Source organism: Sphaerodactylus townsendi, linkage group LG02 (genome assembly GCF_021028975.2).
Source record: "Sphaerodactylus townsendi isolate TG3544 linkage group LG02, MPM_Stown_v2.3, whole genome shotgun sequence".
Classification (NCBI taxonomy): domain Eukaryota; kingdom Metazoa; phylum Chordata; class Lepidosauria; order Squamata; family Sphaerodactylidae; genus Sphaerodactylus; species Sphaerodactylus townsendi.
Genome location: NC_059426.1, coordinates 103,426,904 through 103,571,082, shown reverse-complemented (window position 1 = coordinate 103,571,082; position 144,179 = coordinate 103,426,904). Strand labels below are relative to the sequence as shown.

General features: G+C 41.3%; 3 protein-coding genes across 12 annotated transcripts; 1 reads left to right on the top strand and 2 right to left on the bottom strand.

Annotated features, from left to right (window-relative positions):
• Positions 1–7,662: 7,662 nt before the first annotated feature.
• Positions 7,663–48,693, bottom strand: TPCN2 (two pore segment channel 2). 2 transcript variants are annotated; one of them, XM_048486467.1, is made up of 25 exons: positions 48,417–48,693; positions 37,452–37,513; positions 36,876–36,952; positions 35,585–35,762; positions 35,178–35,294; positions 32,865–32,971; positions 32,282–32,354; positions 31,583–31,682; positions 31,223–31,288; positions 30,297–30,361; positions 26,464–26,561; positions 26,208–26,289; positions 26,009–26,098; positions 23,229–23,348; positions 21,582–21,641; positions 21,366–21,494; positions 19,764–19,813; positions 19,067–19,166; positions 18,641–18,712; positions 15,542–15,615; positions 14,281–14,371; positions 14,055–14,137; positions 13,472–13,553; positions 12,104–12,189; positions 7,663–9,530 (listed from the first exon to the last, which is right to left on the bottom strand). In XM_048486467.1, the coding sequence occupies exons 1-25, from the start codon at positions 48,580–48,582 to the stop codon at positions 9,452–9,454; spliced, it is 2,307 nt and encodes a 768-aa protein (XP_048342424.1). In that variant the 5' UTR covers positions 48,583–48,693; the 3' UTR covers positions 7,663–9,451. The 2 variants fall into 2 exon arrangements, with proteins under 2 accessions (XP_048342424.1, XP_048342425.1); XM_048486468.1 differs by lacking the exon at positions 26,009–26,098.
• Positions 48,694–56,969: 8,276 nt separating this feature from the next.
• NADSYN1 (NAD synthetase 1) lies at positions 56,970–102,895 on the bottom strand. Of its 6 annotated transcripts, XM_048484779.1 has the most exons (22): positions 102,565–102,895; positions 98,255–98,315; positions 97,655–97,771; positions 96,166–96,219; positions 95,002–95,091; positions 93,849–93,900; positions 90,297–90,385; positions 88,027–88,144; positions 85,889–86,020; positions 80,980–81,054; positions 80,659–80,783; positions 78,234–78,282; positions 77,081–77,183; positions 75,309–75,477; positions 70,108–70,243; positions 69,872–69,978; positions 68,277–68,408; positions 66,624–66,693; positions 65,134–65,262; positions 64,505–64,681; positions 62,203–62,266; positions 56,970–57,757 (listed from the first exon to the last, which is right to left on the bottom strand). In XM_048484779.1, exons 1-21 carry the CDS (start codon positions 102,647–102,649, stop codon positions 62,249–62,251), a joined length of 2,088 nt encoding a protein of 695 aa, XP_048340736.1. In that variant the 5' UTR covers positions 102,650–102,895; the 3' UTR covers positions 56,970–57,757; positions 62,203–62,248. The 6 variants fall into 6 exon arrangements, with proteins under 6 accessions (XP_048340736.1, XP_048340735.1, XP_048340739.1 ...); XM_048484778.1 differs by lacking the exon at positions 62,203–62,266; XM_048484782.1 differs by lacking the exons at positions 62,203–62,266; positions 102,565–102,895 and adding an exon at positions 100,439–100,560 and having other exon boundaries at positions 97,655–97,788.
• Positions 102,896–111,559: 8,664 nt separating this feature from the next.
• On the top strand, positions 111,560–140,901 carry DHCR7 (7-dehydrocholesterol reductase). Of its 4 annotated transcripts, none has more exons than XM_048485093.1 (9): positions 111,569–111,684; positions 124,609–124,835; positions 126,516–126,619; positions 128,408–128,630; positions 131,865–131,952; positions 133,478–133,691; positions 133,819–134,023; positions 136,803–136,934; positions 137,267–140,901. In XM_048485093.1, the coding sequence occupies exons 3-9, from the start codon at positions 126,522–126,524 to the stop codon at positions 137,729–137,731; spliced, it is 1,425 nt and encodes a 474-aa protein (XP_048341050.1). In that variant the 5' UTR covers positions 111,569–111,684; positions 124,609–124,835; positions 126,516–126,521; the 3' UTR covers positions 137,732–140,901. The 4 variants fall into 4 exon arrangements, with proteins under 4 accessions (XP_048341049.1, XP_048341050.1, XP_048341048.1 ...); XM_048485091.1 differs by having other exon boundaries at positions 124,609–125,789; XM_048485092.1 differs by lacking the exon at positions 124,609–124,835 and having other exon boundaries at positions 111,560–111,684.
• The last annotated feature ends 3,278 nt before the right edge of the window (positions 140,902–144,179 follow it).

Here is a 144,179-nt window from a genome sequence, read left to right as displayed (position 1 = left end):
ACCCTTTTCCAGCTGCGTTTATCAGGAAAACCTCTAATCAGGAATAGATGTAATTCCTAGGCCTGCTGAATCATGCAAGGACAACCTCACAGCTCAAGCTCTCAGGCAGAGGTTGATGGGTACTGGGCTGCCAACCACACACTGCCAACCAACACCTCCCTTCAGGCCCACTTTCTTCAGCATTCTTGCAACCCTAGAGGTGAGGCTAGTGACTGCAGCACTTCTCTGTCAGCTCCCGTTCTTTGGTTGTGAGACCGAGGGCATGGTGCACTGACTTTGGCCTGAGACTTCCCCTCTGCACCTGACGGAGTCTCTGCCTTGTCTGGTGAGTTTTCCTGTCTCTTCCTCATTCAAGGAGGTACTGGCAGACAGATAGGTAGACCCACAACAATTATTTTTATTGTCTGGAAGAACTACTTTAATTTAAAAAAATAATTTGTGCAATATTTGAAGTTACTGAAAAGAGAGCTTAGTTTGGGATCTGAGTGTATTGCAACATGTGGCATTGTATGCAATTGGGGTCAAACACAAAACCAACTAACTTCATATCTGCAGGAAGTATTACTCACACTGGATGATTCTTTGATGCAATAGTACTTTGAAAGTAGAAGAAAGTATAAGGTTGCACCTGCCCTACCGCCTCATAGAAGATAACCAGTATGAACTAGGAAACTCTGCTGAAATGCACTGCATGCTTTGTAGAATATGAGCTGCTTTCTGATAACTATATTTGCACAGTTAACATTATGGCAGCTATTGAAAACAGAGAACAATAACAATTTCCTGTAGCAAAGTACAAAGCTTGCAAAATCTCTGGGTTCTGGAAGCTTAATCAGGCAAAGCTTGAGTGTATCAAATGCAAAGGAATGAAATATTTCCCTGAAGATGAAGCACTTAATAAAAAAAACTAGCATAATGCAATAGTTAAGAGTATGAGCTATGAATAAATAAGTCCTTAGTTCAAGTGAAGTGAACCACAGAGGTATTTTTGCAAACCACAAGCTCTGGGCCTCACACTTACATTTGCAAAATAGGAACAGTGATGCGTTGTAATGATTGCTTACACAATATATGACTGAGTGCTTTGAGCAGTCATGAAAACAACTAGTTTAATATTAATAAATCATAAAATGGCTGCCATCATTATTATGGGCATGATCTATATGGAGGCAGGGTCTGCATATTTGCAGAACTCCCTGGGCTAGAGCCACTGAATAATGAACCAATCTTTATATGGTCATTTACAATTCCTTGCAAATTCATTTAGGGTACTAATAATGTAATTCCTTGCAAATTCATTTGGGGTACTAATAATGTAAACTGATCAGTATGTCAGCCCTAATTTTCTTTTTCTTCAGCCCTAACCTGGTTAGCTCTGGGTAGTCTGATATAGTCTCATGTCAGAAGCTAAATTGAACCAGTCCTGGTTAATATTGGGAGACCCTCAGTGAAGTCCAGAGTTGCAGTGCAGAGGCAAGCAATGCCAGACCACCTCTGAACATCTCTTGCCTTGAAGATCTTATGGAGTCTTCCTAAGTCAGCTGCGACTGACAGTGCTTTCCACTGCAGTCACTTTTTCTCCATTGCCACAGTCACCTTAATTTGTGGTTGTTTGCCATATCTACCACAAACATGTAATGTCATAATTTCCTCATGGAAAGATATGTCAGCCAATCCAATCATCACAACCAGTTAACTGAAGCAAAGCAAAAACCAAAGAAATCCACATGATGTGATTTGTGTAGACTATGTAAATAAATAAATCTTTAATGTACCTAATTTGTTCCAGGGTTTTCTATCTTGTGTTTATCTTCTCTAGCATTCTGTCATCCTTAGCAGCCCATCAGCCAAATGCTGCTCGAAAACTCACGAGCAACGGCGTAGACATAGGATTGCCAGCCTCCAGTGAGACTAAGAGATCTGCCAGAATTCTACCTGATCTCCAGACTACAGCAGTCAGTTCCCTTGGAGAGAATGGCTGCTTTGAAGGGTGAATATGACATTATACCTCGCTAAGGTCCCTCTCCTCATCAAAGCCTACCGTCCCCAGGACAACCCCCAAATCTCCAGGAATTTCCCAACCCCAAGCTGGCAACCCTTCATAGAAGCCAACTCCTGATATTATTGCCTGATAGTATTCAGAGGTACAGTATCTTTGAACACAGAGACTCAATTTAACCAGCACCAGTAGCAGCCATGAATTCATCCATTAATAGGTCTAATACCCTTTTACAGCCATCTAAGACAGCAGCTGTCACTTTACCCTTGGCAACAAGTTCCACAGGTTAGCTGTGCATTTTGATAAGGACTTTGTTGTGACTCTTCTGAAACTCCTTCACTGAGTTGCCAAGTTGTATACACTAAGAGAGGAAGAAAAAAAGTCTCTCTACCCACATTCCCACAATGTATATCTTTATAAACTTCTATGATGCCACCCTTAATCATCTCTTTTTTTTCTAACTGAAAGTCCCATATTTCTAGTCTTTTTAATAGGGAAAGTACTGTGATCCCTTTGGATCATGACTTATTCTGGTTCTACTCATTCTGGCACAGAAAAAAGTTCGTGACAGCAGTGAATATTATTCAATCAGTATCTGCCTCACAGAGGGCATTACTGAAGAAGAGTTGGATTTATACCCCACTTTTCTCAAAGCAGCTTACAACTCCTGCCCCTCACTACAACAGACACCTTGTGAGGTAAATGAGGCTGAGAGAGTTGTTGTTGTTTTCTGAGAGAACTGTAACTAGTTTAAGATCACCCAGCAAGCTTTGTGTGTAGAGGCAGGGAAACAAATTAGAGTCTGCTGCTCATGTGGAAGAGTAGGAAATCAAACCCAGTTCTCCAGAATAGAGTCCACTGTTCTTAACCACTGTAGAGTTTAACTTCCAGGCAGCTCAATTCTTTTCCCATTATACCACCTTATTTTATTGCACTTCGATGGAACTACAATATGCTTGGACAGTGTACTCAGCCTCTTCCCTCTCCACATTTAACATGAATTGTTGAGAATTGTAATCCTGTTTCCAGCAAGCATGAATACAGGTATTTTTTAAAAATTCAGATCTTTCCTAGCCATATTTGCATTGTACTAAATGGATTAAATATTATCTAAAGTGCTGTAGTTGTAAGGAAGGCCTAGTGGTGTAGACATATCTGCAGCATAGGAAATGGTGTCAACTGTGTCAGATAGGCCTGATAGGAATTCCAGGAATGGTATTGATTCTTTGGTCACAACCACAGTTGGGGTTTAAGCAAAAGGGCTGCCTGCCAGTAGCCTTCTAATTAGAAAAGGGACTGTTAAACAAGTGTGTGCGTGTGTATGAAATTTCATGCTCATGTTAAAATATGGTGCATATCTTCAGAACTCACATAAACTATTCATCCTTTGCCTTATCTGTCTATCACTGAATGAACAAATTGCCTTTGGACTCTCATTCGATTAATGGGGCAACCTTCCAATGCAACAAGTGGGTGTTTGAAATTTTTGATACGCCTATTAATTCCTCTGGGCCTGACCCTTACTGTGAGGAGGGCAATCCAAGACCTGCCTGCTCTTAAAACTTCAATGAGGTTAACAGCTTCCTTGGCAGACAGGTGCTGCTATTCCCAAAAGCTAGGGTTAGGGCTTAACTGTGAGGTTGGCAATGAGTGTCAGTTGCCCAAACCTAAAGCAAACAAAGCAGGTGCTTTCCTTGCGGATTCAGCCAGGAGCTGGATTGAATTACGTTTGGAAAGAATAGCTTAGCTTTTTTCATGAAATTCAATTATAGAAAGGGAGAGGTGGCACCTTCTGTGACGGAGTCGAAAGGACAATCTGCTCTTCTTGCAGCCCCCTTCTGCTGGCTACTTTGATCTGAATTTTATTGTCTGGGTTTAACACCTTCACCTTTAATTCCAAACAGAGGAGGTCTTTAGAGCCCATTTTCTATAGCAATGATTGTTCAAGGCTTTTTAATAGGAACCCTCAATTACTCAGGAAGCCGGAAACTAAATACACATCGTTTTGGTGAAATATAAGATTATTCTCACCAGTATTAAAACAGGTAGGAGAGGCCACATTAAAGAATCAGGTTTTACTTTCTAAGACTATTGCTTAATAAGAAGCACACTGGCAACAGCTCAGCAGCACATTAGGCCTGGAACCAGTTCAACCCAAAATGCAGAAAGGAGATGTAACTGAGTAAAATAATACAAGTTAGACAGGTTCCCAAACTCACTTCAATAAGATCTTTATTGTAAAGAACTACCACCATATTGACATGACCCAGGGCCATGGCAGTTCAACACTATAGTGTTACAGATTTGCATCACAATTCCTTGTCAAACAAAACCATACTCCTCCTCTGGATGGAAATGCAATCCAAGATGCCAGAACTTAGTCCTGCATTATAGTTCTCATGCATATTTTGGGACCCCAAGGCAGTGAATTTGGAGGACCATCTAGTCTGGCTTGCAAATAACAAAAGGTGATTGCATTCATTCTTCCATTGAACAACAGGCATCTCCTCTAGGAAGGCAACCAACAGATCTATTTTCTTGATTGGAGCAGCTTTACATCTCCTCTCTTTTCCTTATTTTATCTTCCAGTTGTGCACACTGAACATTTGGGTTTTTTAATATACGTATATACTTATAAACACAGAGATAAATAATAAAAAAGTCATACATTATGGCAAGATGATGTTTTTGCAAAAGTGTAGATACAATTTTGCAATCAATTTCAGGTACCAGCACAGCCATTTTGCAAATATACAGTTTCCAATATAGAGCCCATAAAAAGCAAGCAGCCCTTTTCATATTTAAAGCTTTTGCCTCCTACCTGAGTGATTCGGTTTTCATACTCCTGTATTATGAATGGTGATTCCTTTTTACGTACTAAAGCTAAACTTGTACACCAATGCACATAAATACACAGGGAACGATACTGGTGAGGGTATTTACAGCCTCAGGACTGAGTAGATGCTAATGTTTCAATAAATATAATTGGTGAAAAATCTGAAACTGTTACTTGCCTGGGTCTGAGCCAAATTCCATTCATGTGAATGCATTTTCACCAGCCTGTTCAACTGGCACTGACTAAACAGTAAATTGAAAAAAGGCTGGCATGGTCTTGTTTTATTTTCTTTGGTTCCATTTAAGCCAAAATTAAGAATGATGGGAGGAGGTCTGCACTTATAATGCAGTGTAAAGGAGCAATATCAATGAGAGAGGTCACGTAAGGATATGGAGAGGAATGTCACCAGTATGGTGGTAACTCTCCATTCTCTAACAGGATCAGTTGGTTTTAAATGAGTGTCTGGAAGAGGTAATGGTATACATGACAGCTGTGAAGTGCTGAAGTTCTATCACTCAGTACTGAAAATAATTGGGATGAAGGAGTCGGCTGTATAGGGTTGCATTCCCTCTGAAGGAGCAAGGTCATAGCTTGTGGGTACTATTAGGTGTGTGCTTACGGATGAACACATGCATCTAGTCTAGAGCATGGCACTATTTATTCATTCATTCATTCATTTATTCATTTGATTTGGTAAACCACCCTACCCCCAAAGAGCTCAGGGCGGTGTACAAGCATGACAACCAATACAATGTAATTAAAAAGACACAGACTGAATAATCCCAATTAAAACAATAAATACAACACAATAAAAACAGTAGCAGTAATAAACCATCCATAATTAACTAAATAGATTACGTCCGGCATTATACCCTGGGAGGGACTGACTGATGTTCAAGTAAGCAGATGATACATAAGGCAACAGAGAGGGGCAGATTTTTTAAAAAATTTCTGCTGTGTGCCATGGCCCATTGCTGTGTGAGCTGTGTTGAGACATGTTCTATAATGTGATGGTGGCTTTGAGATGACCTGGTGCAAAAAATCATTCTTTGGTTGTAGTGGGGGGAGGCTGGCCTTTTGTCATGGCAGGGTTGAGTGGTTTCCCGTCTCTAGAGGCTGGCAGTGGCTTCTGCTCATTCCAGAGCCAGGAGAGAGCACTAGCCACTGCCAGCCTCTGGAGAGTTTGGGAAAAATTACTAAAGAATAACTTAATCAGCCAGCCTTATTGAAAAGCCTCTCCCAAAGCTATAAGAAATCCCCATTAACAGCTAAATACAGGGCGGAATGAATATGCATAAGAGCCAGCAGGCTAACATCCACGCTATCACAAGGGCAACTATCTGGAGGTGTTTCCTGACCCAAATGTCTCGGAGGAAGAACCTTAATGGCCCTTGATGGCCCTGTATTGTCATTGTATAATTCAATCTATGATGTAACCTCTACAATTTACTATAAGACATCTGTATTTTGCTGTGTTCAGTGTGTTTTTTGCCACGCTTGGCCATGCGCCTTGCCTGGTGCTGACTGAGCTGCTGAATTCACTTCTTTCTGAACGAAACTCTGTTTGACCGCATTAAAACTTTATTTTATTTTTCAATTTGAATTTTGTGGCTTCAATTTTATTTGCTGCCAAGCTGAAATCTCTGAAATCGCTATCAACGTTGCCCCTAGGAGTGGGTTGCAACCATGGGTTGGTCTGGTAACACTGACTGGTGGATCAGAACTTTCTCCACCTTCTGCTCACTGAGAATACCATTCTGGTTTATCCACACAAGATGATCAGGCTCCACCAACATAATCCTTAACACTTGCATCAGGGGCATAAAAAGTGTCCACCAGCAGAGCAGTATTTACATTTGTTTCAGCCATTAGGTGCTTCAGGCAGGATAGATTTAACAAATAGGGCACTTTAAACTTCCAACCGACTAGACAAAAAAAAAGTATTAGATATTTGTGCCCATTCAAGTCACTCTTTTGTTTCATGACAATACCCCAAGGCAAGAAAAGTGCTGGTCCCACTTCAAACAGTACACTACCTTAGGAGGCCATTTGGTAATCACTCCAAATAAAAAAAAACGTATCAAGTATTCAGATAAGGTATTTTGTCTCAACCTTCATTTATCTGAAATATTTTTTAAAAAGAGGTTGTGCTTTTGGAAAAGAAAAATCCTCACTTCCCAAAAAAGGGATTTGGTATAACAAGCAATACATATTATACAATAGGTTATTGTGCTATAGAAGTGGGGGATGCTACAATACCTTTTATATAAAAATACACAAGTTCTATTGTAATTTACAACACCTGCATGCACATTAGGGACTGAACACAAAAACATACAACTAAATATTGTAAGGCTGAAACTGTAGAATCTACCTTTTCCAGATGGAGGACAAACTAGTGGGGAAAGTATTCCCTTTGAAGATCAATTTTGTCTTACATTTAATAATCTAATATTTACATATATTTTCCAAAGCCCTTGCATGGACTTTTCTTGCATGACTCATCTATTCCTTGTTACAAAAACAACCTGTAAATAGTATTAAATACTTATCTGGTTCCAAAAATTTACCATATGAGGGGGACAATTTCACTATGTGCTTGTAGATAAAATGTAACCAATACTGCCAGGCTGAACCTCCAATAGGGTGGTAAAATCATATTTGTGTGAGCTATACAATGCATACATAAGCATCCCACAACAATGTAATGTATACAATCCATCCAAATTAGTTTTCAAAGGGATGGGAAAACCTTCAGACAGCTTTAGACCCACATGGGAACTCCCGACATTTTCAACATGTAGAAACAGAAGAAATGACATGACTCTTGTCTCCAAAAATATTTTACTGTATTCATATTAATTACATTCAAGTATCTGTGATATTAATACAGGACTGGTTCTGATACAGCTTACGGTATCTTATTGAACACATTCAATTCAATATGCAACAATTCATAAAATATAAACAATATTTAGTGGTTTCTCTTGTTAAAAAAAGGTTCCAGGGCACAAAGGAATGGAATTTATATTGAAATAGTAGAATGGACAAACTATACTGGCCAAACAGTATCACTGTAAAAGAGGTGGGGAGAACGAATCAAAAGACAAGATACACCCCCAATTGGGATGAAACAGATAAATGCTCGTTGTGCTAAAAAAACATGTTTAAAACATAAACTGAATAACGCCAAATTGTAAAATAGATTTTTAAACAATGTGGACAGCTTCCTAAGCACTGGATGAAGGAGAAGATCCAACTGGGCCACAAACATTGCAAAAACACTGCTCTAAAATCTCAAATGGAGCTGCTAGAACCTTGTGCTAATGAGATACATAGTGATCCAAAAACACTGATAGCCTGCCTTAAAGTTTTACTTTGCTTGGATGATAACTCAAATTATCTCTATGCGATTTTAGATTAAAGGATCCTGAAAGAAATTTTCTAACCCTAACCAGATTCCAAAGGCACAGCAGATTGGCAAAGCTAACAGGCACCACTCCGGCAGTGTGCAACTGCAAACAGATCACATGAACACAATGCTTACTCAGGAACATAAAATAAGTTGTCCAACCACAAAGGAACCCTTTCCCCCAAAATTCATATTAAAAAATCCCCAACTTACTGGCCTTATAAAAATCATAGTGGCCTCAAACTAGAGTCACACTCTACAAGATGCAGCATATTATTAATGGTTGAGAAATTGCATGCTGCCCTCCTAAAAGAGGTGCATGCTGATAGAAGCAATGCACTGCAGTAGCACACTCACACTGGATACTTCAAATATGTTCAGCAATGGCAATTGTACAAGCAAGCCTGTTTCCATGTACATATCTACCTTGTTACCTCAAGGCAATCCACTAAGCTCTGCAATTGTGTAGCTGTTAATCATTCTGATAAGGACAGGCAGGGATTGTGTCACATTCACTGAAACAAATGGTTATACATTCCAATTACCACAGTGGCATAATCTTCAAATTACTTAGAGCAGTCCCAAATGACAAAAACAAGGGTAGTCCCTGAGTTCAAGGCTACAATGATTGCGATTATCCTTCACACGAACTGTAGAGTAACCATTTCTCAGCAAATGATACAGTATCGTCAGGATGGCCTCTTAATTCAATTAAAAAATTAAGCATAACTCCTCTTACTATTGAAAACAAATCACCTTGCTTTACCAATTTTTTGTTTTACTTTTAAGGCACTGTTCTTGGCACAGCAAACAATGAATGCCACAAATGTCAGCTGAGTTATATACAGTGTTAACAAAATAGATGATAGCAATAAGCCAATGTAGTGGTTGTGAAACGTTCATAGTTGCCATTGTAAAGTGCAATGTAATAGTCACACATTTCCCTTCCTTAAAACTAGTTAATTGCTCTGTCATTTGTCTTCCAGATTTTTAAAGTGACAGTGCCATGGTCCCATTTAAAAGTTGAAATAAAACCATATTCAAATTAAAATCCCTTTTAAAATAAAAAGATGTTGATCCTTATTGCGGGCACCATTCAAAATTAAAGTCAACGTCTTTTTTAAAAGAGCAGCAGTCTCTTTCATTCAGCTGTAGAACCTGCATGCAGGTCTGGCAAAGATCAATTGCTGTTTGCACCAAGGGATCACCTACGTAGATCCATATGTGGATGCTGATAAAGGGTTTCAATCAGCTCTTCCTCTGTAGGTTCTTCCAAAACATCCCTACAAAGACAGAACAGAAGTCATCTGAGCAGAAGTTCCAATGCAAATTCTGCAAAAGCCTTTACTACAATTTCTGTGGCCATTCCAGTATGACTGGGTCTGAGGAATAGCTAATGCTTCATTGAGAGAAGCGGTGGTAACCCAGTCTTGAAACAGGTTGCATTGCATCCACCACCAAAGAAGTCCAGCATGAATCCAGGCAATTTCAATAAACTACAACCCAGTCCCAAATGTTCTATTCTTGAGCAAGGTGACCAAATAGGTGGTAGCTGGGCAACTTTCCTGGGTAACACAGATTGCGTTGATCCTTTCTAGTTTAGTTTCAGACCTGGTTAATTTTATTTATTTTTATTTTACAAAATTTGTATCCCACCTTTCAGCTTTCACAAGGGCCATACCAAGTCAGCTGACAAATTAAAACATGCACAATAAAACCACATCTAAAACACTAAAACTACCCCCACAACCTCCCCCCATAATTAAAACAATTAAGAACTAAAGTGCATTTAAAAAAAACTAACAAACAATTAAAAACAGTGCATAGGAAGGAAGGATCACTGAGGGAATACCAAATGGAAAAATAAAACCTTCATCAGCTGGTGGAAAATGGCAATGGAAGAAGACAGACGAATCTCCCCATGGAAAAAATTCTAGAGTTTGCAGATTCTACAGCTTGCCTCCAGGCTGTTTGTTTCATAATGGGGTTTTCCCCACAGTTTTCTGTTTACACAAGAGATTGGGCCGGTGTACTCGTACAGTTCTCAGGTCCATGCAGCAGAGACAAGCTGGTCCACAACAACAGTGTTGATTTGCAAGGAAAGCATTTCTTACGACCATCAGAATCAGCCACAATAACTAGAAACTACCCAGTAGGACCAAACCATCATACAAATAATAGGGGAGGAGCAGAATCTTCTATTCTTTACAAACACAGTAAACGTACCACCCTAGCAGAGCCCCTTTTGCCTACATTATTTGATTTTTGAAGAGTCCTTTTTTACTCCTGCCAGTCCAACAGGGGCAAAAATTTAAATCCTGCATGCTTTGTTTTCCTGCAAACTCTACTTACTGCCTTGTTCTAGAATTAGACCAACAGTGTTTTTCTTAACACACACACAGAGGCCCTTTCCGCACGGAGGCAGAAGGGCTTGGGTCGGCGTTGCTGGGCGCCGTGGCCCGTCGACTTACCTGCTCTCCGGCGCGTCGCCAGGGCCTGGGGACACGCCTCCCCTGCCCTGCGCGCCTGCTTCCGCGTCACAGAGCAGGGGGGCGTGTCCCCAGGCCCCAGCGACGCGCCGGAGGGCAGGTAAGTGAAGGGAGGGAGTGGGGGGGGGGAGCGCCTGGAAGTGTTCGCATGGCAGCGGCTTTCAGCCGGCGTTTCCAAAAAAACACGCTGGGGAAGCATGGTTTGGAAATGCCGGCTTGGCGCCCTGTGCGAATGGCGGCCTGGGGACGGCGTTTTTGCTGTCCCCAGGCCGCCATATTCCGCCCGTGCGGAAAGGGCCAGAGAGAGAGAGAGGGAGAGAAAGAGGGAGAGAAAGAGAGAGTTTGTAAATGATGGCCAAAAAAGAGGGAAAAACTGCTGCTGGGTGAGCAGGGGAAGGCAGGAAGTAGCAATAAAACCTGGCTAAAGAATTACGCCTCCTGTTCAGCTGTTTTGTTTTGTGGGGAAACGTGAAGCAACAGGAAAGGTTGCATTTTGCCAGTATTTGGAAACCACGCAGCTCCTCTCCTCTGCCCAGGTTGGCTTTGAAAAGGACAAAAACAGAGCATAAAGGAAAATCTATAGCAAAGGAAAGGTAAGCTGGCTGAGAGTTAGAATGCAAGTGTGTAAATGCCTGCTGTGTATTTTATTGCATTGTATATGTATTTTGACTTGGTTTTAATTGATCTAATGATTTTTTTTAGTTATAATGATTTCCAAGATTTTTTTAATTATGATTTTTTAAAATTTGTTAGCCATCTGAGTAGCCCTGCTGAAGACAGAAGAGTCCAATAAATCAATAAAGGAACAAGTAATATTAATCACCAGCAAACACTTAGCTTGTTCAAATGAGAATGAACTTCATGTTAAGCAAGCGTTCTATGACTATCTAACACTTCCTTGCGAAGAGCATAAACAACATGCCACACTTCAAAAGGGGAATTTACCCACTGCTTAAATTCAAAAAGATAAGAGGAGTTACTAAATTATGAAACTGTACAACATTTTTAATACTGCTTCATTTGGGAAGTCTTGGTCGTCCAACTGTTAAGCAAATGGTTACACACAAACAGGTTTTACAGTCATTACAATTTAAGATCTACTTCTTGAATCTTTGACTGACATGCTTAGGAACCCTGCTGGAAAAAAGTAGCAACCCTGCTTCTGCAATGGAACTTGCCACAGTCCCTAATCATGGCCTCATTACTGTATGACTAAGAGTAACATTCACTGAACTCAAAGTGCAGCCAATTTTCAGTTGCATTAAAAAATCTCTATTTGCTCTATATTAAAAAACCCACAGTCTCAGTAATGCAATTAAGCACACAAACATACCCCAAATGCCCTTGACCCTACACAGCCAGCTTACCTAAACAAGAGTTCTACTGTCATCTGGTACTCAAATTTTGAGAGAGACTGCTGACTGTTGCGACGATCCCACTTGTGGATAAAGTTCTATAAACGAGAAAGAACGGAATAAAATTTACTTTAGGAAGTCCTCCCATTGACTTACTTACACAAAATACTTCTTGGTAGGTGGATTAATGTGGGAATGACATCTCTATTCAATAAAGCTACTTGTGGGAAGTTCCAGCAGCAATTTCTTTAAACCCGGCATGATGAAAATTCACTCTTCTAGATTTCATTGATGCTACTGCAGGACATTTCATAGATATACCTCATCTGATCACATTGTGCATGCAAGTAGTCTGCTTTTGGACAGAGCCATCCAAGAGATCATTTGAACTGACCAAGTCCCACCAAAGAAGGTGGTCCAGGCAAGGTGGTGATTTCTGAGGTTCATTTGAATAGTCACTTGGAAGGTAATACTGCATAACAACCAGCCAGTAACTGCACTGATATGGGCAAGGTACAAGCTTCACAATAACGAAAGGTCAATGCTTCCTTGCTGCAGTTAACTATTCAGAGAAACTTCAGGGTTTGGGATGTGTAAGAAAAACCTGTGCCCAAGTAACACAACAGAACGATCTCAAAATGACAGAAATATACAGACTTCAGATACAGCCACTAAGTCATCATTTGCATGAGCTCTGACTATGCTGTGGCTGCTACACAAAAAGTACAACCTTATCCGTAGCCAGAGGACCATTGAGCTAGTCCAGCCCAGACCATTCAGTTGCATCTCTGCTGACCTCAATATTCACAGAGAAACAGGTGTAGCTTTCTATGCACATGGCCAATTTCATGATGTTGCCTTGCCCATACAGACCATTGTCCTCTCCCAAAAAATCAATTCCAGAAGGTAAACTTCCAATGCTTTTTGAACTATAGCCAGAAAGCAAAACCCAGAATGTCCCAATTCATGTGGTAAGGTCCACATGAGATTTATTATAAACTGCTTCTTTTTTTAAAAAAAGGACAAACTTTTCCAAAAACTCAGCAAATTTTTGGGAAGACCCCAAATGCAATATAAGAAACTGCTGTTAGAAAAACAACATTGGGGATTCCTTGATGCATATGAAGAACGGTCCCAGACTTTATCTATTTATTTCATTCTAATCCTTTTAACCTCTCACTACAGTTTTGAGCCCTAGTTGCTCTTTTTTTACAGTGAAAATTAAGAGTCCGAGAGGCCTAACAACAGAATGTAAGACAAAGGCTTCCTGACACAGGCCTGACTATCCCATTTATTCTTTACGAGGTTTGCATGATCATAACATATGCATCCCATTATGGGAGTGAAATCCACTGCAACTAGTGGTGACCTAAACTTTACCTCCAAGAGTAATGCAATGAATAGATTGACCCACATGACGGATGAAATCAGCCACCAGGCAAAAAAGTACAATTTCGACCATCTGCAAAGAAAAACAATTAGGAAAAAAGACAAGAAAAGCAAGCTGTGCCTGTTACTCCAAACTCATGTTTAATTTTACAGGTTAGTGTGCCCTGATTCTACAAAGGACTCACCAGTGGCCTACAAGCAAGTGAATACTGTAACTTCAAAGGAGAAACCCACAGAACATTTCTCTTCAAGTTCCATAACCAGGCACATATCTATCCCAGAATTCCTACTCATGAAAACTGAAATGCAAATTCACACTGCTAGTATGAATGGACAACTCAAAAGTTCAGGTCCAATAGACAACTTAACAAACCAGCCCAATGTCTTTCCCGTGCAATAGAAAGGCTTCTCTCACTGCTAGGTTTCTGCTACATGGAGTTTTCCACATTTTAGGAAAGCAGCCCCAGGACACAAACCACAAGTACCGTCTAAACTTGGGAGCCCAACTCTTAGAAAAATTGAGAATTTAAGGTTTTGTGGAGATGGGAATGTATGCCAAATGCCTATTACTTACGGAGATGTAAATCTGGAATATGCTTCCAAGAAAACATGCCAGTTATTCACAATCATCACATCCCACAGAGTCACCACTGCTGCCTGAGACAAAAAATAAATAAATTACACCAATAATCAATATTCTAATCTAACTTGTGATTTTTAGAAAATTGAAAAATGTGGAGGGTGGGGGCAAGCAAATTGATCATCGATACAGCTACAATGACCAAAATTAGCACACTCACAGCAAAGTCATCAAAGTTGTTCGACCAATACTCCAGTTGTTCAAAAGTGCCACATTGGAAGGTGGTGTTACCAGAAGTCATGTTGACAGCACTGCAGAAGGAATGTTATATAAAAATGGCCTTCAATATGGCACTGCACAGATAAGACAAAGTTCTGCAGCAGGTCATGACTCAGGGGCAGAGCATCTGCTATGCATACAGAAAGTCCCAGCTTCAACCCCTGGCATCTCTATCCAAAAGGATCGGGTAGTAGATGATATGAAAGGCTTCTGCCAAAGACCTAATGCAAGTCTCTAATACACCAGACTGACTTTCATAGACCTGGCTCAATAGAAGCCAGTTTAATGTGCTCACTGTAACTGTCTGATGTTTCTTAAAGAACTTGCAAGGGGTCGGAAAGCCTAGTAACACAGAACTCTTGCACATGCTAAATAATGCACTTTCGCTTTAGCAAATGTATACTAGTTGATTTTACTGTGTTTTACACAGTAAAATCTGTTTTACACAGTTTTACACAGTAAAACTGTTTTACACAGTAAAATCCAATTTCAAAGTACACTGAAAGTGGATTGAAAGTCTATTATTCAACATGTGTGCAAGTGTCCTTAGCTACAATTTTTTCCCAAGCCTAAGGTTTGAAGAAATTGTAATGAAAGGCAACACCTCAGTGCCGTGGTGGCGAACCTATGGCACACCAGATGTTCATGGACTACAATTCCCTGCCAGCCAATTGGCCATGCTGGCAGGGGCTGATGGGAATTGTAGTCCATGAACATCGGGAGTGCCATAGGTTCGCCACCACTGTCATAGTGTATGCTGTGTTGTTTTCCTTTAACTCAAAGTGACCAGAACCAAGGCTCACAAGTTGAGAATGAAGCATTGCTTTAAGGTAGGCCCCAACATCACTAACTATAAGATTTATTGGACAATAGATCAAGATGTTCTTAGAGGCAGCATGATATCTTCCTCTGAAATTTTACAAGAAATGGTTGGGCAGGCATCTGCTGGAAATACTTCCTTGTACAGAACATTCTACTTCAGGACAGGGGACTGGCCCAATAGGGCCTATTCAACTATACAATTTAATACCTTAGTGGGACAGACACACAGTTGATAGCTAGTAGCAGGTAGATACCAAAAACCAGGAGGCCCATGTATCACTAAGAGATATGCAAAACACAGAAACATTATGGCTTCTACCCTTATTCCAAGATCAAACATGATTGGCTGCGTGGGACAGATTTTTAAATAACCATCTTACCTGACATTGCCCACAGGGATGACAGCCCCCCTAAAGAGCTCGATGCCAAGTAATGCAAATACATAGAAAATCACCTGGAGAAGAATACACCAGCATCAATTGCATTCTACCGCAAATTTAGCATTTTGTAAGGTAAGCAGTAAAAACATATTATGTTTTCAAGCCCATGGTTTTGCAGAACTAACTAATAGTTGTTAAATTTCATATTTTAATCTGACAAAGCAGAGAAGGAAGCAAATGCTTACGTTTTTGACCAATAGCAGTTTTCCTGATGTAACTACACAATTTCAAAAGGATTTAATTTTTTTAGTAAGGATACATGACCGCATCTTCATGCAATACTCTTTCCATGCACATTTTAAACTGACACAATTCAAGGATGATATCAAATACTCTTCCTGAATATCTGAAGTGGCTCTTGATTAAATGCATTGAGGACTGTTGCCCAAAGCTCAAAAACCATCAATCTATTCATAATCATACAAGAATACATGTGCATAAAAAGACTTGTGTTCTTGTACAAGACTACACACACTTCACATTCCTCTAAACAGCCAAACATCACATTACTATTCTCATAGTGGCATAGTGGACTTCATAGTGCAGTGGCAATATGCACTATCAATGGACTGCTCAGATGTTCAGCTATTACACTATTGCACTGATTTATTTTAAAAGTCAGAATAGGCAAATTTCAACAAGATAAAAATGTCTCTGTTGGATGACAAACTAGTCCTTTATGCATGGGGTGCTTTTCTCGGGGCTTTTCACTTCATAGTGGAGTCTTCTAACCCCAAGTTTACACCCAAGGAGGTACCCTAATTCCTGCTGCGCGGCTTGTCTGCCCTCATTCCTGGGTCCCTTCTAGTCACTGCAAGATTGCTAACTTTGTTTTTAAAGCCCTTAAATTTTTTATATTTCTGTGTCATATTGATATTTTGTGCTTTTCGCAAAAGCCAGCTGTAAATTCCCTCAAAACGCCCATGAGAAATTTGGGTTGGGGGGGGGGGACTGGAAGGAGCAGAAACCCCCGAACAAGGGAAAACATCAGGGTTTCCCCACTCTCAGTAACCACAGGGCTTCTGGGGTCCGCTGTAACTCAGAGTGTGTCTGCAAGGAAATCTCTGCCTTGAAGGAAATATTCCCTTGCAGCAGGGCACAGCAGCAGTGTATAATTGGCCACTGATGTTAATGGAAGAAAGGAACAGTTCAGCTCTGTCCTGCCAGTAATGAAATATGAAGCCAGAGTTGATTAACCACCAAAGCATAGGAGGAATAAACTTGATGTCATTCAAAGAACAATGGAAAGTCACATGTGTTACGTGCCACTGTGCAATTACAAACTGAGCAAAAACATTTAAAAATGTTCACATAACTAATGGAATACACTGAGGACTATAGAATGCAAAGTGGACATGCATAGTAAGTTCAGAGTCAGAATAAGAGCTTCCTGAGAGGTCAAGTGATATTTTGGGTCAGGAAAATAGCACAGTGGGAAGAGGTCACTCCACTTCCTCTGCCATGGTCCTGATCCAAATTGGGTCCCTGCAGCACTTTTGAATTGCGTTCCCATGAAGCACTCACAGCTGGCATACGGCAGCAAGGCCCTGCGGCAATCACTATGGTAGATGTGATAAGTGGTTTGGACCTAAAAACTAACCACTTGTAACAGATGCTGACAAAAAAAATGTGAGCTGAAACAAATCTAATGAAAGTTAACATTTTGATTTCTTCTAACGTGGAAAAAGCCCTTGATTTGGTTTGGACATGCTGTAGTTTGGGAATAGAGCACTTCCAAACAAAAATTAAGAGTTCATTTTAGAAGAAATCAAAATACACATACAAAAACAAAAAAACTGACCTGCTGTTACCAGCTTTGATCTAAATAAGATGAACTCTTTACTGACCAAAGCAAGGTTATTAGTTTCTACTCTCGCGTTAGACAAGTCTCATGAATTAACTGTGGAAATCAACATGAATTTTGTAGCACTTTAAAGTCAAATCAATTTATCGTGGCACAAACATTCATGAGCCTGAGTCCACTTTTTCACTGCTTCTGGATTCTCACTCAGAAAATCTTATGTCAAAATAAATTAGTTTGTAAGGTATCATAAGACCTTTTGTTACTTTAGCTGCAGCAATCAAATACAGCTCCCCCAGTGCAACTTGGGAGATGACTTATCAAACTGGATCATCTTCACATTGCAGTTCCTAAACCTACCAAGAGGTGGAGTATCACTCTTGATGAAAACTCATAATTGTTCATGTATTATTTATTTTTTGTAGGCTGAACAACTCAGGCTAGCCTGAGCACATCAGAGCTTAGAAAGTTGGTCAGTTGATCATAGTTAGTACTTGGACGAGCGGCCAGCAAGGAAGACCAGGATTGCTATGCAGACAAAGGAAACAGCAAACTACCTCTGCTCATCTCTTGCACTGAAACTCCCATGCACAGTTGCCACAAGTTGTTTGCAGCTTGATAAAATCTCTTAAAATAAAAGGATTCAACAGTCTGATTCAACTTTTACCTGCAAATTATCTCAAAAGGAGCTTATAAATGATAAAGCAATTAACTGACTGGCGCTGTATATCTGATTGACATCAGGTGTCGTCTATAGCAGTTTCTAATACAGGAAAGTTCCTCCTCGAGGGTGTCTCATTTAGTACAATTTGTTTCATACAAATAATTACCTAATATTGCTTTTAGGGATTATGCTTATGAGTTGAATCTCAGGGAAGGTTTCTCCAGGCAGAAGGGGAGGAATTTTTATTGATATCCCCTTGCCCAGAGCAAACCTCCAATTCCCTCCTCATGATATTCCTAGGGATCCTCTGTCCCCCAGAAGGTTAATTTAGGGAAGCATTTGAGCTGTGAGGGGTGGGAGGCAAGGAATTTGCACTCCACAGACATAACCCCCCTTCTTGCTACAAAAATCCTTCATGAGATCCACCCCAGCACTGAGAACTGATGGGGAGGTCCTATCAGAGATTATCTGATTAACTGAAACTGATCAACTGTACTGATTCTACTAAGTTTACTCAACTGTGTATGCACATATTCTGTTTTTAATGTAAGATGGAATGTAAAAGGAGACTTACCACCAAGATCCCAGCAAAGGCTCTTAAATTTTTCACCAGATCTATCAGCGTACTAGCAACTACAGACATGAACTGGAAGAAAAAAGCAACGTGAGGAAGGGTTTCACAGCTGGAATCAACTGGGTGTTGCAGGTTTTCCAGACTGTGTGGCCAAATCACAAGCAAGTAGTTCTTGCTCCTAATGTTTGCCTGACTCTGTGGCATCTTTCAAGAAACATATCTTACTGTGACATGCCTCTGGAGACACCAGCCATAGAGGTGGATGAAATGTTAGGACCACAAACTACTAGACCACGGCCACATATCCCAGAAAGCCCACGACACCCAGAACATGAGGACTTTCTTCTTAAACATAGGAAGGAATATTTTTAAAAGGGAAAAGGGCAGAAACAGTAACAACTTTTAAAAACATCAAATCCAACATACCTCCATGTTGGCAATGATTCGCAGAAATCTGAACACAATCAGCATGTTTGCCAGTCGCACCATATCCCACAGAGACCACAACCCCTGCATTTCTGGTCTCCTGGGGAAAAAGTACATGACTAATGCAGAAAAACATGCTCTCTAATCCCTCAACCTGGTTAAGAACTGTGCTCATTAACACACATATTATATCTGAAAAAAAGGAGCATGAGACCACATTGCTAGTTGCAACAGATTCTGTGCTGAGATTTTCATTCATCTTCAGGTCACACTGATAAGCCTACTTCAAGATTCAGCCAAGCACAACTGCTATGATGATCAGAGCCTGCATGTGCAGCCCTCTTAGCTGAAGTTTTTAAAAATCAACAAAAAATCACAACAGATTTTTCAAGGAAGTTCCTTATTAAAAGATGTGACAAATGTAATCTATTAGCTGTAACATAAAGCTCCATGCTTCTAGACCTGTTATTTATACAAAGGGATTTCCCCACTGTGAAATCCAAAATCTCATTATTATGCACCACTGCTTCCCCGCATCGTTTTAAACATACTTCCTACTGAACAGATGGAAAAATCCTCTTTGCAGAAAAGGCACTGGCAAAATGTTCTATAATCTCTGGCAGGAAGCAACTAGACTGTAGGAAAAGCAGAATACCAAATACCAGTAAAGACTGGATAGCTTATTAACAACACATACCAGCCTGGATGAGGAAATCCATATACAGCAAATGTTGACACTTCCAAAACCTTTGAAAAGAAGAGAAAGAGGGTCCAAACATTCATAAATTTTGGGTCCAAACATTCATAAATTCAAGTTGTAAAACTGTCATAAAAGAAATATTTATCAGAATTAGGGAACAATCACAAGCAAGTCTAATCACATCAGTCATATTTTTCAATGCAGCTTGCTCCTAGGAAAGTATTCTCAAGACTGAAGTCTAAAAGTATTAACAGGACTTGTGGGGGAACTAGTACCTAATAATAGAATCTCAGTATTAGTTTCTTTTCTCCTCACCCAACAAAAGAAGTACTAACCTTCAATTATTATAAACCAGCTCATCAAAAAAATCTAATTTTAATTCTGACAATTGTTGTATTGGACATTTAAGACAGATCTGTCTACAAACCTGAAAAAGGTCCTAGTTTGCAGAAAAATCTGATATCTAAAAAAAGAATATAAGGGGAGGGAGTTAATCTACCTCAAAGAGTTGTTGTAAGCATCAAAGAAGAGGAACATTTGGTATCCACATCATGGAAAAAGGCAAGGTATAGATGAAACAAATAAATAATAAATATAGTTGAAAATGGAGGCAGATAAAAGGAAGATTGGTGGGTGCGTGGAAAGGAGAGAAGGACGCATGTAAAGGGGAGAGGTTATGGGGGCTGTTTAATCATGGAGTTTAATGGAGGAACAGAGAGCTAGGGAAGCAAAAGGAACTGTCTTATCTGGGCACATACAGAGAAGGTTTCTCCCTTTCTTCTTTCCATAAGGAGCTACCTCTTCTTAATAAGAAATATTTGTTAGCAGCTCTTTATGCCAAATAATCATTTTTATTTAAAATATTTATACACCTAGCTTTCTTCCAATACAATGACTATGTCCTCAGCTATGCATATGGACTACATATGGACTATAGCATAGTACTATTCTTCAGGAGCAGCAGTGGCTTAGTGGTTCAGAGCAAGTGTACTCTAATCTGTAGGAACCAGGTTTGATTCCCTGCTCTGCCGCTTGAGCTGTGGAGGCTTATCTGGGGAATTCAGATTAGCCTTTGCACTCCAACAAACGCCAGCTGGGTGACCTTGGGCTAGTCACAGTTCTTCGGAGCTCTCTCAGCCCCACCTACCTCACAGGGTGTTTTTTGTGGGGGCGAAAGGCAAAAGGAGTTTGTAAGCCCCTTTGAGTCTCCTTGCAGGAAAGATAGGGGGGATATAAATCCAACTCTTCTTCTTCTTCTTCATATAAGTCACCAGAACCTACAACATGGCACAATTTAACTCAAAGCAAGTAAAGTTATCCATATTGCAGCAACTGAAAAGTGAGGGCAACCAGGGTAGGAATTGGCACCCTGCTCCTCACCAAATCAAGGAGAAGAGACCTAATCTTGGATAATAGCTTCAGGGGTAGATAATTTGGACTATCATCTCATTACAAATAAGAAATTATTCTCAATTTAGAGAGTGCAGCATAGACCAAGTAAGTGTTTGCTGTTATCTTACACTGTCTTCTCAAGCCAACAAAACATCAACAGCAACCCTCCAAGTTAAGTAAGAATAGAAGTTATTTAGTAACACTCACCATCAGAACTACAGTCAGAACTCCATCAAAGATGTTCCTTGTGTAAGATAAATATCTTTTTAATCCCAATGCCAATATTTTCAATAACATTTCCAGAAGGTAGCAGAGAATGAAGAAACAGTTTATAACCTTAAAATGTAGAAAATATATTTAAGAATTGATGTTTTTAAAACACAAGATACAGGAACAGCGATACATAAAAGAGGCATGTCTTACCCCTAAAAAGAAGTCATCCCGGACAGCTGGTGGCTTTTCAACATCTATTACCAAGACCACCTGGAAAGAAAAAATGGCCACTGGTATCAGGTGGTAAGCATTTTATAGCTTTATAATTGCTCAATCCAAGTGGCGGGGGGGGGGGAGGGCTCGAATCCTTCTACCAGTGGATTTGCCCTCCCTGGAGCAGTTATCCCAGCGGAGGATCAAATCTGCCAGCATAGCGGGCACAGTGGGCATTCTAGAGGCATGACTGAGGGTAGAGCTGATATTAGTTGGCTTCCACTCGGCCTCTGCTGCCAGAATGCTGGTGCTCAGGGCTTGGACATAGAGCCCAATGAAAGGCTTTTAGGCGATGGGGAGGCTTTTTTTGCCTCCATGTGCCACCGAGAAACCCTCGTGGAGGTAATGGGATGGCTCTGAAGAAGCACTGTATCTTGCCGCTGCCCAGCCGCTCTGGACTCAGCTGCTCAGTGCTCTAACTAATGCTATTCTGAATTCATATCTAACACACACAATGTACTAAAAGTTACCAGATCAAAAAGAACATTAACTAGCCTGCCAACTATTATCTGTGCATTATTGAGTAGCTAACAGTTGTGGGCATGTAAAGCTAATTGACTGGAAATAATTTATCAGGAATGACTACATACCTGAAAAACCAGTGGTTCTTAATCTTTGGTAGACTTGCACATGGCTTCCAAGACCAAATGAAAATAAGAGGGAAGTGATGAAAAGTTTCAGAAAAGGTCCCTCCCAGATACTAAATAGACATGCCCACTGAAGGCTGGCTCAAGATATTAAAAACTACCCAAAGCCAATGTTGGGATAGGCCTCCCATATTGACCCCTTCCCCAATAATATCCAGGGTCAGTTGCAAAAGAAGCGCCTTTGAGAAGGGGACGTAGCCCAGTGGAACAGCATCAGCTTAGAATGCGGAAAAGATCAGTCATTTATTTTATATAACATTTATTTTATAGTGTTGAGCATCTAGGAGCCCATGGTGCAGAGTGGCAAGCTACACTATTGCAGTCAAAGCTCTGAGTTTGATGTTGACAGAAGTCGGTTTCAGGCAGCCAGCTTGAGGCGGACTCAGCCTTCCATTATTCCAAAGTTGGCAAAATGAGTACTCAGCTTTTTGGGGGTAAAGTGTAGATGACAGGGGAATGCAATGGCAAACCACTCCATAAACATACTCTGCCTAGTAAACATTGTGATGAGACATCACCCCATGTGTATGTAATGCACCTTTACCTTTAATGTTGTAGGCTCTAGAAACAAGATAAAAGTTTACCAATATTTAAAAAATAAGAGAGGCCAAGTTATGGAGTCTAGGTCTATCAATTCTGTTACACTTGTGAGCTCAACAAAGTTTCCAGGGTCAAAAGCAGTATACACCTCAATACCAGTTGGTGGAGTAAAATAAACAGGCAGGTGTGTAGTCTTTATACCCTGCTTGTAAGGTTTTGGAAAGCTGCAGCTGGCCACTGTTGGAACCAGAATGCTATAGCAAGTGAACACCTGGTCTCATTTACCAGATCTCCTATGTTCCTATGAAAACAAACGATGCTATTTGTACTTTGTGCAAGACCATAGTGCCAAAAAACTAGGTAAAAAAAATCAGGCTTTAAGAACAATATTACTCACACAAACAGAAATGATGTTTGCTAGAGCTACCGCATTTCCTAAATACTCAAAGTAACAATGACCAAAGACCGACTGGATCCTTTGTAGAAAAGGTGATTCATAATATGGTGTTGGAGGATGCTGAAAGAGAGCATATGAGAATCCCCATAAGAATACCATCTTTTCCCCCCCTTGAATTCATGAATTCCCCCCTTGAATTCATGAGACACTGTCTGCAGCTGGAAACATTCTGCAGGTGCTGCAAAAGGGCAAAATGAACAACTGCCTATTAAGGCCTTCTAAGTTATTGCCCCACCTTAGGAAATGGACTGGCTGAGGAGGGCAGAAAGGTCTTAAGAACATAAGAACAAGCCTGCTGGATCAGACCAAAGTCCATCTAGTCCAGCTCTCTGCTACTCGCAGTGGCCCACCAGGTGCCTTTGGGAGCTCACATGTAGGAGGTGAAAGCAATGGCCTTCTGCGGCTGTTGCTCCTGAGCACCTGGTCTGTTAAGGCATTTGCAATCTCAGATCAAAGAGGATCAAGATTGGTAGCCATAGATCGACTTCTCCTCCATAAATCTGTCCAAGCCCCTTTTAAAGCTATCCAGGTTAGTGGCCATCACCACCTCCTGTGGCAGCATATTCCAAACACCAATCACACGTTGCGTGAAGAAGTGTTTCCTTTTATTAGTCCTAATTCTTCCCCACAGCATTTTCAATGAATGCCCCCTGGTTCTAGTATTGTGAGAGAGAAAAATTTCTCTCTGTCAACATTTTCTACCCCATGCATAATTTTGTAGACTTCAATCATATCCCCCCTCAGCTGCCTCCTCTCCAAACTAAAGAGTCCCAAACGCTGCAGCCTCTCCTCATAGGGAAGGTGCTCCAGTCCCTCAATCATCCTTGTTGCCCTTCTCTGCACTTTTTCTATCTCCTCAATATCCTTTTTGAGATGCGGCGACCAGAACTGGACACAGTACTCCAAGTGCGGTCGCACCACTGCTTTATATAAGGGCATGACAATCTTTGCAGTTTTAGTCTCAATTCCTTTCCTAATTATCCCCAGCATAGAGTTTGCCTTTTTTACAGCTGCCATGCATTGAGTTGACATTCCCATGGAACTATCAACTAAGACGCCTAAATCCCTTTCCTGGTCTGTGACTGATAGCACTGACCCCTGTAGCGTGTATGTGAAGTTTGGATTTTTTGCCCCTATGTGCATCACTTTACATTTTGCTACATTGAACTGCATTTGCCATTTCTGAGCCCACTCACCTAATTTATCAAGGTCCGTTTGGAGCTCTTCGCAATCCTTTGTGGTTCTCACCACCCTACATAATTTGGTATCATCTGCAAACTTGGCCACCACGCTACCCACCCCTACTTCCAGGTCATTTATGAATAGGTTAAAGAGCACTGGTCCCAAAACGGATCCTTGGGGGACACCACTCCCGACATCTCTCCATTGTGAGAACTTCCCATTTACACCCACTCTTTGTTTCCTGTTTCTCAACCAGTTTTTAATCCATAGGAGGACTTCCCCTCTTATTCCTTCATTGCTGAGTTTTGCAATGAGTCTTGCATTTCTGCTTTTGCAAGAATTCTCATACAAATGAAAATTTTGCATTGGATCCAACTCAATGTCCAAAAGCTCAATTGAAAAAACAAACAAACCAAATTAGTGATTCAGGACTATTAAAAGCCATAAAATGAAAAAAAAAAGTCTGGTAAGCAATCAAGAGCACATAAAATTCAATAGGAACATCTTGAGGTACAGAGATTCCCTCTTAACTATTCAAACAGATATACAAGTAACAATGTGCAAGTAACTCCCTTTTAGCTCTATCGAGCATTAACTATGCCTACTTCAATTATTCATAGGTAAGGACCAACACAACTGGAGATTTTGCATACTTGCAGGGGAAAGAGATAAATGCAGTGAAAATAACAACCACAAGTATGGAGCCTATTTGATTGTATTGTAAAGCATGGGGTTTTTTAAGGATAAACATTTCAGCACATCAATCAACTTATTATTACCGTCAAAGACCAGCAAATTCTGTACACATTCTTCCAGCTTTGTAATTCTCAGCTTCAATTCAAAACATATGACCTGTGCTAACACACCTACTTTGTTTCACTTATCCAGTCAATTACTTAACATTAAAATAAGTCTCGCACGCTAAAATGATTCCTATGTGCGTGGGCTTGCCTGCCTATTGGATTATGGCCCATCTGCACTCCCATTTATTCAACCCTAGATTGAAATAGTAATAACAATAATATTGATAATAATTGTGACCCTGGCATGCCTGTATGTGTATCACTAATACTGTGTCTGTTGCCTGCTCACTAATCTACGTCTCTTTATAACAAATGTACAAAATTTGACAACCAGTCTAGACCAATTCGGATTTTCATCTTCAAGGAGCATTTCGGCACATTAAACTTATTCAAACAGTATACAGGAAGCAAGAGTCAGACTCACACTACCACCCCTATATCCTACCTACCACTTACAGAATGTAACTGAACTGTTTTTTGTGTTTTTCTGTGTGTGGGATCGTCCCAACTCTGGCTCATCTTCAGATTAGTAGTTAGGAATATACTGTGTAAGGAAGATCCCTACATAAAATAATCACAGGCTAGATCAAAAATTATATTATTTGCCTGGCAAGCCTCTTAATCACTCCCACTGTTTCCACATTGACAACTTTCTCAGCAAAATAGTGTCAGAACAAGCCCGCTGTCTAGCAATCAGAAATCTATATGGAATTGCATGAACAACCAAGTGGATACCTCCTTAATTGATTCTCTGTCAAGTTCATCAAAGAGTGACTGAAACTGAGCGGATGGCAATCCCCCTCCATGAGGATATGATTTAAGCCTCTAGAAAAGAAACAGGCATTTACATACAGATTTCATGTGTCAGTAAAGACAACAAATCTTTAATATCAACCAAATATATATTTTAGTTAAATAAAAATGCAGTTCTTACCTCAATTATTGCTTTCTTACAGTGGGAATTCATTTCTACTTTTGGTACTACTTGTAAAAGAGTCCAAGTTGGGACACATAAACTATGTAAACAAAAACAAACATGTGATGAGAAATTAGCAAATTTCTTCTAGCTCATCCCTCCCCCCATTGTGCAATCTGAAAAAAAAATTCATTATAGCATTAACTGTTCATTATAGCATTAACTGTGCAATCTGAAAAAAAATTCATTATAGCATTAACTGTTCTTTACTTACACATCATTATTAACAGCAGTTCCTTTCAGATAACAAAGAACTTCAAATGCAGCCCGGATTCCTAAGCGTCTTCTGAAAAATGAGGTCTGCACTGATTTCTAAAAAAGGGAAGAAACAATAGCCCTGAAAAAGCATAATAACAGAAAGATGTAGGTATGGAGAATAGAGAAGTAGAGAGTATTCCACATTTCAAAATGCAGAACAAGCATAATACAAATTAAAGTACAAGGCCTGAGGCAGGAAGACTGACATTTTTAAAATCCTCATCATGAGTTTCTAGACTTCAGGATATCTACAATGATAGATTTTCATTGCTGTTGCAATTGAAGCTTACTAAAATATCTGGAGGTTAAGGCTAGTAAAGACTAATGGCATAAATTTTATTATTGCATAATTGACTGGTTAGTCAGCCAGAAGAGAGATGATTATCTACTCCTATTATCATTCAGATAATGGTAATGTCAACTCAGACGTATGGCTTGATTCTCTTAATAGAACATGGTCATACATGTGCATTACCTGGTCCTTTCATAGCAACGTAGCCAGTTCTATTTCACCAATGGGGGTCATTATTTACCTCCTGCTATTAAAGTTTTCAACGCAAAGGTTGCAGCTCAAGTTTTATATGCCTCGGCTATATGGATATAAGGTGTCAGAGTTAGATAGATTGCAAGTTAAAGTTCTGAGAATTGTTAGCTGAAAAAGAGTTGTCAAATTGAAATTTAACATATGAAGAACACTAAGAGTTATTCTATGGAATTCTATAAAGTTGAAAAACAAGGTCTGCTTTGAAAATAGAAGGCTACAGAAATGGTGTTACAATGAGGGAACCTTAGCCACCTATTTGTTCTCATTAAAACTTTTTTATCCTAAATAATGTTATGATCCTTTTCTATTTTCCTTGGAAATACTGACAGTCCTTCATTTTTCACTGGGGACTAGGCAGTGATTCTATGGCTGTTTCCGCACAAGCGGAATACAGCGTCCCAGGGACGCTAAAAACAGCATTCCGGGGGAGGGGTTCTCACAGCCGCTGCCGCGGCATTGCAGCAACGCCAGCCTCGCAACCCCCGAGCGGCGTGAAGATGCTGCTTCCAAACCTCGCTCCCTGAGCAAGGTTTTTTGGAAATAGCAGCTTCCAACCGCTGTCGCGCAAACGGCAGCGGCTGGAAGGCGCCATTTCCCCCCTTTCCCAAAAGCCTTACCGTCCCTCCGACCTTCCAGCGCGTCGCCCAGGCCAGGGGACATGTCCCCACTGCCCTGCGACTCCAGAGCTGTCGCGCAGGGCAGGGGTGGGGCATATCCCCTGGCCTGGGCGACACGCTGGAAGGTCGGAGGAATGGTAAGGCGTTCGGGCGACGGCACAGCCTCTGCGCAGGCTGCGCCATTTTCCCCGCCCCTACTGGGACCGTTTGTGCGAAAGGTCCCATGGGGGTGCATCGGCATCATATACGCCGACGCACACACACACACACCCCCCCCGAGCGTGGCTGTGCGGAAACGGCCTATGACTGTGTAAAGTAACTTCTGGACTTAACTCGCACAGACAAATTTGTTACCTATTACCCCGAAGGCATATGCTCTCAGTCATATGATACATTCTGACATCACAATAAATTATGGTTTCTTTAAACCACATACTCTGATTTGTCTACCAGTTCAGAAATTCCAGTTTATCTGTTATTTGCTTGCTATCCCTGCAGAATCGCCAGATATGATTCCAAACGCAACTCAATTTAGCATGCATTGTGATTATCTGAAAACACCCATATTCTCAAATGATGTTTTCAGTTAATGCATTTCACAGTCAACATGAACACCAAATTTCAAAAACTGAATCACTTCCAGAGCGTGTAGCAAACTGAACTTACCATATATACTTGCATATAAGTTGAATTTTTCAGCACATTTTTGTGCTGAAAACCCCCCCTCAACTTATAAGCGAGTCAGGCGAATTTTAAAATATTTTAGGGTTTTGATTTTTTTGTCGGCCGCCAGGGGGCGCAGTTTTTAGGCTAGTGGCACCATAATTTCAGGGATTGTTCAAGAGACTCTCCTGATGATACCACCCAAGCCTGGTAAAGTTTGGTTCAGGGGGTCCAAAGTTATGGATCCCCAAAGTGGAATCATTGAGTCTGTCATCATCATTGAGGAATCATTGAGTCTGTCATCTGCACCTCTATAACTGTGTGGTTTGGTTCTGCAACCCAACAAGATCGACACAGACTTCAGAGAATAATCAGAACTGCAGAAAAAACAATTGCTGCTAACCTGCCTTCCATTGAGGACCTGTATACTGCACGGGTCAAAAAAAGGGCAGTGAAAATATTTACTGACCCCTCGCATCCTGGACATAAACTGTTTCAACTCTTACCCTCTAAACGTCGCTACAGAGCACTGCACACCAAGACAACTAGACATAAGAACAGTTTTTTCCCGAATGCCATCACTCTGTTAAACAAATAATTCCCTCGATAATGTTAAACTATTTATTATATACTTATTATATAATTACTGCACTACTTTTTTCATCATTCCTATTACCCATCTCCTCCCACTTATGACTGTATGACTATAGCCTGTGCTGACATTTTATTTTATTTTATGATTTTACATTTTATGTTTTCACTACTATTGATTGTTTCCTGATTGCTTACTAGACCTGTATGACAATCATTAAGTGCTGTACCTTATGATTCTTGACAAATGTATTTTTCTTTTATGTACACTGAGAGCATATGCACCGGAGACAAATTCCTTGTGTGTCCAATCACACTTGGCCAATAAAGATTCTATTCTATTCTATTCTATTCTAAGTGGGTGTCCCATCCCACATTGTTTCCAATGGGAGCTAATAGTAGATAGGGCTACATTTTGAGGGTCCATAACTTTGGACCCCTTGAACCAAACTTCACCAAACCTGGGTGGTATCATCAGGAGGGTCTCCTAAAGATACTCTGAAATGTTGGTACTGCTAACTCTTGTGTTTTATCTTGGTTGCTGGTTGAGCTAAGGATTTTGTACTTTTAAAGTTATTGTTGAGACCATATTGTTTTCGTTGACCCTCTTTTCCACTTACAGAGCTAGTTTACTGTTTTTCTTTGAAATAAATATTCAAAAACATTTAACCTACTGGTGCCTCAATTAATGTAATTTTATTGGTATCTATTTTTATTTTTGAAGTTTACCAGTAGCTGCTGCATTTCCCACCCTCGACTTATACGCGAGTCAATAAGTTTTCCCAGTTTTTTGTGGTAAAATTAGGTGCCTCAACTTATATGCAGGTCGACTTATACACGAATATATACAGTAGGTATTTTTTGAAATAAAAGAAATCACTTTTGGGTTTGTAACAGCAATTTTTATATACTAGAGTTAATATAATAAAAACTATCGGTTGGGACAAATGGGGAAGTACCTGCATATTTTTCACTTTTTCATGTTAGAGCACTTAGTGGTCTTTTCAAACATGCATCTATGTACACATAAACATAGTAAACCTTTGGGAACAAATCTGATGTAGTGCTATACCATATGTCTACAATGTACATGTAAATAATGAATCCATACTAAGGAAGGAACCAATCATGGATTTATTTCCTAAAGATAATCTTCTTCCCAGCAAGTGGCTGTCATATGAAAAGACCCTCAGACACACCTTAAATCTTGTGGGATAGCACTAGGAAAAAGCAGCATAGTGGGTGAAATGAGAGGGAGCAGAGCAAGGACCTATGTCAAAACTGCAGTTGCCTGAGCCCAATACTTACGGCACATTAAGCTGAACATTGTTGAAAGAAGCATGATTAACACCCAGCAAGTTGGGCTTTACTCACCAGAAGATAGCCACGAAACTGGTTGTATGTTATTGCCGTCAGCAAGTTCATCAGAACCAGGTTTCCTTTAAGAAAAAAGACTTTCGTCAACTTATGCGAGATATTATGTTCCTCCAGAGCATCATCGGAATGGCTCAGGAGCAACAATCAGAACAATCTCCAAAATGTGTTTGGTAAACCATGTGCTATAATTATTTTACCATGGTTGTGAAACACCACTTCTTAAAAACATGTTTAAAACTGGCTTGGATAAAATAATGACTAAATGATGAACTTTAAATCTGATGGAGGCAAGATTTTTAAAAGACTTTTAACAAGTATTTCTTCCATTCTAACAAAAGGCCATAATTGAAACAGAACACAGGACAGATCAGAGGACTACAAAAGGTTAAGGGTTTTCCTCCCTTTTCCTGGGAGTGCTCAGCTAGATGGTTTAATTTTTCAGATTCAGAGCCAATGTATATGGGAAGATGGATGTAATTCTTTAATTGAAGTAAAATTAGATGGCAAATAGACTTTAAATTTTCAGTTGTGGCATGTGAAAATGTTACAGTGGCCACCCCAGCTTGCTCTTGTTTAAAAAAACAGTAGTAATGCTTTCACATCACATATACAATGAACTGCATCTTACCACTTGATTCCACTAAGGATTGAGAATCCTCATGTAATGGCAATACACAACTCATGCTGACTGATTATTCCACTCTTAGTGAGCACAGTAACAGTAAAACCCATTGGCATCTGCTAAGTCTTTGGAGCTCAAACTATTCTTCCAAGATGGAAGACACAGAGAAAGAATACAGTTTAGCAACTGTCTTACTTTTAAAACTGAAGCTCAAAAATAAAAGCAATTTGAAGTCATACTGAGTAAAACAGAGATCCAACAGTTTGCATAAACGTTATATTCAAAGGAGCAAGAAACTTACCAATCACAATGAAGAGTATAAAGAAGATGCAGTAAGCTCGATTCTTAGAATACGCAGCCATCATTGCTGTGTAACAGGTTTAAAAATGTTAGAAATCGCAAACACACAGAGCACACATAAAATCAGAATAGCTGATTAAACATAACTTGAGTGGGGAACAAAGATACTTCTAATATGACTGATGAAATGATCCTGCAAATGAAACTGGGGAAATTTAAGTCCACATTCCCAGGAAAATAGTAAGCAAACTATCTGAATCTCACAGTTTACCCCAAACTTTAAAAATTAGCTAATCATGATTTTATTCAGTTAATTAGGGGAAAAGGGGGGGGGGGAAGAACCTCAGAAAGATATGCTTACCATCTGGATTATTTGCAGTGGTCAACAGCACAAGTAATGTAGTCCATGAATCTGTCAAACTGTGAAAATATCCCTTCCACTCTTTTTCCAGTTGGGTATCCTAGCCACAGAAATGCATAGTGTTAGCAAAGCAACACTCACCAAAGACCTACACACAAACCCTACCACCCTGTCAAGAAAATGAGTCTGCTATGCAGTTTCTTGTTTCAAACATTGTTTCAGGCCTACAATAAAATTTAAGAGTGGAAATTAACTGTGCTGTGCTCAAGCACTAAAGAAGCGGTGACTTTCTGAAACTGAGGGAACTTTTGCTACATGCAGAATAATGCACTTTCAATCCATTTTCAATGCACTTTGCAGATTGATTTTACTGTGCGAAATAGCAAAATCCACTTCCAAACAATTGTTTAAGTCAGTGGTTCTCAACCTTCCTAATGCCACGACCCTTTAATACAGTTCCTCATGTTGTGGTGACCCCCAACCCTAACATTTATCCATTTTACAGATGGAGAACACTGATGCAGACAGTCTTAGGCAATATTTGGGGCAACACAGGCAAAAGTGGAATTATGGCATATCTACCAGTAACATAAGAAACCTCTTAAATAGTGAAGATTTCAGGATTTTGTACCCTGCGGTACAAGACAATGAATCTTCTTCAAACAAACAACCACTACATTAAAGATCCACAATAACTACCTGTGTTCGAGCAAACAGCAGCATACCAAACATGGTAAAAAGACACAGGTGAAGAACTAACAGCAGTCCAACACTGTCAGGAAGAAAATACAAATGTCAGTATCAATTCTTTCATCGAAATGCACAGAAAATGCAAGAGGGAACATATCATAATCCACATTTCCAACTAAACTCCAATAAAAACCTTCTTGGTTTTTCAGTTCAGAAAGAGCCTCAGCTGAGGAAAGTTATGAGTTCTACTAAATTTAATCAAGGGGGAAACATAGGATAAGCAGCTTACCTTAATGTGACTACACAGAACTCGTCATTCTCAAGAAGGAAGAATGTTCCTTCCTTTTTTCATAGAGCCTCGGTGAGCTTAACAGATCACCCACAATTTTCAGCTCTTGTTCAAAAATGGCATGGTTGCTCTCTAACATAATTTCCAAAGTTAGATCAAAATCAGTCAAATGCAGATTTATCCCATTTTTGAGGGGGTGGGGGAATGGGAACACACTATAGGAGAGCAATGGCTAGATTTCTACACAACATTTATATATTTACTACTTATTGACAGAACATTAATTACTATGACTTTACCCACCCTCCCATTTCTGTCAAAGTACTCTTGATGCTTTTTAGTGTCTTTTTCATCATTGAAGAGTTTTGAAGGAGGAAGAAAGGCCGGAGGAATCGTCTTATTCTCACAGTCTAAATTCAAAAAAGAAGTAATATTTGGTCATGGAAACACATCAATATCTGAACAAGTGAAAATAATTACTTCTGGGCCATTCAGGAAAACTAAATAGTAAACATTTTTCCTGCTTAACACAGGGCAAAATACAAGTCCAAATGGTGCAAACTGGTGAAAAACAACCTTTTTAAAAACTAGAAATATTAAAGTGGATATGCAGTTTAAAAACAAATGAACAAACATTTTTCAAAACAGAGGCCATTTCCGCACGGCCACACTCGGGGAGTCTGTCAGCGTATATGACACTGACGCACCCCCCTCCCCGGGACCGTTTGCACGAACGGTCCCGGTAGGGGCGGGGAAGATGGCGCAGCCTATGCGGAGGCTGCGCTGTCACCCAAACACCTTAACGTCCCTCCGACCTTCCGACGTGTCGCCCAGGCCAGGGGACACGCCCCCCCCCCGGCCCTGCGCGACAGCTCTGGAGTCGCAGTGCTTGGGGGCGTGTCCCCTGGCCTGGGTGATGCGCCAGAAGGGGGGGAAATGGCGCCTTCCAGCCGCTGCCGTTTACACAGCAGAAGTTGGAAGCCGCTCGGGGGTTGTGAGGCCGCCGCCACTGTGCCCTACGAACCCCTCCCCAGGGACGCTGTTTTTAGCGTCCCAGGGATGCTATATTCCACCCATGCGGAAACAGCCAGAGTGAACAAATTAATAAAAAGGGAAACATCATTAGCAAACATGGATTATCATGTTCAGAACATCTTTAAACCACTGATCTGTTATAAGACAGGTGCTCCTATTTTCTGCTGCCATTCTCTAATAATGAAAAATGCTTGTGAATGCATACCACTACCAGCTACAGCAAGCATCATGGGGGAGGGGGGGGGACCGGCAACCTCTTTTAATAAATTCAAACTAAGAGTCAACTGAGACATGATGGGAGTTGCTTGTGTTCATCTTGTAAAATGAACATAAAGTTCATCTTGTAAAAAGGCTTAAACCAAGACCAAATTGGCAAGGATCCTGGAGGGTTTTGTTGTTGTCATCTTCTGGGTATGGAGCAGGAGTCAATGCTGGTGTGGCGAGGGGAGGTAGTTGTGAATTTCCTGCATTGTACATGGGTTGGACTAGATGGAAGGTCCCCTCCAATTCAGCTTCTATGATTCTAAGTCAAGATAATGGAGGGAGATTAAACTTGCTCAATTCCACACAATTGTCCTTGAAGAATTTTACATTTAGCTAGCTCCACTATTGAACATAAACCTGGATGGAACAAAATGCTTCAAGCACCACAGTGAAATAAAATAATGCATGGGAAGAGACACAGGGTTTAGTTCCCCTCATCCATGTGCTCTGTTTGTCTTTAAGAATACGCCCCATTCTGGTCACTGCTTTCTTTCTTTATGAACTGACAGATTTGTGGCAGATGGAATGTACAAGGTCTCCTTGATTATTACATATATTTTATTAATGCTAACAACTTGTTCCTTGGGTTGTCTAATGCTTTCCTGTGACCACTGTATGATCAAGAATTTTAATTCCCTATATCAGCAAGATCCCTTTGGTGAGGGATCTCTAAGAATGTGATCCCAACAGGATGAGGAGCAAGTCAGAGGGAAATCAATGTTTCTCAGTGAAACCAATGGTAACAGAATCCAATCAAGGTAATAAAACAACTTTAAATAACTACCCTAACAAAATCAACCCACGTTTTTTAAAAATAAAACAATTAAACATGATGAAGTTCATATCTCCAATTTTATTTTAATCTTCTAGCACTAAACCCGGAAACATATCTAAATTATAACAAACTCAACAAAGCATCAGTGACATATTTGACAAAGCATTCTGGTCATCAGTATGGCACAAAATATTTAACAAGTAAATTACATAACCCTTGTTGGTTTCCGGTGTACAGTTATCTTCATTTCTTGTATGAAAGTTATTTATAACCAGCTCTTCATTTGGCAAAGAAAATGCACACATCAAGGGAGATATTTCCCAGAGCATTTCAAAACAAAAACAAAACCCTGTACTCAGGGAGATAGCGCAATTTGCACATTCACCACAGAATGCAAAGTTCTTACAATATACCTGGGTTTAAAATCTCTGAGCATTTCCAACTGCAGCCCTCAGTCCTTCAAAAATGGCAGTTATTTTATCTCATTCTCTTTCACTCACTCATACACACACACATACACAAAATCACAAAGACACTCTTACCGTGCCACAGAAAAGAGATATCGAGGCAGTCCAGTCTGCAAGTGACACAATTAGCACCACAATATATGCCATCAGCCACTTTGTTTTCCGAAATTCTTCCCATCCTATTAAATAACTCTGGTGAGGCAATACACATTTTAATATAAGTTAGGTAATTGTATGACTTTCTAAAAATATATATTTCTAGAGGAAAAAATGTTAATGGTTCATTTTTCTGCGCCCAGAAAGGATCTGAGCACCCACAGAAAAATATGGCAATATTCCAGATATCCAGTCTGCCTCTGTCCCTCAACAATGAATCAGAACTGGGTCTGATTTACACTGAAGCATAGTGTTGCCCTTATAAGAAAGGAGTTGAGCCCTTTTTATCTGCATTGCATTAAATATATGCTTAAGTCCTCACTCACCTTTACGGAGGCATCCACTATAAAAACAAGAAAACAAAGCAGTTCGATTATTTCAGTTAGGCCACAAGGCGGCTCCCAGGCTTTTGAACGATATCGCACATCTGATGTGACTGTAAGCGATGAAGGGAGTTCGATGAAAGCAAGCAGTAAGATTAACGTAATGGTGATACTCAAAATCCTAAGAGAGGAAGAGAGCACAATTGCTGAAATCAAATGCAACGTGATTTATAAAGTTACACAGAAGTAGCTGTGACACGCAAAAAAGTCAGTCTTGGAGGATTTAAAGATTAACAGATTTATCACATCTATGCATCAATATGTAAATGAAGTCAGGTTTTGGCCTCAACTGTTTATAATGAGTTGGACGGTGAACCATACTAATCACGTGTGCAAGAGTGCCAAAAGACGCAAGTTTTTCTTGCTCTCACCTTCCCCCAGCAGCACCCTATGATCTCTAAAAGACTAATGCTGGGGATTACAGGATCCTCTTCCACAAGGAAAAGGGGAGTGGGATCAATTTTGCCCAGTTTGCTCCTTTTCTCTGTAGCCTACTATGCCCTGCGCTGTGTCCATGAGACTGCCTTGATTAACAGCACCAACGTTTCAGGGATTCTAGGGGGTTGCTGAGCAGCATACTATCTAGGTGAGCTCTATTACATCAAGCAGGCTCCTTATGAATTTTGGGCTGACAGCAATCTGGAAACTATCTAAATAAAATAAATTTAATAAAACTTATGGCCACATAGAAACTGCCAAACCAACTGAAACTTGGTACACAGAAACTAAGTCAGAGGATTTTCTACCACCCTGTAGGCCTTTTCTTAACCTTTTGCAAAAATACTTCACAAATGGCCGGAAAAGCAATCAAACATAAATGTACATATATGAACTAAGAATAGAAGCTGAAATGTATTGTGGTGGAAGAAATGGAACAATTCCAGAGGAGTATGTTTCCCCCTTATTTGTTTGTAGAAGTATCAGGATACAATTGGCATATTCTAATGATTTTTTTAAATGGTACTGGAATGCTTCAGACAATGACCACAGCCTAATTTGCAGCAGCAGACTATTTATCATAAATGACACTGTTCATGCCACAAAACAAAAGCAGCTGCCACAAATGCTGGGTGGCAAAACCTGCTCACAGGGAGCAATGAAAAAGAATAATGTTAAAAGGCACATTGCAGCAATTTTGCTGAAGATAGATTCTGGATGAGATACATGAGAATGTCAGATAGCGTTCCACACTAAAAGAAAGGAGGAGGTGTTGGGGAGGAGGAGTTATTCTCACCATTGGCAAACTCTTGAATAATACCGCCGATAAAGCCACAAGGAATTAGAGTCCACACGGTGATAAATGGAACGATACTAAAGGGGTGAAGGGCAGAAAGGACATTCAAATATTAGACTTGCTCTATTTCTCAAATGTTAATTATAAACATATAAAATTATACAGGCAACTAGTATGTCATCCAGAGCAGCCTATTTTTCTCATCTGAGAATGCTCTTAGCGTCATGAGCAAGTTACATATTCACAGGTATCCAAAATCTTTACACAGCAACATATATAAATTACCGGTAAGTAAGACTGGTACTCTAAAGAAGGAGGCAACAGCAACCACTTCTGCTTCTCACTTACACTGAAAAACCCTGGCAGGAGTTGCTATGAGTGGGTAGCAACTTGACAGCACTTCCATACTTAAGCTTCCTAACAATGCTTAAGACTTTTTGATGCTGCATCTATACCACAAGGCTTTACAGTAAGTCAAAGCTGAGCAGCAACCCAGACTCCTTCAGTTCTACAGTTCTGTTACTTGTTCACCAGAAATCACCACTGCCCAACACACAAGACATAAGCCAAATTTACCTGAATTGCATCTTCAATGAACACTACAGCTTGGTTGATGTAAAGATTCTGGTCATCAGCAACTACAAGATTCAAAGATAAGATAGTCATTTCTATGATTCCAAGGAAATTACTGACCAGTTTGGAAATCTAAAACAAAATAGTAAACATTTATTTTGTTTTACCTCCTAGTTTCTGTGGATCAGAAAGGGAAAAGAAAATTAAAAGGAAGACTGGTATCCTTCTGTTGCCTTGCACAGAGATAAAATAGGAAAAAAAACTATGGTCGTTTCTGCACGGCCACGCTGCAGGGGGTGCGTCGGTATAAATGTGTAAAGGATTCAATGGTGTTGAGGAGAAGGGCAGCCGCCTGGCCTTGAGTACATTCCACAGCCCGGGCGTTGGGCCAGCTTCTCCGGCGGAGACCTTATCTCTGCAAGGGAGATGAGACCTTCGTTCCCATGGGAATCCGGGAGGGGGGATGGGATGGACAGAGTTATAACCTGTGTTTCTGGCGGGAGATATTATTCCTGCCACTGCGTGTACTTGAGCTTTCTAAGATGTCTGAATAAACGGTCTTTTACACCAAAGAGCCTTTTATTTCTGCTTCTATGGAATTCCTTACATTGTGGCAGGAATCCTAAATCATCTATATTCCTAGTGCAGTGGACCTCTGGTGCCTCGGCATGGAGAGGTTGGATGTTTCTGGGGAAGGTGCGGTAGCCCCCAAAGAGGCTCCGACCTGTCCCTTCTGGATCTGGAGGAACCGGGCGGGAGAAGCGTGGGTCTCGCTGGTGACTCTTCTTCCCGTCCTCGTATCAGCACGAAGTCTTCCTTTACTTCCGCTGGAACGAGGGACGTGAGAAAGAAACGCACTCATGGGGACTTACATGAGTCGCTTGGGGCGCTGTCTATGGATCGAGCGCCTGTGGATCCGGATTTCTACCTCGCTTTCATGATGGATTACAGAACCCTCAGATGCAACCTGTCACGGAGGAGACGGGCCTGACCACCTTTCATCGCGGCAACCCAGGAGTCCATCCCGAACCAGATTCCTGGACTTCGTATTTTGGTGATGCTCCCAAAGAACCACCGCGGGCACAGCACTGGGGCCCGTCCCGGTTAAGACCACCCGGCTGACACTGGGACTATAACCATTAGGATTGGGAGGGGTATCCGCGTGACCGCTCTTCTCCGATCGGATCCCCCCTGATCCTGGACCAGCGGCTGCACCTGGAGATGCCCCCCGTGGAGCCAACACCCGGGTGAGCCATCGATGCCTGCGGCTGGTCCAGACGACGAGGGAGTCCGGAGAAAGCCTGCACTCTACAGCCGGATCTGTTCCCTCTCCCATCGAAAGAGAGCTGGGATGAGGAAGTGGGCCGACTGCGAAGATGCCCAAGAAGCATGGGCCCGTGAACGCCAGCTATGGGAAGAGGAACGGGAACAGCTGCAGCAAGAGCCGCTGAAAACCTGCAGAGAGACCCGGGAGCAGCAGGCGCCAAAAGAAATCCAACTCGGGTGGACCCAAGTGCCAAGGATGCGCTCCAACGGCAATATCGCCCAGAATCTATCAGTCCATGATAAAGTCCTGGAACACTCCAAACTGGACTTACAGCGTCCAACGATGAGAGTGTTCAGGCCTTGGCGCACTCAAAGTGAACTTACTGCAGCTGTTCCAACGGGGACGAACTGTCTAAATTGGAACGAGAGAAAGCTTGGCTTTGCATGCGCACCAAGATGCATTGACCTCGCAAGGAGAGAGAGCTGGCTGCGCTTGGAGAGGGAACTGAGGAAGCAGCAGACCAGAGGCAACCCAAGTTGGAGTCTACAGCTGTCACCCGGGTACAGCCGTCCGGTGGGGCGACGCCAAGCTGGGTCCAGCCACCTTCCAAGGACCGGCCCCGACCGAACACCAAAGCGGCACCGGGCGCTGATACCTCCACCGATTCGGGGCCCCTGCGCAACCGCTGCCTTCAGCTCCGCTTCGCTAACCTGCGCAACCGCCGCCCCTGCAGTGTCGCCAAGGGCCGTGGAAAGGGGGTTACTACAGACCTCCAATACCTGCCCGTTTCGGGATGGGACGGCCCCCCCCCCCTACTTCATCTTTTACGCAACTCGAATGCCCACATGGAGTGACTATGATGATTTATGCACCGGTCTGAGCGCGAAAAAATACGGGGTTGCATCCCGGCTCCAGTCCTGGATGGGGCAGCAGCCGACTGGTTTGTGACTGCTTTTGAACCTGCAAGATGAAGATTCTCGCCATCGGTGCCCGCATTCCTCCAAGCCTTGAGGGGGCAAACGCTTCCAAGATCCAGGAATGCGGAAAATGAAGCTATCCGCGACCATCAAAACTATTCAGCAAGGCAACCGCTCGTTTGCAGAATTGCCTCGCGGAATTTCGTGGCGCGGGCGTTGCTGCTCGACTTCCCTCCGGAGTGGCCTGAGCGCATGAAATGCGAATACTTCTCAGAATGCTGTCGGCGGCAAGCTGGAAATGAAAGCGGTGTTTTTTTTTAATTCGGGTCCCTCGCGACTATTGCTGATTGGATTGCATTGGGATCCCCAGAGTGCGCGTCTTCGCTTTTGAGTATCGCCTTCGTGCCGGAGGCCGCCCACGCCCGGGGTTTCCGACTACCGCGCTCCACCAAGCCAAGCCCAGCCGCCTCTACCGAGACCACCTCCGGCGCCCGTCGCCCGTACAAGGATTGTGTCTTTACTCGCGGAGGTCCCGGGTCACCCCTGGTCAGCCAACTGCCGAAAGAAACAGAAGCCAACCATCGGCCGCCTTCACCCCATCTGCCAAGCCACACCGCTAAGAAATCTGGGTCGCCCCCACAGGGCTCATCTAAAGCAGTCATCGGTTAGGCTGACTCCAGAGGAGGGGGAAGCAGCAGTTTGCCTTTCTTCAGCCCCAATGGACATGGGTTCGACTCCTGACGCGGTGAGTGAAGGCAGTGCTCCCATTACAATCCAAGCGTTTCTGGCACAACCCCGCTAAGCATACTTTCGTATTATAGCCTCAGCCCTTGTGGACTTCTGGCTGCTCCCATTGTTTAATGCGTGCCCCAGGTGGCCCGGAGGTGAGCTAGGTCTAGACCAAATCCCCCTGGCTAAGCCTTACATACCCTTCACTCCAAATGGACGGCAGTCACTCTTTCGGAAGCGAAGGACCGGCCCAGTTCAAAACGCGAACCGGTTCTCCTCCGCTGCGCCGACCATTGGGGAGAAAATTAGATTTTATTCTGGCGCCAGTGGCCAAACACTCCATAGTTCTGGGCATGCCATGGTTTATTTGTTACATGAACCAAAATTCGCTTTGGAAAGAAAGGATCTTGGAATTCACTGACCCTCCCTGCGCGGGAACACATGAATTGGGGAAACTTCGACTTCTCCCCGACACACACACACCCCTGGCTTCATCAGCGATTGCTCCTGATTCTACCGGCATCCCACCGGCGTACCAAGATCTAGCCAGGGTATTTCAGGAGCAGAATGCGATCAGTTGCCACCCCATAGAGACACTCGACTGCAAAATAAATCGTAATACAGCCAGAGGGCTTAACTGCCCAAAGAGTAGAATCTACCGCATGAGTCCCAATGAGGGAGAAGGAACTGCGTGCCTTCTTAGATTGAAGAACCTCGCTCGGCGAGGGTTCATCACGGGCCGAAGCTACCAACACACACACATGCTGCTCCTGTTTTATTTGTAAAAAAAGAAAGATGGGTCTTCACGGCTCTGGCACAGATTACTGAGGTCTCAATGCAGTCTCCTGTCCAATAAATAACCCTTTGCCTTTTGATCAAAGGACCTTTTAGACGCGATTGGGCAAGGACGCATCTTTACTAAGTTGGACTTAAGTAGAAGCTTACTACAGAGTCAGAATTGCTGAAGGCTATGAACACTTGACTGCATTTAACTACAAAGTTTGGACAGTTTGAATACTTAATAATGCCATTAGTTCGAAATTATGGGGCCCCCGGGGCTTTTATGGCCCTTATCAACGAAGTTCTCCATGATTTATTGTACAAGGGAGTAGTGGTAGCATACTTAGATGACGTCTTAATTTATTCACAAACCATGGAAGAGCATGAAGCATTGGTTCGGGAAGTATTGAAACGCTTTGCTCAACAACTCCTCTTTGCCAAACTTTCCAAGTTGCTGTTTCCACCAAACCTCTATTGACTATTTGGAGTTATCGAATTCACCAAGCCGAGGGCCTAAAAATGGATCCTGTTTCAAGAGTGATGCGGTCCTCCAATGGCCCGCCCCCACCAACCGAAAAGAACTCCAATCTTTTCTAGGTTTTGCTAATTTCTATCGTGACTTTATACCCCCAATTCGCTGAACTGGACTCTCCCTCTCACAGACCTCCTTACGCACTAAGGGTAAAGATCCACTGTCCGCCAAGCCCGGGCCCCCCCTGAAGAATGTCAAACAGCCTTTCAGCTCTTAAAGCTCCTGCTTTTACCACCGAACCTATCCTAAAGCACCCTGACCCAGATCTCCCGTTTGTGGTTCACGTGGATGCCTCGGACAAAAGCTTGGGGCAGCCCTGTTGCAGAAAAATAAAGATGATAGGCTGGTTCCGTGTGCTTATTTGTCAAAGAAATTCTCCGGTGCTGAACTCAACTGGACTGTGGGGGATAAAGAGACTGCGGCCATTAAAGTAGCCCTCTCCACTTGGCGCCACTGGCTGGAAGGGGCTAAACACCCCTTTCAAGTTTGGTCGGATCACAAGAACTTGGCCGCCCTCTCCACCCCCCTCAAGATGTCCGCAAAGCAATTACAGATTTACCAGAAAGTCATGGCAACACGGTCTTGTGGGTGGTGGTGGACTTATTTTCTAAACAAGCCCATTTTATTCCATGCGCTTCCATCCCCTCCGCTCCTAAGTTGGCTCGTCTGTTCATTCAGCATGTTTACCGTCTACACTCCGCCCCCGTTAAGGTGGTCTCCGACCGCGGCCCCCAATTCATTTCAAAGTTCTGGAAAGCTTTTCTAGGGTTGTTAGGGGCCGCCCCGGCGGTTGCCGCCCCCTACCACGTTCAAAGTGACGGTGAGTCGGAGAGAACGAACAGAACCCTAGAGCAGTATTTACGTTGTTACACCAACTACCATCAAGACAATTGAATTCTGCGGAAGAAGCTCATTCCGTTTATGCGAGTACGCCTATAACAATGCGCGTTCATAGCAGTACAAAAAAACCCCTTTGAAATTGTGTCTGAGTCGCTCCTTCCCACCGTTGCACGCGACTGCGACCGCTGAGGCTGTTGGATCCTCCAGAGTTTCAACAATGGATTTCATCTCTGGCCGAGGGGTGGTGAAATCGGTCCAGACTGCCTTACAACAGGCTAAGGACTCCCAAAAGCTGCAAAGCGGATAAGCACCGCTCGAGGATTTTCCTCTCAAGTGTGGTAGCTTTGGTGTATTTGTCTACCAAAAGTCTCAGAAGATCGTGCATAAATTTTCCAAACTAGGCAAAAGATTAGTGGGACCTTTTCAGATTACTAAAGTGATTAATGGTATGTCACTGCCCGATTGGATTTGCTCTTAACTCTCTTAGTAACATTCATCCTATCTTCCATTCCAGTTTGCTCAAGGAGGCCCCCGTTCCGATGCCTTCGGCTACGACCCGCCGGAGAGGCCCCCACCGACTATTATTATTGATGGCCACAAGCATTACGGTAAATTGATGCCATCCTGGACTCTACGGCTTTAATCGCATAACGGCCAGTAATATTTAGTCTCTTGGGTGGGATATTCCTCTGGGTATAATCAATGGGTTTATTCCGAAAATATTGACGCCCCCGCCCTTATTTCTGCTTTCCACCGCGCCTTTCCGCACAAACCTGGGGGGGAGGGGTCTTCTTTAAGGGAGGCAGAGTGTAAAGGATTCAATGGTGTTGAGGAGAAGGGCAGCCGCCTGGCCTTGAGTACATTCCACAGCCCGGGCGTTGGGCCAGCTTCTCCGGCGGAGACCTTATCTCTGCGAGGGAGATGAGACCTTCGTTCCCATGGGAATCCGGGAGGGGGGATGGGATGGACAGAGTTATAACCTGTGTTTCTGGCGGGAGATCTTATTCCTGCCACTGCGTGTACTTGAGCTTTCTAAGATGTCTGAATAAACGGTCTTTTACACCAAAGAGCCTTTTATTTCTGCTTCTACGGAATTCCTTACAAAATGACTCAGCAGCACCCCGGTTGACCACTTTATTTCTGCTTCACGAATTTGCCTACAAAATGACTCGATCTTCGTAGACCATGGACCAATTCCACAGAGGCTGTGCTGTTTCCCAGTGCGTCGAATACGGCCCTCCATGCAACCTTCGATTCGTAAGCCGCCAGGCCAGGGGACACGCCCTCCTGCCCTGCGTGACAGCTCTGGAGTTGCAGGGCAGGGGGGGTGTCCCTTGGCCTGGGCGACGCACCGGAAGGTCGGAGGGACGGTAAGGCGTTTGGGAAAGGGGGGGAAATGGCACCTTCTAGCTGCTGCCGTTCGCACGGCAGCGGTTGGAAGCCGCTGTTTCCGAAAAATCTTGCTCAGGGAGTGAAGTTCGGAAACAGTGGCTTCGCGCCGCTCAGGGGTTGCGAGGCCGCTGCTGCGTGGCCGTGTGAACCCCTCCCCAGGGACGCTGTTTTTAGTGTTCCTGGGAAACTGTATTCCGCCCGTGCGGAAACAGCCTATGTCTAGAGGTTTCATAACCTTTCACACAACCTGAAAGTAAGCCCCCGGAACACCACAGGGCACTGGGAGGGAGGTTTGTGGGGCAGGGAGATCAGCAAAAGTATCTCCCTCTTCTACTGGCAGAAAATTGGACCTCCACCTTAGAGATTTTTTTAAGTCAATGTCACAAAACAAAACCTTTTTAAAGAAAAGCACTGGGTATTCATCAAACTTGTATATAGAAAAAAGACTGACCCTAACAGACTTTTTTGAATTTTTAAAATAAAAGTCCATTATAAAACTTGTCCATATTTATAGCTACTAGACATATGAAAGACTACCAGAAATAAGGATGGGGGCTTATTATTTTTTTCTAAAGGCCTTTTCCACTTCTACAATGTTTAAATGTGGCCAATTCTATCTACAATATTGTAGTTTAATGTGATTGATGATAATATGTTGTTGAAATGCTTGGTGTTTTCAATGTTACAAATTTAAATTTGATATTAAAATAGACTGCTAAACCCTATTATCACTATGTGGGATAGTTTTTTGAAGATAATATTAACAGCTTTAATACAAAAATTGTGTTTTCTATTCTAAACTTTCCTTTTGCCCTTATAGCTCAGATGGCAAAAAGTAAACTACCTGTGCCCAGATTAAAGTGCAGTGGCCATACAGTACAATTTTACATGATGAATTATAAATGATACTTTCTACAACCTTAGCACAGTAAAATAAGTTTAGGAACGTAATTAAGAAAATCCTGCATGTATTTCAATTTTAACATAATTTTCCATTTTTGTCCCAGAAAAAAAAGCATTTCCTTCAAATTCCCCCAAAATGTTATATATATTTAACAGGTGCCATGCCTAACACTGTTAAAAGCTAAAATTCATTGCATTTTAAAAAGTTAATTTTGATAGTTTATAGCCAACTACTCCATTCAGCTAAGAGAAAAGCTTTCTTCTGGAACAAGAGTCCACACTTAGTTAAAAGCTGTTTCAGCTGACAGCCTAGTTCTCTGGTATTTAAAAATGCCACATGATTCAATATATGGTCTATTAAATAATAAAATACCCACCTATTCTAAAACTGGCTTTAATTTACAGTGCAGTAGAATAAGTTATTGAAGACTGTTCATTCTGTACTTTGCATCTGAAGTAAGTGAAGTAGTAATCACACATTACCTTCCAAGGAACATTAAGTCCAAAGTCTAGAAATACCCAGCTGCACCACTGGTTACCAATGCCAGGCAAAATTTGTGAACCCATGCTATGTGTTGCGTTTATAAATTCATCAATATGTTAATTGAGCTACTGGTTTTAAAAGGAGAAATTGTGTTAATTATTTCAAAAAAACAAATCTTTAATAATAAAAAGCTGACTTTCTCTTAAATTGCCCTAAGCAGTCTGTCAATAATCTGTAAGGTAGACCTGATGAGCATCTGAGATACCTCTCAGACACATAATGTAATAACTCACTTATCTGAAGACATGGAAATACTTTATCTGACAACATTTCTTTAATATAGATCTCTTACTAAAATAGGAGCAGCCTCTTGCCAAAAAAAGATTTGGCATAAGGTGGGAACATCACATATTAGTAAAATGTATAAACATTCCTTCAAAAAAATCCAAATGCTAAACTCCACTTGCTTTACTACCATCAAATCTTCTGAAGATGCCAGCCACAGATGCAGGCGAAATGTCAGGAGAAAATACTACTAGAACACAGCTATACAGCCTGGAAACCACATAACACCCCAGTGGCCGTTTCCGCACGGCCACTCTCAGGGGTGTGTCGGTTTATACGATGCCGACACACACACACACACACACTCCAGGACCGTTAGCATGAACGGTCCCAGTAGGGGCGGGGAAGACCGCGCAGCGCTGCGCCATCGCCTGAACGCCTTACCTTCCCTCCGACCTTCCGGTGCATCGCCCAGACCAGGGGACATGCCCCCCTGCCCTGCGCAACAGCTCTGGAGTCGCAGGGCAGGGGGGCATGTCCCCAGGCTTGGACGACGCGCCGGAAGGTCGGAAGGAAGGTAAGGCGTTTGGGAAAGGGGGAGATGGCGCCTTCCAGCCGCTGAAAGCCGCTGTTTCCGGAAAACCTCGCTCGGGGAGTGAGGTTGGGAAACAGCGGCTTCGCACTGCTGGGGGGGAGTGAGGGCGGCATAAGGACAGCATTTTTGCCGTCCCTAGGGCGCTGTTTCTGGCCCGTGCGGAAAGGACCAGTGATTCCGGCCGTGAAAGCCTTTGACAATACATCCTAAACAATGTTTGTGGAACTGTGTGAAAGATGTCTGCTGTGTATATAAGCTTTCAAACAACATTTTGTCTGGGATATGTATGTGGACACAAGTACAGCTAGCACTTTAGTCATGATTTTACTAAGTTAGGCATTTCCCGACAAAATAGGACAGTTCAACAATGTTCTTGATTCCATTTATTTCCTTCCCAGTGCCCAGATAGTGTCCACTTCCTACTACCTTTTTCCACCTTTTAAAATCCCGCTTGTATGCTTTTGCGTTCAAAGCCAGCCAGAAATCCTCCTCCTCCCTCCCCTAATAGGAAGCTTGAATAATGCAGCCTTCTTCATTCTCAGTGAACCACAAATGTGTAACCACAATGAATCACAAATGTGCAAACTGACCAAAAGGGGATTGGAAGATGTTCAAAGACAAGCCAGAATAGAATAAGACAATCAAAGACTAATCAATCCACCCAGAGTGGGTGAAAACCACACCCAGCAGTTGATAAATAGTCTAAGTAAGATTGGTCCTCATTTATTATCATCATTCTACTCTTTGACTGGTTCATATTTTACATTGGCTTGCCTTGTAATATCTGCCCACCCCTTTTTCTGTTGCTTGTTATTTTAAGTGTAAACATAGCTTCTATAGACAGACGCTACATGCATCCGATTAAATGAATATGAAAACTTACATTTGAATAAATTTGCAGTCTTTAAAAATGCTACTCAACTCCAGTTTGATTTACATTCAATGGACCACATGGTCACCCATAAATAATGATACAGTAAGTGACAAGAAATTTCCAACTGGTTTCTGAATTAGTAACTGCCAGTGAACTGAAGAAACATTCTGGATTGATCCTGGCTGAACAAAGGAACTAGAAGGAAAGTGATTTAGCATAGAATTATAACACCTGAAGCATAAGGGTTTAAGATTATTATTAACCTATTAATTATTATTATTTATCTATGTATATGTGTGTGTGAGTGTGCATGTATATAATTATGCATTTATACCTATATTTTTGCACTGTATTTATGTACTAGAAATCTTAAACCACTTTTTCTGATGTAACTATCACTTGCAAATGTTAAGTACATTGTTTATAATTTATGTGGCAGATCATATTCTGTTATTACTGGCATCACTTTAAGTCAGACTGTCTGCCAATTAGTATGTATCCCTTAATGATAAAATTAAAAAATGATTAAAAATATAAGCAACAGTCAACTAGCTCCGTTCCTGTTCCTTATTGCAAATGCCATGACTTTGGGAAGTCATGAAATGCTACTTGTTACAAGCTAGAACTTCCACCCTGACCATCACCCCCAAAGCTCCTCTGATGCCATTCCAGGGGCTCTTCAAGGTTACACAACTGGGGGCTCTATGACTGCAAAAGAAATATCAGACAGTGTTCACTTCTCACCAAAGAACGGCTCAAACCTCAGCATAAATTGCACTTCCTGCTCTGGAGAACCGTCCCCTCATTCCGGATGTGTGACAATAGTGACAGGAGGAAGGCACTCTGACTGTTTCTTCATGCATCCACATACTGCTGCCTACTGTACTATTAGAGCACTAAAGCAAGTGTCCACAATTGCATTTTGCTATACGAACAAAACAATCCAGTTGTCAATGAGTACTACAGTACAACAATAACACAATAGCCAACACCCAATCCATGCAGTTTTTCCTTACCAACCCCACACCCGCAAAAGAAAATGCAGGACTGAATCTTCTCCAGGATTCACCTGCTTTCAGTATAAAAACTCAGTAGTAAAGAACCAAGCATTTAATGACTTTTCTCTTGATTCTCCACAAGCAGCCCTTTGCACATCTGGAGTTCAAGAAAAGGACACCCCGGGACGGGACGGGACGGGAGGTGTGGCTTCGTGGGTCGTTTAAGCCCAGGCACCTCCCGTTCCCGAAACCAAGCCATGCCATTTAAGAGGTTCCGGGTTCCAATCTTGCAAAGGCAAACTCTGTCCGGAAAGGCAACCACCGTCCCCGCCGTCGTGAAAATGAACCGGTTCCCGCCCAGCCCCAACTCACCGCTCCCTATAGTGGAAGGCAACGAGGCCGCGTCTCCATCGCAGGGTCCCTCTTCTCCGGGGTCGCTCCCGTCCCTGGCCGCGTAGAGACGCCTCAGCACCCGCCCTTGGCCGGGAGCCGCCGGCGCCAGCAAATGCCGAGTTTCGGCGCTGGGTCTTTGCCCCATGGGCTGCAGCGGCGGCAGCAAGAGAGCCCCAAAGCCTTTTCCCCCACCTGCCAGCCCTCTCAAGAGCAGAATGCCCCGGCCACTGCGCGAGACTTCCCGGGATGGGACAGCACCCCCCCACCCCGGGGCTCAAAGACTCCACCCGGCCGACAACAGGCTCCGCCCGCTACACGTGATGGGAGGAGCCAGACACTTGCAGCTGGACCTTTCCAGTTGTGCCAACCCGGGTGGGCGGAGAGGGAAGCGCAGCGTTGGCGTCCTTGTCGCATCGCTGTAGTCAAGCACACCAGGGGCTGGTTTCTGAGCGTCCCAGGGCATGTCGGCTGGCCACTGGCGGATTCACTCTGCTCTTGCAATGCAACAAGTTCTATAGTTGGTAGGCAGAAAGGTGCCCTGTAATTACTTTGGGTATACAAAGATGGAAGGGATGGTGCCCTGTAGAGCTGCAAGCATCGGACTTTGCAGTCTCCTATTGGAAAGTTTTTTCTGCAGTTAGCAGTTAGTCTTGACTATCGCTCTGCAAAATTAATTCTTTAGATATCTCACTTAATAACGTTTCTGTTCAGTTGGCCCATGCTCTTTATTTACGGAAACAAGTTCCCACGCCAACTGTATGCTTCTGTTGACAGTAGCGTTTCATATTTTAATTCCAGAGAGTTGATGTTGATCTGTTCCAGTAAAACTAAACAGAAGTTGAGGGGTCCTTAAAGATCTTTGCTAACAAATTTGTGACAGTCAGAGTTCGTTTGCAGATGATGATGTGGCCACTGAGTCAGAAAAGCTTATGCTCAAATAAATGTTATTAGTCTTTAAGGTGCCATTGGTGCCAATTATTACTTTATGTAATGCAGCACATAAAGCTGAATGATGACTGTGTCCACACATCATTTGGATATTGTATGGTTCACCTCCTGGATTTTTGTGTCCATGTAGGAAAATCAGTTGCAAACAACTGCTATAGCACAACATTCAGCAGCGCAAGCCTAAATATAACATAGCAGATACACTGCTGCCCATTAATCCAGTAAAATGTATGAGGCAAGAGTGTGAGTAGGAAAGTCTCTCATTCTAAACTTGCCACAGCCCCAAATTCACAGCCAAGTCCCCAACCATTGCCTGCCATTTGGAAATAAAAATATTAGCCTATCTTCTTGGACTGCTGTCAGAGCTACTAATTCAGGTGTTTTGCTTTAAATGTGCTCTACAAGTACTTATGCTGCAATACTGGTTATGAATGCTGGTGCAGCATAGCAGCAAATTATCAAGCAACAAACCTCTCATTCAAACCTTGCCACAGCCATTAATTAACAAGATGACCTGAAGTTCTCAGTCTCCCATCTGCCAGATGTGAATATCTACCAAACAGCTGGTCCAAGGGTCTTGGGGTCAAGTTTTAAGCCATATAAGAACATTGGGAGGTGTTTTAGGCTGAAATTGACTCAAGGCTACACAAAGCTGAGTAGAAATTCAAACAACAGCTGTTTCTCACATAATTCAGCATTTTAGCAGGACTACCACACTGGTTCAGTGTCTGGGTCTTTAATCAGAGAGGGAAAAAAGACATTATCCTTACCTCTGTGAATGGTTCATTATTACTACAAGTGGAGATCTCAACATGCAAGAACAGAAATCCAATTTACCTGCTAGTCTCTATTGCTCATGTCCTGTTTAGAAAGTTTAGAGAGGGGGGCTGGTGATAGAGGCCCCCTTGCATCGATTCCTCGACAGCAGTCTGCAGAAAGTTTGGAACAGTGGCAGCAACCAGCCTGCTTGACAGTTCTAGTGATGGGGGTCAGTGGCAGGGGTCCCTATGATGCCAGAGACTCTTGGACAATGGGGGGGGGGGACTGGTAGCAGAGGCCCCCACACAGTGCGCAAGATACCTCCATTCAATAGCACCCAGCCAGAACATGGCAGCAGTGGCAATGGCAGCGGACCTTGTTGGAACGCCAAAGAAGTTCAGAGTTTGTGGATATTGTTTTTAGTTAGTATAGCTAGTTGTAGATACTGATGTATTGTGATTAGGTTAGTGTAGAATTTTAGTCAGCTGTAGTGAATTTTTCCCCCTTTTTCTTTGCATTTAGGTTGTATTTTTTTAGGTCAGTGTCAGTATTCTAGTTAGTAAACTGCTATATCACTAGTAGCCTGTGGGTATTGTTAGGTGTGGGGGGACTGAGGAGGTGTTGTTTAAACTAGTTACTAGCCTTAGTTATTATGCCGGCACTATAGGGAAATGTTAATCCTAGGTCATGCTGTTGTAGTTTGAATGATAAGTTGCCATCTATATTTATTTATTTTGTAATTTGATATTATGCCTTGTTGATATCTTTGCTGTTTAAGATGTTGTATCATTGTTATATTACACTATTATAATTTATTGTTATATGATGCCTATTGGCACTTTCTGTTGTTAAGATGCCATTGATATTTTGCTATTTTATGTCACGAAATGTTGTTTACTGTTGATATATCATGATTGATGATGTTTGACGTTTGACTTCTTTGTTGTTAAGCTACCCTGAGCCCTTTAGGGGAGGGCAGGGTATAAATCTAATAAATCAATGAATGAAATGAATGTTATCTCAAGTTCTTTACTCTTGTATCTTTGTCATCAAATTAGTACAACAGAAAAATGATCTTGTGTTGGAATTCATTTCTCTTCACTCCCCAAAATTGCTCTCATTTGTTTTATCCCCTACCCACCAGTAGCCACCCTTAATAGGAAACATCATTCAGTACAAGTTGGCCGCCTTGAGACCCCTACCCTTGCAATAGCATTAAGAGTCAATCGAGGGAAAAAGAGCGTCACTAGTTTGACTTTCCTGTAGTTTAAATATATTTTAATACACAGGATTTAAAAGCCAAAATTCTATCTATTTGCACCTCAAACTACAATAATCTGACTGTTGGTTGATATACTGAATAAAATAATTGTACCCATAATGACCTAAAACATAACTAGGGGGAAAGGGGGAGGGGATCTTACTGTTGGCTTTAGGTTAAGTTTTCAGAGTTGATTATGGAGGGGTTCTTTAATTTATTACACAATAAGTCATAATTAAAGGTTTATTTATTTGTTAGATGTATACCTCACCCTCTGTGGCATAGCCAGGCTCAGCTAGGGAATAATTCAACTAGAGGTCATATTAGCCAAAAAATGATTTCCAATAATTCTGAAGTCAGATCTTAACTGAAAACTATTTTCAGTAGTTAAGATAAAGCCTGAACCACAGTGTTGCTGAGTTGTGGCTCATAATGAAGTATGGTAGAATATGTTTCTCAAACAACAATCCAGCAACATAACAATCCAGTCTGAAACTCAAGGCAGTTTCTGTGCCCATTTCTGATACAGCACACAGGCTTGCGTTGTAAAAGAAAAAATATATATATAGGACTCACTGGACAAATCTTGAATGTAGTAGTTCTCTTGGAAGTAGCCTATTATTTTTGACAAGATGCCTTTGTTGGATTGGGTTAAAAGCCTTTTGCAGCTATTGTCATTTCTCAGCAGCACATTTGCCCAGATGAGTATCTTATTTCTAACTGTTCAATCTGGATAGTTTAAGTTCTCTAAGGACAAATTTCCACCATTTTTTCCTTCTCCCTTCATTTTTACTTTTGTTAATTTCCAACCTCAGGAAGTGTTCACTAGACATCAGAACCTTGCATAGAGCTTTGAAATGTTTCAGTTCATCCTAATATTATCCTAGTAATTTACTTTTGCTCCCCCACCCCCCATGGGCCAATACAGCTACCTGATTGTCTGTTGCAACCAATTTCTCAAGATTTGTAAACCAATAGCATAGGACTGAAAAGACCGAGAGGTTATTAGTAAGGTGATACTCAACAAAGAGAATATGGCAGGATCTCTAATGACACTGCAAGGACTGTTAAGATCAACTATATTAATGGTTGTGAAAAGTCAATATCATTTAAAAGTGATCTGTGTATCTTGATTGGTTTGTTCTTAAGAGATATGTTTGTGGGCTGAGTAGTAAATACTTGAACATTGCCTTGGCTGATAATAGCTGAGAGACTGGCAGCTATCACCATAAAAAATAGCGAGGTTAAACTCTTTAGTACAAAAACAGTAGTATCTGTTGACGTTCCCCCACCCTCTAAAAAAAGAGGGAATTTGCTGTTCTCTATTTTATCTTGAAGAAACAAAAAAAAATCGCTCCTCCAGTTGCAATCTTGCCACAGTTCTAGGTCTGGAAGCAAGAAGCAGTCACTTCTGCAAGAGAAGAAAGGGGGAGCTATGGGGTTTATAGACATGAAGCTTCAGTGGAGAAGACCTCTTCAATTGATGTGGGAAGATGTTGCACCTAAAGTGGCTTACCACAAGGAGACATCAACATGAGTAGCAGAGCTACTCTGGGTTGCTGTTCCTCATGCTGTTAGAAATGTAACTCCAGGAGTCACCTGGAATACATGACTCTCTCCCCCACTTCCCACTAGTAAATATGTGTGAAATTCCACTCAGCTATGACTCTAAGGCAGATTCCGCATGGGCCAAAAACAGCAGTGTGAAAATGGTGTAAAATGGTTTAAAATGGTGTAAGAGGGTTTACATCATTTTCACACAATTTTCACATCACTGTTAGCCCATGAGGAATCCGCCTAAGAGATGGGAATCAAATACACAATGTTCTTGCACTTCTGCAAAACACATAATAACAGCTAAACTGGCTTTCTCGTGATGGGATGATTAAAATACTTTTCTCATTCAGAGACTGGTTATGAATCAATGACTGCTAAAAGAAAATGAGTAAATTAATGTGTACTGATTCATAATCCTTTGTGACTGAAATAAGTTAGAGGCAAAAAAAAAGTGTGTGTGTGCATACCAAGGGCACAAAGAAAGAGCCACCACATACTTTTCAGGTAGTTCCACAGTAAACTCTTCATCTGTAAGCAATGGTTCACAGCAAATTATTCCATACTATCAAAAATCTTGTAGCATGCCAGGAAGTCTTCAGACTATGTCTTGAACTGCCATGTAGAAAAAAGGCACCACTGAGAATGATTTAAAGCAGCCTCCAAGCAGTGGCCCTATTATGTGATGAGATCTGAATTATAGCCGCCTCAAATAACACCAAGAACAGTCAGATTTAAATTCCAGCTAGAATTCTTGGGGAATTTTCCAGCATCTGTTACAATAGATTGCCTTCTTTCAGACAACTGTAATCTTTTTCATGCTTTGCAAGACGTAAGGATTAAAGAACAATTTAACTATGTGTTCCTATATGTGAAGAAGACTCTTCAGCAACTAGAAGTATACTCTAGATCTGTCTGTACATATAATACTTTAAAAAGCCTCTCTTGTGCCCTTGTGGTCTAGCAGCCATGTCCTCCCTATACAACACTGCCCTGCTATTTCATGAATGGGGGGGGGGGGTATTTTTTATTTAGTTCTCCAAAGCTTGTAAATTCTTTCATTCCAGCATCATAAATATCTCCCTTGTGATCTCTTAACACACCACCATACATAAACACAGGGAAGTCCCCCCTCCCCGAGCTATTTTGTAAAGATGGAACAGACCATCCTTTATGGTAAATCAGAGTTAGCATGTTGCATTAAGCTTAAATGAGTATTTTTGTAGTATTGTTGAAAAATAAGGGTCAGGAAATTGGAGGTTCACCCTCACAGTCTCTATCCAGCCTCCAGCATAGCATTTGATCTCAAAGATACCCCCCCCACTGTTTTTTTACACACAATCATGTACTTTCTTTAATAATCTGTCCTGCAGCCTGAAGAGCAAAAGAGGCTTTGTTTGAGTTCTGATAAGGAAGGCTTTAAGAGCCCTCCTAACATCTAATTTGTGCCAATATACCTCTTTAGGGTGTTTGGGAGCTGGACAGAATGTGAGTAGGAAAATCTCTTGCCGCCTGTGGAAATTTGAATTAATCTTTGGCACGAACACGGGGTGGGTGCGTAGCACCATCTTGTCCTTGTGAAAGATTTACAAAGGAGGCTTGACCAAGAGGGCTGCCAGCTCTGAACTCTTCTGGCTTATGTGATAGCTACAAGAAATATGACCTTAATCCTGAGAAACTTTAAGGCAATGTCCATAATAGGCTCGAATGGAGCTGCAGTAAGGGCATGTAGAATTGTGTGCAGCCTCCAAGTGGGAAAATGATGATGTACTGGTTTGTCCTTTAAGGCTGCACCCATCAAGAATCTGACTTTATGGGGATGAGTGGTGGTGGAACAGTCCTCCACCCAAGGGATGACAGAGGGCAATGCTGCTACTTGTCTGCGAAGTGTGTTGGCACTGAGCCCCGACTCTAGATCCTCTTGGAGGAAACCTAGGATATCCTTAGTCCTTGGTGTTGTAGGTCAGTGATGGCGAACCTATGGCACGGGTGCTGGGGTGGCACTCAGAGCCCTCTCTGTGGGCACGTGCAAACAGTCACCCCCCCCTCCACACACACACATCTAGGCTGGTCTGGGCCATTGGGCTCAATTATTAGCATTAAACCTAAGACCTAGTTTTGGGGAAGCAGTGTAGGTAACCCTGTTAAGTGCTGTTAAACCCCACTGATTTTCATGTGAAGAACTAAAGCGCGATCCTTTACCTGGGAGTAAGCTCGGTTGCTGGCAATGGGGCTTGTTCTGAGTAAATCCTCCTAGGGTTGTGATTCACCCGTTGGAAGAGTTGCACAGTTGCTTCAAAGCAAAGCTACCGACCACCACCAAGCTTACTCCTGAGTAACACATGCCTCAGAGCCAATAGTTTTTTCTAAACTAAAACCTCAGTATTCAGATTAAATTGCTGTGTTAGCACTTTGCGATAAATAAGTGGGCTTTGGTTGCAATTTGGGCACTCGATCTCGAAAAGGTTTGCTGTCACTGTTGTAGGGAATATCCTCTTCCTCCAGCACCACCTGATGAACGCCTTCCAGGTGGTATTATATATTCTTTCAGCTGAAGGTTTCCTGGAGGCTAAAATAGTGTTCATGACTGCTGGACTATACCTGTGGGATTCTAAGTGTCGCCGTTCGCAAGGAAGGGTTGCTGAGAAGAGCTCACTGCAGGTCTGGCGGATTTTGGCTCGCCAGTGGTCCACCTCTCCTTTAAAGGCACAACTAGCACACAAGGGGGGTGGGGAACAAGGCTAGATAGAAATTAGAAGAAGAGACAAAAGTTGAAAAGACAAAAAGCGAAAAAACAGTGTCCAGCTAACGGTCACTGCGACTGCACTCCCTATAGGCAGGAAACAAGCTGGTGAGAGGAGGGCAGATCCACGGCACAGAGGCAAACCGGGGGAAATTTTTTTTCAGAAGTTCCTGCCTCCCTGATTGGTGGTCTAGCAAATACCCAGATGTCCTCTTGCTCAATGGAGAAAGACTTCTACCAAAGCTTCTCTAATTCCCTATATTGGGGGAGCCGTTCAGTCTTTTCACAGCTGAAGAAAAATCACTTTTAAAATCAGTTACCCATCATGACTCTAAAAACTAATCCAATAGCCCTCTCACATTCTCCAGTAATTTTGGCCTAAAAGCAATCTAAAACCAGCAAGTGAGAATCAGGCTTCCCTACCTTAGAGAAAAAGTAGTTTTATGTGAGTGCTAGACAGAGAGAGAGAACGCAGTTCCAGAAAGTCAGAGACAGCATAGCTAAACAACACAGTCATAAGATTGTGGATCAGCGGAAACTGGGTGGAGTGACAGGAGGCAACCCACTTAGAGTGCAGAAACAGCATCAAAACATCCATGCAACAAACAATATATAGTCATTTACATACATTGTTCCCAGACTGCTTAGTGGCAGTACTATGGATTGGGTCTAGAAGAAGAGACCCAGCTAGTGCAGTTCTTCTGAAAGTAGTATCATATATTCCCTATAATTAATGCCAGTCAGCAAGTGTACTTTCCACCAACTGAAGCTTCCCACCCATCCAAGTAGAACATATTACAGCAACATAATCTGAATGTGACCAGAGCACAGATAACCCTGGCCAAAATCCTGCCTTTCAAGGACTATGTATCTCCCTTGACACTGGTAGAAAGTAATTGCCAGAGGTAGGCAAGAAGAATCTATTAAGGTAAATTGAAGCAATTCCTAACACAACATGGTGGCATACTGCAATACCCCTGAAGCAATATGGGGGAAGTATAATATAGGCACAAGCCCTCAGAGATTAAACTTTCAGAAATTATTAGATATCATAACACAGGAATAGCAAAAACCAGGGACAGAACCCAAAAGACCCTGTTTGGGCCACAGTGACGTCAACAGGATTATATTCATGTTTAAAGTTAATCACACAGTCCACTAACATGCCTAATCAGGGCCTCACTTTGCTGTTCAAACCACCAGACCAGGCTAGTTAAACCTAAGTAAATAACAAAAAATATGAAAAATAAAAACAGAGGCAATTAGATTCATTAAAATGTGAATTTATTGCACCGTAAAACGGGGAAAAATCATTTTTCATGTCCACATGTGCCAGTAGCTGTAAAATTTTATGATTTCAGTTCAACAAGTTGAAAGAGAAAAATCATATGCAGACTGTTCATTAGAGGAGCAAATATTTTCCTGCACTGAAAGTTGGGTTGCTAGGGCTGGTGTTGGTCATATTAATTATTTCCATACATCCCAACAGCTTCAAATTATTATTGAAAATTTTATGCTTCATCCAAAGCTTCAGACACAGCTACTTCTTATGTTCTAAAAGTTGTAGCCACCAAGCCAGAGCATTGAAATAAATACATGAATTAGAGGGTCAAATCAAATCCCTTGACCAATACATAACATAAAACCAATACATTGTTTGGTCAATTTCAAACATGTCCAATGTACAATGGTTTCATGTTTTTGTCAAATCTTAATTTTTGGAAATTGTTACTTATAGTGAAAAGTCTGCCTACAATTCAGATGAACACGATTTCTTTGTAATACTGGCACCATGCTTCATGGGTCATACCATCTAAAGATTGATTTAAGACTTAAAAACCACCTCTCTAATTTTTCTGTGAATTTCTGGATATTTCTTAACAGAAAACATAACTGATGAAAAAATTCAGACAACCACTGAAAGTCTACTGAATCTTCATATGTGAGGTTATTGGATTCTTAAATATCTTACATCAATAGCTGCAATGCAGTACAGAAGCATCAGACCACATCTTCAAGTCTGAAATTCACTTCCTTAGATTCTAGTTTAGAAACCTGTAAAGGAAAAAGATAAGCAATTACCTTAAAAGCTGCCCTCAACTGTACAAACTTATCTGCAAATTAAGACCTGCCTACAAGGCCTTTCTTTGTGTGCCACTCACTAGAGGTTCAAGGAGGTATCCACACAGACAAGGTCTTTTCAGCAACGATATTAGAAACATGAAATCCCTTCCCCCAAAAAACTGTGTGCATATCTTCCTGAAAGGCACCTAGGCAATTGGACTTATGCACAATAAGTAAGAACCCTTTTTGCTTTTTGATCAAGATGAACAGTTGGAAGAGAGTTCAGATAAACAGCCACAGCAGATGTTACATAAAACAGTCTTGGGGTGTTTGTTCCAAGCATTTTGTTTAAGTGGTTTTGGGAGAGAGGAATTTGAAACAGAGAAGTAATTTATCCCCTTCCTCACATTACTTCCCTATTCCAAAAACCACTCTTCTGAAAGACTACTTGTCTGGGGTAGGGCGAAAGGGAAGAACGATGGCTGAGAAGTGGTAACATACATTTGTGTGTAACACAAATTTAGCACCTAGCAAAAACCAGGAAAAAACTGCTAATTTGAGGCAAAGCCGTGGTAGACCCTTAACATTACTTTATGAATATATAAGCACTGCAGTAGTATGAGAAAATAATCACCAAGGCTAAAGGAAGATAAAAAATAACATCTCCAATACACAATATGCAATAATGTATGTGTCCTGGAATATGTGAATTGATAACAAAAAAAGTATGATGTAATTGTACATCACAACAAGCTTTTACTTGCTTGTAACGGGCATGAACCCATTTTGTTGCTGTGTTCTCACCGTCCCCTGCCGCTTCCCTGCACGTATGGAGCACAACTGAAGTTTTCCTTGGCCAATTATGCACAAGATATCTGGTGCATGAGGGGCAAATGTCCACTGCCGCAAGATTTCTTGAACAGACCTACTTTCTGGAGCTATGCTTTCACTTTCTATTCTCTTTGCGGCAAGTGAGACCACTTCTAGTGCAACTTTTAATTTGCTTCGCTGCCAGTGCGGGCAGCTTTGGCAGTGAGCATAGCTTTGCCCCAGACATCTTCCCTCCACCCATGGCCAGCCTTTCCATGCCCTCACACTGCTGTCCACGCCTTCCCCTCACCCCACTCACCCACACACTTCCATGTTGCTGGCTCCTTTCTGCTTCCCTAAATGCTCATATCAATATATTGATATAATAACTACAGAGAGTTGACTTTTGCAAGGAACTGTGCAAGCAGGGGCTCTTTTTGGCTCCGCCCCACCTCCCCCGCTCTGCTTCTACTCTCTCTGATGATCAGGAGGGCTTTAGAAAACTTTATTACCAACAAGCCTCTATTTTAAAACAAGCCTCTCTCTATGTATTGTATGTACTCTCTTGTAGTAAGGAGAGACAGAGAGACAGTGTGTGGGTGAGTGGGGGTGGGTGGGGGGGTCTGGAGGGGAAGGGAAAGGGCAGAATAGCAGTTCTAGTCTTGAGACTATTCAGTGTGATAAGAGCTGTGCCTTTAAAGCTGTTGATGGGTAGAGTTAAGAGAACCAAGAGAAGCAGAGGCCCAGCAGAGTAGTACACAAATTGTGCTTCAGGCTGTGGGCTGACTCCTCACGTGCAAACAGAGAAACACAAGGTGACCCCACTGCACAATGAAGATCCCTGACATAAGCATTCCATGTATACTGGGCCCTAGTCTCAGAAGCTTTTCATTTTGCAATCATGTCCAATTGCTTAGAGTTAGTTTCTTCAACACAAACCAGATTCTAGATTCAGGATTAATGACCAGATTCCTTGTATACAGTTTATATAACCAGCTTGTACAATCTCTGGCATTTGGACATCATGGCAAATTGTAATTTGAGTCAGGGATTCCTGAATAAGGGTGATTTCAATCATGCTTCATACAAGGGACAGAACAAGCAAGCACAAGAAGTCACACGTTGCACAAGAAAAGTTTGCCATGGCTTCTTCTTTTAACAAATTAACCTACAAGCAGATATTGTAGTAGAGTTCCCTGGGTTCTATACCAACACTAATATTATGAGGGGCTCATAATTCACAATTCTGGATATTAGGAGTCCACATCATTTATTTGGAAAGTTCAACAACTGATAAGTGGCCTGGCCATCTTGCAAGTATACAAGAGATGCAATAACAAAGTCATATAATACCTTTTATTAAAGCCACCCAAAATAATACAGGTCAGTGTGGAAACTTGCAAGTTATTGAGAACTCTTCATGGCCAGATCAGATTTTAGCATCATGTAAGTTGGCCAGATATTTTTTGTTTTTCTGAACAGCATTATGTCTGTGTATTATGATTTGATGTAATATACCCCATTATAATTGGTAGTTTAAGATTTTTATAATGTCATTAAGTTGGCCAAAGCCAATTTTTCCTACCTTTGACAATTTGAGAAACCTACTTTTTCTAAATTACCTGAGGCCTAGATCAGTGGTGGTGAACCTATGGCACTCCAGATATTCATGGATTACAATTCCCATCAGCCCCTGCCAGCATGGCCAATTGGCCATGCTGGCAGGGGCTGCTGGGAATTGTAGTTCCTGAACATCTGGAGAGCCGCAGGTTCCCTACCCCTGGCCTAGATGGTAGGATTCCAGTGTAAATGTAAATAAATATAAATTCCAATCAGACTATAGTAGCTCTGAAGGGGCAAATCTCTAAACACAAACACAGAAGAAGCCAAAATCCAAATCAAATCAGAAGCCACGGCTGAGGCTATACTATTGGTACTGTTATATATGGTTCCTTTGAGAATAATATTATTGAAATAATGTAGGATTTGTAAATAAGAACATATGCATACTGAACAGTTGCTGAACTTGCAAAATTAAAAGATGTTTCTTTGAAGTAACACAAAGTTACGTTTTATTCAGATACACTGGATCAAAATTACATAAAACATGGATCCATTCTCATGTATCTAACCATGGCATACCAAAATGAATCTCTTCTTGCCATGGCTTGTTGGAAAGGCAAAAGAATAACCTACAATTGGCTCATATACTTCAAGTGACTCCTTGGATTAGGTAAAGAGCCATTGCTTTAAACCTTATACAAATGTGGGAAAAATTGATTTTTTTTCATGCCTTATATCCCAAAAATGGTAATGTATAGAGGAACTGCTAATATTGGTTATTGGTAAGGGAATTTATTATCTTTCTAACAGTGCTTTAACATTTGAAATTGGTCACTTGGTTTATGAGTTAAAGCTCAAATCAGAAAAGGTAGGAAAAATTGGCTCTTTTTCTATCTACCTTTAAGTTAAGAAAATAATCTCCCTTAATCTTTATCTATATTACATCTAGAGGAACACAGTGATTAGGATGAAACTCTCCTTAAGGGTAATCCTTTAAGAAAAGATTCCAGACACTAAAATGTCTTCAAAATGACACTTCCCAAAATAGAAAAGCTGATTACAAGAAATTCCTGCTTTTGAGAAAGAGTCTTGCTCAAACACAGATAATCACTCAGACGGCCACAACCACCTAAACACTTGTCTGGTGAAGTGAAGCTTTTAAAAAACCTGATCTTCCTTTTTGTGTCTACACAGCATTGGGTCAAAGGTCATTCTATTCTATTCTATTCTATTCTATTCTATTCTATTCTATTCTATTCTATTCTATTCTATTCTTCTGGCACTTTGTCTGCACCAGCTGCTGTTTTTAAGATATGTTCCAGGACACTGCAGAAAAAGTTTGTGCAGTCTTCTGTCTGGGTGGTGTCCCAGGATTAGCGCTCTTCTTCTGAATTATCAGTCCCTCCTTGAGAGTATGTCAGTTCCTAACAACGCTCCTTCCCAAATCTGAACTGATTTCTGCAAAAAATACTGCATTCCGAAAGCCTATCACTTGCAATAGGCTATTCGTGCACAGGCATACTATCCTGCATTTTCAAGCAGCAAAGCTGGACCTTCTACCTACACACAGATCTGCCAACAAATGGGCATCAGAAGTAGATTTTCTGATGGCAGCCTGGCTTGGAAGTAGGCTTATTTAAATGGCAGATGGTATTGTGAGTAAACAACAGACCACCCTTTCTAGCAAAAGCAGGGAATGCTTCCTTGTGAGATCATTCCTTCATCTCATGGGAGGAACCCGAAACCTCCAGTCCTTAGGGAGTGCCAGTTTAAAAATATCCTCAGTATCCCATGGAGGCATGGGATAATGGCATGGAGTTCTCAGCATTTGAGTTCCACAAACCAATCACTCCTGTAGCTGTAGCCAACAGGGCTAAAGTACTAGATTTAGGCTGAAGCTCCAAAACCCCAGCATACTACAAAATATTATTAACAAGGTTTATTCAAGACACATGAAGTGACATACAGTATAGGAGCAGTGAACAACAAAGATAAAATAATAAAAGCTAAATATCTAACCTAAGAAACTTTTACGAGTATTAGTTCTCTAATCCAGATGTTACCTGACTAGACAGAGTCCAACAGAGTTCCAAAGTTCAAGCAGATGTTCTAGCCGGCAAGGTCCACCTGGTCCAGACTCAAAAGCAGATACAACTCAGACAAAGGGTAACAACTAGAATGAAGGATCTACGGCAGACCGTCTATGTTGGTATGATTTTACGTGACCCATCAAATGTATCGCTGGCTGGATGACATTAACTAATCATATATACTGCTAACAGGGGTCCGAACCAACCAGGTGTGTTACTAATATCAAACTATGTACTCTGCAGCTGTACATAGGTCCAATTAGGAATTAGGCAAGTCATCTTCTTCACCCAGGGGTCCTTGCACTATTGAGACTGACTGCGTAGGTGAACCCCCCTTCCTGTTTCTTGGCCCTGAAACCGCTATGCCCCATGACTTCACTGGCCTGTGTCAGACCCCCATCTCTCTTTATCTTGCTCTATGAAACAGTCGCTGGCATGACTTTGCATTCCCAGAGAAAGAAAAATTTCTAGGATTCGGTAGGTCCCAGCTTGAACCAATGTTTCTGAACAGCCAAGAGACTACTAGGCAAGCCAGTCTCTTCACACCTACCTCTTCCCAGAATTCCTAAAGTCCCCACAGACTTAACAAGATTGGGTACTACTTCAGCTGGGAAATGCTGGGAGTTCCACAGCTTTGCAAAAAAGCTACTCTTGTAGATTCAGCCACAGACACCACAAACTTTGCCTTGTGTGGACCAGATGTGTGACAAAGGAAGGGAGAGAGGGTGGAGTCACCAGACTGGTTAAAGGGGGTCTGGAGGACCAACAGAAACTGGGGGTGCTATCTCCCCTGTTATGCCCACGAACGAAGCAAAGCATCAGGCTGCCAGCATTATGTTTTATGAAGCCCTGCCATCACACAAGGCTGCAAGCACTGGCAATATTGCACAGGCACCTGGCAAAAGTTAATGAGTGCACCAATAGGCTGGATAATTAGATACTTAAGCCCCAATTAATCATGCCCATAAATTATTACAGGCACAAAACGATTTTAAAAATATGACCCTGCAATAATGTCCAAATAAGCTCTCATTGAAGCTAGCAAGCAAGATTTTTTTGCTTTTGACTTCACCAAGACTGGGTCAGGTCTAGAGTTGGGGGGGGGGGGGAATTGATGGAAAAACAATACAAGACTCTTTTTTAAAAAAGCAGGACCCACATGGCATTTTTTATCTTGAGTTTCCAGGAAGTCCGATACTATTACAGCATGTCTGGCATTTCAGGGACGTGGGAATTAGAATTTTATTACATGCATAAATATATTATTAAAGGCAACCAAGGTGTAAATCTTTGGCAAGAAAAATGTGGCAGTGTTAACATTCCGCTGTCCGTTACATTTGCAGCAAATTATGTATGGGCATGCATGTGTACACATATATACACACATGCAAGTCATGATTATTATGGCTGCTTGATCCTATCCATACCTTCCAGTGCCCAATCTTCAGACAATTATATCTATGTCTAAGTCCAGATTCATCACTGGTGGAAGTCCACCTATCTTAAAGCCAAAATGGCAGATTTGATGTAAAGCAAGACTTTCATTATGCCTTAATAGTTCTTCCTTCAGGGAAGAAAATTGGATCAAACCTGTCTTGTGCCAATGGAAAAAAAATGGGTGCTTTGAGCTCACTTTTATACAGGTGAGACAGCATACATTGCAAAAGAAAGAACGTAGCACAGCAATGAATATCCACAGCATGCCTGCAGATGTAGCTAGATGAGAACAAGCATCGTGCAATTTTCTGAATGGCACTCCATGCCACCAACACACACAAATACAGTTCATATAGCTGTCAACATTGGCTTGAAAGACCTCAACAGTTCAGTTCCCTGCTCATATCAACCCCCTCCCCAACAAAATCTAGGGTCAGAGGTTTGTGATTCCTTAAAAAGAGTCACTTCATGTTTCAATACTCATAGATATAAATGCAGAGGATCAGAAACGAGTTCTAGAAACTAAACACTTTTAAACAAATTTCATGTCCAACAGAGACTACAGTACTATATATGGGAAACCCAAAGTACAATCAGTGTTCAGCCATGAATCTCAATGGGTGACTTTAGGGTGGCCAGTTACACTTGGGGCCTGTTCTACATGAGAGTACAGATGGGACATAAATTAAACAAGAATATACCAATTGGAAATAAAATGGGCATCTGCTTTAGTATATTGACATTTAGCATTCAGTTCTATAGGATTTTTAGGACTTTATAATTTTCTACATTATCTCAGTACATATATATAATACATCTTCACAGTTGCACAGCTCACCTGTTCATCTATACACCTGAACTGCCAAGACCAGGCAGAATTATAAAGGAAAGGCCTCAGGTCAAACCGGTTGTCATCAGGACTATAGTTTGCAGCATGGTAGGATGGGGTGAGAATAGTCATTTTGTGTCTATTGATTGAATACATTCTGAAGAAATGCTTAACCTTTGATGCCACCTGGTGTACAAAACACAACATGTCAGGTCCCAAGTGAAGTTTTGCAAACTTCAACCACAGTAGTGTCACACACATGGAATAATACATCAATGTGGCTCATGGCATAGAAACCATACAATATATCAACAGTTAATACAATAAAATATGAAATTTGTCTAAAATGCATCGAATATATACAATTTAACTCTATAAAAACTTAACTAAAAATGGTGCCATTTTCTTTTGGGTGCTGTGTGGTTTCCGGGCTGCCATTTTCATTTCCGGGGTGCCATTTTCATTTCTCCCCATATTATTAACTAAAAATATGATATATCTAATTGCAAAGGAAACAAATTACAAAAAGCCCAAAGCAGCAGAAACAAGATGGGGCAAACAAAGTACAGTGTAATACTGCTCTTAAAAATCAAACTTATGATCTGTGACGAATGAGAGCATCAGGAATTTTTTGTTACCTCTGTTGGGGTACAAATGTCTTTCCACATGTTAATCAGCTTACAAAACATACTGTAAGGTCCTGCTTTGGCTATTTTCCTTAATTTGCCATAGACAGAGAGCTCCGCATATGTCATCCCCATGTCTGCCTGAAATTAGATAGACACACCCAATAACAGAAAACACAAATAGGAGATAACATGCATTCACAGCTGATATCCTAATTCATAAAAAGCCATTGTACAGTGAATCATATGCACAATTATTCAATCCCAGGGATCTGCAACCTACAGCTCTCCAGATGTTCATGGACTACAATTCCCATCAGCCCTGCCACTTAGCCATGCTGGCAGGGGCTGGTGGGAATTGTAGTCCATGAACATCTGGAGAGCCGTAGTTTGCAGACCCGTTCTTGCCCAATAATGTCTGCTTTGGGAACAATCTTCTCCAAGACTTCTGTTTAAGACCCATGCTCTTCAATACTTATAGAAGGCTGCTGAACAAGATCACCTATAGCTTTGGGATTGGATATCAACAACATGCAGATAGCACATAGCTTTGTATTTCATTATCTGTGCCTTCAGATGTGTACCACTCAGTTCTGAACCAATGATTTGAGGCTGTGGCCCAGTTGCTAAGGTAGAACAAGCTGAAGCTAAATCCAGACAAGATGGAAGTAATGCTGGTTGGGTAGACTTTGGGAAGAAAAGGTCCACTTGCTTTAGATGGAGTTGATATTCACAGAGCAAGTTAGAGGTTGGGGTGCTCATAGATCCAGCTTTGCTGTCTGAAAAAGGTTACCTCTTATCAGCAATATATCGTTTCCGAACTCTCTCCTCCGGCTTAGCTGGCCTGGCCACACTAACCCAACCTTTTTATTTCTATAGCAAATTTACAATTTGATTGTTTTTATTGTTTCCCTTGATTGTCTTCTATTTCATTATTCTGGAAATTGGTTTGTTTTATTCAGTGCTCTGTGACTGTAAATAAATAAATACTTAAAATCCTTTTTCAAACTCATGGCTGCACTGCTGTAGCACCCTCTCCAATGGGCTGCCAACAATTTACACTGTGTGGCAGTAGCAGCACAGAAAAACAGTCAGTACACAGTGAAATAGTTTAGCTAAAGTTTTCAATATTAAATTGCCACCTTCCATGCACAATCCAGGGATATATTGAATGCACCCTGCCAATTAGAGCTGTGGCTCTCTCGGCTTTGTGAATTCCCAAGAAACTCTCAGTGTTATTTGCCATCCTAGAAAAAAGCAGAAGCCTGCCTGAATTATGCCATTGCACAGGAGCACTCTTCACATGTTTAGTGCAGTCTGCAATACTTGGGAAGCCTTGAACAGTACAGATACTTTTGGAGAAGTATGCAAATGTGAACTTATTTGCTTATCTAGAACAGGTAAGGATGTGTGGTTTTCCTTGCTTTTGATTCGTTTTTCAGCACAAATGTCAACACAACCATACATGAGTTACAGTGCGTTTCATACTCACTGCTCTTTACCTCATCTGTTTGAGCTACTTGTCCTTCCTTCAATGGCTCTAACTCTGCAGTTGGTGGTGCAGAAAGAATACTGTGTAGGAAAAGAAAATCCATCAGGTGAGGAAGGATTTGCATCTCCTACAAAAAAAGAAAGAGCGCCTCCTGATAGGGAAACTTTCCCTGATAGGGAAACTTTCCCTATTTCCCTAAACTTCCCAGGGTTGAATATATAAAGCTACCTTTTACTATGTCAGACCATTGGCCCATTTATTCCCGTGATGATCTGCAGTAGTCCTCCAATATCACAAGGAAAGAAAAGACTTCCCTAACACATGCAACCTGGGATTATGTAACAAAAGATGCCAAGAAATGAGCCTGAAATCATCCGTATGAAAAGCATTTGTCCTGCCATTTAGATTTTATCCCAGTCTGTTTCATAGTTCAGTAATTCAATCATGCATAGGTTACTGAGCAGCACTAACCAGCATTGCTGGCAGCTCAAGCAAAATCTGAAGGAGACCAACTATGCACCTCCCTACTCCTCTTTTCTCTGAGAGCACAGACCAACTATGCACCTCCCTACTCCTCTTTTCTCCAGAGCACAGAGAAAACTCCAGCTAGGGCTGAAGCAACTGCTCAGCCCTGAAATAACATCTTTGATCCACATCATGTGAAAAATTTAGTGCTGCTTATTTACGGTAATGCTGCTGCTTGCAACAAAGTTAAAATAAAGCATTATAAAATAAACAAATAAATCTGTATGAGGCTTAGTATAGAGTATAGACACATAGTATAGAGGAACACACTTGGCTCATGGAATTTTATGCCATAATAAACCTGTTAGTCTTAATGGTACCCCAAGACTTTGTTATATTGGGCATGCCCAAAGAGCTCACGTTTACACTGAAATAGTCAGCTGGGTGGAATACTGTGATATAAATATTTTAATAAATAAATGGATCCTTAGTAAAGACAATATTTGCAGCTAACTGGGAGGAACACGCTTTGATTGTACTTTACACTCTTTGTGTGTGTCATGATGTTATGTCCTTAGAGGTCCAAATGTGCAGTCCCCACCCAACCAGTTTTTTAACATAATACATCAGGTTTAGTAATTGTCTGAACACAGCTGTCCCTGAATGGAGTTAAGCGATTCCTTACTAGTCTGGAAAACTAGTCTGGAAAACTATACCAGACACAACCATTTTTAATAAACGAAACAGTGTAGAATAGTGCTTAAGAGAAGGTGAACCCTAATCTGGAGAATTGGGTTTGATTCTCCACTCCTCCACATGAGTGGTGGATTATTATCTAGTGAACCAGGTTTGTTTCCCCATACCTACATGTAAAGCCTGCTGGGTAACCCTGGCCTAGTCACAGTTCTCTCCAAATACTCTCAGCCCCACAAAGTATCTGTTCTGGAGAGGAAAATAAGTAGTTCGTGAGCCACTTTGAGACTCCTTTTGGTTGACAAAAGTGGGGTATAAATCCAGACTCCTCCTCTTCTATTTTTTTGTTAGGCATTTAAAACTCAACTGAAATCATGTTAAATGTCACAATAAGAATTACAGTTTTTAAAGACTAAGTAACACACAGCAGAAAGAAGTGTCCAGATTCGAATCCAATTTATAACAGAATATATGCAGGGCCAAAGCTTTGTATTTTACTCCTCACCTTCTGAGTGCTGTTAGGTGAAAATTGTCAAGGCAGTATTGTATAAAACTTCTTAAGTCATTCTTGCTAATTCCACCAATAGGGTTGATATCAGCACTGGAGCAGTCATACTTTGTGAAATATCCCTGAAGACTGAGGGGCACAGCACAAATATTTTTATTTAACATTCAATCTACTAAAAAAAAAGAGAGAGGGTTGCAATTGCTGACGCCCAGTTAGAACAGCGTGAATATTTTTCATGTTTTTTTGAGGACAAATCCTGCGATCTGAAGCACCACATGACTAGCTTCCTAAATCAGTCAGACTTTAGAAATTGATCTTTACTTGCAGCAGGTCCACTGTTTGTTTGCAAGATGCTTTGGCAACTTAGAGAACTTTGGCAACTTAGAGGACATGGAGGAGAGCAATTTCTGAAAGCAGGGAAGAGATGTTCCTGGCAGGAACTAAGATAAGCTACCAAATATATTTGTGCAAGTCACACTCTCACATGCACCTAAAGATTCTCTGAACCAAAGCCATCTAACAGCCCCATTGGGTATGTGTGTATGAAAGAGCTAGGAGATGTGGTACAGCCTCTTGCAGGCATGTTTGCCCCCTCTGCCGCATAAGAGGTAGCCCCACTGGTGAAGAAGCAAACACACTGACGCCCAACCATCCTTCAGCTCTGCTGCATAGAAACTCGGAAATGGTCACCACTGTGGAGCTGGGCTGTCCGACTGTTTCCAGGAAAGGAGGTGATTATACTTGGCTCCCACCCAAGCTTTTGTTCCACAGGCACTTCAGCCAGTGCCCTGGATTTACACCACCCATGGAGGGCTTTCAGGCAGCTGGGGAGGTTTTTTGTTTTTTCTGTCTTCCCATATTGCCTGAAAGCCCTCTGGAGGCGGTGGGGTGGCTCAGCAGCAGTGCTGTCCTCAGCTGCCGTGGGTCTTGGATGGGGCTGTAAGACAACCATGTTGCACATTCAGCCTTCTCGTTTCTCAGAGATTTCCACGGAAGAATTCATGCAAGAAATCATAGCATCCCTCGGGTGCCACATCCTATGCACCCAACCCTCAGATTTCGTTTTCTTGTCACCTCAGCAAACAACCACAGATAAAGCTGGATTCTGCATGTTCAAATATTCAGCCAATTTATTCAGTGTAATTTACCAGTAATTTTTAAAAAATCAATACATTTATGTATATGTATTTTTAGCCCACCCTAAACTCAAAGGTATTGCGAAACTGATTGAGAGGAACCTAGGTAAGTTACACACATGCACACAAAATACTCCTCAGTTCACTTCATGTATCTGACTGGGCACTACGTATCACACTGACAAAAGCACTTAACCAAGCTAATGATATTAGCATGAAGTATACAATGCTTCTCCCTATTCCTAAGTCCTGACTGCTGAAGTACACAGCTCAAAGACTTTTCTGGATTCCTTAACATCAGCAGAATCACTACATGGCTGTACACAAGAAAATGGGACAATTATCTTTGGTAGTGAGACCACTACTAATCTCATAATTAAATACAACAGCATTTTCATTGCTGCCAGCATTTCAGACATTTGCACAAGCCGATTGACAGTTTTAAGATGAACACACCTTTCATCCACATTAGATGATCCAAGCACTAACAGTCCACCAGGTACTCCACGAGTCCAAAGGCAAAGCTGGGCAAATAGGTAGGCAAACACCATTCTTATTCTAGCCTAGAAATTAAGTTTGGAAACAAGGTTTTCATACAATGAATATGGCAGGCTGTTTATTTGTCAAAGAGACAGAAAGCATTTTTCCTCTTGGAAAAAGAGCAAGAAAATCACATTTCTCTATTATTGTACCTGCACATTCTGTAGTGCCAGATTTTCACACCTGCTGCCTCCACACACGTGGTACTGGGGCATTCGTCCTGTCACTGCACTGAAAACCCCCCAAACAGCTTTCACAACTCCATCTATGTTTATGTTGATATGATAACTGGGAAGAGAAGCACTTATTAGTTCAAATGAACAGTATCTTTACATCCCTTTGACTCAATCCAGGTGTTCGTCATTAGTCTTAACATATTTATTTTCCTAAAACCAATAAAGGTACTCTGTTCCATAGCAAACTAGTATTGAAAATATAGCTTATATTACTGTCATGCAATATCCTCAGTACCCAAGTTCTCTAGCCTTGCCACCATCTTTACAAAGAACACTGTGTTCTTGCCTCCTGGCCTGATCTATTAAAGACCTTAGGAACTCTCTCTCTCTCTCTCACGAACATATTTGTTTTGTTTCAGAAAGTGTTTGAGAGACACTGACAACAAAACCCAGAGATGTCTGAAGTCACATTTCTTTTGTCCTTCTCACAGCTTAGATCAGGGGTAGGGAACCTGCGGCTCTCCAGATGTTCAGGAACTACAATTCCCATCAGCCCCTGTCAGCATGGCCAATTGGCCATGCTGGCAGGGGCTGATGGGAATTGTAGTTCCTGAACATCTGGAGAGCCGCAGGTTCCCTACCCCTGGCTTAGATGGTAATAAGTGTAAAAGGCGCTACCGCCTAATTTGTCAGTAGAGTTACTTATATAACATCTCAAAATTATATCCTGTTTCAGTGTTCCACAGGAAGCTGTAACTTCTACTAACAGATGTATCCTATTTCAGACAGCCACACCAATATTTTTAATTTCCTTTAAAAAAAACAGAAACAGGAAAAAAAACTTTTAAAAAGATGTACAAAAAGTACAGACAAAAATATGACAACTGTGGTGGCAAATCTACACATAAGCTTCTACAAAGGATTTCAAGGTATCTAAAAATAAGTCCATGTGCAACTGCTCTCTATATGCCATATGTTCAAATAATGTTAGAGTGTTAAGGTCCTCAATCCATTCCTTTACCAGATGTGAGCCTTTATCTTTCCAGTGTTGTAATATGAGTCTTTTAGGTGTAGTACGGGCACAGAGGGTCCATTTTCATTAAACATCAGTTAGCCTCCATGAGACAGGCAAATAGTTTAAAAGTACATAGATATCCTAAAAAATCTGTGAACATTCTAATACAACACTATATGTTAAAGAGACACATCTGATTAATTACAATGCCAACCGTTAGAACTTGACACAGTCCTTTGCTAAAGAGTCACTGTGATGTCCAGTATATCTTGAACATAATTTTTTATAAATCTCAACTGTTTATAAATCTTAATTTAAGATCTATGGAGAGAGCAGGTATAAACCTTACAGTCATATCACATTGCTCTGGCAAAATAGGGCAATCTAGCTTCTCAATCCATTCATTCCTGAGTCTTTTCATGTCAAATATTCATAATATTCATAAACAACTTTTGTAGGTTCTGTTTTCTGACTTCATTCTGTTAGAGTGTCTAGAAACAAAGGGGACTGAGATTTTTAATGTCCCAGGGTCATATTTAAATACCAACAAATGTTGCAATTGGAACAAGATGGCAATCATAGCTAGGCTCAGCCCTAAAGATAGTGAAAACTCATCACTATAACCTATCAATTGGTCCAATGTAAAGATCCCCCTATTAGTCCAGGCCTTCCATAAAAAAGATTTCTTCCCAATTTTTCTGGATTGGCCTATAATGTTAATTTAGCATATGAAAATTGACCACATTGATATTTTCACGACATTATACACCACTGTTCTCTAGCTGCAGAAATTGCAAGAGGAATGGGATCTACTCTAATATAAGCAGACTCTAATGCATTCCGCTTAGAGAGCAGAACCAGACAAGAAACCTCCAAAGGAGCCCAAGGTGGATAGTCCAATTGCAAGAAGTGAGCCCAATAATTAGTACAAGTTAACAAGTATGCCTGATGATATAAACTAAGGTCAGGGAAACCAAAGCCTCCTTCGTTAAATGGAAGTTGCATCTTCTTTAAAGAAATCCAAGGCAAAGAGGAACCCCATATAAATTTCCAAAAACAATAATCAGTTTTATAAAAGAGCCCTTTGGGGATGGGACGGTATATTAAATCTGATATATAAAAATATAAATAAAAAACACTTCAAAAATTTGTGAAGAAAACTGAATTTCGTGTCCAGTATATCGTATCAAAAACTTTTTTAGCATCAAGTGATGGAATGGCAACTAGATCAAATCTCCTACTATTTAAAATGATTAGATCAGTGACCAGACTAAGATGATCAGAGCTATTATTTGTATTCATTGTCAATGACCCTGCATTAGTGGGACAATAAGAAGAAGAAGAAGAAGAAGAAGAAGAAGAAGAAGAAGAAGAAGAAGAAGAAGAAGAAGAAGAAGAAGAAGAAGAAGAAGAAGAAGAAGAAGAAGAAGAAGAAGAAGAAGAAGAAGAAGAAGAAGAAGAAGAAGATGATGATGATGATGATGATGATATCTCATCAAGAATCTGTTCCTGAACATGGAAGATCATCATGAAAGGGAAACATTTCCAAATCCTTTTCTGTAAAGCCTTTGCCTTCACTATGCAATTTAGAATAATCCTTGTAGAACTGTAAGTTTATTTCACTAGAGTTAGTAATTATTGTATTCTTCGTATCTTTGATCAAAGGAATATAGTTCTTATTCTTTTGCTGTCTTAACATGTTAGAATTTTACCTGGCCTCTTTCCACTTCCCCAATATGACTGTCACAAACAAGTTAAAGCACATTCTGCTTTCACTGGTAGTATATTATTTAGCTCATATTTTCCTTATTTCAATTTCCAATAAAGATCTGTCATGGAAGACTTCACAGACTGGCTTAAGAGAGATTTAAATCTATTTTTCAATTTTATTTCATTCAAGTATGTTCTTATGAGAAGAACATGCAATTATTTTCCTTCTAATAAAAGCTTTAAAAGTATCCCATTCAATAGCATGGATACTAGCTGTTCTTTGTTTATATTAAAATATTCAACTCACCCATTATCTGATCCTTAAAAGTCTCATCATTAAAAACAGGAACATTAAGACTCCAAACACTAGACTGTAACCCATTTTGGAAACCAAAGGGCTATTATTATATGAGGGAGTGATCAGAGACTGTAATTTTATTTCATTCAAGTATGTTCTTATGAGAAGAACATGCAATTATTTTCCTTCTAATAAAAGCTTTAAAAGTATCCCATTCAATAGCATGGATACTAGCTGTTCTTTGTTTATATTAAAATATTCAACTCACCCATTATCTGATCCTTAAAAGTCTCATCATTAAAAACAGGAACATTAAGACTCCAAACACTAGACTGTAACCCAGTTTGGAAACCAAAGGACTATTATTATATGAGGGAGTGATCAGAGACTGTAACCCAGTTTGGAAACCGAAGGACTATTATTATATGAGGGCGTGATCAGGTATAACAAAAACATCTATATGACAGGCAATAAACTGGGCATCAGAGAAGCTGAAACAAGACATTTGTCTAATCAGAAAAATATGGTGCACAGAAGAAATCAAAGTATAATCTCTGTCTATTGGCATCACCAGGGATCAATCAATCCCAGTCATGTAGGCTTTAAATTAGATCTCATGAAAGAATATTCTTTGCATGGGGGTGTACTTTGATACAAAGCTATATGTCTTTAAAACCTCCCTCCACCAACAGATATGTAATATTTACCAAGGAGTTGAAACACTGATGAAATGTATCTTGAGGATTCACATTTGGACCATACCCTTTAATCATAACATAATAGAATGGGAACTTTTAACTACCGTAATATTTAAGTAATATACAGAGCCACAACCATTTCAAACCTTGGGTCTTCTCTCTCACAGACTTATTGGGGCTGGGGCTTAAGCACTGTTTCATTCAAATCAATTAGATACCAAAGGATGCATCCTCCTCTAGAAGCCATTTACAAATGTTATTGGTATTCCATTTTTTTACCAACTCAGCAGGCTTTAAAGTTTAAATCCCCCCTTCATCCACTCCATTATAGACTATGGAGAATCTTTCCAGGGCTCTTGTTTGTTTTTTAAAGTAGAGGCACTACATTCTCAGCATAGTTATTAGCGACTCTCCATATAAGAACCTCCAATTTTGATAAAGATTGGGGGTGGGGGAAAAGTAGGAGTGGGAAAAGTAGGAGCCCATAAAATTGGTGTGCCAATCATTACCAAATTTGGGGGCTCCTGTAAGGGGAATCGCCAGAAACGCTGAAATTTTGGTGCCTCTGCTGTTAAAAAGGCACCCAGAGCCCCTAAAATATTCCCCATAGGATATAATGGAGCCAAATTCTTTTTAATTCACTCCTTCCAAAACCCCACACCATATTTATATGAAAATTCAAGAATATTCTAAAATCCTGAAAATGTTTGTGCCCAAATATACAAATTTGAATTTTTCTGAATATTTTTGCACACCTCTACCAGTCATTCATATCTACAGAGACCAAGATATTAAAAAGTGTGTGTGTTTCTTTCCTTCAGACACATAGCCCAAAAGGTTAAAAACAAGAAATTAACTTTTATTTATGATATTAACATAACACTGAAGAAAGTAAGGGTGAAAGTTACAAAGTTTTGCTCCCAGTGAATTTTTGAATTGTGATCCTATTACTACAACTGACTACAAATTGACTATTTTCAGCAGCTCTTCTGCAGTTTCACTCAGTCCAACTTCTCCTTTTTCCCTCTCAGTTCCTCAGCTGCCAACTGCTGTTTTCCAAATGACTCTCCCATATATTCTGTCAGCTCTCATGGCTTGCTCTTAAGGAGAGGCAGAACCTGCTCTGTCCATCACAGCTACATTAATTTGCACAGCCCATCAGAGATCTCCAATGTCTTATCAGAAGCTGTACTAGCAACAGACCCACCTGGATCTGCCTGCTTTCTGAAAACAATTAAAGAGTGCCAGGTAAGGTTCTGATGGGCACCATGGAGCCCATAGGTACCATGTTGGGGACACCTGTCCTATGTGAATAAATGATGTAGATGTGCATTTAAATGAATATCTGTATCAAATGCCATTACTTCTCAAATACAATTAAGTGCTTTCAATTACTGCTGAAATGAGGCAAGCTTTCCATGACAGTATGTATTTTAAAACTTCACTATTTCCATACCTGCCTATTTCTTCAGCCAGAGATTTGGCTCTATCATGTGTATCTTGAGAAGAGTGGTCACTAGCCATGTAGCAAGTTGTTAGAATGCGTCTACAAAATTCTCGAGGATCCTTTGGTGTGTAGGCTTCATCATTCACTATTTTACGTACATCGTTCAGGACACTTTGATCTGAAGAGAGTGAGAAGGGGAAAAAATAAGTAAACGAGAAAGTAAGAAATAAGCTACATCACTACATCTTTTCATGTCAAACTTTGAAAGGATGTAGCAGTTAGCATACTCCAAACTATTTCACAAAAGTACCCAATCCGGTGTTTAGAACAAAATTCAAATTTCAGCTTACTTACATAATAACAATGTAGAAATAAAAGACCATCCTTTCTAAAATATGTCTATCGAATCAACTTAGAAGGGTGTAAATCTGCTTAAGATGGCATTTCATTTTGGAAAAAAAGATTCTGGTGTCAAGAAGTAATTAACCATATGAGTGTTCTTAAGAAGTACTTAACCATAAGTGTGTTCCAGTGTATAGACTGATTGTCATTCAGATTTTGTATAAGATATTAAACCAAAATTAAATCTAAGAAAATTCAGACAAATATTCTGATTACAGAAAATGAGACTTGGTCACTGCATAATACATTTGGAGATATCTTAAGCATAGTTGTTTTCATTCTTTGACTTCATAAACAGTATTCTTTTTGGAAACAGTAATGCTCCAGCATAATCAACAGCTAACTCTGTTGAAACTTCTGCTTGTACTGCTGGTTGCATAAATACAAATTTATTTCAGGATGTAAAGTCATGTGACCATTTGTATTGCTTTAATAATAAACTTCCACTTGTGGAATGGGGGTTGTGCAAGTGGAACAATGACTTAAGAGCCAAGCTATACATTATGTTTTGGTCTCAGTTGGGCAATCTTTATTATGGTCACAGAGCAGCATAAGGTAGATAAAATACAACAAAATAAAAGAGAAGATATATTAAAGCAATAAATATAGATATCTAAAAGAATCTGCTGAATTAAAGGGTACACAAGAACGATAAATAGAGGAAATGAGAGAAGAACATAGAACATAAGAACAAGCCAGCTGGATCAGACCAGAGTCCATCTAGTCCAGCACTCTGCTACTTGCAGTGGCCCACCGGATGCCTCTGGAAGTTCACATACAGGATGTGAAAGCAATGGGCTTCTGCTGCTGCTCCCGAGCACCTGGTCTGCCAAGGAAGAGTTCTTGTGTAACCTAAAGGCTCCAACACTTGCTTCTTATCATTTTAGAAATTAGCTAGCTAGACCAAATTTTTTAAAGTGTCCCAGAAGTCTGAAATCAAATCACATAAAATTAAGGTAACATAATTACACAAATTTAAGGTTTACAGCATTTGTGGGAGGGCATATTTGAAAAAAGTGGTGTTCCAATAACAACTGGAGTATCTTGAAATCTTTTTAGCAGTGACTCATTGAGAACATCAGAAATGGAAGGTATGCTTCCACAAAATACAGCTTGCCAACAGCTTCTGATCTGCCTCTGTAGAACAAGTTTGCAAGGTAATACTGGAGGGTATTTTAGTTTAGTTCATATAGATCTATAGGGAAGTTCATCGTGCCGTAACATTGCCACAGAGAAACCAAGTGTGCATATGTCCCAGAATCTGCTGGAGCATGGGGAGGTTCTACAGATGACACTCAATGAGTTTTCAGCATATAGAAGTACATAATAGTGGCATCTACAGATAATCTTTGACAATCTCGCTATTCAGGTATGCTTACTTCCATCCCATACTGCAGAACAAATCTGAAGACACATCGAGTACACAATGCAGGCTGTAGAAGAACTGTCCACACCACCACTAAGCGGTAAGAGGAATCCTCCCTTAACAGATGAAGTGAGAGGGAGAAAAAACATTGTGGGAACCAGGTCTCCAGTTTCTTCAAAAAACAAACCTTTATGTTTCTTTAGCTCCCATTATGCAAACTAATCTTTAATTGACGCATGAATTCCAAAAGAATGAAACACTTGAAATGCAAGAAAACTGAGCTGTAAAATGTCATGCCACTCAACTTATACTTCCCGGTTCCAGTGTGTACAATGTCTTATAAAGATGCAGGAATCAGAGGGCTATAAAAGACTTCCAGGGACCAGAGCACTCATTAGTCTCTGTCCCATCTGTGAGCTGTTCAAGCAACTAACTAGAAGTAATACTAGAGCAGCCTCCATAATCAGTTAAGCAAAATAAACCAGTTTATTACAGAGTCGATTTCACTGAATGGCATTGCCATTTCACTTCTGACGTGGCCAAATTCTCTGCTAATACTTTGCACAAAAGGAAGCTGATATTCTAGACTTTTTAATAACTTTTTATGTAAATAATTCCAGAACAATAAGACTATGCATTTTAATGTTTGTATATTAATGCTACATTGTTTGCAAACTGTGCTGTTACATTGTTGTTGACTGATCTCTCGATCATAATAAATGTTGGTTTGTTTGATTTATGCATGCTAATTTTTAAAGTGAGTCAACATATCACGTATGGTCTTGTGCTTCACCATATCAGAAAGGTTGGGAATGCAAAGCTTTAGAATGCACAGGTGTTAGCAAATCAATACCACTGCAGCTAAACACTAATCCCATTCCTAGAGTGCATACTAAAACTGCCCTAAAGTGTCCTAACTACAGGGTAATTCCACTTCTATGCAGTCTACAGTATACCAATAATGGGGATCAGATCAAACAGACCAAATTACGAAGCTTCTTTCACCATTACACTCTGGTTCTACAAACACTAGCTTTGCTCCTGATTTCAAAAGTAATGATTGATCAGTAGCAAGGTATAAGAAAAAGGCACAAATTACAAAAACAAGCATAATTCATGCTAACAATGTAATGCTTAAAATTTAGGTGACTGGGTATCCTCCTTACCTGTGAACTACGCCTTAAATAATCCCAAAGCCAGCAAGCAGGGCCAAGGCTGAAAAGTAACAGAGCAGATGTTTTTAACATATCTCTCCTCAAGACTGTGCAGGTTCCAGGGTTCACACATAGCTAACAGCCAAGCAGTGCCTTCCATTTGATACTGTGTTCACTACAGTCACTACTTAGAGTTACTTACACTTAAGGAAAATTTGTCACTTGCTGAAGACAACAGGTAAAGGCTAAATATTTGACATGTGTATTCATATTCTGATAATATAAGTACACTGCATTTATTATTTAGGCATAAAATGTCGTTTTCCCTGTTCAAGTGCATGCAAAAAGCAAGTAGGAATAAAACATACAGGGTTCCCCTTAAACATTTTTTAAACCATGGCATTCTTCATGACTGAGGCAAAAAGAAAGAATTTTAGCCTAGAAAAATGCAAAACATCTCTAAAGGCTATTGTATACCTAATTTATCCACAAAACGAATTCACACTGTTACATTAGAAAAGCACACTTAAGTTAGACAGCAGTTCCTATACACACTAAGCTAAACTGAGGAGCATGTCTCATGTGGCATCGTTTAATAACAGATGCATCATATAGGCCTTTGGTTTATAATTTAGCTAGAGAGGCAGTTCCACTGAAATCAAATTCCACTGAATATATTTAGAATTAATGTACTTATTCACTTTTATTAATACATGCTTGATCGTCAAGGGTGAGGAGAAAAAACATCCTTTCACATTTTGAAACCACTCTTTGTTAACTGTTTATCTTCAGTTTATAATTTTGTATTTAAAAAAAAGACAGAAAATAAGAAACTATCTTACAATGATGGAGACAAGATGAGCTGCAAGACGGATTTAGTCAGTCTTCATTAAAAAAAACAGGATTAATGCCAGTATTCAAGTAGTTCCAAGCAATGGTAGATTGTCAAAACAGTTGTCAAAACAGAAGTGATTCACTGTGGACACTGGAAATGTTCCCTGCTCATAAATTTAAAACTGTTCCAAATCACTTCACGTATTAGTTTTGGGCCCTGACCTGGATGAAACCAGGCTAGTCAGATTTCATCAGATCTCAGAAGCTACGCAAGGTCAGCCCCTGGTTAGTATTTGGATGAGAGATCACCCAGGAATATCAGGATCACAATGCAGAGAAAGTCAACAGCAAACCACTTCTGAATGTCTCTTGCCTTAAAAACCCTACTTAGGTCACCATAAGTCACCTGCAACTTGACATATATTAGTATTGAAAAGGACACCGTGTAGGCTGCTTTGGGGAAAAGATGGAAACAAGATCAATGGGTTCATCTCTAATGTAGGTAATAAATAATAAATCGGTGTCCAGCAAGACTCCCAGATTAAGATATGCACACCGAAGGACTCTGTCTTTCTTGCGGCCAGGGGGACCCCATTCTCTGCTGCCAGACTTTGGCTGACGCTTAGAGTTGCTATGCAATTTGCAGTGTCCCGGAGACCGACAAATAAGAAATAGTCAAGGTTGTGAGTGACTAGGGGGCCAGGGACCTTGTCCTTCACCACCCATTTGAGAAAGGAACTAAACGTCTTAAAGGCGTCATGGCACTGAGAGAGTTCTGTGACTAACCTAAGTTCACCCAGCAGGCATATGGAGTGTGGAAGCAAATCTGGTTCACCAGATAAGACTCCTCCGCTCATGTGGAGGAGTGGGGAATCAAACCTGATCTCCAGATTAGAGTCCACCTGCTCTTAACTACTACACCATGCTGATCATGCTACAATAGCTATAGAAAGAAATAACATTGGGATACCCATTGCTCAGTTTTTACTATTTGATCTGTAACTATCACACCATCCACTGGATTGCCTAAGGTCAAGTGCAAAAATAATTGGGTCTTGTGATAATTGGGTTATGCAGCAATGAGATTTCCTCCTATTGTTAGAGGCAAAGAGGACTGAGCTTTCCACCTCTGCTCTGTCACCCTACACCAGGGTCCCCAACCTTTTCAAGCCTGTGGGCACATTCTGAATTCTGATACAGCATGATGGGTACAACCACAAAATGACCACCTGGGAAGCAGAAAAAGACAGGGGTAAAGAAAGAGAGAGAGAGAGAGAGAGAGAGAGAGAGAGAGAATAATATCAACACTATAGTGGCAACTGTTGCTGAAATATTATTCTACTTTTTACAGCCAATCATATCTCAAATGGGCAAACAGAAGCCTTACTGGGCAGTAGCCCACCTGGCCCCACCCATATTCTGAGAACACTTTGCAGGCACCAGGGAGGGTGTTGGGAGGCACCATAGCATCCCTGGGCACCTTGTTGGGGATCCCAGCCATAAACAGTATGCTATGTAGCGGTTGGGGATCATGTCTCTGTCACTGCATAATAGCTACAGGAAAGGATAAGATCAGGCTGCCCGTGGTCAAATTTTCACCTACCTGATCTCTTCCTCTGGACTATGATACTTCCACTGGATTGGCTCATTTGTAGGTGTGCTTATGTCGTCAGACCACGAAAGGGCAAAATTTACTCTAATTCTGTGAAAAGGTGTCACTTTGCTTGCCTAAGCAACATAAAACAAATCAAGAAAATGTCAGAAAAAGCAGGATTTATCTGTAGAAACATTCTTATGTTTTCATTTGCTCTGGAATCCACCATGTCCTTATAAGCTTCAGTTTTGGTTTGGCAAAGAGTCTTGCCTACCGCATACATTGTCAAATATATAAACAGACAACAGAATACAGTTAAAAAATTCTTACTGCTAAATTTCTAGATGATATTTCCGCCCTGTAACTTCGGACATCTTCCAAGTCAAGTGTGGCAACCAAGACTTCCTGAGAATGACAGAAGCATCAACTTATAGAATAGAATAGAATAGAATCTTTATTGGCCAAGTGTGATTGGCCAAGTGTGATATACGGCACTGAATTTTTAAAACACATAAGAACATAAGAACATAAGAACAAGCCAGCTGGATCAGACCAAAGTCCATCTAGTCCAGCTCTCTGCTACTCGCAGTGGCCCACCAGGTGCCTTTGGGAGCTCACATGTAGGATGTGAACGCAATGGTCTTCTGCAGCTGTTGCTCCCGATCACCTGGTCTGTTAAGGCATTTGCAATCTCAGATCAAAGAGGATCAAGATTGGTAGCCATAGATCGACTTCTCCTCCATAAATCTGTCCAAGCCCCTTTTAAAGCTATCCAGGTTAGTGGCCATCACCACCTCCTGTGGCAGCATATTCCCAAGAAACACCAATTCACACGTTCATTGAAGAAGTGTTTCCTTTTATTAGTCCTAATTCTTCCCCCCAGCATTTTCAATGAATGCCCCCTGGTTTCTAGTATTGTGAGAAAGAGAGAAAAAATTCTCTCATCAACATTTTTCTACCCCATGCATAATTTTGTAGACTTCAATCATATCCCCCCTCAGTCCGCCTCCTCTCCAAACTAAAGAGTCCCAAACGCTGCAGCCTCTCCTCATAGGGAAGGTGCTCCAGTTCCTAAATCATCCTTGTTGCCCTTTCTCTCCTGCACTTTTTTTCTATCTCCCTCAATATCCTTTTTTGAGATGCGAAGCTGACCAGAAACTTGGACACTGACAGTACTCCAAGTGTAGCTAATTCGCATCCACTGCACTTTATATAAGGGGCATGACAAATCTTTGCAGTTTTTATTATCAATTCCTTTTCTAATGATCCCCAGCATAGAGTTTGCCTTTTCACAGCTGCCATGCATTGAGTTGACATTCCCATGGAACTATCAACTAAGACGCCTTCTAGAAACTCCCTTTCCTGGTCTGTGACTGATAGCACTGACCCTGCTGTAGCGCAGATGTATGTCGAAGTTTGGATTTTTTGCCCTCTATGTGTGCACTTCATCACTCTTACATTTTGCTACATTGAACTTGCATTTGCCATTTCTGAGCCCACTCACCTAATTTATCAAGGTCCTGTTTGGAGCTCTTCTGCAATCCTTTGTGGTTTCTCACCACCCACTACATAATTTGGTATCATCTTGCAAACGTGGCCACCACGCTTCACCTGCACCCCTACTTCCAGGTCATTTTATGAATAGGTTAAAGAGCACTGGTCCCAAAAAGCGGATCCTTGCAGGGGACACCACTCCCGACATCTCTCCATTGTGAGAACTTCCCATTTACACCCACTCTTTGTTTCCTGTTTCCTCAATCAGTTTTTAATCCATAGGAGGACTTCCCCTCTTATCTCTTCTGCTCATTGCTGAGGTTTTTCTCAACAGTCTCAGGTGAGGAACTTTGTCCAAAAGCACTTTTGGAAATCCAAGTAGACAATGTCCACCGGTTCACCCCTGTCCACATGCCTGTTTACACCCCTCAAAGAACTCTAGTAAGTTTGTAAGACAGGATTTGCCTCTGCAAAAGCCATGCTGACTCTTTCTCAGCAGGTCTTGCTTTTCTATATGTTTTATAATTTTATCTTTAATGATAGATTCTACTAATTTACCAGGAACAGATGTCAAACCCCAAGACTGGCCTGTAATTTCCCAGGTCCCCCCTAGATCCCCTTTCTTAAAGATTGGTGTGACATTATGGCCATCTCTCCAGCCTCTGTGAGGGATGGAGCCTGATTTCAGTGGGATAAGTTGCATATTAAAGTGAGAAGATCAGCAATTTCATGCTTGAGCTCTTTTAAGAACTCTTAGGTGATACAATGCAATCTGGGCCAGGGGATTTGGTAACATTTAGTTTATCAATGGCTGCCAGAACTTCTTTTCTTCCTTGTCTACCACTATCTTCTCCGGCTTAGTTCCTCGGATTAGCCTCCCTAAGAAGCTTGGTTCAGGTGCAGGAATGTTCCTCACCTCCCTCCTTTAGGTGAAGACAGATGCAAAGAATTCATTCAGCTTTTCTCTGCAATCTCACAAATGCCATCTTTTAGCATACCCCTTTGTTCCCTTTGTCATCCTAACTTGGGCCTACCGCTTCCCTTGCTGGCTTCCCTGCTTTTGATGTAACTTGAAGAACTGTTTGTTGCTGAGTCTTGATACCGTTCGCATGGCCATGCGTTCCTCATAATCCTTTTTTTTGCCTCCCTTACAGCTAACTTGCTTCTCTTTTTGCCAACATTTATGTCTCCTCTCTCATATTCTTCTTCATCAGGCCAAACTGGACTTCCATTTTCTAAAGACATTTTCTTTTTTTTTCTGATAATTTCCTCAACCTCTCTTGTTAACCATGGTGGCTTTCTTTTGGACTAGGTGCTGCCTTTTCTAACCTGTGGAGACACATTCCAGCTGAGCTTTTATTACTGTGTTTTTAAATAACCTCCAAGCATCCTGGACAGTTTTGACTCTCTTTGATTTTCCCTTTTCAGCTTCCTGCTAAAGCACTATCCCCCCCTCATCTTTGAGAAATTTCCCTTTCTGAGAGGCTGAGATGTAACTACATTAGTAGTTGCCACTTGTTCGCATGCTGAGATAACCTGAATTCTGACCAGCATTGTGGTCGCTATTCCCTCATCGGCTCAACAACACTGACTTCCTGCACCAGGTCCTGGGTCCCATAGAATTAGGATCTAGGATCACCTCTCCCTGGATTTGGTTCCACAACCATCTTGCTCTAAGCCACAGTCATTTAGTACATATCCAGGGAATGCTCTGTCCTTACTACTTGACCTGAACATGCATTTCTTCTCCAGTTTATATGGGATAGTTAAAATCACCCATTACCACTTCACATTTTTTTGTTTTTTTGTTGGCCTCTCTAATTTCTTTTCCATCTCAGAATCCTCTTGTGCACTTTGGTCAGGGGACTGCATAATAATATATTCCTAATATTAAACTGTCCCTTTCACACCTGGTGCTGTGATATCCACAGTGATTCTGTAGGGGAGACCAGCTCCCCTTGCATTGTCTATTTTATGTGATAACTATGCTCTCTTTGATGTAAAGGGCAACTCCACCCCAATGCGCCCTGTCCTATCCTTTCCTATAGAGCCTGTAGCCTGGGTACTAACAGCATCCCACTGGGTTCTCCCTATTCCACCATGTCTCTGTAATGCCCACTATATCAAAGTCCTCCTTCAAAGAGCTCTGGCCTCTAGCTCCCCATTTTAGGTCGAATGCTTCTACTCATATTAGCATAGAGACACCTGTATACCCTGTCTCTGTGTCCTTAACCCTGGGATTTATGTGTTTCTTTACCCTCAAGTCTTTTGTAGACACTATCCCTTGTCACATGCACATTGCTATGTTCCTCGCTTGTATGTGGTTGATTTAGAAAAACCTCCTCTCTCTGACTGCATCCCCATAGATACTGTATCTCCGAACCGAAGTCACCTCAAGTCTCCTGTCGGCTTTCCCCAGTGATCAGTTTAAAAGCTGTTCTGCCACCTTAATGTTGAGCGCCAAGCAGTCTGGTTCCTCTTTGGTTAAGATGAAGCCCACGTCCCGTTTGTACAGGCCTACCTTGTCCCAAAAGGTTCCCCAGTTCCCTGACAACTCCTGAAACCCTCTGCCTTACACCACCTTCTCATCCAAGTAGCATTGGAGACCCTTAGTATCTCCCAGCTTGCCTAGCTTCTCAGCCCTCTTCAAGGCGCAAGTGGAACTGGAGTAGGCATTTCTGAGAATGCCAAACCTTTGGGAGGTCCTGAACTTCAAACCTGTTTCCCTAGCAGCCTCAGAATTTTGCTTCCAGGAACCTCCCGAAGGCTACATTTCCCAATGTCGTTGGTGCCAATGTGGGGACTACCACAACTGCTGACTCCACCCCTGTAGCACTGTCTAAAAGCCTATCTAGGACGTAGCGTGACATCCATGCAACCTTCGCACTAGGCAGGTACAGTCACCATGCTGTGTCATCAGCCTCTCACAAACCCAACTCTCTACATTTCTAATAGATCGAATCACTGCCACTACAAGGTGAGCCCCCCCCACCTCCCCGAGGGGTCTCCCCTCAGTGCTAGAGGGATAGTTGATCACCAGTTAAGGGAAGGCGGGATCCCATCTAAGGGACTCATCTTTCCCCACCTCAGACTGGCACCCTCCATCCCCAAGGCCTTCATTCTCCATGACATCTGAAGAGATGTCACCTTGGGAGTGGGACCCGGCTGTTAGGTCCCTGAAAGCCTCGTCTGTCACCCTCTCTGCCTCTTTCAGCTTCTCCAGGTCTGCCACCTTGGCTTCAAGAGAACGCACACGTTCCTTGGAGTGCCAGGGAGCTCATTGCAGGCGAGGGGGGCACACCCTTTGAAGCTTCTGTCCTAGTGGCAGATAGTCATACATGTGACACTCAGTGACACTTTTTGCTAAGATTTGTTTCTATCATCAGTGATGTTATTTCGAGTGTATTTTTAACATGAAAGTAGACTACCTAATCCGTCACATTTTTATCCTGTCCTTTGAGGAGCTCAGGGCAGAGTGCCCCAGTTCCCTTCCCCATTCCATCCTCACATCAACAGCAAGATGTAGACTGGGCTGAGAGACAGAAACTGGTTCAAAGTCATTCAATGAGCTTCATGATTGAGCAGGGATTCACCAGGCAAAATCCAGCAACAGCTACTCTACCACCCTGACTCTCACTGATGCCCACAAGATAAAGTTTCCATTATACACCAGAACTAATAAGTAAGCATGTTCTTTCAAGAATATCTATTACTCTCAAATATAATACCCATTTCTATCCATTACCACATCATCCAAGGAGAACTGGAGTCCTTGAGCAACAGTGGCGCCATTCATACAGATCATGGCACAACCATCGTAATACAGACGATCACCATCACAGCCTTTCTGGTTAGCCAGGATATATATCCCGCCATTCTATAAAACAATATCAAACATACATCAATGTACATGTATTGCAAATTTCATAATATCAATCTTTTGCCATTTTATTGTAAGACAGCTGCCTTTTGACCAAGAGTGAAACAACATGGCAAACTGTAAATAGATCTTGAAAATACAATTCTTGAAACCTACTAATATGCTTAGTAGCAGCAAGCTCAACAGCTCTTCACTAAGGCTCATTCTGCACATGCAGAATAATGCACTTTCAAACTGCTTTCAGTGCTCTTTGAAACTGTGCGGAATAGCAAAATCCACTTTCAAACAGTTGTAAAAGTGGTTTGAAAACGCATTATTTTGTGTGTGCGGAAGGGGGCTAAGTGTTTTGTGTCACATATATATTGTGGAATACAGTTCTTAGCAAGGTCTTTAAGCCATCCAGACTTCATGTTTCCCCCCTCTACTCAAGGACTTATGAATATATACATTAATGAAACATAAGTATGGAACAAAGCGAAAGGCTTTGGACTAAAGAAGAATGTCAGATATGCAGGAATAAAATGGTATAAAATGTTTTTAGATGGTACATAACACTTAAATATATAGCCAAAGTAGATAAAAATTATAATGCAAAATGCTAGAAATGCCAAAATACCAATGCTACTTTTTATCATATGTGGTGGATGTGTCCAAAAGCAAAAAAATATTGGATTATGATTCATGGTGAGATGCAAAAGATATTGAAAGTAAAGTTTATATTAGATCCTAAATGTATGTTATTAAATATCTTGCCAAATAATATACCAAAAGTATATAATGAATTGTTTAAGAATATGATGACAGCAGCTAGAATTGTATTCGCAACAAGAAGGAAAGCAGACCACCCCACCCCCCCAGACCTTCTGGAATGGATTAACAAGTTAAAAGAATACTCAACAATGGCAAAGTTAACATCATACACAGTGGACCCTCCACAGAGTATGAAAGAAGACTGAAAGCTTTTCTGGATTATACTAATTGAGGACTTGGATAGTTACATAAACTAATGAGTTGCATAATTAGATTGTATAAGGGCTATATTGATAAGGATAGACAATTGAGACTGCATTTTAATTTCTTGAGCCTTAAAAACTGATTGGAATTTAATATGATTTAAAACTGAATGATACAGATGTATGCAAGCTTCACAGTGATTATTATGTTTGACTTTAATTCTATGTTAAAAATAAAATAATAAATAAACATTCCAATTAGCTATCTCACTAATTTTACTTGTGGACAATTAGCCAAAGCTGCACTGCCTACTCCAGCTGGCATTATGAAAGATCTTTCCCACAACTAATTATTTTGTTCTCATACATACAAATCCATATTTTGCCTTCACAGTCTTATCTTGATTACAAAATCACATTAAGTATAATTGTCCACTGATGGGGGGGGGGTTCCACACAGGGACAGTCAGTGTAGTTCCCCTTTTGCTGCTGCTGAGCATATAGCATAGTGATTACAGTCCGTCCACCTGGCAGGTTTCCCCATAATTCCCCACCCTATCCCTGCAGAAGTGGCCATTCTCCCCGCCCCACAAGGGGAAGCTGTCACAGGGTAGGGGAAATGGCAATTATCTGTGGGGAGAGGGGATGGCAGCCATCTAGTCTTTCTTACAATCTTTTCCAAACCTTTGCAAAAAAAGCAGGTTTGGGAATACCAGAGAAAAGTCAGAGAGGACACAAATGCATCTCACCATTTGACATAAGAGCAATATCACATGGCAAAATAAAAAAGCCCATGTGCAAGTGTGAATTGACCCTACGAAAGGCTGGAGAGCACCGTCATTTGCAATATGGTTGGTTTGCTACCTAAGACTCTGAAAGTTGATAATCTGCTAAGGACAAAATTAACCGAAATAAATAGCTGCAGTTCAGTTTTACATACTCCAGTATTAGACTGTGGTATGTAAAAGATAATACTATGAAACTGTACTGTCACCTATGGTCAAAGCACCAAATTAAAAAATGGAAGGCAAAACTCCCCAAAAGATGTACCTTTGTCATTGCAGAGTTTACCAAATCCACTCGCGTATGAGCTTTCCTTAAGACATGATGACTTGCAGAAGAATTGGTGAAGATCTCCACTCCATCAATTCCCATTTCAATATGGGGACTGTAAAATGGGGCAATCAAAAATAACCACTGACATCAATGAGACTTAACCCAGGGGGTGCAACTTGCTGTGTGGTTGAAATAAAAACTGCATTTATTATTTATTTATTTATTTGTTATATTTCTATATCGCCCTCCCCCGAAGGGCTCAGGGCAGTAAACAAAACAGAAATAGAGCACATAGATCAAAAGCTAAAATCCATTAAGTATTAATTAATTTTGGCTCTATATAAAATAACCCCATCCCATTTGCTATCCATTCAGAATTAAAATGGAGAGGGAATTTTGGATCCTTCAGCACTACCTACGTAGCGAGAGCAGCTTCACAGAATGAAACCTCTACCTGGCACAGGTTGCCAGCCTTTTTGGTACAGTCACCAAAAGTCATCCCAAGTTTGTGACAGTGGCACTGTATTCACAACAGCAAATGTTGCCCCATATGCCTCAATGCAGGTTGATTACATACCAGTCAGATACAAGGTTCCCAAAACAATGTACAAGAATAATCAGTAAGCTAGTCAACAGAACCTAACAACATAATCAACAGAACCTAACAACATGAACCAACAGCAGCTTTGCCCACAATGCACAGTAAAAGGCAAGCTTAGGCGACTCAAGCAAGAATGTAATCCTGCTTCTGTGACATAGGCCCATGAATCCGTCTTGCTCCTGCAATGATGTACAATAAACATCTCCTCCAAGTCCCATTTCTAGCTTCAGTCCTGCAAGTTGGCAATTCGCCTATATTATCTAACACTTTCTTGCCAGGTTTACATCCCGATCACAATTCAGAAAAAATAAACCATAACTAAGTCTTACTAAAAGCCATAGAATAAGATTTGAACCAAATTCTTGCTGAAGTGGTAAACCACTTCGCACTGCAGATATTGTCTCCTTTGATCAAATGTTCCATTGGGGGCAAGGGGAACATGCTGCTTTCCATGTGTAAGGTTATTTTTATTATGATGGACCATTCAGTAATGTGATCTCTGTCCCTTGGGCCATTTCTGCACAGCGGCAGGAAACAGCTCTCCACCAGCATAATTCATGCCAGTGGATGCATGAGACCATTTGCATGGTCTCATGCGGGCAGCGGCAAGGCTACTGAGACCCGCAGAGCCCACAGGTCGCCCCGTTCACCTACCTCTCCTCCCTGTGCAGCTCTGGACGGCTGGAGGGACATGCCCACGCTGCCCTCTGGAGGTCGGAGGGCAGTGTGAGCGTGTCCCTCCAGCTGTCCGGAGCTGTGCAGGGAGGAGAGGTAGATGAACAGGAAACTTGAGGGGTCAAAAGAGTCCCCTTCACGCTGGTGCACTTTGCACCACGCCAGCAGGAAGTCGCTGCTTTTGAAAAACCTCACTCAGAGAGCAAGTCTTTATGCCACTTGGGTGGGCGAGCGCGGTGTTTTTACCGTCTCTAGGACGCTGTTTTCCACCCGCGCAGAAACATCCCCCCAGTGTGAAGTGGTACAAGCTCTGGCCTAGGTTTACCACCTGAGTGAAAATTTTGCTGTAACTGCAACATTTATTGGATTATGCTTTTAAATTTTAAGCACTCTAGCTTTGGGAGCTGTATCACATGATATCCTCCACCCACAGCTTCTGGATTTCAGGTTCCTCAAGGAAAAAAGATGAAAATCCAGTTGGCTTCTGGCACTATTTTGGAGATCATTGTCAGCAGACTTCTATGGCTATGTAAACTACAACCTCTGGGACTGCCAATGAAAGAGGCTAAACATATTGTGTATAAAACCAGCACAGAGAGTAATCCTAAGCCAGTGGTGGCGAACCTATGGCACTCCAGATGTTCATGGACTACAATTCCCATCAGGTTCGCCACCATGGTCCTAAGCACTTTTATTCAACATCCTAGTCAGGTTTATCCAATGGAGCTAATTCACAGGAAAGTGTTCTTAGGATTGCACTGATAATCAACTTAAAGGGCTTCCTTGAACACAGAAGTACCAAGAGTGAAAAGTTCTCAAAATAATATACATAATCTTGTCTACATTCTGCCATGGTACTAATTATATAGACATGCTCTCTGTAACATTATTCTACAGTTTTAAAAATCAGTGTTTACAGCATGATCAGTTTCGGGAGGTTCTGAATCACTTTCACAAATGTGTTCGTGTTAATTCAGCCCTTTCTTACCTGTTTGGTGTCCACAGTTCTTCACAGATTTCACTTCCTATGCAAGTATCTATTGTTGCCAGTACTGCATCTCCAAATGGAACAGTTTCCTGACACAAGACAGTATGAATAACTCAGTAATCTATAATCCAGTGACAAAAAAATACTGATCAACAGAAATAAGGATACTTCATGAAAAGTATGATCAACAAGTGTAATACAGGCAAAGATCCCTTTTGAACTATTACAGGCAGCTAAAAATGTCCTTATAACCTATCTATCTAATACAACGGCACAGTTAAAGCACATCCTGTGGCTCCAGTTAGTACTGACTACAATTATTCCTTAACATTATCAGCTGCCTTTTTAGATCAGACCAATAAGCTTCAAACTGAGGAGAAGTTAGGACACAACTCGACATTAGGCCTATGAAAGTCCAAGATAAGTGTCAAACAGGCGATGGTCCACAACCTCTTTGCTAGAATAATCACATAGAGTTAGATCTAAATGCTCTGTTTTGCTAAGGGTAGAGTTTCTCTTTTTCTGACACAAGGAGTCCACTGAAAGAGTCATGCTCCTTTAAAGGAAGACTCATTGTAACCTTCTATGCGATCTGTGGCTCACATTTTCAGGTGTTAATAATTAACTAACTACTGACCGCTGGCCTTTCTGAAGCATGTCGTTCATTTGAAATCTAAACAACACATTTTCTGCCTTCATGATGGCACCCAAAGCAGTGCACTAAACCACAAACACAAAACATTTTACAACCTAACGTCACAGTCATAACTGACATAAACTGACACAGCCTATTTGTGATGGATTGCACATATAAATAAGGTTTGGAAGTATAGCCAAAAGCAAAGTGCAGTCACAGAGTACAAGGGGAAAAAAACGTCATAGGAACTGAACAGCACTGTAATTGAGTAAGTTGGGATTTCCACATATTAACATCAAGTCTCTTAGCTGTGTGTGAAAATCTACCCTGAGAGCATTTCAGTCAGAGAGTGAATTTGATCTGAAAAATGGTATGTTTCAGCATATGCTGGGAGCAGTAACACACAGACAAAATAACAGGAAGTTTGTTTATTGATCAAGCAGAGGTGTGATGGTAGAGAGAGACTTTCCACAGTGACCATAAATAAAGAGGGAGGGGAATAGATCTTCTGGAAGATAGACGAATACATTCTAAGCCAGTTACAAAAGGAATTATGCTCAAAGGAGGATTCCCTGTCTGGTGTATTAGTGATTTACTGAAGTTACCCCACAAGGGAGATTTCTGTAGAGCAGGTGTCTAACAGTGGAGAGGCTATGGGTACTGAAAGGGTACCAGCCTGTTAGAATCAAGAGTCTTTTTGAATTCATAAGTCAATAACATATAACCGTAACTCAAGACAAAACCATACTTTTAGAAGAAATATAACATTTAAGAAACTGAGAAACGTAGAAAGCTTGATCAAATCCTATGCCTGTGACAGAAACCTAAGATTGTACATGATTTACTCCTGCCTGATTTCCATCTGCTGAGTTCCTTCACAAGTCCAACTTTGTTCAATACATTTTCATTTTAATTGGTTTGAACCTGCCTCAGTTCTCCAGTGCCATTTTAAAGAGGATTTATTTGAAAAGAAAAAGGCATTCTACACCTTAAGATGGGACAGTATTAGAACTATGGCCTGAAACCATCACACACTATCAGAAAAGCTGCTCAGTCACAAGGAACACCAAAGGCAAAAGACAGGAAAATCTGCCTCACAGGGATAAAATGTGTAGAGTAGTAGTGAGGTGGTCACACTAGTCAAAATAGACAAGAGATATCATCCAAAAAATGTGGAGGAAAATAAGCTTCAACAATAATTACTCAGTATATAACATCTGCTGAAAGTACCATATTTTGACTAAGTGAAAAGCCAGCAGAGAAAGAGCCAGATGTGCTTCCACAGGCAAAATGTTCCACTGTGAGAATCACCACAGAGAAGGTGCAGCCATATCCCTTGCAGTTAAGAAATGGGGCATGTTTTCCATGCAGATGTTAAAAAGTAGCAATATAGACATGGATACCCACCAAAGTCAAGAATGACATCATTGTCTATGACATATTTACCACAGTTATAGTGTTGTCACTGAACGGGGATGAGGCATTCCAATCCTTGTGTGCAAGATGGAAAAGTCAACAGAGAAGAGCCAGTACAGTGAAATGGTTCAAATGTTGGACTAGGGAGATCCAGGTACAAACCACCATTCTGCCCTAAAGCTGACTGGACAACCTTAGAGTAATAACACTATCTCAGCCTGACTTACTACTCAATTCAGTGAAGATAAAAGGAGGGTGTAATTGTACACCATCCTGAACTCCTTAAATAAATAAACTGGTTGAATGGAAGTCAAGTCAAATATGCATTAAGTTGTATCAAATGAAATCAAATAAGAATTAAGCAACCTACAGTACGATCATATGAATAATTATTCCAGTCTAAGGTACATAAAGGCCAATTACGCACAGCAAGGTTCCATGACTTCAAAGAGAACTGGCCGAGGAGTCTTCATTTCAGGGCATATTCGGTATTATTACCCACCGTCCTGCTTACAGCAGGGCAGGCACTACCCATCAGATGGCTTTTTGCTTGCATCCAGGAGTAGGGGCGATGTTTTGCGGATTCTCCACCACGCATGCATGCTTTAATTTATAATATCTTTAATCTTATCAATAGATTGATATATCAATCTACCAATAGATCACTGTATCAACATAAAAAAGACTTAACTAGTAAAGAAAAGTCTTAAATGTAGCATCTGTGCACTTTGCCTGAACACTGATTGTCTTTTATGGTGGGAAGTGAAAGGGGAGTAATGGCAGCGGGCAAATTGCAAAACCACAAAAGGACAATGTGAACTGCCATTTGCTAAGCTCCCCAGGTTCGTGATCGCCTATCTCCCAATGTGCTGTAAACCCAAGCATCAAGACTAACAGGCTTTTCCCGGTTTGGTCTGGAATCACTAATGGCTTGCGAAGTAAACTACAAGGCTGGAGAAATCCCAGTTTGTTGATCAAATCAGGTGTGATCTGATCAACTAGTCTTACATTTTCAATAGTGTATGGTTATTTAATTTTTTTAAAATCTGAAGATCTAAAAATATGCAGGAGCAGGGAGGCCATGGGCAATAAAAATGATATGGAAGGACAAGAAGCAGGAAGTAGTTGGCAACAGGGAGGAGAGTGGGTGGAGAGTATGTAAAACAGATCGAAAAAGTGGGGGGGGGGGGCTAAGACTAGGTGGGTTGGGTGCGGAAGGGAAGACTGTGCCCACTGGAAAAGGCAGTGAAGCAAAAGAAAAATCATGCTATAAGTGGATTTGCTTGCTGCAGAGAGAGTGGAAAGTGAAAGAGGGGCTGGAGGAAATATGTCTGTACAAGAAATCTTGCCATGGTGGACATTCGCCTCCACCATGCAGCAAACACCTTGTGCGTCATCAGCCCAAGATACATGGTTGATGTCTTATTGAAGTCATCTGCATATACTTTTATTGCTGAAACTAAAACATACTAATATAGGGGCAGGGGGAGACACCTTACCTGATTTGTTATTTCTTGAATCATCCTAGGAAGAAAATAGTCTTCCACCTGCCTAGAAAGCAAATTATGCTACAAATGAGAACTAAAAAAAAACATTTTATATTAAATGTTAATACATTGCCATGAATCTTCAGTGAGTATCCAACATATAATGAGTTAATGTTGTTCCTTTCGCAAACTAGCCAAACAATACAATGGTAGCAAGGGTTTAGCAATGGCCTGTTTCACCTTGTGGTTCATTCAGCTCACTCACACGTCACACACAGTTAGGCTAGTCAAGCTTCTCTACATGCAAGGACTACTTGAGCAGGAAGATCCACTGATAATGGACAGCAGAACCCCATCCTGGCCTATCCTTGGCTCTTTCTTTATAGGACTAATGATGTTATAGGACTAATGATGTCACCATATCATGGGCCCTCTCTGCCTTCTCCTTGTTTTTTACCTTTTCCTTCAGTTTCCAAAATGCATGTGCACCCTGTTCTCGCTAAATACCAGATTTTTCTTGTTGCCATCTTTAGTTCTCTTGTCTAGCTTATCAGGCTCCAACCATTTTTGGTTCTTCCTCCCTCCCACTGACCAACATAGTAAGGGGCTTGGTTACACAAACCAACATGGTAAGGGGCTTGGTTACATGCTTATCAGACTTGGGCAATAGTGCTGTGCTCTTGATCTTCAGCCTGCATTTTTGTTTTCACACATTCTTGAAAGCATTCTCTATTTCTGAATTTAAGAAATTATAAAGACTTCAGAAATGATCAATCCTAACATTATTGACTACACGGGAAATGTTACGCTAAAGTGGATGAATACACAGCATATTTCAGGGACTGTTACAGCTTACAGGCTTGGTTTCTGCCTATCCCAGCAGAATTATAGGCAGGCATGTAATCTACCAGCAACTAGTGTTGCACCACCAATCTATACACTATAACCCATGTCTAATACAATTCTCATCATCCTGAGGGCAACAGGTATAAGTCGCATGAACTTCTATGCATACTAATGCAAGATTTTTAATCTGCACATACTTCTAAAGAACCTCTGTGAGAGAGATCAAACATCACCTGATTATCACCTGAACAGAAATCAGGTGACCTGATTATCACCTGAAAAAGAAATCACAGGATAAAGTGTGAAGTACACATCTTACCGTGGTCTGTTCCAAGGAGTGAACCATCGCATTTCCCTGTAGTTTCCTGTATTTGCCAAAGCCATCTTTGGTCTTATCAGAAGAATTTTCCTTGCATGAAAAAAATTAATAAAGCCACATGACTGTTTGAAGTACATGAAAAATAATAAAACCACATGACTGCTTGAAATGCAATAAACTCATAAAATGTACCATCCGACCAAAGTTAAGCACTTTAACGAACAGAGATTTCAACAGAGTGACAGTTACGTATGTGTTAAGCTCTCCCCATAAAAACAATGCAAATTAAATTTACACCAAAATGCCAGCTGGGTTATATTTAGATGAAAGTGGAGTAAAAATTGGTGAAAGGAATAATAGCAATTTTTAATGCAGATGACGCCATATTTCTAGCAGAAAAGAATGAAGATTTGAAATGACTCCTGATCAAGGGTAAAGCAGAAAGTACCAAAGCAGGATTCCACCTAAATATCTAGAAAACAAAAGACTACTGAGGAATTACCAATCAAAAGACAGAACATAACCATTATAAATCAGAAGATTGAGACTGCAAAGGCCAGCTTTGAAGGAACTAGAAAAGTTCCTAAGTATAAGGATGTGCCATTGGCAACCAAGATCAAGATAATAAGCATAAGCATTTTATTGTCATTGTGCACGCACAACGAAATTTAATTCATACTATAGAATTATTGTGTGCGAGTGTGAAAGCTGGACAGGAAGAAAGTGGATTCCTTTGGATTGTGCTGATGGAGGGGAGTTTTGTGCATACTGTGGACTGCTAAAAAAAAAAAAACCAAATCAGTGGCTTCTAGATAGGATCAAGCCTGAACTCTCCCTAGAAGCTGAAATGGCCAAACTGAGGCTATTGTACATTGGTTACGAGATAGCAAGACTTACTGGAAAAGGCAATAACGCTAAGAGAAGTTGAAGGCAGTAGGAAAAGAAGAAGACCCAACACGAGATGGACTGACTAAAAAGGAAGCCATGGCCCTCAGTTTGCAAGACCTGATCAAGGCTGTTAGTGATAGGATCTTTCGGAGGTCATTAATTCAAAAGGTCACCATAAGTCGGAAGCAACTTCAAAGCACTTAAAGTACACCCAAATGCAAGTTAGCAGCTGGAAGTATCCTAAAAGAGTACTTTCAGTGTAGTATAGTTACATACTTGTTCAGGAAGATCACTCTACAATTGTAACGAACATTTCGGTGCATAACAGGCCTGTAGACATTAAAAAACAGTATCACATGTTAAATCCTCTATTCCTGCATAAATTAAGATGGCAAGTCAAGATAATAGATTGTTGTGGTTTTCTGGGCTGTATGGCCGTGGTCTGGTAGATCTTGTTCCTAACATTTCACCTGCATCTGTTACACAGGTTGCACAGACTTCTCTCTCTCATACACCTCTGAAGATGCCAGCCACAGATGCAGGCGAAATGTTAGGAACAAGATCTACCAGACCACGGCCACACAGCCCGGAAAAACCACAACAACCAGTTGAATCCGGCTGTGAAGGCCTTCCACAATACAAGATGATCGAGTTTTCTCATGTACATGCACATGATTCAGCATCTCATCACTTGAAGACTCACAGCAGGATTCACAAACTGACACCACTGCCAAATGTAGTGCTTGACATGAAAACTGTCTTCAGTCTTCAGTCATTTGGTATGATTGTTTCACATATGAAGGTGTTGCAGTTATTTACTGGTAAACAGGATATAAGAATTTAAGTCACAGAATCACTAAGTTTTCTTTCATATTTAAATCTTTAAGGCACTGTGAGTTCCATATAAAATGTAAACCAAACCAAGGCTTATTGTTAAAAGTTACGATAAATCATATGGCATAGGGATGGCTGATGAAGTTGCAAGACATGAAAAGAATACCAAATCTCTGTTCTTTACACTGCAAAGAAAGCAGAGTTTTTCTTGGTCACCCTTCTCTGCCTCCACTCTTCAAATACATAGAGGAAATACCATATCATTGATGCATTCAGGTGTCCCATTTCAAGCTGCTAAAATAGAACTATAATAGAACTACCCTTTGCATGTACATCCATGACAAACTATCTTGTTTATTTACAACAACCAGTCTTTGTAACAAAGCAACTCACAAGGATTTGTGATAAATTAGAGCTATATTGTGTGAATCAACAGAAGATTACTACACCAGGGAAATAAACCTAGAAATACAGCCCAGTTGACAAAGTCATGTCTCCATCTAAACACACAGTATAATGAATGTTCCAGCTGTCACTAAGCCACAGTATAGTACAATATTTCGCTAGCTGAATATTTGGACCGTATTTGATATAGTACTATTTTTATCTTTGCTATGTAGCTTTGGGGTAACCAACAAACAAAACGATGAAACAGTAGATCTCTTAATAAAATGACATTCACTTCAGGGGAGAATGGCTTGAATCCCACCTAGATTTCCACAGGTATAGGGCAGGGAACATTTTAATGATCCTCCCCGAAAGGAGACACCCCCCTTCCCCACTTATTCCTAGGGGGTCCTCCATCCTGCAGGAGCAGTATTTCAGGGTGTGTTTAGGGACACAGGATGGAGAAACTGGTGAAAGTCATCCTCCCCTCCTTGCATCCTCAGTATCTAGACAGGATCTAAGCAGATACACAAGCCACACTTACATGCCAACATCACATATTATGTCCTGAGTCACGGGAGACTCCAGAAGCTTAGCCAAAGCTTGAAATGAATGCAAGAGCGTATCAGACTCAAAGTAATGATCCGAACAGCCATAGCCACTGGGGAAAAAAAGATACTGTAACATGATAAAATCATAGAACAGTTATTATATATTAAGAAGACTCAGAGCTATATTGATATCATGTCCATTTAAAACACTGCACACTTCATATAAACACCATCATGTAGAGTGAATGCATGTCTATATCATATTTATACGCAGCATCAAGCTCTAACTGAAAGCACATTCCTGAGGATTTACGAATTAGATATGAATGTGTTCACTAAATGTGGCAATGTATACAGAAAGTATGCACAGTTTACATAATGTAAGCAATCTCTCTATAGGAAACGTAATGAGAGAAGCACCCTCAGCACCTACACTGATAAAAAATCCTGTTGTCTGTACTAAGATATTGCAATGCAAGATAACAGTTGATAAGTCCGAGACATAAATGTAAGAAAAGTGATTCAGAAGGAATAATATGCAATTTTAGCATTTGAGAAAATGGCTCAATATAAGAAGGTTAACCAATTCTTACCAAATCTCAAGTTCTGGACCCAGCCGATATCTTGCTCCCTTACATTTAGAAAGTTCAACACCTAAAAAATGTTAAGTTATTAGTATAACTTTTCAATGACAAATTAACTTTTGATGAGAAATGATTTGACTGGCCACTCTGTATGCTACTATTCTTATTCAGACTTCTGAATCATATCAGCCATTACCTTCCCTGCAAGAAAAACAGTTGCTATGCGGTGGAGGTGTTGAGTCACTGTCTGATGGCTGTGGTTAAATGGTTAAGAGAACAAACTGAAATTGAATCCTGACAAGATGAAGGTAATGCTGATTAGGAAGCATGATATCTTGGAGGACACTGTACGTCCTATATTTGATGGGGTTCATCTGGCCCTTGCTGACTCATTTGAAAGTCTAGGGATTATACTGACCCAATATTACTGCTGGAGAAGCAAGTTAATGCAGCTGCAAAAACACTTTCTTCCAACTTAGTGTAGCCCAGAAGATAGCTGCCTCCCTTGACTCTGATGATCCAGCCGCCTGGATCTATGTCACTGTAAGATCCAGACTTAGACTATTGTAATGCATTCTACATAGGTCTGCCCTGGAAGTCAGCTCAGAGACTCCAGTTAGTACAGAATACCATGAATATTAACACCCATTCTGCAGTCATTCCATTGGCTGCCCATCAGTTACTGGATTCAATCCAAGGTACTGGCTATCCCATACAAAACCTACATGGCCTTTAACCCACTCCTCCTACACTCTGTCATGGCCGTTTTGCTCATGAAAGCAGAGCTTTCTGTGTAAGTCTCTCTGCAAATGGACAAGATAAACATACAGATGTCAGTAAAACACACACACCCCACTTTTGTCATTTGCAAACTATATAAAATCAAATTGTTCAACAGGGAATTTCTAAGAAGGTAATCATGGCATATTATAACACAATAGTTCAGGTTAATAAAGGGATTTGAACTGTAGGCTATACTGAGGCATATAAAATATATTTATCAGTTGCTGTATGTACTATTTTTCTCAAATTACATTGTTTTCTACTTATATAATATTATTTTCTGCATTGCATATCATGTCTAATATCCATGCTTCATTTCAGACAGCTATAATTCCAATCCTATTACATTGCTTATTTGATCTTCATTTTATTGATTGCATTGACTTACAATGTGTTATCCACTTAAAACAAAATAGCACTTGGCATGGTGGAGATGGGGAGAGAGAAAACAGGTTTTTGAGAATGTCATCTTTTCAAAATAGCAAGTTCCTGGACCCTATGCCTTCAGAGAGATGCTTGAAAATATGTGACTTTGTCTTCTAAAACTGAAACCATAAAAGGAAGAATGGAAGCTCAGTAAGATCCCAGTAGATGTCTCCTTCTCCCTTCTATTGTAGAGGTTATGGGGAAGACATTATACAATATTGCCTCTGTTTAAAAGATAGGTCTCTCCATCTTAAGGACACATAACACAGTGTCACAGATGTGGCCATGCATATAGGAGAACAGTGGGTGGACTTGACTAAAAAGAGCATGGACAGAGACAGAGCTGGTTTTGTCTCTCAGCTAAACATGCCAAAAGGGAGTTTAGCCCCAGAATTGAATAGCCTTGGATAGGAGCAAGAAACAAAGAAAAAATACAATTATATGACTTTGTGTAAAATAAAAGGTATCTAACTCATAACAATAGATGTTATGCATTAAGGCCCAGGCTCAAAAGTGTCTGAAAATGGCAAGGAAGTCCACTTTCACAGAAGTTATAGTTCAGAGTATTGGTTGATGGCCAAAATTATTCCTATGTATGAGAAACTCATAATCACTTTTTAAAAACAGATTTAACTAAGAAAAAACTAACAAGAATACACTAACATTTTGATATATTATATATTTTATATTTCTATGGTGTTTGAAGTTGCAAGATAATTAGTTAGCCAAAAATGTGCACTATTATCAAATAGGTTACCTAGCTTTTATTTGAAGACAATTTCAAAAACCTACAAATACAGGTGGTGAACTGATTGGGAATTTCTTGTTAGGAAGGGATCTGTGTTTATGACCTGATCATCTTTGGGTAAGACACTTTTATGGACTCACACAATTGCTCTCCTTTATCTACACAACAGTGCTAGATGACATAATTTTTGTTTGGTCAGTGTCCGGGAGCGGCGAGCCCCCCCCTCCCGGACTTACCGCCGCCGCTGGCCACGGACTCGATGGCCGCCTCGCCGCCACGCCCGACGCCATCCCAGCGGCTGGATTGGGCGGCCGAGGGCTTCGGGCGGCGGCAGACCGCCAGGGCGGGAGAGCTCCTCCGCGGCGGGCGCTGGACGCCCGGCGGGCTCCGCCCGCCCGCCTGGCCAAGCCTGCCCATGCGCGGCCAGTCCTGGCTCGGGAGGGGGAGGCAGCCACCGGGACGGCCGGACGGGCTCGCCGCGAATTTAGGGAGCGACGCCCCGCAGCGCTTCGGCGCTGCCGCCGAGGGACTTGCTGGCCGGCCGCTCCCCAGGAGGGAGCCTCGCGGGACTTTCGCGGCTCGGCCCACCGACTGCGCCGGCGATGCGGCCCTCCCGGGCTCGTCCGGCATGACAGGGCGGGCCCGGAGGTCTGGAGGAAGGCAGAGCCGGCAAGGAGAGGGCCCTTTAAGGAGTGTGGGAGGCGGCGAGGGGATAAAAGGGGAAGAACAGCAGCAGACCGGTGCCCGCATTCTCCACCACTTTGTCAGGGTCCCCCTCCAGAGTACCGCGGGGGAGCCCTGATGCCTTCCCTCCAAACCCTACCCGGGGTTCTTGTTCCCGGCCTCACCCCTGTTCTAGGGAGGGGTGGTCAAACAGTGGGGCCTAAACCCCCTCAGGGCCCGCCTGGCCTCCACACAGTTCCCCTGGGAGAGCCTGTTCCTCCCACAGGACTCCCCTTTGTTTCCCCGAGGGAGCTTGTTTGCTCCACAAGTCTCCCTGTCACAGAACTGGGGCCTGTCTTCCACAGGCCTCCCCCACTCCCCTCCTGTCCCTCAGCTGGCCCCTTCCCAACCTTTCTCCTTTCCGCCTCCAGCCCCTCTCTGCACACCCTTCCTTCTGCCTCCCTGTCCCACAACTCTCCCAGCTGCTGCTGTTCTTCCCTTTTATCCCTCGCCGCCTCCCCACACTCCTTAAAGGGCCTCTCCTCTTGCCGGCTGCTTCCTTCCAGACCTCCGGGCCCGCTTCTGTCATGCCGGGACGAAATTCGGGAGGGCTGCATCGCTGGCGCAGTCGGTGGGCCGAAGCCGCTGAAGTCCCGCGAGGTTCTCCTGGGGAGCGGCCGGCCAGCAAGTCTCTTCGGGCGTAGCCAAGCTATGGCTGCCGCTTCCTCGCCGGGGCGAGCCCGTCCGGCCGTCCCCGGTCGCTGCCTCCCCCTCCGAGCCAGGACTGGCCGCATGGAGGCTTAGGCTGGCGGCGCGGGCCTTGAGCTCCGCCAGAGCGTCCAGCGCCACGCCGCCGGAGGGCTCTCCCCGCTCTGACGGGTCTGTTGCCGTCATCGGCCCTCGTCACTTCCAATCCAGCCGCTGGGATGGCGCTGGCAGGCGAAGGCTATCGAACCGCGGGCTACGGCAGGTAAGTCCGGGAGGGGGGGGCTCGCCGCTCCCGGACAGTCAGTCAGTGTCAAAAAAGCAATATTGTAACTATAAAGGATTAACATGGATGCACAAGTTCTATAATGGGATCACGCTAGACCCACACACAACCCAAGCTTCTGTTCTTACCAGCCATTAAATGATCTGATATAGGAAAGCTAACTAAATGCTTAGGATTTCTTAAGTGCACATCTTTATCTGAATCAGACTTGACCAGAATCATCCAGAACAACCGGTACTTATACTAGTCTACTGTTCTGATTTAAAAGCAATGGAAATGTGAGAAATTCCACCTAGATTATGAATTTTAAAACTCCATTTCTGTTCATTTTTATTGAATCACCTGTGCAAACATCGACATCCCTGGCGCATGTCATATTTGTGATTCTTATTAAAAGGTGTTACGCATAGTAAACGAGTTAAAATACCATGATCCTGAAGGTCACTGAGTGACCGTGAACTAGTTAATCTCTCTAAACTTCATCAGGCTCACAGGAGTTGTGGTGAAGATAAAATGAGGGGCACCTAGGTACAGCGCCCTGAGTCCCCTGAGGATGGGTGCGACAAAAACCTTGTTGGTTTAGCATGACCCTCTTACTGTTTGCAGATGGGGGATCTTCCCTCACCAGCAGGATGTAAAAAGAGGCTCCGAAGGACAATGTAGTACCTGCCTTGTAGCTGCCTTTTAAGCAGTAATCGTTTGGCTTACTTTTTAAAATCCTTTCCAAGTTGCCATCAAAATCTAGCGCCCACTGGTTCAGGGCACAGGTGGCCACCGTCACTGGGCTGCCCATGATGTTTCCTGCCTGCGATTTGGCTTCTTCCCCGCCCAGGGAAGAAATCTGGACCTCTCCTCCAAATTCAGGCGACGACCCACGGGCCAAGAACACCCTCAAGATCCGTCCCTCTGCTTCTGTTTCCCGCCCGCGAGTCCGCCAAAAAGGTCCCTTAGGCGACACTTAAGGGGAAGGATTTACTGAGGGCACTTTCGGAATTCGACCAGGAGACAAGGAAATGTCTCCACTCGAGCTAGTTTTCCATTCCACCTTCCCATGCAAACGATAGAGGGATTTCACCATAGAGATCCCAGGAGATAGAACGCCGTTCTACTTTCCTACCATAGAGATGGAAATCTACGCGACTTCCTGTTTTGTGGGGGGGTGTCTCAGTTTTACGTGCAGTTGGGGGGACGTGCACGTGTGCCTGCGTGCAAGGAATGGAACGCTTGATAGCGCTTGTATTTCATTTCGCACTAGTGGAAGCGCAGGAAGGGGGTTATGGAATTGAATTTGCCTTAGCTAGAACCTGGGGCGTAATGCCAGTGTGTTATTCCGCGTTGCTGTCTCTTGTGCTGAAATATTTGCCTTCAGTTTTAATTGCAAGGTACATCGAGGATGATTCTAAATAAATATCCTAAAGTAAATACATATTGTGGATAAGTTTGATTCAGCCCCCTATATAATTATTAACCATATTGCTCAATTAGTACTACTCACTATGTACGCTGACACACAGTACTACAATACTACCTATTTCAGTTTCTATTTATCATTGATGGATAGGTCCTCAGATAAGCAAATTAGATGTTAGACTTCTGTAGAATAGAGTTGACTTATACTGATGTAGTTGGCATTAGGATGTGCAGGCTCTGATTTCTGTCTTTAGGAAAACAATGTTTTCCCTTTGACATGAGCCTTGAAGAAGAGACTCTGTGCCTCTTGTGCCATAAAACTTTCTAGCTGATAAGGTTTTACTGCTTAGCAAAAATAAAGTTCTGAAGTAGATAACAGTTATTTCTCTGTCTCTTGGCCTTTGTAACTCAAGGGGGCCAACTGTCACTAGCCAAAAAGGCAGAATAACAGAGGGGTCAGAGGGAGACGAATTCATAACAAAAAGCATCCCTGGAATATTTACGTTCCTGTAGCAGAGGACAGAATTTTGGTCTGGAGACTTTAGGTAGGTTGTGCCAGGAGAATTCCAGGAGGGAACAGAAAGAATCAAAATGTGAATGGTTGGATACTGGCAGCTGCCCTTCATCATTACAATCAGTATATGTTTATGTAACTTTCTGTTCAGTGCACAAGTTTTTGTTCCACTTGCGCCAAAAATAGAACAGAGGAAATTTTTGAGTTTTTCCTTGATTGGTCTCTGTTGGAACAAGCTGCACCAGGCTACAAGGACCTTAGGACCATCATCATTACTGCATCAAAAATGATAGTACCATAGAGAAACACTAAACTTGAGAATTAAAAGATAGTCCAGGAGCACAACCAGTTCTAAAAAGAAATAGGAAATGGAAAGGCTTACCTATATGTGTAAATATGTTACCTGTGCTATCTTCAAGGCCAAAGGACCTTCCTTTTTAGCAGGGACACTTCTCATGTAATTTCATTCAGGCAACTGTGCATTCCTTTATTGCATTGCTTACATTTTTGCATACATGCCTGTCTTGCCCACAGGTAGGGGGATATCTAGCTCTCTTTTATGGCATGCTGCTGTTGTAGGATTTTCCTTCTAGCAAAAGAACAAAATGATGGATCTCAAATAATGAAGCCAATATTTAGAAAGCCCTCAAGACTTCTAAAATATGATGCTCACTGCCTGCTTCTCCCTTCTCATATTTAATTCCTAACTTTTCCTCTTGCCCTGATCTCTTCCACCTCCAACCTTCTTTGATTTATTGAAGTACTTGAAAATTTTAGTGCAGTACAGAACTGATGCCGTGTACCCAGATTTAGAGGGACAATTGGATTGAGATCTGCTATATATCTTCCAACTGTGTATCTCTTTTATTTTTAAACATGCAGTTAAGAAGCATATTGTCTTGAAATACACAAGTTTGAGTTTGAGAAATGCAAAACTAAGCATCTCTAATGATATCTTCTAGACTGAGCACTGAGTCCCATTGGGTAGATAGAAAGATTAACCTAAATGATCTGTAAAGAAGTCTTTGGAATCCCATAAAATTGGGTCCCTAATTCATGAATTTTTTGTAGTTGACAAAAACGTTCTTTCTCATTATGCATATATCTTATCATACTATAGAATTAGAATTAATAATCCTTACAAGGAATTGTAGGGAGCATCTCATTTTCCCTTGTATCCCCTCTCCCACTATTACCTGTTTTCCTTTCCTGAAAGTTCTCATTGCCTCTTCTCTCTTGCTGCTTCCATCTCCTTCCCTTCCACAAGTAAGCCACCCTTTATCCCACTGTCTTCAGATTACACTTCTTCTCTGATACTGGCTGCTTTTCCTTTGGAGAGGTCTAGCTGAGTTGTATGGTGGTCACACTGCCACTATGCCCACTTCCTTCTCTCCTTCCCATCCACCAGCCAGCCCACACATCTCTCCACCCTCCCTATGTTCAGCTTGCCCTCCTTCCTAACCCATGACAGCTTCTACTTAGGAAAAGTCTGGCTTGGCTGGTAGCCCCCATCTCCTTAGCAAAGAATGGGGGATGGGGCACCCCCTTTGAGGGTCCATAACTTTGGACCCCCTAAACCAAACTGCACCAAACTTGGGGGGTGCCATCAAGACACTTTCCAGATGATACCCTGAAATTTTGGTGGTGATACATCCAAAAATGCGCCCCCTGCAGGAACATCCCAGAAATTTGCCCAAGAATCTTTGTTCTGCATTGAGTTTTCTGATTCACTGTCAAAGGGGGTTGCAGGCTGGGAGGGGCAAATTTCTGAAGGCACGGTCTCAGAACTTTCAGGGTCTCATCAGGAGACTGCCCTGATGATACCCCCAAGTTTGGTGCAGTTTGGTTTGGGGGGGCCAAAGTTATGGACCCTCAAAACTGTAGCCCAATCTCCTATTAGCTCCCATTGGAAACAATGGGGGATGGGGCACCCCCTTTGGGAGTCCATAACTTTGGACTCCTTGAACCAAACCTTACCAAAATTGGGGGGTAGCATAAGGACAGTCTCCTGATGATACGCTGAAATTTTGGTGCAGATATGTCTAAAAATGCACCCTCTGCAGGCACCAATGTCCTGGTGCAAAAAAAAATTTGGTCGTGGTGGGCTGGCCACCTATGGGGGGGGGGGGCATCCAACTCAGGTTTTTCCCAGGGCTACAGTTTGCCTCGTTACACCCCTGCCAACCAGTTCTCATTACCTCCTAACTCTATAAAATTTTGTACAGTCATAATTTCTCCTCCTCTTATCAGATTTGCAACAGTCTGAATCCCTTGACTTTTCAATATTTTTATCGCTTTTTTCTCCATCTTTTCCGGCCACACTTGCCAATGGTGCCGCATCCAGAGTACCGGGCATCCGTTTACCTCTCCATTTTTCCCATATATCTAATAACACCTTTCTTGGCCCTATTGCGGTTTGGTTCTCTCTCTTCAACTCATTATTAAATATTCCATAGGCTCCAATCCCTTCATTTATTTCATTTTCAAATTTAACCCATCCTTCACTATTTTCTTCATTTATGTTCATCAGATTTTTAATCTGTCTCTCTCCCTTTCGCTCAATTTTTTCTGATACTTCCTTCAGGCTTGGAGAGACATTCCCCTACACACACAGGGTCTGTCTTACCTCCCCTTAGCACGTTTATTAGTCATATCATCTATGGTATTGTTCAGAAATAGATCTATTTATTGCATGAAGAGATCTATTTGGGATAAATTATAACTATCTGTTAAACAGTTTTTCCTTAAACTTTTGTTTAAAAATGGCTTCTTTGATTATTTTTTTAATTTCATGTTTAGCTGTCCTTGTTTCAGCAGAGTATCAGCTGTGATTCTAACCCAAATTTCTGGTGGGGAAGTATTTCTCTCAGTTTGTAGTTCTCATTAAGAGATATTCTACTCTTTAGAGAGAAATCCTTAGAAGGTTTTCTCAGTCCTGTTCAGTGTCAATGTTACATTCCACCGTTTTGTATTGTTGTCTGGCTATGCTGATTGCTGAGAATTAGGGATTTAACTAAACAATGTTCATATCCCTTGATATCGTGGAATTTCTCTCGGTCTTGGGAGTTCCATGTTTCAGAAGGGAAAATAGTTGTTTTTAATTTCAAGTAGTTTCTGACGAGTTATCTAAATGTTGGAATGCTTTTTGGGATCTGATACAGGTTACCAGATCAGCTATTTCTTTACCAAATATCAAGCCAACAGAAGAGAGTTTTAAGTAGCTTTATTTGCAAAGAAAGGGGAGCCATCCCCATATGGGCAGACTCACCCGGAACAGGACTTCTACTGCACATTAATTCCCATCTCCCGAATTCGCCACACCCTCTCTGTTCTCACATTGGCTAAGGGTAGTTAGAGTCACAGCTTTCCGGTTTGCCTAATTACATGTCCCTCCTTAATATGTGCTCCCTCCATATTCTCCCTGTATGTTCATTATAATGCAGTTTGTCATCAGAGCACAAGTTAATATATATTAGCCCATTAAGCATACTCAATATGTACAAGCCTCACTCTTTAATTTAGTCATCCAGCAGTCTTATCTCGTCCTGACATAAGTATCTTCCCTTATGACTCATCTTTTCATTCCTAGTAGAAAACACATTTCTCATTTATCACAAGCTGACTGCTATAGTTCTTATTTGCTTCCAGTTATGCTCCATATGAATATTTGTAAATAAAATAATTTCAAAGACATTGTATATCCATTTTTTTCATATTCCAAACAAACTACAGATGCAATACAGTGCTCACTTACTTTTGAGTACATCCCATTGAAAACCTTAAACATGAATAGAATTGGATGGACAGCCTTGCAGCCCTATCCCTGATTTTTTATAGTTTGGGAAAGTAAGGAGTAAATTACAGATTAATCATGCAGACTGTTTAAAATGTGTATGCTATACTCACATAAAGAGAAACAGGAACATCTGTGTGTTTAACAGAGTGTAGCAAGGTTTATACATTCTTCCTTGGATGCAAATGCAACTGGGAACATTGCATAGAAGATTCTAAGCTCACTGCTGATGTTTGTCTGAGTACACAGGGATAAGGAAAATAGAGTTTCTCTGTATGTACATACTTACATGCATTAAAAGTTTGCACAGGGCTAGTAAAACCAGCTATGCATCTTCCCATAATTGGCAACACTCTTAGCAGCTGATGCCAACTATTACTGAATTTGGCAATCTGTTGTGGAGACAATTTGTGTAGCAAAATATTATCTGCTCCCATCAAATGCATTCTTGTATTTACCACAGGAGGTATTGTTACCGCCTGCTCAGTTATCCCAGTCAAGAATCATAAAGCAAAAATATTTTGAAAAGAAATATTTTTATTTTGAGCATCAGTAACTTCATTCAGCAGTGGGGGGAAGGCACACCACACAGGCAGAAGCCTAACATCTTTATAGGGCTTGAAAAACAAAATCATCCTACTTTGAGGCAGTCATTATGACATCACAAATGCATTAAGAAACATTTTCATCAAGGTTTTCTTTCAGACATGCTGATTTTGCTTCCCCCTCCCTTCTGCTGACTCAGTACATTGTTAGTTATCTTTAAATGTTTCGATATGAACAATGGGGAACAGAGGAGAGCAAACATGTGCACATCTCATTATCTATTAACCATATGTAAATTCAACAGAAGAGAAATCGTATTGTCATGAAATAAATTTAGTTTGCTAGTTTACTTAGTAAGCTTTTAAAGTTCAGAAAACTCTTAAAAATCCTCTGTCTTCTGTTATAATTACTACATTGCAGTTCTTGTGAACAAGCATAAGATGGAAACAAAGTTATTTGGGGTTCTGTGCACCTTTCATATACTGTTCTTATCTTCTAGGTGTTCTGCCAAATTCTGTAGCTTCTGTAGCTTTCTACAGAGACCTTTGTCTGTGAAAACAGGGGGAGTTGTCAGGCATGAAAAAAGATTTTTCTTTTGATAAATACCAGTAAAAAGATAATAATTCTTACTCTATGGCAATACATATATAATAATGAATATTAATCACATAATATAGTTTTCCTGGGTTACAGTAGTGTGAGGCCAGAACCCATGTCTGGCCTGTGCAGCTGTTTTGAGAAAAGATAGGTTAGAAACAAACTCTCAAAAAAGCATCAGACATCTGACATCAGAAACAGACAGAACGTTTTTACTAAACAGAATATAGAAGGTGACAGAAGGTGACCCCTCTGGGTGCTCTCAAAAGATATGAAAGAACTTAGTCTTTATAGACACAAAGAATACATACGTCACAGTTCATCCACATACCCACGTACATAATCCATACCCCTTTCACGTGCTAGAAGCATGAACTTTAAAATCCCATTGGATGATTCTGTCTCCTTGTCATATTAAGACAGCCTCTATTCTACGTGTCATATTCCTTCTGTTATACAAACGCTGCATGCTGTTTGCTCACGTCCCTCTGCCCATATGCAAACGGCTGCAAAAAACCCTAACTTCTGCCTTTTCTTGTTTCCAAGAATAACCTGTTTTCCTACTTTTCTAAGTTTGCTCCTGAAGAGAGATACCTCCCTATGGTATGCAGGTTTTTACATACATTCTTTAAGATCATAAAACGTCCCTTTTCCCAGTTTGAAATTATTTTACTTCAACAGATTATACAAACATTGATTCTAACAATTATACCATTCGATTCTAATACAGTAGAATTATAGTAAAATACAAGTACATATGAATCTCTCATTATCATTTCTGTGTTCATTTAACATACGTATAGAAACACTTTTCTATTTAACTAATCACATTCATTTCTATTCCAACCTCTGATCTCTTTATTTCCCTTAGGTATCCTATATAGCTAGTGCTGAAAACAAAGTTATAAAGTATATGTCTTCTGTCACATTGGCCCTTTAGTGATAAGATCTTAAAGATATTTATCTTTGCTTGCCTGCATGACAAGCTTCTAACATGCAGTTTGACCATCTGCTAACATGCAGTCCTGCTGGTCTCTATACAAAAACCCCATTTTGATTCTTAGAAATCTTTGGTTCATACAAAATCCATATTCCTTAGTATCAAATACAATTTTTAGACATTTGGCCCAGTTCCCACAGTCGGTTAGATCAAAAGGAAAAGTTGGGTATTGTTGTTGTCAAACACAGGGTCTGTTGCGCTTTTTAAAGCCAATAGTCACACTTGAGGGGAAGAACTATTGTAATCCTTTAACTTCTGTGCTTGGAGAATAGCTTCTCTAATCAAGCATGCAGGCTCAAAGTTAACAACAGTTTTTATACCTTTTACACAACAATTACAGCATAAACTAATTAATTCCAAAAGATGTACATTTCAAGACAATATAGTTTTCAAATTCCAGGAAGCCCAGGAGAAGTACCTGAGATTCTCTCTTTGAACTCCCTGTTTAACATGGTTGCACCAGGCCTCTTATCCGTGGTTGCTTAACAGCCAGACTGGGCTTTCCTGTGAAAACAGATTACCTCACTAAAGACAAAATAGTATTGAGACAGACCTATTTATTTTTAAGTCAAGAACAATATTTAATTTTAAAAGCTCCTTTTAAAACACAATTAACATAATAGGTGCAAAAATAATCTTTGGCCATTTAACTCTATCATTTTCTTATCCCTGTTTTATATTCTACTGTTTTTGTGGCCGGGCTTGTTAACTTCCATCTCTATAATAGGACCATTCCCAATGGTTTCACTTAAAAAAGGTCTGTGTGTAATTTCCTGTTTTTCCCCTATATGTCCATTCTCTAAAAAGAGGTTCCAGAGAAACCATGTCCTGTAGTCCTTGAGATGGTCACACAGTTGTAGAAAAATTCCTCCAGTCATCTTTAAGTAGTTACTCACCCTACTGTGAGTTCACATATTCCGCAACAGAGATGCATCATCAGCAAAAGATTTCATGGGTGACTCTGGACCCAAGTATAACATGTCAGAATATCCAAAGATGTCATGCTCATTCTGGTGGTTTGGATGTTTTTTATGACCGAAGCACAATAAAGACCTATACTGCACCTGTTGAATTTCTGTTTGGCACACACCAAAGATGTGTGGATAAAAGGTCACAAATCCTTTTCAAATTGTAACTGTTTGTTCCCATAGGTTCTGAAAGTTATACTAGTTCTTTGAGAGCAAATGTGGTGTAGTGGTTAAGTGTGGCTGATCTGGAGAACCAGGTTTGATTCCCCACTCCAACACATGAAGCCTGCTGGGGTGACCTTGGTCTAGTCACAGTCACTTTAGAACTCTTTCAGCCCCACCTACTTCACAAGGTTCTTAATTTGAGGCAAAGACTAGAAAGTGATTGTAAGCTGCTTTGAGACTCCTTAAAGATAGAGAAAAGTGGGGTGTAAAAACCAACTCTTCTTACTACTTAACAAAAATACAGAGTTCAGGAAACTGAGAAGGATGCAAAAAAGGTTTATTTTATGCACAGTCCGTTAGAACTGCAAACTACTTTTCATCCCTGAACCATGACTTTTAAAACGATGTAGCAAAATTCTAATATACTTTTAAAAAATTTAAATAACTGGATTGCTGGAATACATAAAAAAAAACACGGCAAAGCCACTCTTCTCAACCTGAATCTGACGGCACTAAACGAACCCACACAGTTCACGTGTTCTTCAATCTTCATCAATATCTCCCCAATAGTTAACGGATGCCGGTTGCTATGGTGACTGAAATCGGCTCAGTTTATGAGTTCAGGCAGCTGCACCAATCCCCCAGTGTAGCAGGCAATGATGCTGAAACACTTGGCAGGCGATTGGACGGTGATTATAGTGTGTCGGTCAGGGGGTGGAGCAAAGATGAAACAAAAAGAAGAGAGCTGGAGGTGTTTGGATGAGTTTTCCCTGACTTTGTTTGAGATTCGGAAGAGGCATAGTGGACTGAACGCAGCTCAAACTTAATAGGGCAGGTAAGGGGGAAGGGTGGTTAGCTTCGTTTGGGGGAATATTATATTCATAGTTTTATGCATTCGTCTTGTCTGAAACAACTAGCAGTGAATTGTTGGAGCATAATAAATAAGCGAGTAGCCTTTTGGTAGTTCTCTCACGGTAGCAAGGTGCAAATGGGCTAGCAGCTGGTGGACAACAAGTTTTAAAACTCCTTATAGAAAGCGGCCAATGAAAACATTGCATGTGTTGTAATCGGGTACTCCATTTTCCCCTCCCATTTGGGATTGGGAAAAGGGTTTTATAACACGGAGATCGCTTAGATAAACTTGGAAAGCCAATCTCCTAAGTAATTTCAATTTGATTTATTTGGGTTGTTTTTTTCGTTTAGCAAAGTAGTTGATCGGAAAAAAATAGCTGAATAGTTTTTCTTTTTAAAACACCGTCCGTGTATTTGCTATGGTAGAAAAGTTAACAGTTTGCTCGATGTAGTAAAATCGAACCAAATCCGAAGGGCTGCTGGCTATGGAAATTTTAGCCTGCTGTGGAACTGCTGACGTTAAATGAGAATGTGCTTAAAATATCTACACAGAAGACAGGCTTCACCTGCTTTCTTTTTCTAGGGAGGAAGATTAAAGCGAAAACAGCATTTAAAGTAGGGTTGTCAACTTCCAGGTGTGGGTTGGAGATCTTCTGGGTTTACAGGTGATCTCCATACTATAGAGGTCAGTTGTCTTGGATAAATGGTTGCTTTGGAAAGTGGGCTCTATGCAGAGGTGGGATCCAGCAGGTTCTCACAGGTTCCCAAGAGTAGGTTACTAATTATTTGTGTGTGCCGAGAGGGGGTTACTAATTGGTGATTTTGCCCCGTGATTTTTGCCTTAGTTACGCCCCTCCTCTCAGCAGTAGCGCGCAGAACTTGAAGCAGCCTAGCAGGAGGTGCACCAGTGTGCGTGGCAGCCTGCGCCTGCGTGCATTCGTTTCCCGCCCAAGGACCGGCGCAGGGGCTGCGTCCTTGCCACAGCCCTGTCCAGGAATGCCACGCCACGCCCCCGTCGTGCCACGCCATGCCCCATTGGTGCTATGCCACAGTTTGAATCCCACCACCATGGGAACCTGTTACTGAAATGTTTGGATCCCACCACTGGCTCTATGGCTTCCCATTCCCGCTGAGGTCCTTCTCCTCCCCAAACTCTATCCTCCCCAGCCTCCACCTCCAAATCTCTCAAACCAGAGTTGGTTCCCTTTAGCATTGAACAATATGACTAATGCTTCCTGTTTGTCCCAATAGACTTAGCATATAATAAAACACCCCAGTAGACTTAATATAGAATAAAAAGCTCTTCACCCAAGCAGCCTGATGTTTTACCCTTAAAGGTTCCTGAGTTTAGTGGCGCTTGCTGTCAAGCATTGCAGCACCAACCAGCCACAACCGGAGACTTTATAAGAGGTATTTTGAAACTTTTGAAATAAGAGGTATTTTGAAACTTTCCCTTTTGAAAAAAAAAAAGATTGTAAGTGGCTTGTTTGATTGATGTTACTTTTCCTGTTGGGTGACTATCTTAAGAGATTTAATTTTTTTTACTGAACAAAAACTGGCATTGGGTCTGCCTGCCCATTTATTGCCTTGGTGTGAGAGGAGGCCCCCTAGAGACAAGTGCATTTTAAAATTTATTTATTTGTCACACTTATACCCTGCCCACTCTCCTGAAGCCCCTCCCCTGCTTGCAATGCCTTACCATCCAGCTCCTACATAGTCAAAGCCTTTTGCTGGTGGTTTGCAAGAGGAGAGCTCCAAAAGGCTTTAAAAGATCTTCTGTCAGTGGCTTGGGATGAGTGGCTGAAATGTAAAGTATTGGGCAGGCTCTGGCAAAACCCCTGCGTGGAGAGGGTTAAATCCCTCTGTCTCTGCTTGGATGGGAAAAAGCATTTGCTGTTCTTGAAATCAGAGCTTTGAAGTTAGACGGCTAGATTTAACTCCTACATTGCTGTTATTAATGATTGAATAAAGTAGTATGCAAAGTAGCAAAGGTGAATCAAACATTTGCCAGATAACTTGCTACTAGAAATGAGTCAGGTTTCCAGTCTGTTATGTTACAACCAGGGTAGAAGATGGTTCAGTTTGTATTTACCTTGTAATTCTGTGTGGAAGAATGGCTTCACTCAATTTACCTGTACTTAATATATGCTATTGTGTCTGTTTTTCCTCTGAAAAGAAGTTTGTTCACCAGTGAATGAAAAGGGTTGTCTTTAAAACATGTTGCCCAGCCTCTGTTATTTGCTACTCTGTTTATACAATGAAATAACACGTCAGTTTATACAGCTGGAATTTTTCTTCTTGCTCTTTGCACTCAGGGCTGGTCTGCAGTCCTTTTTGAATAGTTGTAACCACCCAAAGAAATACGTATTTATATTTATCTAAAGTTCCTAATAAAGTTACATTAGATTGCTGCTTTTTCTGCCAGAGTTCCTGGGCTTCTAGCAACTGTAGTAGCCATGCTTCAGAAGGTGAAGATTTGTTCTTCACAGTTTATCTGTTCACCTTATTTCTAGTCCAGCTTTCCCTCTGAGACTCAAGATAGATTACAGTATTTAATGAAGTAATAGGACCAGTATAAAACATCTTAAATGTCATGATCATAACTCAACATTAGTAAATGCAAAAAATAGAGTTAGAAAATAATGTAGTTAGAAAACAACATAGTAAAAACAGCAAATGCATATAGTAAGCAGAACCATAAACTACAGTCCATATCCCTTTGTAAAAAAAAATCCTCTTGAACAATTCCAGTTTACATATTGTGCAGAACAGAACTGCAGAAGCCTTCACAACTCCTAATGCAGGCTATTCCACGCAGTTGAAACCACAACAATGTATATCTATGATGGAAGGTGCTTTATCAGTTGAATTTCTGACTGTTGTTCACAGGAATTTTTTCCAATGGGGTGGGGGGAGACCGTAGTCGTAACACACTGCAGAGATGCATACAGAATTTGGGGACTCACTCCAGGATCTAAAGATGGGCCTTTATTTCAGAAAAGATGAAGCTTGTATTGTTGAAGACTTTAATGGTCAGAATCAACTAGTGTTGTGGCAATGACAGCTCTGAGCTTTCAGGCACAAACAAACTGTCTTACTGGCTCTCCAGCAATCCTGTCTTTTCTCAGAACATGCTTCCAGTACCCAGAGCAAGCCCCCCATCCAGCCTGCCATCCCCATTGGAAAAACACTGCTGCACGCTCAGCTCTGACCTGGCCAAACACTGAAAGGTAGCTAGAGCATCAGTCAAACAGTTGTAAGTGGCTCACAATCCACTCCCCCTGGCTGATAAAAGAGAGACTGCAAACAGTTGCCTTTTCACAGAAGGCAACTTGTCATGTCCTCTCACTCCTCTGCACCTGCATCCTGCTCTTGCACCACCACCACCCGTTGCTCTGCTTGTCTCTTTGACTGTTTGACTCTAAACCAGCCCTGGACTTCTCTTCTGCACTTTGCTGTTCTGTTTGCCTGTGAGCCTTGACCTGGGACTATGCCTTGACTACTGTTCCTGCCTTCCGTTTTGGAGCTGTACTTGCTTCCCCATGCCTGGACTGTTCCTGACTTATGCAGAGGCCTCATGCCTCTCCTGTTTGACAGAAGGAGAAACAATTGCAATTTGCAATAGCATGTTGGAGTTCATTTGCAGTTGGTTTAGAACAGGATTGTCATACTTGCGGCCCTCCAGATGTTCATGAACTACAATTCCCTTCAGTCCCTCCCAACATGAGCATTGGCTATACTAGCAAGGGCTGATGGGCATTGTAGTTCATGAACATTTGGAGGGCTGCAAGTTTGACACCTATGGTTTAGAATGTCTCTGGGTTTTTCTTAAGATAAAATATATGTAATACTTCCACATATGTAATACTCCTATAATCAAGTCTCACTTTATTTTGCTACTTTAGCAACAGGCATTATTCAGAATGCAGCTGGCATATAAATTTTACTATTTGACATACATACATACATAAATATAAATGTTCAGTTTCCACAGAGCTGCAGATGTTCCCTGTGCTTGAGAGAGGCGGATTCCGCATGGGCCAAAAAAAGTGGTGTGAAAACAGTGTAAACCTTTTTACACAATTTTAAATCATTTTACCCAGTTTTCACAACGCTGTTTTTGACCAATGCTTAATCCACCTTAGTGCTTGCTAATGTTTGCTAATAGGCAGAAATAGAAGTTGAAAATCAGGCCAATTTGATAGTAAACAGACAATTATATAATTTGGACAGAAATGATCTTGCAGAGTCACAATATTTTTTCTATTCAATTCAATATATGATTATCACCATATTTGAATATCAAGGTAGTCTTCATAACATTCAACTCTTCAATAGTGTATTATCATACCCATTATAGCTACTTGATTTTGGACAAAATTAAGTCATGTGTAAACACAGTGCTAAACTCTTATGTCCACAAATGTACACAAGAAGTATCATTATGGCCTTTTTGGACAGGTCATTTGTCACCACCTGCATATTTCTTCCTCCGTTTGTTTCCAGAAACATTTTCCCTTCATTTTTTCTCTGTTTTTTTCCTGTGCACTACAATTTTTTGATCAGTTTCCAAGCCAGCTTTCCTTTAGCATGCAATCATGTTGGAACGGTATTTATCCTCCCCCGCAAACCCCAGACCCCTGTCTACGCCCCATGTATTTGTTCAATCTCCCTTTCAGCCATTTTCACCTCTTCTGTTTTCAAAAGGAATTAATTTTTTCCTCTTTGTATTATCCAACTAATGATGTAATGTTGAGGCAGAAATACAAATAAGAATTGATTGGATCAGCTAGTCAGTTTGACATATAACTTGTGATTTTAACATCCAGGCAGTGATATATCGATATGGAAAGAAAAGAATAAATAAACATTATTTTGCACCAATCATGTTTATTTACAAAGTATTGAGAGAGTGATTAGGGATATAAAACTAGGTTTCACAATTTGCTACAGTGAGACATGCTGAAAATTACATTTCTGCCTGTGACGGGCCTCAGCTACTGGCTTCATATTTATAATCCACTTTTCCTGTGGAAAACAGGACTCAAAGCAGCTTCCAGTCCACAAAAATACAATCTAAAATAAGAGTGTAAGCACTCAAATACATCAAAATGTATGTTGCTCACTGTGACAAACCTTTTTATTTCCTACTGAGGGGATGTACGCGCTCTCCTAAGATTTTTGGGATTTAGGTTCATTTTGAACTATAAATCTTCCCCTCAGTTTCTAGCTGTTCCACAAGTAGCAGGTATATAGGCTTGGGTTCACTGCTGTCCGGTAAGTTTTATAGTGCATTAGGAGATTATGGAGATCATTGAGGCTAGATTAATATATAAACAACTAACGTTTTATTTATTTACAAGGTGGTTTTAAGGATCTAGCAGTACAAGTCTCTAGTTAAATAAAGTAGAAACCTGGCTGAGGTTGAAAAATTTAAAGTGGTTATGACTTCAGAGAGTAGACAGACTTTTCTACAATGCTTTCAGGCACAAACAAACTTTTATTGACCAACTACCAGGTTAGATTTTCTCTCACACATAGGATTCCACCACACCAGCCTGCTCTTTCCTGAGAGACAGACTAAACCAGTGGTGGCAAACCTTTGGCACTCCAGAAGTTATGGACTACAATTCCCATCAGCCCCTGCCAGCATGGCCAATTGGAGTGCCAAAGGTTCGCCACCACAGGACTAAACTGTACAAGGTCTGCATATCCCTAGAGTTAGGCCTAACAATGGAGCCCTTTCTTCTCTCCCAGAGATAGAACTAAATAACTCTGCCAGACTACCAGGCAGATCTATCTTTCACTCTGTCTGTTCTTTTCCCTGATAAACAATAAGCAAGTGGGGGTTAGTGCAACATAAATGAAAACAGAGAAAGTGCACTGAACACAGCTAGCAGCAATAGCTGTGTAAGTTAGGAATATACTTAAAGTATTCAGAGCAAGACCCAATTTTGTTGCCGGGGGGGGGGGGGGGGTTATATATTCTATTTACAAACACATGTACAAAAGCTCCAAAGCACTGTATGATAATCATACTTTTTCAGGCAAGGAACTTGGTACACTAAAAAACTCTTAAGAGTACATCAATGCACATTCCTCATTAAGGATTGTTTTCTATTTACAGCAAAGAACACCCACTAAACTTAGCCAATGCCCAGATGTGATCCGACTTCAAACAAGACTTCAAGGACAAGTGGTATCTGTAAAAAATAAAATAAATTCTCATATTCAGCAAAGAAATTGCCAAATTAAACACTTAACATCTCTTTGTTGTCCTTATGCTGTTGAATCTACGGAAGTCTCTTTCTCTGACCATGGTTACACTAGGAAATTGTCTGGTTTCTCTAACTGCAACACAAAAAATGTGTCTACTACATAACTTGTGAATGTAATTTATAGTATATTGGGTTTATGACATGTAAGTTGAAAGTGAGGGTACTAGAGCTCTTATCCCACATTCACAATCAGATAATAGAAGCACCATTAGTGAACCATTTCATCCTTAAACAGCATCACCCTGAATCTCTGGGCTTTAGTGTTCTGGCAACGGTGGAAGACAATCCTTCTCACAACAACATTCAGCAAAGCCTGCAGAAACTGGAAATATTATTTATTTTCAACCTTTGAACTCTTCAGCCATCCGGCCTCAACCAGTTTTTGGACCATTCAGTGTATGTATGAACTAATTATCCACACTTGTGGAGAATGCCCTTGTGTCTTTCTCATACCTGCAAGGATTACAAAATACTAAACTGACTGAGAAGGACAGTGGTGTTGTGAGTTTCTCTGACTGACTGGTCACACCAGCACAGGTATTTGAGTTGACTCCATCTCATTTGTGAGACAACTCTCTTACTAGTGCAGACAAATATTTTGGACAACAATGAGACATGAGTTGCTTTCTGTTAAGTGTTTAATTTGGCAATTTGTATGCTGGATATGATCATCCATTTGTTTTATTTTTTACAGAAACCATTTGCCCTTGCAGTCTTGTACGAAATTGGATCATATCTGAACACTGGCTAGGTTTAGTAAGTGCTCTTATCTGTGAAGAGAAAACTATCCTTGATGAGGAATTTTCATTGATGTGTCCTTAGTTTTTCAGTGTACTGAGTTCCTTGGTTGGTGCATTTTGGAGATTTAGTACATATGTGTCATGACCCGCCCTGTGTTAGCTGAGGCTTTCTTGGGCTTTTGGTCTTGGAGTCTGGGAAAGAGAGTTACCAATTCAAACATTTTATCTATTTTTGGAATGTGTATGTCTCAGTGACCTCCCTCTGCCATCTTTCCATTTGTCCTGCCTCCCCTCTCCTATATGCCACCTCCTCCTGCCTGGGAATTGTGTTTATGTGTCGTGCCTGGATAGTGTCCAGGGGGAGGGGGCGAGGGTCTGACGTATTTCTTCTGGGAACATATAATTTGTTGCTTATAAGGGTCTGACCAGTTTAGACAATAGTTATCAGCTATTCCTATGCTTGCCATCAATAAAAAGAGAATTCTACTTTTATAGTACTGATTCCTGTCTTTGAGCAAGTCTGTGGTTGTGACAATACATTTGGAAATAGATTGTATGACACCAAAGAATCTTTTCCCTAGCGAGATGTGAGCTGTCACTTATGTCTTCCTGGAGCACAACTCCATTTCTCCTTCTCATTTCCCTCCAACATCTCACCTCCTTTCTCAAAGGTGACTAGATGCTAGAGCAGCACTCCTATGGGCTCATCTGAGCAGTTGATTTTCCCTTCAGGGGCAGAATGGCTCCTTGTCTGTCACACTCCTATTACTACAGAATTCAAGATAGGAGAAACATACACCAGCAAAAAACACCTACAGAGAGCCAAAATACCTCCCCCACCCCCAGCTGTGAAACACAAAAGAAGGATGGGGAGACAAAAGTAGAAAAGATGACAATCTGTCGACCAAGATTAAACCGCCTCTACAACTTTAGGTCATCAGCATGAGTAAGTAGAGCACTAAAATGAGCTGGCCACCATCCAGCCATAAACTGCAGATATTTGGCAGTTTTGCCAGAAACAAGATTAAAATTTGTTAGCTGGCTGTCCATCTCACAGATTAACTGGAACTCTGTTTCGTTCACTCATTGCTCTGTCATCTCTGCTCATTACCGATATTTATTTCCCAGTCTTTTTTTTTTTTTTGCTTTTCTGTGAAGGTGACTCAAAACCAGTTTGGCTAGATAGTGAAACAGAATAAGTGTGCTGGTACAACTTGAAATACTGCTCTGTATGTTTCTGGGATATTGTAGAACTTTGGTTTAGTTGTCATCCTTTCCTTCAGGTTGTGCTCATGTAAGTTCCAATGGCATCCTGCCCTATGAAAGACACAAGTGAGAGCATTTTTCTAGAAATATTCAGGTTTTGCGTGCAGAACTACGTTTAACCACAGAAACCTCCAGGCAGAAGAGCTTAAAGCTGCTGGGCAAGGAAATTTCTTTGAGATTTTGGAAAGCAGCTGCCTTGTCACACTACAGAGCATATGGGTTAGATCAGGGATTCCTAACGTAGCATTTGCTGTCGTATTTCCTAGTGCTTGATTTCTGCCCCCATTTCCTTATGTGCTCCTCATTCTTTTTCAGGTTCACTTTTATACTTGTCTTCACTCTATTTACACTCATTCCTTTCTATTCTTTCTTTGCTACCTTTCACTTTATTTCTTTATCCTTTACACCTGTCGCTTTTTTAGTCTCTCAGCTCTTTATCCCTTCTCTAGCAAGATTCAAGATGTGCTAAAGGAAATTAGAGGTGGCAGTTGTGGGGTGAGGCAGGAGGAAGATGAATTTTCAGCCACATTCTGCAAAGTTCAGATACTAGCCTTAGTTTAATGGGAAATTGATCCCTGGGGTGGCATCTCTTTGGTTTGTCTTCCTTAGGAGTTCTTGTTTGCTTGATGTTAATTAATCCTCACTATAAAAAGTGAAAGTAAACATGGAAAAGGAAAGAGGATTGATACACCCTTAGTCGCAGCCAGGTAAATCCCCCTTGCATCTAAGACGTCTAGAATATGTATACATATAAAACACACATCCTAAACAAAGTTATTACTGGTCCCAGATGGTCAGCTGATGTTTCTTCGTTGAGCCCTAATGACTGGGAGATTGTTCTCTGTATCTAGAAACTTCTCAATTTTTGAAGAGAAATTTATTAGACCATGGAAAAACCCATCCATCTAAGGAGGAGGCAGAGACAGATGCAAGGACAATTGGCAGTTGTACAAACATGGACACTAAATCAGAGTGTGACAGAGTTATGAGCTGACTAAATCAGCTTCAGATGCATATCTCTTTGGGGATCTTGTATAGGATAATAATTTTTCTCTCATATTAGTGCTCTTTTGCCTCCATTTATGCTCCTCTGGTATATTTGTAAACAAAGCAAACCTTGCTGTAAGTTTCTGGTGGACTCTCAAAGGACTCGTTGTTTAGGCCTACACCTGAAACAATTTATTACAGTTTTTATACCCACGCCAGCTGTCTTTTGTGGCTCACAGTGGCTTACAATTCCAAGGTTAAGAATATAAATACAATAAAATTATATCTCCTACTCCCCCAGCTAAGCTTGTTAGCCTGAATCTGGAATATTTTGCCAGGACAGTGGGGAGCAGATAGTTGTATCTACAAGTGCAGCTCACTTCAGATGGCTTCTTGGGGAAGTTATCTAAGTCTGAGTGCAGTTCTACCTGATCATCAAACTTCCACAAAAATGGCCTATTTATTTTGATCAAAGTGCTGTGATGTGAAAGCCATAAATTGGGAAACATGTTGAAAAATGCTGCTGTTAGGGCTGGTTCTGTAGCCAAGCTACCCCAGTGATAGCTGGGTCAGTAAATAAAAAGGATACTTGCAGGTATCTGCTCACTCCTGGCTGTTGTTGGAGCATAGAGCTGCCATCTTTCAGAGTTTCCCTAGAATTACAACTAATCTCTAGACTACAGAGATCACTTGCCCTGGAGAAAATAGCAACTTTGATTGGTAAATTTTGTCATCACATCTCTGCTGAGCTTTGCATCCTTTTTGAACTCAGCCCTTCCCAGGCTTTGCCTCTAAATCACCAGGAATTTTCCAGCCCAGTTTTGGCAACCCTGTCAGCACAGGAAGCAAAAGACATCACTTCCTGTGCCACCACCATCTGATGAGCTCAGACCAAAGCACTGCTGAATAGGAATGCATGCATTTTGCTTCGGAATTGGGGCAATTAAATAACTTAAACCATCTCTGGCTGCTACTCCTAGAATTCTTGACTGACTGTTCTTGGTAAATGGCTAGAACCTACTGTTGTATATGTGTCAAGATCTGTCAAACTCCGCAGTCACCAGACTCCTGAGTTCAGAAGTTGAATTATTGTCAGGATACCATGAATAGAATCAATCAGGCTTTGCTGAAACTGAATTCCACTACAGCATTTTTTGGTTAATAATCTTTTTCCCATACCTCTCTTATCCCACTCTTGGAATCCCGGCAAGGTGAAATCACTAACAACGTTCCCAGGCAGAGCAGAGTCTCCAAAAGTCACCACAGATATTAAACAAGTGTTGGCCAAAGGATGAGAAAGTTATCACATGCCTAAAGCAAAAAACAAAAAAACCACCAAGCAAAATGTTTCCACGTTGCCATTTGCTCCTGGCCCCTTCCAGAATTTTATGAAAAGAACTAGGAAGGAGCAGAAGTATTATCAGGTCTTGACAATTTATTGTGTTCTACACAATGCAGAATGAGATGGTATAATTATATATTGTAGATTATACAGTTTTGATTACCTCTACTCCCTGTAAAATGAAGCTGTCTAAATGGTGTAAATGAACATACTGGTAAGAGAGATTAGGCATAGTCCATTCATACATGCATAAAAATTTGCTTCTGCACCTGCAACTTGCAGAGTCATCCAGGTTTAGAAGTTGTATACTAGAGCTCCATTACAAAAGAGAATATCATGTTTGCATTGCTTATTTGAGCCATGAACTTGAGTCAGTTACCTGAAAAAATTAAGAGAGAATCAGTAATACACAATGCTGTCCTCAGTTCCTGTCTTCACTGATAGCAGAACTGCAAACCTAAGGGAAGTTTGTAAAAGAAATAAAAATCAGAGGACTATAATCTCAAGACAAAGATGAACACCTTCTACAATGCCTTATTGTAGCCAGAGATGCAAGCCTTGTCTACTGGTGCATACCCTATGGTCTCAGTGAGCTTGACCAGATCCAGGACCAGCCAAGAATATCAAAGCATCATACTATTTGTGTATTGAAGCTGTATTTATTTTGTAACATGCTTTGAGTCTCCATTGGGGAGAAAAGCTGTTTAGAAATACTTAAATACATTATGCATAGGGGGTAAAACATATAATTTAATGTCTGTCTCAAGAAGTCAGAAGTTTAAAAAGCATGTTGCCACCAGTTGGTCAGTCATCCAGGTTGCCTATGGGAGTACATATACAAGGCTTTTTCATGTGGACTTCTTGCCCCTAGTATGATATCTCATATCTGTATGCACGGGCCTGTGCTTGGGGTGATGCATAGGAAAATATGAGAGAGAGGATTCTTTAAACTGATGTTTATCAAATTAAATAATTCCTGGGTGAAGCAATCATATTAAACTGGTGGTCCAACCATGGCTATTCCAAGCAGACCCTATCCATTAATTTATCTGTGGTTCTCATGTAATTCAACCAAACACTAGCTACATAGATCTGTCCTGAATTATCTTCTTTAGTCGAAGAGCTGTGTGAGGGATGGGATTCAGGTCAGTAAATGATAGTACTGTTGTAGCTTGATAAGGAATTCTGAAATTAAAAAAAACATTTAAGGTATTACAGTTTTCAAGGTGGTAAATATTAATAACAAACTCAGCAACTTTACAACTGCAAGTGTAACTAAATCATAAGTGCAACAACTTTATTACCCTAGATATAACTGAATCATACATACTTCCCTCGGCCAAATGAAGAGGTGGTTATTTGCTTGCTACTTGAAAAACCATCACTGCAGAAAAATAATGTTGCCAATTATTGCCTGGTCTCTAATTTACCCTTTCTGAGCAAAGTGACTGAAAGAGCAGTAGCAAACCAACCCCAGGTCTTCTTGGTGACCTCCAGCTGAGTGTGGACATAGGCCAAGACTCTACATTGCTCTTATCGGATTTATCTGCAGGCTTTGATACAGTAGAGCCTGTCATCATGTTCAGAGGTAGAAATAAGTGTCGGTGATGTACGTTGAACTGATTCAAATCCTTCTTTACGGATCAGACTTAAATGGTTATTATTTTTTACAAGGGAAAGTAGTACAAGAAACCAGATGACTTAATCTGATCTGACCAGAAAACTGTGGAGTTTAGCAGGGGGAAAGGGGGGGGGAAGAATGAATGAATTGCAAAATCTGAGTTCTGTGTCTTTGTTTAATTTGCTTTCCTTTTGTGATTACAAAATGAGAAGAGAGCGCAAAAACCAATGTAATACATAACAACAATGCAAAAAAATATTTACCCATAGGAAAAAATAATGCGGTAATTTAAACTTCACCCTTACCTTCCAAAGGATCCTTGGAATGGTTAGTAACAATTTAAAAACAAGAACAAAACATGATACAAGTTTAAAAAATTATAACTATAAGAAGCCAGCCTGAAAGAGCGCTCAGTAAAATGGTAAACAGCATTGAAAATAGCCAGAAAGTAAACAAAATTTGCAATAACCAAAGAATAACCAACAATTGATCTAAACAACCAGCAATCACATTACTGAAAGAGGGGAAGTTATAGCTTGCTTTCAGCAAATTGTAAAATACTGGTAAGCAACAGATCAGACAAGACATTTTGAAAGGGTATTCAGAGCTGCAACGCTGCTGTTGAAAAATGCTTTTGTCTTGTGACAACTTACTGTATCTCTGCTATTCATAGGAAGAACCATCTAGCAATATAAGTAAGTTAGGCACACTGCAAGATCAACACGGAATTACATTAACAGAACAGGACAAATTGAAGAAAAGGTGGGAACAATACACTGAAGACCTGTACAAAAGACATGAAAGCTGACAGATTCCTTCTAAGAAGAATATTTTGAAGAACCTACAGTGATGTGAAAGCTGCACTGAGAGTAATTGAGAAAAACAAACCACTAGAAACAGGTGCGATATCCATACAGCAATTCCAAGCCACAGAAATCGTCTATCAAATGTTTGACAAGAATCTGCTAACCAATATGGAAAACAAAACAATGGCACACAGACCGAAACAGGTCAATCTACATTCCAATTTCAAAAAAGGCAACATTAAAGACTGCAGTAACTATCAAAATATCTTCATTAATTTCTCACACAAGTAAAGTGATGCTCAAAATTTTAAAACAGAGGCTGTTGCCATATATGGAACGAGAAATGCCAGGTGTTTAAGCTGGATTCTGAAAAGAAGGAAGCTCTAGAAATCATAGCAAATTAACAGTGGTTACTGGAACATACAAGAGAATTTCAGCTTATGTTTCATAGATTATAAAAGCTTTTGACTGTATGGATCATGAAAAACTGTGGTTGGGTTTAAAAAGGTTTAAATAAGTGTGCCACAGCATCTGATAGTTTCAATGCACAATCTGTAATCCAGAGAAGAGGCTCTGTTAAGAAACAATATGGAGAAACAGAGTGGTTTCCAAAGGTGTCAGACAAGGATGTATCTCCCTGTTTCTTCAGTCTGTATGCAGAATATAGCAAAAGGAAAGCTGGATGAGATTTCAATGGAAGTGAAATGAAAATTTGGAGGATGAACACAGATGTATGCAGATGCCATCACAGACTTGAAACGACTGTTGTTAGTTGCAGGATTACAGTTGTACATCAAGAGGACAAAAGTAATGACCACTGGAGAATTTCACAACTTTAAAGCTGACAATGAAGAAATTGAATTTGTTAAAAGATTTTCTATTTCTTGGGCCCATCATAAACTGAAAGAAAGACTTCAACCAAGAAATCAGAAGGCAGCTGAGACTGGGTCAAATAGCCGGGAAGGAGTTAGAACAGTGATTCCCAAAGTGGGCGCCACCGCCCCCTGGTGGGTGCTTCAGCGATCCAGGGGGGCGGTGATGGCCACAGGTAGAAACATTAATACATATATCTTTCTGTTTAATTGCTATTAAAAAATTTTAAAAAATTAATTTCCGGGGGTGCTAAGTAATATTTTTTCTGGAAAGGGGGCGGTAGGCCAAATAAGTTTGGGAACCACTGAGTTAGACTATATCCTTAAGTGTAAGGATTATTTGTTGTGTTAAATGTTAATGGAAATCATAATCCAAGTCGGGGGTTGGGGGCAATTCTTGTTTTTTCTGTACATCATAGAAGAAATCCTACCAGTTATTCTTTTCTAATGTTAGCTTGTAAACTACATTCAAAGTACATTTTCACCGCAGTAGCATTTGTGGATAACAATATGAGGACAAAGTTTAGCAAAAAAATCCGAAGCTGAAGGAAACACTAAAACAGGTGTAGGGAACCTGCGGCTCTCCAGATGTTCAGGAACTACAATTCCCATCAGCCTCTGTCAGCATGGCCAATTGGCCATGCTAGTAGGGGCTGATGGGAATTGTAGTTCCTGAACATCTGGAGAGCCGCAGGTTCCCTACCCCTGCACTAACAGGATGTTTTCCCTCATAGTTATTCATATATTTAATTTCACCTCCCCATGACTAGCAGGTTGTGCAAAAATCAAACTTTGCATAATCTATACAAGTCTTAAAATTTTAATTTTCTTGCTTCAGAATCCCTCCCCCCCCCCATTTAATAATAATCGTTTAAATGTTCTATTCTCTTTTCTGCCAATAGGTTGCAATGGCAACTCATAAGGAACCAAAATGTCCCGATGGACCAAAAAGTAAACATTCAGTGAATGGAGCTGGAGCTTCTCAAGCACAATGGGGAAGAGCTTGGTAAGAGATTCTAGCTACTGTTAATGTCTTTGTGTGATAACTTCAGCTACTTTACAAAACTATCTACTCAAAGTAGAGAAATAAGGGGTCAGAGTACCAGGGTGCCCTAAATCTTTAATTTCCAATTTAAAAGGTAACATAAGCCCATTCGTTTCACCTGGAGCAAATTAAGGCCTTTCAGTGTATGTAAGATCAGTGGAGCAGAGAAGGGAAACAAATGTTTTTTGTGTCCATTGGGGTATTATTTTATATGCATCAAAGTTATCAGAGTGGTAACAAAATGAACAGATAATACTGAGAGCTTCTTTTAGAAGTCTGTGGAACACCCTCTCTAACTGGTAGACTTTAGTACAAGTCCAGATGCAAGATCACCTTACATTACATCCTGAATACTTATGGAGGTTTATGTCTTTGCTTAACACACAGTGAAAATTTTACAAATTTGAATTTAGTGACTACATTACACTCGATTTTAGCCAAAAGGCCAAGAAGTGTCTGTTAACTTAGCAGAAAGAAAATGTGTGTGGAAAAGGCTGCAAAGAGGACTCTGCACCTGCAATGTGTTTGTTGCTTTTGTATTTTAAACTCCCTGCTTAGATTAGCAAGAATGAATCAAGGTATCAATAATAATTCTTGATACTGTAATAATATTTGGTGAAATTGCATTAGAGGAAAGAAATATCGGATGATGATATCTGTCTGGGGACGGGCATGACAGCCCCGACCCTACCCTTGGCCCCAGACTTACCCTGCATGGAGACTTAGGGGGGTGGAAGAAGGGGGAGCAGCCAAGCAAATGACAATGGGAGTTAGAGTTCCTCGGGGAGCCTGCACGGCACCCTGAGGGGCAAGCCCAGAGGCGAGCAGCACAGGGACAGCTTGTAAGAGGGGTGTGTGCTCAAAAAGACTGAGCGAGGAGGGATGGGGCGTCTGGGGCAGTGAGCCAGCTTTAATCCTATGGCTCAAAAAGCTAGCTATCTAGCCAACTTGCACAGCACCCCCACGACCGGATGCAGGGACAGGCATTCCGCTGCCCAGGAAGGGACAGGAGGGTCAGAATTAGACCCCAGTGGATCCCCACAGTATCTTTAACACTTTCAATAGATGTTGTTAATACACCTGACCTCTTTTACTAAATTCTGTCACTGCATTATGAGAAGGTTTTGAGTGATAGTTCTATATACATAATATGGTTAAAGACTTTTACTCAGTGGTGTAGTGGGGAAAATGGCGCCTGGGGCAGAATGGTGCCCGGGCCCTACACTCCTCACTTACCTTAGTTCAGCTGGCTGCAAAGAGCGGGGGGCATCCCCCCCGTGGCCCCCCACAAGTTCAGCCAGCTGAAAAAGCAGTCTAGCTGGGCCACTGCCCAGCCCCGCCAGGCTGCTCTGGGTTGCGAATCCTGGCTGGTGGGTCAGGTAGGGGCACCCAGCAGTGGCTTCTGCTGGGCCTAGCAAAGTGGGATGAGGGGGAAGCGGGAGGGATATGAGGGGCAATTTTCCACCCCATGTGATCCCAACGGAGCGGGCCCAGGACACGCGACTGCTTTTACTTAAGACTTTTACTTACATATATGAAGTTATCAGCCTTCCCCAAAAATGAAGATGCACTGCTTCTCTATATATGTTTAAATAATGATTGAATAACATTGGACACAGTGGGCCAATGTTATTGTAGTCACAAATCACAAGAAGAAACTTTACAAACTGAAATGTATAATAAATGGAACACTTTGTATATCTGCAACTCTTCCTTTTGTGCAATAAATCTTCCATGTCTCTGTTTCAGGAGCGTTGACTGGATTTCCCTGTCATCTGTCATTTTTCTACTCCTGTTTGCACCCCTCATTGTGTATTATTTTATAATGTCATGTGATCAGTACAACTGCTCCTTAACTACACCAGCTATTGAAATTTTCACTGGGAAAACCCACCTCTTAGATATCTGGAACAAGACACCATCACTGACCTGGAAAGCTGCAAGCCTCTATATTTCTTGGGTAATTTTTCAGGTATGTGTATGAGGGTTCTTTGTTGAATTGCTGTAGGATATGAACTCTGCAGTCTCAAGTGTCCAATCAGAATATAATCAGAAAGTAATTTTCAAAACTTAGTAAAACTCAATTAAAAAAAAAACCTTGTGAATATGTTGTGTTGGTAAACCTGATCAATGGCCCAAGCAATCACCCAAGCCCAATTACCAGTTACAAAAAATACGCCTCATCATTATACATGCCACAACTTCATAATTACCTTCATTCTCAAAATAATTTCAAAATAAGATAGTATCACTTACAATGGGTCCACACTATTCCGTCTTGGATTACATCTGACTCCCACATTCTTACAAGTATGTTTCACACTTCTTGCAACTGCTTCTCTGTGAAGAAATCTTAAGAACATAAGAACATAAGAACAAGCCAGCTGGATCAGACCAGAGTCCATCTAGTCCAGCTTTCTGCTACTCGCAGTGGCCCACCAGGTGCCTTTGGGAGCTCACATGCAGGATGTGAACGCAATGGCCTTCTGCGGCTGTTGCTCCCAAGCACCTGGACTGTTAAGGCATTTGCAATCTCAGATCAAGAGGATCAAGATTGGTAGCCATAAATCGACTTCTCCTCCATAAATCTGTCCAAGCCCCTTTTAAAGCTATCCAGGTTAGTGGCCATCACCACCTCCTGTGGCAGCATATTCCAAACACCAATCACACGTTGCATGAAGAAGTGTTTCCTTTTATTAGTCCTAATTCTTCCCCCCAGCATTTTCAATGAATGCCCCCTGGTTCTAGTATTGTGAGAAAGAGAGAAAAATTTCTCTCTGTCAACATTTTCTACCCCATGCATAATTTTATAGACTTCAATCATATCCCCCCTCAGACGTCTCCTCTCCAAGCTAAAGAGTCCCAAACGCTGCAGCCTCTCCTCATAAGGAAGGTGCTCCAGTCCCTCAATCATCCTCGTTGCCCTTCTCTGCACTTTTTCTATCTCTTCAATATCCTTTTTGAGATGTGGCGACCAGAACTGAACACAGTACTCCAAGTGCGGTCGCACCACGGCTTTATATAAGGGCATGACAATCTTTGCAGTTTTATTCTCAATTCCTTTCCTAATTATCCCCAACATAGAGTTTGCCTTTTTCACAGCTGCCATGCATTGAGTTGACATTCCCATGGAACTATCAACTAAGACGCCTAAATCCCTTTCCTGGTCTGTGACTGATAGCACTGACCCCTGTAGCGTGTATGTGAAGTTTGGATTTTGTAATAGTTACTCTTATCTCCCTTAAAGCTGGTAAAACCAGACCTGCAGTCTTAGTCAATGCATACATGGACTAGCCTCAGGCTGCTTGCTCTCATGCCATGGTCTTATGCTAGCAAGCAATTTGCATACCCACCGGTCTTTAGGGGAGCTAACCCAACTGCAGGACTGCATCCCTGTAAGGACAAGACCATGGCATGAGAGCAAGCAGCCTGAGGCTAGTACCTGTATGTATTAAGATTGCAGGCTGGTTGACACCACATTGGATCTATGTAAGATAAAATTCACTGAGGGAGATTAATCTTTTATAGTCCAATGGGATGGGTGAGTCGAGCAGCCCAATCCAGAGCCAGAAGGCTTCTTGGCAGCACAACAAAAAGCCTCCCTACTGCTGAAAAGCCCTCCACTGGGTGGCATAAATCCAAGACCCCAGCACTGGCATGCTGGCGGGCAAAAGCTGGGCGGAAGTTGACTGATGTCCCCCAGCCACGCCTCTGGAACACCCCTGCTATGCAGGGGTGCAGGAACCACTGATTCAGCACTCTGCACCATGTCTGGCCACCATGAAGGGCCACAGTGGCCACCTGCCGGCACATTTGCCCCTCCACTGAGGTAAGTACCCCAGGAAGGGCAAATCCACCAGTGCAGCCTTACACTGTTTCCATAGGCAGATTCACACACACACACCCAACTTCTTCTTGGACTGGACCTTAAGTGTTCAATCATAACCAACAATTGAAATAGATATAACTTATTTATTCAACAACAATTTAAAAAATAAGTACAAATGCTAATGTCATAGGATAAACTCGTACAATAAAAATTTCAGCCTTTTAACATTTCTCAAAGTTTATTCCTGAAATTTAAGGAAAATTAGACTTCAACCAGCTGTCTCAGGATGCTATGAAACGTTTGGAAACGTGCCCCCCCAGCATATTTTTTTTCATCAAGCTACCACAGAAATCTTATTTACCCATTACATGACTTTTCTTCTAGAGATAGTTGAAGTTAAAACTGAGATAAATCTTTCTAACTTTAACCTGTGATTGTCCTCTAGATAATATGATTGGTTCCCAAATGTTTGTAAGCAACAAGTGCATTTCAAAATAAATCTTGATGGCACATTCACAATTAAAAGAGTGGTGTAACTACTATTTCTTTAGATAGTTAATTAATTGTCAAGGATGAAAGACATATTTTATTTTCATCCTGAGCTTTAGTGAGCTCTACTGAGGCCATAAAAACAACATAAGAACATACATGGATAGCATAATTTAAAACATACATCATACCCTCACCCAGCCATACTATCTTCTTCTACTAATTTCCATTTTGTGTAGTGGATAATTCTAGAGGTCTGTGATAATTTTTTCACAACCCAGAAATGTTTAATGATGGGGAACCTCACTTGGTGGGATGAGTACTTCTGGCAACTCTTCTGCAGTCACAAAACTGGCCCAAGTACTGTTTGAGCCTCTCTCCAGCGTGGTGAACATCCCTTTCTTTCCCATCCATCCCCCACCTCCCAATTATACTAATGCAATATGATTAATTTCTCTTTAGTATTTGACCCAAAACTATCCTTTCTCCAGTATTCATAAGATTGTATCTTCAAACTTTAAATTTAAACACCTGCATTTATCTTTATCACAAGAGGTTAATTTGTTCAGTATGTGAAGCATGCACGATTATACTTGAAACCTTTTACTTTTAAGAAAGAAGGGGATTTGAATAAAAAATCCATGGATATTACCTGTGCTCCACAAAATCACTCACCAATGGCAAGATTGTTTTTCACTGTGCTCTCTTTCAGCAGGTCTTTTCAACCCCTGGACCATTCTTAGAGTTACAGGATAAGTGTATCGGAGCAGCTGTGAGGGTTGGAGGGCAGGAGTGAGGAGAGATAATGGGATATCTAGAGGCAATATTATGTTCCAGATTTCTGGATGTCTATTCTGATTGTTTGCTCATAAATTCATTATGTTACAGGCAATTTTGTACATGCTTCCTGACTTTGCCCACAAGATAATTCCTTGGTATCGAGGAGGATTGCAAGAAGGTGCAGTAACACCTGCTGGTAAGTTCATGCTTCACTGTTGTTGTTTCACAACTGTTTCTAACTTTACCAAGGTCCACATTTGACATTCGATTGCAAAACTCTTCTCAGTCACTTAGTGGGTGTTCCCTTACCACCAAGGTGACCTACATGTTAACACAGGAAATGGAATGCTGATCTTTGGTGCAGCGTGAACTGTATGCAGGATTCTAAATGTGTCTGCTTGAGTTTCACTGAGAAGACTTTGGTGAGGAATGTTTATCAAAATTTGCACGGAAGTTCAGATCACAAATAATGCTGGGAGCCAGTGTGTGGGGTTCGTATGGGTTTGTCCAACCCTGTCTGTTTGCTTTACTTCTACATCACCCCTGCTTTGCTACTGCTACTCTGACTTTCTAACTGTTCAAAACATGTACCTTTGAATATATTTGGCTGTTCTCCTTAGAACTTCATGGTGCTAGCTCTGTCCATATTCAACAGCTTTAGACCTATTTTTGCTAGGAAGCCTTTGGCAATACCCTTCGTCCTCTTAGGCAAGCTTAAGTACAGGTAACTGCATTCACATCTGTTGTCTAATGTAAATTCTTCAGGATAGGAGACTTTCTTTTTTGCTGATAAAAGCCTGGAAAGTATCTTGCATTTATTTTTATTTATTTTATCCATTTTGTAAGCTGCCCTTCCCTATGCGGGCTCAGGGTGGCATACAACATCACTGATAACAATGAAATAATAAAAGCACTGTATCATGATGCTATAATCTCTGCTAATGGATAATAGTTAAATTAAAAACATGCCTTAAAACCACAATTTACGCCAGTACTGGGAACACAGGAAGGGCAGAAAAGGGGGAGGAGGAAGGGGAAGAGGGAAGGCCAGAAGATGGAATACTATTCCTGTCCTCAACCATAAAACTGATGGAACAGCTCCCTCTTACAGGACCTGCAAAATTGAACCAGGTCTCACAGGGCCTGGTCACACTTGACAGAGTTTTCCACCAGTCTGAGGCCAGAACTGGAAAGGCTCTGGCCCTTGTCAGGGACAGACAGACAGATTTCAGGCCAGGGATCATTAGCAAGGTGTTAGCTGGGTGTAACATTCTTTGAGAATGTATTGAGAGAGCTGTGCCACAGATATGAAGGCCCAGACCATTTAGGACTTTGAATGTTAGCCCCAGAACCTTGAACTTGATTTGGCATTCTACATGGAGTCAGTGCCACTGGCAGTGCCCGACCATGGAGAAATTAGCACAGCTACTACAAGGCTACTAAGGCTACTACAAAGCTGACCTGTGTATCCCAGAGTCTGCGAGGCAGTGAACCAAAATATCATGATGGTCCCACAGCCAGGGCAGAAGCCAGATTGAAATGGGTCCAGGACCAGTGCATCCTGCAAGAAAGCCTGGAACTGCTCCACATTACACTATCTCAACAACGGTACGGAGGATGGGCCCACTGAGTGCTAGTTGGAAGGATCCAACTGATCCAATGCTGCAGCTTTCTCATTTGGTGTCTTTGCTGAACTGATCCATGTAACTTTTGCTTTTCAGGTGTCACACTTAAGTATGAGGTCAATGGACTTCAAGCCTGGCTTATCACAAGTGCCTTTTGGTTTGCAAACGCTTACTACTTCCACTGGTTCTCACCCACCATCATTTTTGACAACTGGATTCCACTTCTATGGTGTGCAAATATTCTTGGCTATGCAGTATCTATATTTGTATTTGTGAAAGCCCGCTGGTTCCCGACTAATGCAGAAGACTGGTATGTTGGCACTTATATTGCCCCACTTTTGTTTTCTAAAAGCTGCTATTTTTCAACTTTGTTTTGTGAATATAGTTGTAAAAATTGATCTTAATTTTTGTGTTTGTTTTTTTATATACCATTTTAGCAAATACACTGGTAACTTCTTTTATGACTTCATGATGGGGATTGAATTTAATCCTCGTTTAGGAAAGTGGTTTGACTTCAAACTGTTTTTCAACGGTCGCCCAGGCATTGTAGCATGGACTATTATTAACCACTCCTTTGAATCTAAACATGAGGAATTGTATGGTCAAGTAACCAATTCTATGAATCTCATCAATGCTCTTCAGGTAAGCACACTCATTACAATGTAGATTAACATAAAAATCTGGAACTAAAAGAAAATATTCTGTGACCTATATGGAGTTGCAGTAAATGTCCAGTATAATCCTGTGACTTCCTATTTTTATATGTCTATTACATGGGTTGCTACTCATGCTTTCGGAGTGGGGTACATAACACACCCAATGCCTATTTAGAGGAAAGATGGAAAGTGGGAGACTTTTCCTCAGCCCTACTTCCTGTGTGATATCAATGCTCTAAGTAGGAGTCATTAAGATAAGTATCTGCCAGTAGACTCTGTTATAGGGAATAAGTGCTTAGTAAAATCATCAACAAATTAACACTTCAGTGGTGTCATGTAGCTTGCAGAGGACTTGAACTATAAGAACAGTCCATCTTATTTTCTCATAGAGATAGATTTAACTAATTAATTCAAAAGCTGGCAAAGATCAACGTATGTTATGTTGTGTTGATGTGAAATTTTGACTCTTTAGGACTTCTCCCCCTTTCCAGGGGTGATTTCTTCTCTCCAACTAGGTTCTGGTGGGTTTTCCGGGCTGTGTGGCCGTGGTCTGTGGCTGGCATCTTCAGAGGTGTATCACAGTTCGCTCTGGTCTGACTGACCAGTCTAAGGAGAAGGGCGTTTAGTGTGGTATATCGTCCATGTCCCTGGGTGGCTAATCATTAAGCGTTTGGGTGACAACTTGCTGTACAGAGGTGTATTGAGTGCATTGTATTGGCCATGGGTGGGGCTATCAGTCCATTTTTTAAGTACTGGGAGCCAGGCTTTGCTAATTTTTAACGTCTCTTCTTTCTTATTGAGTTGTCCTGGTGTTTGTGAATTTCAATGGCTCCCCTGTGCAGTCTGACATAGTAAGCTTCTGAATTGTCCAGAATGTCAGTGTTCTCAAATAAAATATTACGTCCAGTTTTGTTTAACACATGTTCTGCAACTGCAGATTTTTCAAGATGGTTAAGCTCCCAGTACTTAAAAAATGGACTAATAACCCCACCCGCAATACAATGCACTCAGCCACACCTCTGTACAGCAAGTTCCACCCAAACACTTAATGATTGCTTCCCCACCCTGGGACATGGACAATATACCACACTAAACTTTCCCTTCTCACTTAGACACAGTGTGAAACAGACTTTTCTCTGTGATACACCTCTGAAGATGCTAGCCACAGATGCAGGCGAAATGTTAGGAACAAAATCCACCAGAGCATGGCCACACAGCCTGGAAAACCCAGCAGAACCAGTTGAAGCCAGCCGTGAAAGCCTTCGACAATATGGCTAAGAGTTTCCCTGGTGACAATTAATCGATGTCTGTGTGGAACAGGAGTAACCAAGTTTCCTTCAGTCTCATAACTGAATTTTTTGTGGCACTGCCTCAGATACAATTAACAATTTAGCAATCTCAAAACAGACATTGATGAGACTGGGCAAAATATCATCGTGGCTGGAACATATCACGGCAGCACAAAGTTGGTAAATATGGCATGGGTGGCCATTTGTATTACAACTACTCAGAACCCCGTACAAATATACATCATAGATGGTATCCCACCGGTGCGTATGCCAATTAACTGCCTAGTCCAGCTACTTGCATGAAATAAAACTCTCCAGTATCTTGAACACATCATCTTGTGTAATTGTGATCAGAAACTAAGAGAGGTTGCTTTTCAGATACCAAGTATATTCAATAAATTGTGCACAACCGGCAGTGCCTTTTAATTCAACCAACTGAAGTATACAGTATGGGCTCGCTTTAATTTCTGCAACTGCTTGATCCAAAATGGCTTTGCTCATCTCAAAGACTTAGTTTCTCATGGTGTTACCTGCAAGTGAGATCAGGTTCATCTTTCTCACTTTTGCTTCCCAAGAACAACACTCAAAGCTTTTGCTGGATATGGCTTGATACAATTCTCTCCTGTTGTAAGAGACTACTGGCACTCAGCATTACAGGGAAGCCTATGTTTTTACAGTTGGAGAAATATTTTTATTGTTGGAGTAATGTGTCCCGTTAAATCCATGCTGAACTAGTTCAAAAAGCAGTTATTTTTAAAGTGTTCAGTATCTTTTCCTGGAACTGTTTGACTTTGTTAGATGTGATCCTTTAACTTGCTGAGTTTCATTCTCCCCCAAGTTAAGGGATTGAATTGGCAAGAACATATTGTCTCAATGGACCGGTCAGCAATGCTTGTTCAATCTCCACTAAAAATGCTTCTCTGTATGTCAGTTTCTTTCCTGAAGCCGTATGTTCGGGTGCTTGTTACAGCAGTTTTATCCCCCACTACAACTTCCAACCTCCTTCTCAGTTTAAAGACTGTGTCTTATACGCCCAGAACCCGGGCCTGTCCATTAGTCACAAAAGACAAAGAGGCAAGGAAACTGACAGGTAACAAATATGAGTGCTTCGGCAGAATCCATGTTAGGTGCTTTAGTACACTTTAGCAAAGAAGATATCCGCCTGTTCAGTTCTGAATTGTCTAACAGATACCAGCACTATGCTTGGAACATTACTGCGTACCAACCTGGGGGGGAAAAGCTTAGTTGCCAGATAAGCTTATTCATAATGGAGGACAAAAACTCAAATGGAAGAATTGATTATGATAGCATCACAGTAAATAATTTACAAATAGCTTAATTTAGTAGAGACATAAATTAGCTTGTTCATAATTAGGCCCTCCAAGGCCTAATTACGCCCAGGTTTAAGAATCCTGAATTCAGATGATATGCCATCTATGATTAACCATGGTAGTCAAACAGATCTTTTATTTTCAGGTTCTATATGTCCTAGACTATTTCTGGAATGAAGCCTGGTATTTGAAAACTATTGACATCTGCCACGATCATTTTGGATGGTACCTAGGCTGGGGAGACTGTGTTTGGCTTCCTTACATGTATACCCTGCAGGTATTGTTTTATTCACAGTATGTCATAAGACATTTATTATAGTAAAGGTGGTCCACTTTGGACATACCCTATCATTCTTAAAATCCCACATCAGTTGAATGTTTTAAGTTCTGTTGACACAATTCCCTAAACTACCTGGTGAGGCAAAGTGGGTGATATAGTCATCTGTCATTTATCTGTGTGCTCAAGAAGAGATCTGTAATAGAAACTGGTGTTTATAGTTCTTTCTCTGATGAAGGAAATATTCAATTTATAATCTTGTGTCTTTTTAAAGAAAAACTAAGAATGCTAGTAAAATGGAACTGACAGACTTTCCCCCTTTTTCTCTTCAGGCATTATACTTGGTCTACCACCCTGTTCAGCTTTCCAGAAGCACCACAGCTGAGATTCTGCTATTGGGACTGTTGGGCTATTATTTCTTCAGAATGACTAATCATCAGAAAGATCTCTTCCGTCGCACTGATGGAAACTGTAAAATCTGGGGGACAAAGCCTAAATATATTGAATGCTCCTATATGTCAGCTGATGGGACCAAACATTATAGCAAGTTGTTGACTTCAGGATTTTGGGGAGTGGCCCGTCATTTTAACTATACAGGAGACTTATTGGGGTCCCTGTCATACTGCCTGTGTTGTGGATTTGATCACATCCTACCTTATTTCTACATTATTTACATGACAATTCTCCTGGTGCACCGCTGCATTAGGGATGAACATAGATGTTCCAGCAAATATGGCAAGGATTGGAATCGATATTGTGATGCAGTCCCTTATCGGCTATTTCCAGGTGTTTTTTAAACCCTTAACTTTGGAGGCCAGTAAGAACCTCCACTTCTTTTTTCAACAGAACAAGTATTGAGAGTGTCCAAATAATATAACATCAATAACATCATTTGGCTGTTGACTTAGACATGATGCAAATCTCACGATTTTTTTGACCCTAAGATATTTTTTTTAAATGTGAGGGTGCTTTTTTGTAACAGTGTTTGATTTGGCTGTTGTAGGTTTTTCAGACTGTATGGCCGTGGACTGGTGATTTTAGCTGCTAATATTTCATTTGTTGTTGATTTGCTCCTCCCTCCCCCCCACAAACCCTACTGTGGTACTGCACCCTTGCCTGGTTCAAATTCACTGAGTGTGCTGTCCCTCCTTACCCGAGTGGTCTTCGGCCCATCCTTGCCTCAGGTGATGTGGGGCGTAAGCTCAAGTGCTCTGCTCCACCCCCTGGGGCCCAGGCCTTGGTCCTGTTGGTGCTTTTGTTACAGGGGGTGGCAGGGGGTTGCCCATCAGGCTGGGTGGCATAGCCTGGCACCACATCTCTTGGCCCTGACTGGGTGGTCCTACTGGGCCCCAAACCCCTCACGCTTTCACTCTCATTCAAAGTCTCCCTCTTCTCTCCCTGTCTCAGCCCTCTCTCATTCCTGCCGGCCTTTCTACCCCCCCCCCCTCTTTCCCCACCCTTCCTTCCAGTCCCATCCCCTGCATCCTTTCCTTCAAAGCCACATTGGGCCATAGGCTCCCAGCCTGGCCTGGCTGGGTCCCCTGTTGGCCACTTAGCCCACGACCCCACCTTCGCATTGAGGCGGGGAAAGGATGATGACTGCCTCTGCCAGGGAGCCAAGAGTGTGGCTGGCTTGGTGCTGGTAGGTAGAGGGATCAGGCCTGGCCACCACAGCCTGGCACCCTTGGGCCCTTCCCCCCCCTCCCCCCGCTTACTTTAGTGCAGGCTGGAGAAGCAGACTGTTCCCTTCAGGCTAAAAACAGTCTGGTGGGAACTACATTTCCCATGAGACCCTGGGGCTCGCAAGGTCTCCTGGGAAGTATAGTTCCCAACAGGCCGTTTTCAGCCTGACGGGAACAGGCCGCTTCTCCGGCCTGCACTGTTTCACAAAGGTAAGTGGGGGGGGGGTGTCCCTCCCGGCGAGCGCCCATTGCAACGTGCACCCCCAGTTCCCCTGGTAGCTCCGCCTCTGCCCTGCTTACTTCCAATGCAGGGGTCCTAGTTGGCACGTTGCTACTGCTGCAGGCTGCCTCAGCGCTTTGGGTAAGCTGCGGGGAATTGGAGGGGCACCAGGCAGTGTTAGGGCTTAGGCGGCAGGTGAAGTCTGAAGCACCAACTGTCGTCATCCTCAGACACACTCCCCGCCCCTCAGCGAGGCATCCTCCTTGTTGGCATTGTACGTACAGAAAAGAGAGAAGAAGAAGAGTTGGATTTATTTCCCCTCTTTCTCTCCTGTAAGAAGACTCAAAGGGCTGACAATCTCCTTTCCCTTCCCCCCGCCCCCAACAAACACCCTGTGAAGTAGGTGGGGCTGAGAGAGCTCAGAAGAACTGTGACTGTTTAATTGACACACATACCGCTGATTTTCCATTATGAAGAAATTCATTGATAACAGCATTTCATTTTTTCTAAATGTTTGAATAGTAGGGTAGTTGGGTATGTCTGCAGTGGTTCAGCTGTTGAGATTTAAAAAATACTCATGAAGCAAACAGCAGAATAACTGCTACCAAGTTTATTTTTGCATTCTGAAAAATGGGTAATTTTGTTTGCTGGGGTACTGCCCTCAGTTACTAGCCTGGATTTATTGTATACATTTGCTATTTACTGCCTTACCCTTTTGTATGCATAGGTCCTCTTTCACACAACCACATTCACATACTTTAAATGAGAATGGCAACCCCTCTGTCTAGTTTTTTTAAAAATGCACTGAAGTGACACTTCTCAACAATAAAAATTAATACATTTGTATACATTAGCATCAGTCAATCTACAGCAAGATGTAACATGAGAATGGTTCTCTTGCAAAAATGGAAACTGAAGGCCAGTTTGAGACAGTTTTGGCCTGACAACTGCCTTAAAATGGGTCTTGTATTTAAATGTGTACTTGTATATACTTTTCTGGATATGTTAAAACTAAGAGGTTTTATGTAACATGATAAACATCATTAAATACAGAATATAAATAGCCTACCATTTGGAAAAACAGTAAACTGGGAACCTAACCTGCATAAGCAGATTAGTTGCCTCTTTTATATGGAGTATTAGGTCTTGGACTCTTAAGCCAATAAATGGAATCTGAAGTAGCATTTATTGATTAGGCATTGAAGCACCATACTGGTAAAGCCAGTTCTCACGAAGCTGACATCCACAGCCCCCTTTATCCCCCGAGTGAGCCCCCCCTCCTGTTTTCCCAAGAATTTGTGACAGCCTTTGGAGCTAAGGTGCCCCAAGGTTGCCAGCAGATAGCAAGAGAAAGCCACCTGGCTTCCTGCCCTATGAGGTAACAAATGTAACATTGTTCCAATGGGATAGGAGAACCGGGGGAAGCCTAGTTGTCTACAAGGGTGTGAAGCCAAAAGTAAAGATCAAGGAAAGAATGCGCAGATGGCAGTGGATACATATAGCAGGCTGGTTACATATATCTTAGCAGCAGCACAGTTCTGGGAATACATCTCAATCACCTAGATAGCATCCCCCTGACATTTCAGTCACCTAGGCTAGATAACATCCCTCTGACATAGAGCTCCATAGCTCAGTCTTGGGAAAACTAGCGAGGTCAGGATCTGAGAGAATGGGCCACAAATACAAACTTCTTTTAGGGCTTTCTTATTCATTAAACAGGCTGCTTGAAATGAACTAAAAGAAGGTTTATCTGCAGCAGATACAACTCTGTGCTACATGTGATCATAAGATCTAGCAACACACAAGAGGAAAATGAATATTTTTAAAACATTAAATTAAAAATTCAACCATTTGTATCATACCTTAGCCAACGTTGATTAGTTAAAATTGCAAGGTTTTGTATTCATTTTGTACGCAGTATAGAATGGAATATTCATAATTCCAGATTCAAAGATGGAGCAGTAAAGAAGGATGTAAATGCAGTTCATGTAATTGCCAGCTGGTTCATCTAATGTGACCATATTTTGTAAAAAAAATAAAATAAAACACAATCTACCTTCATAAATAGACTTGCATCCAGTATATTATCATAGAATTAAAATAATTTTGTTTGCTTTCCAGATTTTCAATTTGTTGGGATAGTTTTAAATGGGGGGGGGGGGAGCACAAATCAACACAGGGGAAATGGTATGATGCTACATTCTGTATGCACGAATAGTCTGGAATACAATGGAAAAATTATTCTGTTGACTTGCATAGAACTTGGGCCATGTTTTTATTTAGAGAAATGATGCTTTAATGGAGCATCTTTAGTTGAGCAATGTGAGGGAAGGTATAAGCTTCAAAAATTATCTTGTCCCCACAAATGTTGACTTCCATCCACTTTTAATGAATAATTACAATTTTACATTATTTTACCCATAATGCTTGAATATTTCCTCAACTTTTCAGCATACTTGAAAACCCAACCCAATGAGAAAGTTCTTCAGCACAGCCTTTTCTCAACCATTTTTAAAAATCTAGCTCACATTGTTTCGACAAGGGAAACACCAGATGCACCTCACCCTTCTCAGTAGCCTGTGAAGTCAGATAAAGAAAACCTTTATCTGGTAATTATGCTGCTAGAAGCCAACTAGAGCTTCTGCACTTTAGTCACTGGAAAAGACAATAATGCTAGGAAACGTTGAAGAAAGTAGAAACCGGAAGACCCATCATGAAATGGATTGACTATAGGAAGCCGCGACCCTCAGTTTGCATGACCAGAGACTGTTAACAAGTGGCCATTTTGGGGGTCATTAAATTATATGTCAAAACTGACTTGATTGCACATAATGAATGTAAACAAACCCTTTATTCTGGTCCCACCCACCCCCATTTCCCAAGGTGTAAAACAGGTATTTGGGGAAGGCCAAGCCTATCGGATGAGCAGGCAGGTCCATTTGTTGCTTTTAGCACAGCCAAGCATAACAGATTCCAGTTTTAAAGCGGTGGGGGAGGGGTGCCCCCACATGACTAAATGGCCGCAGCCTGGGGACATTTGACCTCATATGTCCCCCTGGGTGGTACGCCCTTGGAGCACAGAATGAGAGTGTGGGGTGAGAAAGTGGGGCACATTAGGCATTCTAAACTATTAACAATCACCAGTCTCTGAGACCCCCCCCCCCCCCGCGTTTAGAACACACCCTAAGGTGGCGAACCTATGGTACTCCAGATGTTCATGAACTACAATTCCCATCAGCCCCTGCCAATTGCTCATGCTGGCAGGGACTGATGGGAATTGTAGTCCATGAACATCTGGAGTGCCATAGGTTCGCCACCATAGTGCAAAAAAAAAAACCTGCACAAAGATCCTAGGCGAGTTAGGCAAATGTTTTGCATTTCTGCAGGCAGATTTTTCTCCCGGCCAAAGGAAGGGAACTCCCTTGTCTTACCAAGAAAAGTCTGCCATGTGCTTCTAGCCAGAGCTTTCTCTCCTGGACTGCAGGGCAGGCTAACTATCTAGCTCACAAAAAGGCAATTCCCCAGTTGGCTTTAATAACAAGGTATCTCACTTCCTTTCTCCGTTTCCACAGCCTCTACCAAGCAAGCATCAAGGGAGGAAGTGAGGAAATTGCAAAGTAAAATTTCTCTGCAATAATTACCCCATGTGTAATAAGTTTGAGCTTATCTATTTTGATGTTAATGTATTTATTATTTTGTGTTTTAGATCCTAGTTTTTATTTGGTTTGTTTTAATAAAGTCTTTAAAAAACCCGGCTCTGATAAAGCTTTCTGTTTCAGGACTTATTTTCATGACAGGAACATTCAAGCTGTTAAAAACACAAGAAAAGGAGAGGGCGGAATTAAAGGGGAAAGCTAAAAACTCCCTCCAGACTTTTACTTCAGCTCAGAGGCGTACAGGGGTAAATGGCACACAAGGGAAACACCTGCTCCACGCCACACACACACACCACACACCCCAATTACCTTAGCAGGCGGCTGCTCCAGTTACGGAGGTCCTGGTGGCTGCTCTGGCGGCTGCGGTCCTGGGCAGCCTGCTGACAGGGAGGCCGGCTCTTGGGCAGGAGCTGGCCTGTGGTTGCGGCTCAGCAGCAGGCAGCTCAGGTGGGCGCTGCAGCCACAGCCAGCCTCCCTGTTAGCAGGGAGTGCAGGAGCCAGCCTGCGGCTGCAACGTCCACCTGAGCAGCATGGAGGGAGCCACTGGGCACAGGCTGATCTGGGCACAGGCTGATCCCACAAGGACCCAGCCGGCGCCCGACTCCCCCCCCCCCCACGTGATTAAATGGTGTGTGCCTGGGAACATGGGATACATCATGTTCCCATTAGCAGTACGTCACTGCTTCAGATTGTGTGGGTTAGAGCTGTACCTGTTTAGTTTCTACAGTCATAGCCTCAGGAGTCCTGTCAAAACAAAGTTAGCAACTCTTAACTTGAATGATTGTTTGAAGCAGGGACAGCCACCAACAGTGCAAAACAAACACTTGGAGTCTAAACTCTGATAATCTCCATCTCATAATGGGTGAACGATGCAAGTCCCATTCCCTTTGAAAGAGTTCACAAGGAATGGCAAAACATGGAAGTTGCAAGGTAGTAACCCCAAACAATCGCTATTTTGTTTCCCCTATACACATTGTTCAATGGAAAGCAAACCACAGAGGCTGTGGGTCAGAGGCAGAGCATCTGCTGAGCATACAGAAGGCCTCAGGTTCAATCTCATGCATCTCTAGTTTTTTTAAAAAGATCAGATAGGTGGTGATGAGAAGGGCCTCCCCCAGAGCTCCTTGCTAGCCACGCCAGACAATATTGACTGTGATAGACTAACCATCTGATTCAGCATAAGGCAGCTTCACATGTTTAGAAGCTCAAACCTAGCCTGGTGAATTCAGGGCTAAAATATAAATTAGTGTCACGTGGGTACCCAATTCTAGAGAAATAGCTATGTTAGCCCAACGTGCCCAAAAATTTTAGTCTCACAGCGCCTCAAAGGGCACCATTACAACTATTTTCACTTTTGGTTGGGAAAAGTGGAGGCTGCAAAATCAAGAGGACAGCCGAGACATCACATCTCCATGATTTAAATATAGCAGTAAGATCCTGCAAAAAACAAACAAACAAAAAAAAGGCCTCCACCATCCAAGCTCTAATTTCCTTCTCCTGGAGAACTCCAGGCTGTGTAGGTTAGGAGTTATTTGTGACAAGTGAAAACCCCAGAGTTCTATAAATGTGACAATGTTTTCGATAAAGCAAAACCCACATTATTTAAAACTAAATGTATTTTCTGTCACATTTTGGATTGAATACAGAAAGAAACAAAAATCCTGCCACTTATATAGCCAATTGCACA

Bases quoted from the DNA above. Each gene is read 5' to 3' on its own strand.
- TPCN2 (XM_048486467.1), bottom strand. From the start codon at position 48,582: ATGGGGCAAAGACCCAGCGCCGAAACTCGGCATTTGCTGGCGCCGGCG. The intron at 21,642-23,228 runs GTGAGTAATATT...TTTTCTTTCCAG, and splicing joins CAAACATCATTTCTGTTTGT to GTGGTCTTGGTAATAGATGT. The intron at 12,190-13,471 runs GTAAAGTTTAGG...TCTCGTTTATAG, and splicing joins TCATTGCATTACTCTTGGAG to AACTTTATCCACAAGTGGGA.
- DHCR7 (XM_048485092.1), top strand. From the start codon at position 126,522: ATGGCAACTCATAAGGAACCAAAATGTCCCGATGGACCAAAAAGTAAA. The intron at 131,953-133,477 runs GTAAGTTCATGC...TTTGCTTTTCAG, and splicing joins AGGTGCAGTAACACCTGCTG to GTGTCACACTTAAGTATGAG. The intron at 136,935-137,266 runs GTATTGTTTTAT...TTTTCTCTTCAG, and splicing joins CTTACATGTATACCCTGCAG to GCATTATACTTGGTCTACCA.
- NADSYN1 (XM_048484778.1), bottom strand. From the start codon at position 102,649: ATGGGCAGCCCAGTGACGGTGGCCACCTGTGCCCTGAACCAGTGGGCG. The intron at 77,184-78,233 runs GTAAGGAGGATA...TCATCTGTTAAG, and splicing joins ATTTAAGGCGTAGTTCACAG to GGAGGATTCCTCTTACCGCT. The intron at 65,263-66,623 runs GTAAAGAGCAGT...ATCTAATTTCAG, and splicing joins AAGTAGCTCAAACAGATGAG to GCAGACATGGGGATGACATA.